The sequence below is a fragment of the Leuciscus leuciscus genome (assembly GCF_965113295.1).
Source record: "Leuciscus leuciscus genome assembly, chromosome: 1".
Classification (NCBI taxonomy): Eukaryota; Metazoa; Chordata; class Actinopteri; order Cypriniformes; family Leuciscidae; genus Leuciscus; species Leuciscus leuciscus.
The window spans coordinates 74939962-75084140 of record NC_138725.1 but is presented as its reverse complement, the minus strand read 5'-3'; the positions used below and the strand labels follow the sequence as shown (position 1 = coordinate 75084140).

General features: G+C 37.7%; 5 protein-coding genes across 10 annotated transcripts; 3 read left to right on the top strand and 2 right to left on the bottom strand.

The window, feature by feature from the left end:
* Nucleotides 1–34826: 34826 nt before the first annotated feature.
* Nucleotides 34827–52701, bottom strand: LOC309510932 (5-hydroxytryptamine receptor 3A-like). Of its 4 annotated transcripts, none has more exons than XM_082185938.1 (10): nucleotides 52600–52701; nucleotides 47295–47500; nucleotides 44337–44381; nucleotides 44079–44188; nucleotides 43143–43358; nucleotides 42775–42947; nucleotides 42551–42654; nucleotides 40949–41159; nucleotides 35802–35933; nucleotides 34827–35429 (listed from the first exon to the last, which is right to left on the bottom strand). In XM_082185938.1, exons 1-10 carry the CDS (start codon nucleotides 52637–52639, stop codon nucleotides 35197–35199), a joined length of 1470 nt encoding a protein of 489 aa, XP_082042064.1. In that variant the 5' UTR covers nucleotides 52640–52701; the 3' UTR covers nucleotides 34827–35196. The 4 variants fall into 4 exon arrangements, with proteins under 4 accessions (XP_082042064.1, XP_082042063.1, XP_082042062.1 ...); XM_082185937.1 differs by having other exon boundaries at nucleotides 34828–35429; nucleotides 42497–42654; nucleotides 42805–42947; XM_082185936.1 differs by having other exon boundaries at nucleotides 34829–35429; nucleotides 42497–42654.
* An 8052-nt stretch (nucleotides 52702–60753) lies between these two features.
* LOC309510709 (kelch-like protein 24) lies at nucleotides 60754–81472 on the top strand. 2 transcript variants are annotated; one of them, XM_082185582.1, is made up of 12 exons: nucleotides 60798–60888; nucleotides 61117–61184; nucleotides 62492–62766; nucleotides 64842–65168; nucleotides 68240–68383; nucleotides 73721–73907; nucleotides 74389–74535; nucleotides 75963–76091; nucleotides 77297–77473; nucleotides 78088–78234; nucleotides 79137–79302; nucleotides 80592–81472. In XM_082185582.1, exons 3-12 carry the CDS (start codon nucleotides 62509–62511, stop codon nucleotides 80761–80763), a joined length of 1854 nt encoding a protein of 617 aa, XP_082041708.1. In that variant the 5' UTR covers nucleotides 60798–60888; nucleotides 61117–61184; nucleotides 62492–62508; the 3' UTR covers nucleotides 80764–81472. The 2 variants fall into 2 exon arrangements, with proteins under 2 accessions (XP_082041707.1, XP_082041708.1); XM_082185581.1 differs by lacking the exon at nucleotides 61117–61184 and having other exon boundaries at nucleotides 60754–60888.
* Nucleotides 81473–82731: 1259 nt separating this feature from the next.
* On the bottom strand, nucleotides 82732–87888 carry snu13a (SNU13 homolog, small nuclear ribonucleoprotein a (U4/U6.U5)). 2 transcript variants are annotated; one of them, XM_082187704.1, is made up of 3 exons: nucleotides 87532–87888; nucleotides 87058–87178; nucleotides 82732–86037 (listed from the first exon to the last, which is right to left on the bottom strand). In XM_082187704.1, the coding sequence occupies exons 1-3, from the start codon at nucleotides 87532–87534 to the stop codon at nucleotides 85775–85777; spliced, it is 387 nt and encodes a 128-aa protein (XP_082043830.1). In that variant the 5' UTR covers nucleotides 87535–87888; the 3' UTR covers nucleotides 82732–85774. The 2 variants fall into 2 exon arrangements, with proteins under 2 accessions (XP_082043830.1, XP_082043831.1); XM_082187705.1 differs by having other exon boundaries at nucleotides 87058–87172.
* A 331-nt stretch (nucleotides 87889–88219) lies between these two features.
* uqcrc2a (ubiquinol-cytochrome c reductase core protein 2a) lies at nucleotides 88220–98806 on the top strand. The gene is made up of 14 exons (XM_082186104.1): nucleotides 88220–88368; nucleotides 90465–90566; nucleotides 90655–90804; nucleotides 92220–92284; nucleotides 92385–92441; nucleotides 93449–93573; nucleotides 93662–93759; nucleotides 93844–93901; nucleotides 94650–94742; nucleotides 94829–95028; nucleotides 95770–95850; nucleotides 97122–97198; nucleotides 97419–97572; nucleotides 98509–98806. Exons 1-14 carry the CDS (start codon nucleotides 88336–88338, stop codon nucleotides 98590–98592), a joined length of 1377 nt encoding a protein of 458 aa, XP_082042230.1. The 5' UTR covers nucleotides 88220–88335; the 3' UTR covers nucleotides 98593–98806.
* A 998-nt stretch (nucleotides 98807–99804) lies between these two features.
* On the top strand, nucleotides 99805–141890 carry mosmoa (modulator of smoothened a). The gene is made up of 3 exons (XM_082187479.1): nucleotides 99805–100624; nucleotides 129479–129691; nucleotides 139700–141890. The coding sequence occupies exons 1-3, from the start codon at nucleotides 100519–100521 to the stop codon at nucleotides 139882–139884; spliced, it is 504 nt and encodes a 167-aa protein (XP_082043605.1). The 5' UTR covers nucleotides 99805–100518; the 3' UTR covers nucleotides 139885–141890.
* The last annotated feature ends 2289 nt before the right edge of the window (nucleotides 141891–144179 follow it).

The following is a 144179-nucleotide window of genomic DNA, read 5'->3' as shown; positions in this document are numbered from 1 at the left end:
AAGACTATTTATATTTTTAAAGCATTATAATGCCTTTCCTATCATGTGTGTCCCCAGGTATGAGGCGCCACGTAGGATTTAAATCAAACTTCGCTTATCAATACATACATAACACACGTGCATATACACCTATTAATTTACTCGCATATACATGTATACTATTGGATGTTAAAAATACATATATGAAATACACGTGCACACTAATATGAAATCCATACTAATACATATTATGTTAGTCATGAATGCATATACACTTGTGAATAACTTGCATATACATATTAACTTGACGCACGCATACACCTATAAATACTCGCATATACATATAAACTTCCATGCATATACACCTATAAACACTCGCATATACATATAAACTTCCATGCATATACACCTATAAACACTCGCATATACATATAAACTTCCATGCATATACACCTATAAACTCTCGCATATACATATAAACTTCCATGCATATACACCTATAAACACTCGCATATACATATAAACAGGGTGCGATTTGTGAAAAAAACAGAGGGGGGGATGTTTTGAAACATTTTTATTCAAAAAAATAAATCATGAGAACATGAACTTCATTCACTGCATTTGCTGCTCTGGACCCTTTTCATTGTTCCCAGCTAGCTAGCAAGAGTTTTCATGCTGAAAAATTACATATTACAAGTAGGCTACATTAAATATTTGTACTTGGTGCACAGCAAAAACTCAGTTAAATTAACAGTCCTGGGAGTGTATATGAGTCCACACTCAAGAGTGTAAAGTGTTAAAATATGAGTGTTAAATTAACACTCAAGAGTGTTAAAGGTAATGAGCTAATTAAGTGATTAGTATAGTGATGATTGAGCATTATTGAAGACACCTGATGTTAACAAGCAGAATCACTGAAGGAGAAAATCACAAATTGTAAGTCACCATTATGGTGATCAGTGTTTGACTTAGTTGGACTCTTGACCATTATATGTTAACTTTCATTTTGCTTGTCTGCTGTTATTGTTTATAACAGTCAGATGAACAAAGAGACAATGTGATCTGATGGTGTTGGTTATGTTTTGACTTAATCATGTTCTGATCTGAAAAATGAAGCTTATTGAGATAGTTTGGTTTAACTTGTTAATTACAGCAGCTCTGTGATTCTACAGCATATGACTTTCAGTATTTTTCATATAATCCAAAATATTTAATAAACGTTGTTCTGATCAAAAGACTTTCAAATTAATTTATTTAGAAACACATACATCAATAATCAGCCTGTGAATCTCAACCATGGTGACAATAATAAAGCATGTTGCAGTGGCTGCCACCAATCACAACTCATTAATGGCTCCCATCATGCATTGCGGTATGAATAAATTATGATCTGAATTGTCTATGTAATTTACTTTTCCTAATTGAATATTCTGCTCGTCACCATTGTTGAGATGCATAGACTGAATCTTGATGTCTGTGTGTGCCTAAAAGGAAGACTTTTTTTTTTTTTTTTTTTAAAACAACTTTTAAGAAATCCTTTGTATTATATCTAAAATTCTGGATATTTATGCAGAATCACAGTTATTCTGTGATCAACAACATACATCTTCATCAGAAATAAGGATCTTAATGAGTTCAGTGATTAAGTTCAAATGATGATTGTCATACTATAACCAACACCATCAGATCACTTTTTTTTCTTTGTTCATCTGGCAGTTATAACTCAGATACAACAGCCAAACAAAATCTAAAGTACACATATAAGGGTCAAGCGCCCAACTAAAGAAAACACTAATCACCATAACGGTGGCTTACAATTTGAGAATTTCTCCTTCAGTGATTCTGATTGTTAACATCAGGTGTCTTCAATAATGATCAATAATCACTCAATTAATCACTTAATTATCTAATTAACTTTAACACTCTTGAGTGTTAATTTAACACTCATATTTTAACACTTTACACTCTTGAGTGTAGACTCATATACACTCCCAGGAGTGTTAATTTAACACTGGAGTTTTTGCTGTGTGACATTCTGAAAAGCTGCACATGGATCAAAGCTAATGGACAGGATCAGATACATCAGAGCTTAGATTCTCTGCCCGAGCCCGAATTTGACCCGACCCGGGCCGGGCCCTTGATCAAGCACTTGTGTTACAAAATGCAACACGTCACGTGTCATGCTCAGCGTCTCCTCCAATCGCACGCATCACACCGGACCCGGGATAATAAACTTTAAGAATATTTATTTTATTTAAAAAATAGCTATCTGATTTATCAAAACGATTCCATTTACACCTGGTCACATAAATGTGTTTTTGCGAAACGGATTTAAATCCTATCTTCAATTCCCGCGCTATATGCAGATTTAATGGAGTGCACGTCACCGAAAGCAACAGATATGAGCTGCATTTTATTGATCATCAGCTAAAAATTCAAAATTAAAGACCACAATAAGAGAGAGCAGCAGCAACAGCCCTGGTAAGATCATTTAATTTCTTTACTTTTAATGATGAAGATGATTGTGTGTTAAGCATCTGCAACTTACTTTCACTTTGATTTGCGATAGTTTGCACGTTGGCTTGATGAATAACGTTAGATGCTCAGCTTCTCATCTGCGGTGATGCGTGTTCCAGCGCGTCGTCATATCTGGCAATAACATATAGCCTATAACACGCTCTCACACGGTTTTTGTATTATTTATTTTTTAGCATTTTTGGGAGGAGTACAATTTACATATGTGGTTTCAACAACCAGATGCATTTACACTTGTTCAGTTTCGTCTGGAATGCGTCTCAGACCTCCTCCTGAAGTGGTTTGACAATGAATTACAGTGTGTTCCAGGTTTGTAATTCCTTTACTTTATAATTGCATTTATTCATCACTGTACAAAAGCTATTAATTGTTGTTCATATGATCTTGTTCTGTGTCAAGAAAGTATTTTTTTATGAAAATCTATTGACAAATAATAACCAGGGGTCTCATTTATAAAACTGTGCGTAGGAACCTTACTAAAAGTGTACGTGCGCCCGAAAGACAAAAATGGCGAACGCCAAAAAATATTCAGACTTATAAAACCGTTCGTACGCCAGAACCTGCGCAGAATTCACTTTATAAATCCCAGTCAGCAGAAGATTGTGCGCACATGCGTCTCCACCCCGAAATAACCATATATGGAGCTTACAACGCCTAGTTTTACTATGCAGATCTTCATCTGCATATCATTTGCAAATGATTATTCATCCACGTGATAACGTTTAACGGTACAAGACACATTAGGCTACATTAATAAAAATCATGTAGTTGCCTATCCTTGCCTTGTTTTTGAATACATAAATCAAATAGTGTAAAATACATTTCAGAGAAAGTTTTTCTCAATCTTTTCCACTGGCCGAATTGTATTTTTAATTGATTTATATTTTTAATGGAAACAGATGCCTTGGGCAAAACTATTTTCTCAGACAATCTGGTATTATCATGATAAGCAATTATCTCTGTGGTTAAAACATTAAAACACAGCACGCCACAGGAAAAGTGTAAAAAAAAAAACATTGCATCCACAACAAATATTTCTATTGATTGAATATAAAACATGTTGTAACTTCTCAGTAATGATTTCATGTTTAAGTGTTTAACTCCATTAAATTGAATGGCATAATTAATCTAAATGTTTATATCATAAGTAAAACATAGTTTAAATCATTATTTTATTTATTTATTTAAACTGTTATTTGCGTCAGTTTCACTAAACGGCCCAACGTGCTCGATGGCGCGGACATTTAAGAAGGGATGGATATTTGCTTCAAGTGATAGGCTTGGTGAGTGAATTTATATTTGTATTATCTTTCTGTATATGTTTAATTTTCTTTAGATTTTCTGTCTAAAAGTGACCAAAAAGACACTTAACTCCAGCTCACCATCGGTGTCGCCAAACCACTCCATCTCCAAAACGTTCGTACGCATGGGTCAGAGTTTGCGTGCAGGTGCGCAAATTTTCCCGTCAAGTTTGTTTTTATAAATCACAACTTATGCGTCGGAAGTGGCGTACGCCTCTTTCAGGGCATGTTTTGTGCGTACGCAACGGTTATAAATGAGGCCCCAGGTCAGGGATGAGTTTAGAAACTAGTGATGGGAAGTCTGACTCTTTTCAAAGAACCGGCTCTTGGGGCTCCCAAATGGCTCTTCATTTAGTATCACTCAGAGCCTTCTATTTTTAGCACAATTTACTAGCAATTGTTAACATTTAGACACTTTAGTATTTAGTGCAGGTTGGCATTCAGACATATTTATTTCCTTCCTACCAACGCGCTTGCATTTAAATCCGGCTCCCCTGCCTTCCTTTATCGCTCTGTGCATCTGGCCTGTACCACTACACTCACTATCTTCCTTCTTTCACATAATGGTATAATCCTAGTCTGTCCTCCCATGTGATTGGCCGCATGGTGTGCCCATCCGAATAAAGTTCCGCCCCTGCCTCCAGCTGAAGATTCGGCTCTCTCCGTTGGGAGTCGGCTCTTCTCGTTCGCTACAAAGAATTTGCGAACGACACATCACTATTAGAAACAAAGAAAAATAGTTTAAACATTGTAGAATATGTGTGTCATACTCTGGAATAAGACACACATGACACAATATTACATGGAATATGACACAATATGACACATGACAAAATATTACATGGAATATAACACACATGACACAATATGACATGGAATATGACACAAAGTGGAACAATATTACATGTAGGGCTGGGCGATATATCGCACGATATTGTTATGATCATCTCATCAGTAAAGCTGGCTCCTTGATTAATAGTAAATCACTTACTACATTTGCATTTGCATTTGCAATTGCATTTACTACAAAGAGCCGTAGTTAACTGACAAGCTGAGCCATATCGCATTAATATCGCCAGCGATAATTAATGCGATATGGCTCAGCTTGTCAGTTAACTACGGCTCTTTGTACACAGCAAAAACTCCAGTGTTAATTTAACACTCCTGGGAGTGTATATGAACACTCAAGAGTGTTGAAGTTCATAAGATAATTAAGTGATTAAATTAGTGATGATTGAACATTATTGAAGACACCTGATGTTAACAAGCAGAATCACTGAAGGAGAAAATCACAAATTGTAAGCCACCGTTATGGTGATGGGTGTTTGCTTTAGTTGGGCTCTTGACCCTTATATTATTAACTTTAGATTTTGTTTGGCTGCTGTGTCTGAGTTATAACTGCCAGATGAACAAAGAAAAAAAAAAGTGATCTGATGGTGTTGGTTATATTATGACAATCATCATTTGAACTTGATCACTGAACTCATTAAGATCCTTCTTTCTGACTTTGATTTATGTTGTTGGTTACAGCATAACTGTGATTCTATGTAAATGCCCATAATTTTTGAAATAATGTAAAGGATTTCTTAAAAGTTGTTTAAAAAAAGATTCAGTCTATGCATCTCAACAATGGTGACAAGCAGAATATTCAGTTAGGAAAAGTAAATTACATAGACAATTCAGATCATAATTTATTCATACCGCAATGCATGATGGGAGCTATTAATGAGTTGTGATTGGTGGATGCCACTGCAACATGCTTTATTATTGTCACCATTGTTGAGATTCACAGGCTGATATTGATGTCTGTGTTTCTAAATTAATTTATTTGAAAGTCTTTTGATCAGAACAAAGTTTATTAAATATTTTGGATTATAAGTAAAGTACTGATAATCATATGCTGTAGAATCACAGAGCTGCTGCTAACAAGTTAAACCAAACTATCTCAATAAGTTTCATTTTTTAGATCACAGCATGATTATGTCAAAACATAACCAACACCATCAGATCACACTTCACTTTGTTCATTTTACTGTTATAAATCAATAACAGCAGACAAATAACAGTAAAATGTAAAGTAATCATATAAGGGTCAAGAGCCCAACTAAAGCAAACACCCATAACCATAATGGTAACTTACAATTTGTGATTTTCTCCTTCAGTGATTCTGCTTGTTAACATCAGGTGTCTTCAATAATGCTCAATCATCACTAAATTAATCACTTAATTATCTCTTTAACTTTAACACTCTTGAGTGTTAATTTAACACTCATATTTTAACACTTTACACTCTTGAGTGTGGACTCATATACACTCCCTGTTAATTTAACACCGCTCCATCTGAAAGCAGGTGATGGTGATTTACTACTAATCAAGGAGCCGGCTTTACTGATGAGATGTGCATAACAATATCGTGCGATATATCGCCCAGCCCTAGTGGAAAGATGATCTGGCCCACATGCAGCGTGGAATGACGGCACTTGGGCGGACCACTCCTGTTTGCCAGATCTGGGCCACAAGCAGGCCATAGCAATGCCACATGTCTGCCAAGAGCAAAGAAATGAACCAGAACTGGACCTTATCTGAGCCACAAAACCTGTGTATATTAAATATGGAGTCATCTCAGCCTTAATAAGCCTGTTAACAAGCAGAATCACTGAAGGAAGGAAGAGAACAGAAAAAGAGACAAGCAGAAACACAAGAACTACAACTGACTTCAGACACAGTCTTAGATGAAATCAACTGAAGAGAAAAGAAGACATTAAATCTGTGAAGATCTCAGCAGAGGAGGATTAAACAACTACACAAACAGCATTACTTATTACTAACCAGACTAACTTTATTTCTGTCAGACATCTACACAAGGTTTTATTGAGAATTAACAGAGGTTTAGATGATGTTTGGTTTAAAATGTTTGTTTGAGATCACCATCATGGAGATCAATATTTGCTTTAGTTGGGCTCCTGACCCAGTGAGAGTCAAGTATAATAAGAGTTTAAAACCCAACTAATGGAAACACTAATCACTGTTATGGTGACTTCAAAAGAAACACATTAGAGTTATATTAAACTAGGGCTGGGCGATATATATCGTGAGATTGTTATGCGCATCTCGTCAGTAAAGCCGGTTCCTTGATTAGTAGTAAATCGCCATCACCTGCTTTCAGATGGAGCGGTATTTACTACAAAGAGCCGTAGTTAACTGATAAGTTGAGCCATATCGCATTAATATCGCGGACGTATCGCCAGCGATAATTAATGCGATATGGCTCAGCTTGTCAGTTAACTACGGCTCTTTGTACACAGCAAAAACTCCAGTGTTAAATTAACACTCTTGGGAGTGTATATGAGTCCACAGTCAAGAGTGTTGAAGTTAATGAGATAATTAAGTGATTAATTTAGTGATGATTGAGCATTACTGAAGACACCTGATGTTAACAAGCAGAATCACTGAAGGAGAAAATCTCAAATTGTAAGCCACCGTTATGGCGATCAATGTTTACTTTAGTTGGGCTCTTGACCCTTATATTATTAACTTTAGATTTTATCTGGCTGCTGTACCTGAGTTATAACTGCCAGATGAACAAAGAAAAAAAGTGATCTGATGGTGTTGGTTATGTTATGACAATCATCATTTGAACTTTATGTTTTTGATTTATGTTGTTGTTTACAGCATAACTGTGATTCTGCATAAATATCTAGAATTTTAGATACAATATAAAGGATTTCAAAAGCTTTCTTTTAGGCACAGTCTTTCTCACAACTCATTAATGGCTCCCATCATGCATTGCGGTATGAATAAATTATGATCTGAATTGTCTATGTCAGGGGTTCCCAAACTTTTCCATGACAAGGCCCCCCAAATACTACTAGGTTCTGGCCAAGGCCCCCCTTTTGCAGGATGTGTTATTGAACCCATCGACAATACTGCGGCAAATGTAGAAATAAATAAATAAAACAAGGTGAACATCAGATTATGTGATGGTGTTTGATACCAGCCAATCAGAAAGATTATAGAGATTAACCGATTACAATTTTCAAGACCGATTCCGATTTTTCATTGAGTTTGACCTGCCGATACAGATTTTTGCCGATTCTGATTTCATTTTTTCTAACCACTTTACAGCACACACAAATATTTATTTTCTATAAATATATTTTTTTTATAAAACACCACTTTTACCCAAACTGATTAATAAACACAAGTTTAAATGGGTACATTTTCTATAAATATTTTTGAGTCTTCATTTTCTTTTCTGACATAGCCTACTCCAGTTCTTGTTAAAACACACTATAGCCTACATGCAAATTATGTGCATTTTTGGTACTTTTTGTGTGAAATCATATTTATTTTGTCCATCAAAAGTGTGCTTTCGCTTTAATTGAGCGTGAGCAGCGCAGCAAAAATAGACTCGGCGCCGAAACCCTCCGCTTCTTACTGCTCACGGCACGCGACGCTCCTGCTTGACGCTCACGCGCTGCTCCTGCTCGCGGTGTGAATGCACTCACTGAACATGCACGCCGAAAAAAAATTTGCGCCGCTCGCGGTCTGAAACGGCCGTAATTCACAAGGTTTCCTACATGTGCGTTCTGTGTGCACGTGTGATGCTGATGTTACGCAATGTTAATCATGCGGCGCCCGAGTGCATTTGAATCGGCATATGTCAGACTGAAAATCGCCCGAAAATCTGCCAATTCTGGTCACCAGCCGATCAATCAGTTCATCTCTAAAAGATTAACATTAAAAGTATAATGTTCAGATAGGCTATGCAACAAATTTATTATAATGTTATTTCATAACAATACTCATATTAACACTTTTTTTTGTGTGACGTTTTTTAACTTTTTTTCGTCTTTTTTTTTCCAACTTGCTGCGGCCCCCCTGGCGGCCCCCCAGGGGGCCGCGGCCCCCAGTTTGAAAACCCCTGGTCTATGTAATTTACTTTTCCTAATTGAATATTCTGCTTGTCACCATTGTTGAGATGCATTGACTGAATCTTGACGTCTGTGTGTGCCTAAAAGAAAGTTCTTGTTTTTTTTAAAACAACTTTTAAGAAATCCTTTGTATTATATCTAAAATTCTGGATATTTATGCAGAATCACAGTTATGCTGTAAACAACAACATGAATCAAAAACATAGTTCAAATGATGATTGTCATCAGATCACTTTCTTTCTTTGTTCATCTGGCAGTTATAACTCAGATACAGCAGCCAGACAAAATCTAAAGTTAATAATATAAGGGTCAAGAGCCCAACTAAAGCAAAAACCCATCACTATAATGGTGGCTTACAATTTGAGATTTTCTCCTTCAGAGATTCTGCTTGTTATCATCAGGTGTCTTCAATAATGATCAATCATCACTAAATTAATCACTTAATTATCTCATTACCTTCAACACTCTTGAGTGTGGACTCATACACACTCCCAGGAGAGTTCATTTAACACTGAGTTTTTGCTGTGAAAGAGCCGTAGTTAAGCCAGCCGTAGCTGGCGATACGTCCGCGATATTAATGCAATATGGCTCAGCTTGTCAGTTAACTACGGCTCTTTGTAGTAAATGCCGCTCCATCTGAAAGCAGGTGATGGCGATTTACTACTAATCAAGGAACCGGCTTTACTGACAAGATGCGCATAACAATCTCACGATATATATCGCCCAGCCCTATCGGTATCATGTAATTTTGCCTATACAACAAAACGATTCCTATCATTACGTCATTATTGCGCAAAAGAAAAAATAAAACAGTATTTTGATTTTGCACTGGACCAAGACCATGGGCGGATCTACAGGGGGGCAAGGGGGGGCAGGTGCCACCCCACTCTAGAGCCTTGCCCCCCTAACTTTGATGATCCAAAAACTGTACTTACAAAAACAACCCACCACTATGTCCAATACATTTACCAAAAGTGAACAATTTAATTTTTAATTTTAAATGTATTATTCACCCCTCCCCCCTGCCCCTAAAATAGTTACGTCCCTGATTCAAACGTGCAGAGCGGCGTTCGCTCAGTCTGGCTCACACACACAGCAAGTCTGCTGCGGTGCAGTGGTCCTGCAACCCGACTAGACTGAGCTGCCCCTGACAGAGCCTCTGAAGGTGAAGTGAGTTTCCCCAGGTGTAGTTTAAACACACGTTTAACTTAAAGTTACATTTGTAATGAATGTATTGTATGCTAAAGACGATTCAGCATCAGCAAAAACAGCGAGTCTATTACGTTAGCCAAAATCAGCGGTCAAATCGCTCCCTCGTGATTTGTAAGAGCACTCTTCCCTTTGATTAGCCTAATTTTGATTTTAGTAAAGACAAGAACAGCTTAATAAAACATATAAAATATTGAGGGGCAGCGCTAGGGCTGGGCTAAGGGGGCTTAAGCCCCGAATGTTTTTAGTAAAGCCCCGAATATGTTGTTCAATTGTCTTTCTCACAGAGCAAAGCAATTAATCAGAAAAACAAATGTGAATAAGATTACAGCGGCCGCGATTACCTAATCATGAACAGTGTATATTACATTTTTATTTATATTTTCCCCTTTGCATTGAAGGTACTTTTGACGTGCTTTTGCAGCGTTGAGCATTGTAGCCAATCACAGACATGTCTGTTGATCACATCGGCCAATCAGAGGCGTTTAAATGAGTCGCTGTGCTGAAGATGTGTTTTGCGCGAGCTCACCGAGTTCACGTTCGCAAACCTGTCATTATTATTGGCAATAAACTTAAGATGCAAATAAGAGATTCACTTGATATTATTATTGATGCTGCTCTGATGCACTACATTACGCAATGCTCTGTTTGTTGTTAGGAAGACTAAAAGTTCAGCGGTCTAGCTCATCAATGTCAAAATGATTAAATAAGTTAACGAATGCCTGGTAAAATGTAAGTAGAATTTTTTGTTTTATATTTGACTGTTTTACAATAGAAAAGTTCAACTACCGAGACAAGCAACGTATATTTTGGGCTTCGTGTGCACATCTAAACGATCAAATATGTCAAAATGGCTGTCTTGGAGATTCACTTAAACAGTTTATTCACTTAAATACAGTTTTTGTCTTAAATGGGCGTTAATAGTTGGGAGAAAATATGACGCGTAATAATTATTAGATCTGCATTTGGTCTTAAAGGGGCAGCAGTCTAATAAACCTGCTGACAATTGCTCCATTAATGTGAATCAAACAACAAAAGGCAAAGAGAAAATCAGTCGCAGCTCTTGAATGAATAATTTTGGCTTTTATAACTTTAATCTATGATAACCTATGCAGTGTTATTTTAAATCTGACTTTATTAGATGTCTTTTTAGCCCATATTACTCCTGAACAGTAATGTCAGACATTACTGAAATTAAAGTACTGGGTATATAATTTGTATATTTGTTTAATTGTATACTTTTTTTGTTTGACCATGTGTTTGTACTTTGTTTTTGGTGTCCTATGTCTTCTGAATATAAAACACAAAAGCCAGCACCCTTCTGCATAACATACATGTTTTATTTGTTTTGTTAAAGCATTGCTTTTTCTTTTGCTATAGATATTTATTTTACATTTCAAAATATAAAGCAATATTAAATGTGTTCATAATAGTTTTTCACCCCTTTTTTTTTTATATAACAAAAAGAACCGATAAGAATACCGTTAAAGTACCGGATCGATAAGGAGTATTGGTAAGAGTAATACCGTTAAAACCTTAACGATACCCATCCCTATTGGCAGCAACGAATTAAAAGTTATGGCCAATTTAACTGCGATTTGAATTCAGTATATATACTTCTGCCATATGTTGCCACCCCTCAAAAATTCCTGCCCCCCTCTCGCCACCCCATAAATATTTTTATAGATCCGCCCCTGACCAAGACGCACATCAGCACTAGCTCAAACTGCGTAACTACCTGTGCGTGCAAACCTCGCTTCGAATCCCGCTCTGTGTAACTACCTGTGCGTGCAAACCTCGCTTCGAATCCCGCTCGGAGCCGGTTGAGTACTGGTTATATTATATATACCCACTATACTATACACACACATTTTCACATTAAATCACGATTAATACAAGACGGCGTTATAAACAAACTGTCAAAATAAATTAAATTACACCAACCTGCTAGTCTAGAAGAGCTGGAGTCTGCGGTGCTTACTGTCATTGAACCTTCTCAGTATGGAGTCTTTCCATTCATGCCGAAATTTTCTAGTCAAGTCCCTTTCAAATGCCAGTTGCACTAAATGTGCCTTTCGCTGATGTAGCATGCTCCTTCGATTGTCCGTGAACACATTTTTTTAGAGTAGAAAACGAGTTTTCGCACATAGCTGTAGAAGCTCCAAATGTCAGTGCACATTTATCATTGCAGCAAGTACACTAGGCATAGCTTCAAGGGTGGCATGATGTCGCTGGAGTATTTGTTTAACTGTCATCTTCTCGCCTCTTGAAATCGATCCAGACAGTTCTTTATGCAGGAATTGTCGGGCCACAGCACATTCTGAATGAACCACTTCCGAATTAGTTAAGTTCAGCATGCGTTGAACGAGTTGCGCATCCAAGAAAGTGCTGTCATTCTGTGGATCAAAAGCTGAAAGTGCTTCAACTAACTTGCTGTTTCTTTCTCCGAAACACTCAGAGATTTCTGCAAGCACCGCGTCTGTGTAGTACAATCGTCAAAGCTCTTCTTCATTTCCCAAATCACCTTGAGCCTGGCCAATGCTCTCCTCCAGCAGATATTCTTGAAGGCCTTTGTTAATGGTGCATTTTCGTTTGGAAGGTTTTGGCATTTCATTGTCGTCGGCCTTCTCACACAGCTCTAAGAAGTCAGATTCACAGCGCAATTTCGCAAGGCATTCTGAAGCACATGTAACTAATTTGACTGCACTTAGCAGGTTCATGTCCTCTGACTGCATAAGTTTGTTTGGAGCATCAAGCAGCTGGAGAATCTTATAGACCATATGGGCAATGAATTTAAAGCTCGTCTCTGATACTTCCTTAATCAGGCCAACTGCTTCCATGCGCACCTCTGTCTCGTATCTGCGATTGCCATTGATCTGTGCCAACAACTCAGTAATGTCTTGAAAAGAATTCAGAATTGTTTTGACTGTTTGAAGATGCCCTGTCCACCGCTGTTCAAGTAGTCTTTTAAGCTGCTGCTCGCCGTACAAGACAGCGACGGTTGGCTTTTTAATGAATTTATAAAGCAAATTACACACATTAAAGAAGTCTTCAACCGCAGGCTCAGTGGATATTGCATGAACGACCACAAGGTGGAGCTGATGATTGAAGCAATGCACGTACGTAATCACTCTTCCTAATTTTTCCTGCAAGATTTTCTGTACTCCTCCGTTTTTCCCAGACATAACAGAGGCCCCATCATACACCTGGCTCAATATTTTAGAAGTACTGAGCCCAGTCTTTTCAAGCTCTGCAATTACTTTGTTGGTCAGGGTTTGGGCATCCCCCTTTTCAGCTGTTGTCATGGATAGAAGTCGCTCTGTGACTTGATAATTGTCCTTGACAAAGCGAACTATAATGGAAATATTTTCCACTCCGGTTGGGTCACTTGTCCCGTCTACTTTGATCGTGTACCATGAGTCTGCAACTTCTCGAACTATTTCTTCAGTCACCAGACTGCTCATTTTACAATAACGTCATTTTGAATGTCGTGAGAAGTGTACGTTGCATTGCGTGGAATTGTCTGTACAACACTCCTAAGCTCTGGGTCTTTGCGGAGAGTATATTCAAATAATGAAAGGAAAAGTCCACTCCCACCCTCTGTTAGACTATCAAATGCATCTGTGCTTCCCCTGAGCGGCAAATGATTCACTACAAGAAATTCAACCATGTCCACTATAGAGGAGAGATAGTAGCGATTCCTAGCTAACTGGTTACTGTTAACTAGAGTGGAAATCTCCAGTCCACTTTCAGTCCGTTTTTCTCTTCTCTTTCCAGAGCGCCATACTTGTCATATGTTCTTTTGACGCTGCATGTTTGTTTAGGCCTTTTCCCGCCTCTACTGCGTGCTTCCAATCACTGAAGCCCCTTACAGTGAAAGCAGAGTCTGATGATGAAATTAAGTGTTTTCTGCACGAAAAACTAAATGCAGCATCTGCTTCCACAGAGTATTCCAACCACTCCTGTGACGTAAACAAATGACTGTTGCTGGTTGCCGCAAAGGCGAAGAAAATAACGTCTTAACTTAATCTGATTCGGTTTATCCTCACCAAGGTAGAGAGGCATTCTTGGGGGTTCAGATGTGCTCAATCTGGGGGATGAGAACAGGTGATCAGTCGGTGTTGGTGTTGTGTTGGCATCTGGTAAGTCTGCTGAGTTTCTGTTGGATGGTTGTTGTTGCATGGTCGCATCTGGAAAACTACGGGACCGACACCGACTTGTCATATATTTTCGAATATCCATTTTTATATTCTGTTATGGTAGTCTTAACAAAGAGTATATCTTAATCGATCATTCTATCTAGCCGTCACTGATGAATCACGCAATTGCTAGAAGCACACTGATAGGCTGCTTGGCCAATACAAATCTCCGCCTACCACTTGTCTGACGATCAAATTTAAAATGAAAAAATAAATTAATATTTCGTTTTTAGAATATATATTTTTTAGAATTACACAGCAAAAACCCCAGTGTTAAATCAACACTGCTCAGAGCACATATTATGGTCCCACTCTACAGAGTGTTAAAATTAACACTGAAGCAGTGTTGAAGTTAATGAGATAATTAAGTTATTAATTAAGTGATTGGCCATTAGTGGTGACACCTGATGTTAATAAGCAGCAGGGACGTGCACAGACTGTCACAGTATATACTGTGTTCTGTGTTTTCTGTGTTTGGTTCTGTGTTGATTGTGTTCACCTGGACTCATTAACTCTGATTACATCTGTTCCTTGCTTCCATTGTTCCAGCTGCCACTCATTTAGGTCATGTGTATATATACTCTGTCTTGTGTTGTGTCAGTTGCTGGTTCATTGTCTGAGTTTCAGTTTCTGTGTTAATGGTGTTGTAGTTTTATGTATTTACTATATTCATTTGGATTACCGTGTCGTCTCCGTGTGGATGTTCCGGTCTGTTCCTGGTTTTCACCATTGATCATCTTCCACCAACGCCACTACCAATCATCCAGCACTCTCCACTACCGTTATCCTTTGATCATCATTGTTGCTATCTGGACAGTACATCATTCCTCCTTCCTGTGTTGTGTGTTTACCTGTTTATAATAAACTCTCTTTTACTTTGCACTTGCGCCTACATCCTCATCAATCGTACCGTGACAGAATGAACCAGCCACTCATGGATGTAGCGAGTGCGATGGACATGATCATTTCGCTCTTTCCTGAGCGTCGACCACGAGAGAGAGAGGTGGAAAGGAGATCCAAGCCGGTTCACAAGATGGCTACCACTGCTGCACCTGTTCTTAAGATGGCTGCCAGTCCTACTCCTAGTCCTAGGAGGGCCAGTCTAGAACCGATCACACCAGCTAGACCAGGGCGAGGTTCTAGACTGGCAATTGGAAGAACACCCTTCTCCACAAGGCCTATCACGTCTATCACCTGTTTTAAAGATGGCCACGGCCAAACCGGTGGCAGTTCTCAAGAAGGCCGTCATCATGCCTGCACCGGTGTTTGAGACAGCAGTGGCCATACCTGCATCTGTTTCCCAGAGGGCTGTCGCCATACCTGCATCCGTTCCCCAGAGGGCCGTTATCTTACCTGTACCTATCCTCAAGATGGCTACTGTCGTGGAAATTCTCTCCTCAACTTTAAATAATAATTGGAAGACAGCTGGAGATTTCAAAGGTTATAAAGATCTTTATTTCTTGCAAGAAATTGACATTCACATACAGAACGCATCTGGTATGGGAAGGTCCCGACTTCTGCTTTTTGCCCAGCTTATATACACAAAACACATCCTGGTTTTCTCAAAAGATCGCCTTCGTTACCTTAAAAGGTAATATGTCTTTCATTCGAGATCTCTGGTCTAACATAACCTATATCTAGACAGAAAACAATATCACGTCTACTACAAGTTCCTGTTTTTAGCTGCTGCTCAAAATTCACACCTTTTGTCTATCCCTATTTTGATCTGAAGCTGCGCACATACTTTCACACTCGGAGCTCACAAAAGGACACTTGAAGTACAGGGTCACTTGAGTCTGTATAGTCTCTTTGCCGTCTATCACCCAGGACATTTTGTCCCTGCAAGCTTGTCTTAACTTATGCTTTTCTGAAACATGGCTACATATCTTTAATAACGTGCTTTAGCTTATATGAATATATTTCTTCAAATGCTTATGAGTAAAAAATAAAGTGACAGATGTTAATACAAGTTGTACACTTCTAAAAGTAAAAACACATCTAAGAGTAAAAAACACATCTAAATGTAAAATTTCTATTACACTACACATGAGTTTGTTCACAAGAGGACCACCGCTGCGACACCCAAGCCACTTCACAAGATGGCTGTCACACCCGAGCCACTTCACAAGAGGGCTGTCACACCCGAGCCACTTCACAGGATGGCTGCTACACCCGAGCCACTTCACAAGATGGCTGTCACACCCGAGCCACTTCACAGGATGGCTGCTACACCCGAGCCATTTCACAAGATGACCGCCTCACCCACCTCTCCAGTGCATACTAGGACCCAGAGGTTAATGTCTAGTCTGGTGGATACCCAGATGATGTCGGTACGGGCGGCTGGGATCCTAAGTCCGTTTGTTTCCAGTTCTGTGGTCTCTATAGTGCCTGAGGTATGTCCTTTGACTTCTGTGCTGCCTGTGTTGGCTATGGCTCTGTGGTGTGTGTGGTCTGCTTTCTGCTCTTTTGTTTCACAAGAGGTCTCTCAAACCCATAACCTGAGTCTCCTGCACTTCCTGTCACGCCTGAGAGGTCCGAACCTGAGTCTCCTGCATTTCCTGGCACGCCTGAGAGGTCCGAACCTGAGTCTCCTGCACTTCCTGTCACGCCTGAGAGGTCCGAACCTGAGTCTCCTGCATTTCCTGTCACGCCTGAGAGGTCCGAACCTGAGTCTCCTGCACTTCCTATCATGGCAGAAAGGTTTGAATTTGAGTCCCCTGAGCCTCTGATCTCGACCAAGTTAGCTGAACCCAAGTCTCCTGAATATCCTGTCCTGACCATAAGGCCTGTTTCCGAGTTCCCTGAGTTTCCTGTGAAGGCCGAGATGGTTACTCCTGAGTTTCCAGTATCCTGTGGGTCAGCTGACATGGTCGCTTCCAAGCCCCATAGACTCTCTTCCCTTGCCAAAATGGTCGTGCACGACTCTCAAAGTCTCTCTGTCTTGCCCAGTGAACTGTCTAGTGTGCTGCCCAGTGAACTGCCTAGTGTGCTGCCCAGTGAATTGCTTAGTGTGCGGTCCAAGATGGCCGATCCCGAGCTCTCTGAACTCTCTGCCTGGCCCAAGATGGCCGATCCCGAGCTCCCTGAACTTCCTGCCTGGCCCAAGATGGCCGAATTTGAACTCCTTGCCTTGTCTAACCTAACCTGTATATACTGTGTTCTGTGTTTTCTGTGTTTGGTTCTGTGTTGATTGTGTTCACCTGGACTCATTAACTCTGATTACACCTGTTCCTTGCTTCCATTGTTCCAGCTGCCACTCATTTAGGTCATGTGTATATATACTCTGTCTTGTGTTGTGTCAGTTGCTGGTTCATTGTCTGAGTTTCAGTTTCTGTGTTAATGGTGTTGTAGTTTTATGTATTTACTATATTCATTTGGATTACCGTGTCGTCTCCGTGTGGATGTTCCGGTCTGTTCCTGGTTTTCACCATTCATCATCTTCCACCAACGCCACTACCAATCATCCAGCACTCTCCACTACCGTTATCCTTTGATCATCATTGTTGCTATCTGGACAGTACATCATTCCTCCTTCCTGTGTTGTGTGTTTACCTGTTTATAATAAACTCTCTTTTACTTTGCACTTGCACCTACATCCTCATCAATCGTACCGTGACACAGACATTTTGAGGGGCAGGGGCTCAAGTGAAATAAAGGGCACCTCTCATAATTTTTTTTTTTTTTTTTTACAAAAAAGTGTATATATTAACACAACTCTGACTTCCTTTTTAAAAAATTTATTTAAAAAGTTAATTAATTTTATCTTCCTCAAACTCACGCAATTGTTTCATTTTCAAAAGATGCAACTAGTTTCAAGTATATATTTAGAATAACCTAAATAACTGCATCAAGCAGAGGGGCGTGTTTTACTAATAATTTGTTTATTTTTGCACAAGGTATTACATCATTTTAATTATTTTGGTGTTATCAGAATACATAACACTTTAAAATCAACACAAATATTCACTCTAAACTGAAGAGGGCTGTTGCTGCTATTTTGTTAACTTTACTGAAAAAAATCACTGCAAAAATGATTGACAAAATACAAAAATACAGCAATTTAATAAAATTATTACAAAAAAAAGGTCTTCTACTTCAAAATAAAATCTGTTACTTCCATTCCCTGGTTGTCTCTCCTTCCTCCCTTACAGCGGCAACCTTCTGGGGCCATGTCCCTGTAGATGTTTATGCATGTACACACACACATACACAATAACTGATGGTGACTGACATGGACTTAGTTTCACATTTGAGGGAGGACTGTATCATCATCATCAAATAAAACCTTCAAAATCCACATTTAGATGGAGTTTGTTTTAAACCTACTACACTCTAAAAAATATTCTGTGGCTTAGTAAATATTACAGAAATATTTAACTTTATTAAAATCTCTGAAAATCTTACTTGATTGTTTGAATTAAACTTACCAAAATAATTGAGTAAAAATTCAATAAAAGCCAATGTCATGTATGTGGTTGTATGGAATACTATTTTATAAAGGTTTAGAAGAAATAAAAAAGGTTAAATTGCTCATAAATAAAAAGTTAATTTATAAATATTATTTTTAATTTTTAATGTTAACTTATTTCTACTCAGTTTTATGTATTAATGTACCAGATGCAGTTACTCAGATTTGTGTACCCATCTGTTTGCATCTGTAGATTTCTTCTAAATTCACCAATTTAGATTTCTAAATTTCAGGGGGAAAGACTCTTGATGTAAGTCATTAACTGGGGACGTTCTGTATGCAAATTAGGCGTCAACTAGTGATAGTTCATTTTGAAATTAAATTTTGGTATGTTTTAGCTTACTTCAAGGGAATCCAAGATGTAGGTGTCTTTTTTTCCGCAGTAGTTTCAATTTTGATATTTTTAGGTCAAACCGTTCTTGTCTGTCAGTCATATAATGATGGTCACGGTCTCAAAGAGGATGCACAGAGTCCAAATTAAAACAATTCCCCATCGTCCAAATTAAACAATTCCCCATCGTAAGTACACATTGATGGCCTAAGACACGAAACGAGTGGTTTGTGTGAGAAAACAAACAGTATTTATATCGTTTTTAGCTCTTATACACAGCCACGTCCAAGTGATCTGAGGGCGCGCGCGCATCCTGGTGTGTGACGTGTACGCAGACTGGTGCATAGATATATGCACTAGATGTCGCCTTAAAGACATTCGTTCCAATGACCTGCCGTAGACAAGGCGACATCTAGTGTATATATCTATGCACCAGTCTGCGTACACGTCACACACCAGGATGCGTGCGCGCCCTCAGATCACTTGGACGGACCTGATATTTAGATATACTATTCTTCAATAAATATATTTGTTTGACAGGGAAGCTGTGCGCAAACAGGAATATATATTATTTTTCAAAAATAGAAAAAAAGCACTCCAGAAAAAAGGGCACTTTCTCTCCAGTAATAAAAAGGGCAGGTGCTCAAGTCCCCTTTGATGTCTATGTGTGCACGTGCCTGATAAGCAGAATCATTGACGGAAAGAGAAAAAACAATAACAGAAAAAAGAGAAACACAAGAACTACTGACTTCGAGTCATTACACATTGTTGCACTTATTATTACCAGTTTGACTTTATTTCTGTCATACATCGACAAAAGTTCTTGAGATTCAACAGAAGTTTAGACGGTAATGTTTTATGGAAGTTTTCTTTTCAAGTTACCATTATGGTGGTCAGTGTTTGCTTTAGTTGGGCTCTTGACCCTTTTTATTTTGTTAATATTAGTTTTTCTCTGACTGTTCCATCATTGTGTTTATAAAGCACATTTGTTACCACATTGAGAAAACATGACCTGCTCACAACATGTTGTGATGATAATGATATTATCATCATGTAGTATCCTGATTCACTGATGTCATTCAGAGTCTAAATCTTTGACTATATGCTTGATGTCTCATTTTAGTATTGGTGATTGTAGCTCTGAGATTCTACAGTTTGAGGTCCAACAGCAATATGAAAAATTGTGAAAATAATTTGTGCAAAGAAGTTCTTGCGTTAAAACACACAGACATCAAGAATCAGCTTATGAATCTCAACAATGGTGACAATAAACAAACTAGTGACGAACAGATCAACTCTGAACATCACAAAACTAGCCACTAAAGTCAGAACAAAACAATAGCAAAATAAAAGCAAACCGAAAAAACAATGAAAATTACAGGACAATTCAGCTGCATAATTTATTCATGCTGCAATGCATGATGTGAGCCATTGATGCGTTCTGATTGGTGGCTCCCATCATGCACTGCAACATTAAGCATTTGTTTGATTGTCACCATTGTTGAGATTCATATGTAGATTCTTGATGTCTGTGTGTGATTTTAAAACTTTCAGATCATTAAGATATTGCTGGAAGTAACTACTGTAGTGAAAAATTTATAAAACATGTGGATAATCAGTTTATAATGATGGGTGCCATCATTGACTACGTTTACATGCAGCCAATAACCCGTTCAAAACCGGGATATCAGCAATAACCCGGTCGCGCACGGCCATGTAAACACCGGCAAAAACCTGGATATGCTCATATCCCGGTTTTTAAAAACCCGGATATTATACCTGGGGTACCCCCTTTCTAACCCGAATATTTGGTTATGTAAACGCGTATCGGCATATCCCCATCAAAAGGGACATTGATTTGTGTTCTGCGCATGTTCTATTCGCAAGGAATCTTGGTCTTTTGAGTAGGGACGGCGCATACAGAAACCCGCGTGCAGTATACCGGAAGTAAACAAGAAGTAGAGGTAAACATGGCGAGACGCAGCACAGCACCACACTTTTGGAGCGAGGAGGAAAGCGCAAACAAAGGCGATCGCTATCTGCCCCGAACTATTCATTATCCGCGTGCTGCTGCTGTTGTTGTTGTCTTTGGATACTGGAAAAAGAATCGGAAAAGACGCATATTGCGTCTTAAGGAAGTCCGTACGTCCAGACGCTAACCGCGCGTCGCCGTTTACATCGGGATATTGTAAATTCCATGTATACAGGAGTAACTCTCTCTGCTCACGCATGTAAACGCGTTATACCGAATGTTTCAGAAACCCAAATAGTGACCTTAACCCGACCATAACCCGGATATTGGCTGCATGTAAACGTAGTCATTGAATCAAGTCACTAGTAATTTCATCATCAAATCATAACCAGGGTTGTATTTCCAAAAGCATCTTAAGCCTTACTTGATTGCAGACCAACTGCAACAAATGGTCTGTACGATCAAATTAGACTTGCAATGCTTTCAGAAAACACAGCCAAAGTCACAGTTTCTTTTGCCACAACACATATGTTTTATAAACACAGAGTTGGAGCAGACAGAGAAATACTAATGTTCAAAAGTAAAGGGTCAAGAGCAGCCCAACTAAAGCAAACACTGACCACCATAATGGTGACATGAAACGAAACATTCCATAAAACATTACCATCTAAACTTCTGTTAAATCTAAATAAGACCATGTGTAGATGTATGACAGAAATAAAGTCAAACTGGTGAAATAATAAATGCAATAATGTCTCGAAGTCAGTAGTTCTTGTATTTCTCTTTTTTCTGTTCTTGTTTTTTCATTATCATAAGGTGTCACCACTAATGGCCAATCATCACTTAATTAATCACTTAATTATCTCATTAACTTCAACACTGCTTCAGTGTTAACTTAATTATCTCATTAACTTCAACACTGCTTCAGTGTTAATTTTAACACTCTGTAGAGTGGGACCATATGTGGTCTGAGCAGTGTTGATTTAACACTGCGGTTTTTTCGGTGTAAATGCACAATGCTGTCATGATATTGGCATTGTGTTAAAGTTATTCAAACATATTCCACTAGCCCTGGTCGGGTAAATATTCTAAAGAAATAAATATATATTCCTGGAATATGACAAAAGGTTTGTTGTTCACAACAAGTTCGGAGGAAAAAAACAGACAATGGGAGGAATTAAACTGAATTCAACTGACTCTCAAATTTCAAGGTATTGTGTCTGTGTTCAAACACAAATGCAGAGACTTCCATGGCAGCTTTAGTGAAACTCTGCCACCGTGACTGGCAGGTAAACAGAAACATACAAACATCGGGCAGATGAAGACATTCTGAGGAAGAAACATACCAGAGAGACAGAGAGAGTTTAATCATCTAAAACTTTGTTTTTAGCTTTTTGACTCAAAAGTGTAACTTCGACCAACATTCTGGCAAGTTTTCTTATGAACAAACATTCTTACAGTATAACATTATAAAATGTTTGTTCAGAGTTAGCTTTTTAATAATGTTTTCAAAAGATTAACACAAAAATGTTTTTTATACATTGTTAAACATTAGATAATGGTAACCTCAAACCAAACATTTTCAATTAAACATTAACATCTAAACCTCTGTTAATCCACAATAAGAGCTTTTGTAGATGTATGACAGAAATAAAGGTTAATAAAAAGTGTAATAATGTGTAATGGATGGAACCATACCATTTTCTGTTCTTGTGTTCCTCTTTTCTTCAGTGATTCTGCTTGTTAACAGCAGGTGTTCATCACTATTGCTCAACAATCATTTACATATTCACTTAATTATCTCACTGCAACAGCATCAACACTTAGAAAAAAAAAAAAACTTGTAGGATTTACTTGACACAATCTTTGTAACAATTTGCACTAACACATTTTAAGTCAATTTTACTCCTACTGCTCTCTGTACAATTTACCTTTTATTATCAAGTAAAATCTATTTAATATTGAACTTAACAGTCACTTGAAATTTAAAGGTGAACTAAGTAACTTTTTTACCTTAACTGAACAGCTTCGGAGTCATTGGAATGGTTATAATACTTATTTCGGGTTGAATGGTGGTCGTTTCGCACCCCCCTGGTGCCCGTTAGCGGAAAATACGCACTTGCAACTTTGGGGCGGCGGGCCGCCGGCCGCTGCGTCAGGAAGTCTAGCGTGATATCAGGTCTCGCGATGTAAACAACTGCTCTACGGCCAAAAGAAATCTGCTAAAATGCCGTCATTATTGCGCTCCCTCACGCTGTCCAAACCTGAATGAAGAAGACGTTTTAAAGAATGTCCCATCTGCTTTGATGTCGTTGATCTATAGCCTCTGGTGTCTGAGAATCACCAACGAGTTTTTACAACAGTGTTGTCAAATATCTATTCCGAAGCTGTGGGGGAGCTCTAGAGAGAAACCTGCGAGCAAAAAGCGAGAATACAGCGAAGAAATCCCGAAGCTACTGAGTGCTGCTTTAATTGACATTAAACATTTATTTGAAGCAATTCAGTTAGTAGGCATTACTGAATAACATTTAATTCATTACATAGAATCAAGTAACATCTAATGAAGCCGGCAATTCACCTTTTTCTATAGCTTCTATAAATACTAATAATAAAAAGGGTGAAAGTTCTTTAGAAAATGTCTTATAAAACTCTCCTGTTAGCCCGTCATTGCCTGGAGATTTGTTATTTTTTAGCAAGTTAATGCACTCTCTCAGCTCCTCAATATCAATTTCTTTATCACACACATTTTGGAAGGTCTGATCTATTTTTTTGGTATCACTCATAAAGCTATTTAAAAAAATATCAATGTTAGAAGTAGCCTTTGTGGAAGAATACAAATTACTAAAAAACTGAGCAACATTTTTTGAAATATCTAAAAAATTATCTACTATTTTGTTGTTAATCATTAGTTTTGAAACTGAGGCAAAATCACCGTTTCTTTTTTCAAGGCCAAAAAAATATTTTGTATTTTTTTCCCCTTTTTCTAACCATTTAAATCTAGATCGAATAAATGCTCCTTTTGCTTTATCCTCATAGATATTATCTAGTTCAGTATGTAAAACATTTAATTTATTAAATTCAAAATCAGTCAAGTCTTCTTTCTTTTTTTTATTCAAATTTTATATTTCCTCAATAATTGAATTTTCTTTCCTTTTTTTATTTTTTGCTTCCTGTTACGAAACTGCTCCGAGACACGAGGGTTAAGATCCAAACGCAGCTTTATTGTGGGTAATCCAGAGGCGTAATCCAGTGTACAGGCAAAAGGTCAAAACACAGGTAGGCAGTCCAAACAAACCAACAAAGAAACAAACAAAACAGGCAGGGACCAGAGGCAAATAAGTAATCCAGGGAACAGGGCAAGAAATCCAAATAAACCAAAAGACAAGAAACCAGGGAAAACGCTCGGAATTGCAGTGTAACACTTAAACAAGACTTCGCAGTGAGTGAATGAATGAACATGGTATAAATAGACTGAGACTAACAGGATGATGAGACACAGGTGAATACAATCAGTGAATGAGGCAGGGACGTGCACAGGGGGGTTGCTCAGGTTGCCCGGGCAACTGCCCATATGCCCTTTTCGACTGACGTTGCCCTTCCGAGAAAAAAAAAAAAAAAAAATCGAACAATGGATGCAGAATTTCACGTAGCAGGCCTAGATAAATAATAATAATAATAATAAATAAAAAATAAATTGAAAAGCCTCATTCAATTCCATTCGGGCACCGAAAGTGAAAGTCAGTAGGGGAAGGGCAAACTCTCTTTACGTGGCTGCACGTGACCGGCACCTGAGCTGAGCCTGCATGAGCGGGCGCGAGATTGTCGCGGTTGTCGGGTGAGGCGTCAACGTTGTCGGAAAAGGTGAGTTTGTGATGTATAACCATCATCATCATCAAGTTTTATGAAATGAATTAAAATCTTCATAAATCCAGGCTGCGTTTGCCACGTTTAGCCTAAATAATCAGACGGATAGCTTGCAGAAAAGCAGCCTAGGCTACTATTTTTTTTGGTAGGCATTAGGCAAACTAAGCTAACGTTACGTAATGTCTGTCTGCTAGTTAGTTTCTCACATTTCGTTTTAGCAAGAAGAATGAATGATGGAAGTAATGTATCACATTAATTATTTTAATCAAAATGGTTAAATGCCTAAATCCTATCACTATTTTGGGTATTGTTTGACTTTGAAGCCAAGATGCCCACTGAAAAGAGGCGGATTCAGGAGAGGGAGAGACAATTAAGGGAGGCAGCAAAGGGCACCACATCACTGCAGGGTTGGCTGCGAAAAAGCCAATCAGCAGGTGAGACAGAGACTTTGCACTGTGATAAAGATGACATGACACTGTGTAGGCAAATTGTGACCCTGGATCACAAAACCAGTCTTATGTTGCACGGGTATATTTGTGGCAATAGCCAACAAAACATTGTATGGGTCAAAATTTTCTTTTACGCCAAAAATCATTAGGATATTAAGTAAAGATCATGTTCCATGAAGATATTGTGTAAATTTCCCACCTTAAATATATAAAACATTTATTTTTGTGAATGGATGCAGCACTATTGCCAATAGAAATGGACAACTTTAAAGGAGATTTTCTCAATATTTCGATTTTTCTGCTCCCTCAGATTCCAGATTTTCAAATAGTTGTATCTCGTAATAGCCAAATATTGTCCTATCCTAACAAACCATACATCAATGGAAATATTATGTATTCAGCTTTCAGATGATGTATAAATCTCAATTAAAAATTGTGTGGTCCAGGGTCACAACTCACAATTGATTAATTAATCAGACTCATATTTTAGCCTACTAATGGCAATGTTTCATTATTACATTACATTTAAGATGAGGAGGAGCAGTCACAAGCCTCCAGACTATGTGAGGAAAATGTGGACCAGGAGGAGGCACATAGGGCAGGTAGGCCTAAGTGATGATCACCAAATATGAGATGAGAGGATCATGCTAGAAAGTATGGGGTTAAAGAGCTGCATGCTAAATAATTGTAATCTAAAAAAACATAGGCTATTTCAGAGGTCATTTCAAAGTTCCTGCCTGAACAGAACATAAATACCACTAGTGGCCATTAAAATAATAATGATAATAGCAATAATATGTAATTGGATAGATGATGAGCCCAGTGCATCAGCTGCATTCAGAGAGCCAGAGCCAGAGCCAATCCCAGATGAGATCAGGACAGACTGGCAAAATAGGGAAATGATAGATGAGCAAGAGGATGAGATGAGGGAAACGAGAGCATCAGCAAGAGATATTGAGATGACGAGTAGGGCAGAGTCAACAGATTTTGATTTTTTGCTGAGGTTGGCTAATCCCACAGATCCAGCTCATGTACAAAGCAGCAATCTTAAATACGATCAGACCTTCATCACATTTTCCAATTCAGTCGGGCCTTGCCGTCCTATGGTAAAGTTCCCTAAAAATCCAGATGGGCGCTCTTTTCAAGCCCAATGGTATAACGATGACCCCTGGCTGGAATATTCTCCACTAAATGATGCCATGTATTGCTTTAGCTGCAGGAATTTTATGAATGAGGAAAGATTTCAGAGCAGGACAGGATGGAAGTCTGTAGGGATAAATTTGTGGAGGCAGGCCAAAGTGAAGATTAAGGAGCACCGCAGCAGTGAATTGCATATGCTAAGCATGATTAGGTGGAATGCCTTTACAAAAGATACACTGCAGAGGGCTTTTGCAGTAGCTGATTCTCAGATGGAAGCAGCCAAAGAAAGAGAGAGGCAGAAAAACAGAGAGATTATGTTCCGTTTAATAGACATCACATTATATCTGGCAAAACAAGCTTTGGCCTTTAGGGGAAATGAAGAAGGCTTGTCGAGTTCAAATAGAGGAAATTTTCTGAACCTGGTGGATTTGCTTGGCCAATATGACAGCGTACTCGGGCTTCATCTTGAAGCAGTCAAGGAAAAACAAGCATCAAACCAAAGGTGCCAGGTGTCTCTCCTGTCCAATAGGACACAAAACGACCTCATAAAAGCACTTAGTCTTTATGTGAAACGAATCATACAGAAGGAAGTGACAGAAGCATCACAATTTTCTATTTTGCTGGACGAGACCACTGATGTGTCACATATTGAGCAGGTGTCCTTTGTTGTGCGATATGTCCACAACATGACTATAAAGGAACGCTTTGTCCAACTATGTGATGTGGCATCAACAACGGGAGAGGCACTGGAGAATGTAGTGATGAAGCTACTTGAGCAAAACAACTTCAACATTCAAGATGTCTGTGGACAGGGATATGATGGAGCTGCCAATATGAGTGGACGCTACAATGGGCTGCAGTCCCGGATTCAGAGACAAAATGAGAGAGCATTATATGTGCACTGCCATGCACATTGTTTAAATCTCGTTTTAGTTGAGAGTGCAAAATCCAACAAGCACTTTGTGGATTTCTTCACAGTCGTTGAGAGGCTATACACATTCATTGCCAACTCTACAAAGCGCCATGCTGCATTTGTGGATACTCAAAAAGCGATGAATCCAGACCAACGTGTTCTTGAACTACAGAGGCTTTCAGACACCCGGTGGAGCTGCCGGGAAGATGCTTTAAAGACAATTAGGAAGGTCCTCCCTGCTGCCCTACAGTACTTGAGAGATCTGAGAGAGTGTGACCCCCCCGATCTGGCTGCAGGAGAAGCTAAAATGCTGTTGAGCAGCATAGATTTTGAATTTTTGCTGTGTCTTGAAATAGCAACGCCAGTGTTCATGGAGACATCAGTTGCCTCAAAAGTACTCCAGCAGGATGACCTGGACTTGGCTGCTGCTTACTCTGTGTTAGATGGTGTCTTGAAGCGAGTAGTGGAACTGAGGAGAGACAGCAAATTCTCACAAATATACAACACTGCCACAACAATTGCAGAGGAAAATGACATAAGCATTCCCACAAATATTCCAGGTAGACAAAGAAAAGTCCCTGCAAAGCTGAAATACGCTTCCAAATCAGCAAGAGAAGATGATGCAGTCCAGACCTTGGAGGAATATTACAGGGGAAGGACATATTATACCTTTCTGGACAGATTGAGACAGGAGCTTGAGAGAAGATTTTACGGGGAAGGGAAGACTCGGGACATTGTGATGTCACTGCAGAGACTCACTGACCCAGAGCAGTGGAAGGATATTGGCCAAGGTGTTGATACAGCACATTTACTATGTGAGTTTTATGGACTTCAGGGGGAAGAGACCAACCTTCAAACAGAGCTGAGAGTCTTCCATGCGTCTTACAAGTGTCCCAAGAGGACAGTCAAGTCTATGCTCGAAGTAGGCTATTCAAGGAAAACAATGCTAACGTCATATTCCCCACACTATTCAAACTAATCAAAATATATGCCACTCTACCCGTGTCCACTGCAACGGTAGAACGATCCTTTTCAAAGCTGAAGCTGGTCAAATCAAGGCTCAGAAATCAGTGTGGTCAAGAGCGGCTGTCTGACCTCCTCCTGCTGGCCATAGAGAAGGACATAGGAATCGACAAGAAAGAAGTTTTGAAGATTTTTGTTGAAATGGCCCCTAATAGGCGGCTTCTCTTTTGAAGCTTTGCATATTTAGTGTGTAAATTTGGAGAAACCTATCAGTGACTTGATAGGATATTGATAGGGATATTGATGTAGGGATTTTCATGACTCAAGTCATGTTTTTCTGTTATTATTAGTAGTAGTTAAGGGGATTGAGTGCTGTATTTCAGTGTTTTACCTCTTTGTGTATATATATTTTAATAAAGATCCTGTTATTCTCAGTCCTTCATATAGCCCGTGAGGTTTTTTGGGGGGGAGTGGGGGTTCCGGGGGGGGGGGGGGGGGGGTGCCCTTTTTTCAGGTCAGAGCAACTGCCCCTCAAAATTCCTGTGCACGTCCCTGGAATGAGGTACAGGTGAATGTGATCAGTGATAAGTGATGATGAGTCCGGGCAGTGAGTTATGGGAAATGTAGTTTGTGAGTGATAATAGTCTTATGTGGAGTGCCCTCTGGTGGCTCTCAAGGGCACTCCAGCTGGTGACCGTTACACTTCCAATTTTCCTTGGTTAAAGGATACTTTTTTGATATCAAATTTCATTAACTCCCAATACTTTCCATAAGTATTTTCCATAGCTGCAATTGTTCTATATTTTCTTATAATATGTTTGATTTTTTTCTTTAGGCATTCACTTTCAAGCAATTTATTATTTAATTTCCAGTAACTATTAATTTTTTGGACCGATGTATCTTTCGCCATATTTATTCTTATGAATATTCCTTTATGATCTGTCATTATGCAAGGTTCTATCAGTACAGAGGCCACATTATTAGCTAAATCATTGGACTCTAACCAATAGTCAATACGAGAATGAAGAGATGAGTTCTTATTACTCCATGTATATTCCTCCCTGTCTGGATTCTTATCTCTCCACACATCAGTAAGGCCCAATCTTAAACATACATTAACTAGTTCACTCGAAGGGCCAGGCCTACTTTTAGGAGGCCATCTGTCAATGGTTGCATCAAACACAGTATTGAAATCTCCCCCCCCAAATAACTCTAGCTAAAGATCAAATAAAATGCTGAATTCTAGATTCAATATGTAAAAAGAGTATATCATTGTCCATGTTGTTATTGGAGGCATAATAATTAACTAATACAAATTGTTCATTATCCTTATCTATCACAAGTATTATCCATCTACCACAATCATCTTTTTCATAATTTAGTATCCGCCCTGTACATTTTTTCTGTAAAATAGTGACCCCCGCTGATCGATTACTGCCAAACGACAACCAAATCTCTTTTCCCCACTGATTTTTCCAAAACATAGCATCTGAAGAACATGCATGCATTTCCTGAATTAAACAAAAATCTACACGTTTCCCTTTGCAATACAAAAATAAAGCTTTTCTCTTTAAGATATCACGAATACCTCTGGCATTGATAGAAAATAAAGAAAGAGACATAACGTATCAAAAGTAGATAGGCTAATTACTGAAAAATAAACCACAAGAGTAGGTAAATAGCCTAAACTTTAAACTTTAACATAATGGGATTCCCACAAACGATCTTCAAAGAAGATAACAGTTGCAAACATTTATAAACCTTAAAGTGCATCCGTTATTTAACCATCTGATCAAGAACTTAGAAGCTACCACTTCTTGTCTCTAATAGAGAAGATTAACCTTGACTTTTCCAGGACACCCCCAACTGCAGAATCCTACCAAACGACCACAAGTCTATGAAGTTCCGTTGTCCTCTTCAGGATGAATCTCTTTACCATCAATGAAAGCCCTCGCTCCGCTGAAGTACGCGCTTTTGCCCTCCTTCCTCGCCCTCTCCACATCCGGCCAAAGACGATTCCGTGCTTCAATGTCAAAAGCAGTCAAGTCCTCTTTAAACCGCAGCCCCTTGGTGGTCAAATACTCTTTGTTTTTAGAATTTTTCCAGATCAAATCTCTGGCTGTGCGAGAAATGAATCTCATGATCACCAGTCTTGGTGCAACTTTTCTGCCATCATCCGAGGTTTTAAGTCTGCCAAGACGATGTGCCACATCCAGAGCATCCGCTACCATACGCCTGTCCGCTGTGTCGGCGGACACTTGTTTGCATATTTCCACAACTCTCGTTTTCACGTTTTCATTGGATTGCTCGGACAGCCCATATAAACGCAGACACCATCTGTGACTGTAACGTTCCTGATCATGAATTTTCGTGTTCATTTCTTTGACTTTTTTTCCTAGGAGAGCATTTGCATTTTTTAGGATTTTGTTTTCTTTCTGAGCTCCATTACATCATCGTGAACTGAGGTAAGAGATTTACCCAAAGCTTCAATGTTGGACGAATTCTCCTTCACCATTCTTTCAATCTGGTCGGATCTCTCGTTAATTTTCTCAGAGAGAATTCGGATGATATTCTCCTGTACTTCACTTAAGGAGAGTTCACTTTCTTTGGCAGAGGAGGTCACAAATTAGTTTTGCCTTTTGGGAGGTTGCTTTTTGCTAGGTGTGTTTGGACACGAATCACAACTTCCTCCGTGTTTAACTTTACAGGCATACGAGCGGGTATCGCTGAAGTTTCTCTTCTCTTTTACAGTCTCAACCTCCATCTCTGCACCAAGATTAGCATCCTCAGCCATTTTTCAAGCTGTGTAACAAACCGCTGATGCTCTAGTAGTTTAATAGGCCTAACGTTACTGTTTGCACCGCTCCAAAATCAAAATTTAATCAAATGCTGCAACCCGTAACAACCTATAAATATTAGTTTGCAACTTTACGAAAACCGTATAATCATTTGTGGGGAAATACCCGATATTTCTTCTCAGCTTGCAAAACCACAACCGCTCACGGCGCCATCTTCCGTCAACTCGCTTTCCTATTGTTTACTTTGACCGCTCTCCCTCCCGTTACGTCACTTCCGGTTCGGCGGTTTTCAAATGCGGAAGTAAATTTTTCTCACAAAAACGACTCCAGAAGCCTAAATAGCGTTTTATAAGTATATGTTTATATTTAAATCTAGTTCCTACATTAGTTTTCTATACATTGGCTTACTGGGTACTAGGGCTGTAGTCAAGACCACCTTTGTCGAGTCCAAGACAAGTCCAAGACCAGGACTAGTCGAGTCCAAGTCAAGACCGAGTCCAAAGAGGTTCGAGTCCGAGTCAAGACCGAGTCCAAAAAGGTTCGAGTCCGAGTCAAGACCGAGTCCAGGACAGGAAAAAAAAAAGTCTGCTAAAAAAATATAGGCTATAGCCTATAGAAATTAAATCACTATGTAATAATGAATAATTTTAATTTTATTTAAAATAATTGACAAATTCAAAGAACAAAAAAAAAAAAAAAAAAAAAAAAATTATATAGGCCTAAAGGAGCACACACATTCGTTTCGACTGTCTGATCAGCCTCACATTCTGTTCCTGTCAATCATACACGCGATGTCAACCAATTAAACTGCATGAGGGAAGGCCGAGCCAACTCACAGACACACACACACACACACACACACACACAAGAGATGCGGATAAACCGCGGATCGGGCGGATGACGTGACGAAAAATAATATTTTAATTAAATTCAGGCTGGTGGCGGCTGAAGCAATCAAATTAAAAAAGTTTGCCACTAAGCAAACCTGCAAGTTATGAGCTGGGTTATTTTGTTTCGATATTTGCTATATTTTAAAACAGCCAGTCATTGGAGCCTAACGTTACCACTCGTGGAATAGGCAAAGAAAGAAAGGTAAGAAAAAAAGTCGGAAACCTTTGCCCATTAATTAGATGTGCAAGGCAAGCAAGCTAGTTTTCGGGGTGTTATGGACAATCAAAAATGTGAATATTCACGTTGCACTAGCGGTGGACTTTCAGCGAGTTTATTTAAACATTTATTTTTTAAAGAGCCGTTTGTGAGTCAAAAGAGCCGGCTCTTTTCAGTGAGCTGATCAAACGAGCCCGTTCACGAAAAAGACCCGAAATGCCCATAGTTATTAAGTGGCCAGTGTTTCACTTTCCCTCCAATAATATTTTGTTTTAATATCGCGGCGACGTATGTGTGATTACTGGGAACATAATAAAGACTCCTGGACTCGGTCGAGACCAAAAGCCATATTTGGCAAGACCCGTGGCCGAGACCGAGACAAGTCCGAGTCCGAATACCAGCGAGTCCGAGACAAGTCCGAGACCATAGAAAAACGGTCTCGAGTCCGGACTCGAGTCCAAGACCGGACTCGAGTACTACAGCCCTACTGGGTACTCTAACCTGCAACATGGGCTTTAACCCTTGTTGTAAAAAAAAAAGGCCAAATTCTGACAGCATCATACCATTTTCCATTAAAACAGTAATCTACCATAGAAAACAATGCATTCTAGGTCATTTTGTCGTAAAAAAATCTCTTAAAACCAAAGAGACTGAGATTTTACCTATAACCATACATAAAAATCTTCCCAAAACAATTTTCGATGGACTTATAATCAAACATCTTGCAACCACATAATTCTATATTGTGTCTACCCATTTCCTGTGTGTCTAATATGCTTAGATGCCATATAAGTCATGATTTATTATAACTATTAGATGTTTGAATGAAAGTGTGTCTTGTTTCCTATCTGTACGATCGTATGTTCTTAATTCAAAAGATGGCTTGATTGAAATCTGTGTAAAATGTTTCGTATTCTTATAATAGTAATAATGTCTAAACTGTGGCCTCTTTTCTCTTTGCTAGTGCTGGAGAATAAGGGGATCACAGATAAGCATGATTTACGGTCAGAACTGAAAAGAACGCCACCTCCTAAATTAAGCCAGTGTTTAATTGGTCAGAACTCATCCAGGAGGCTGGACAAACTTTTGAGTTTAAAATCTTAGACCCGAACAAAGTTTGTTAGAAGAAGAAGAACCACAAGGTTAGAAAAGTGTGCGAAGGGAGAAGAAACCAGACAGACTAGCAACTATGTAGACGCGCAGAAACAAAATAACCCAATTCAAGAACATGGGTTAACAGCTTCATCAAGTCATCTAACTACTCTCGTCTTAATTTTCTTTCTTTTCTTAGTTTTCATTTCTTTTCCGTTGTGAGTCTCGGTTCTAAGTTAAGTTTTGCGGCAAAGTTTCGGTCCACGATTCGCCTGCGAAACCTGCTTTCCAGCCTCAAAGACTTTTCATTCATCCGCCAGCACACCGCGTGATTGGCCGCCCCAGACATCTATCCAAGCACGAGGAAGACGCCAGCCACAAACCCGGGAAACCCCTTTCCCGCCGACAAAGGGAATCCCGAAAAGGAACGCAAAGACAAGCAAGTAGCCTCCAGACTCTTAAACTGAACTGGTGCATTGATATATATTTAATAACCCGCCTAAGAAACGAAAGAAGGGTTAAATTAATGAGTGATGGTTCGTTCAGGTCAGGTCTTATAAGTGCATATAGAAACTTGGGATTTCATCATCTCACTCTTAAAACTCATTCTTTCCTCACTCTCTCTTTCTTTCTGCAACTCGTATGAATGTGTGTGCGTGTGTTTGTGTTAGATATTAGTTTTATGTGTTAGAATAATCAATAAAGTCTTGTTTGTATTTTAAAGATAAGTGTTACTTGTGTTATGTGCTTACGAATTTAATGTCTTAAACTTCTGATCTAAGTTACCTTGCTAACTATAGTGTTTCACTATAGTTTGGATATTTATATCCGTTGCAGAGCTGATAGTTACAGCCAGTTCAAATGAACCGCGAACGAGTCATTTTCTCGGTTGTAATAAGTGATTCTTTCAAATTCCCTATAAATTAATTAATAATTCCTTTGAGCTAAATTGACGAATCACTACAATTACAAATACATTACATATGCCTGTTGGATATGGATGATTGTGAGTGCTCAGTCGGTGCTAATGCTTTAAATGCCTTGTGAGCAGCGAATATTGTCGGAGCAATTGACATGAAACATTTTGCTTAACTTATTAATGACTACTTTAGTGATAATGTGCCATCACCAAAACAAAATGACTGTGAACATTAATGTAGCAAATCTTGAACAATGGTTGGGTATGGACACAATATGAAACTGTCAATGAACTTTGCTAGTGTAGCTGTGTTGATCACTATTAATCCTGCCACACATGCAAGCATGGAAAATCATGAAAATTATTTCACAGAATGTAGTTTTTTTATTTTATAAACTTGCTAACATGAGATGGGCAATTTGTTATTTTTTTTTTATATTCTGTTGCACACTTTTGCGACATGGATAGCCCTTAAGCAGTGCTTAGTAGAAAAATCAGTTAGGTAACAATGTTGAAAATTCTTTACATAGGCCAAGATATTTTGAATAAAGTAATATTTTTCCTATAACATATAACTTAAAAAAAAAATAAACATATATTTATATTTCCCATATAGACATGGGTTTTATTGTTATTATTTAACATGTTAACATGGTGTTCATTTTAAGGTTGCTAGGTGATTATATTTTGGAACCTACAGAAAACTTTTGATATTTCTCAATGTTGATTTTGCTGACTCTATCAACTTCAAACAGGAGAAGTTCAGTCAATTTGTCAGTTTGAAGGTACATATAACACATCATATAATCCCAGCCCAGTTTTAGTTAAATTTAAGTTTGTCTAAATGGAAAGAAACAAATTCAGAAAACTCAAAACAAAATGAAAAAATTCAGAATTAAAATGTATAAATTCTGTGAACTCAAAAGAAAAAGAAACTTCTAAATACTCATTAAAGTTCATTTGATTGAACTAATTTGGTTACTTTAAGTTTGCCCTACTCAAACCAATTAATTATTTTAAGCATTAGGGATAATACCAAAGCTTCCAAAGCACAGACATAAACACAATAATAGTAATTATGTAAAGAACTAAGAAGGTCACATTTAAGATTCTTGCCAATCTGGTCCAGGACAGTTGCTTTCGTCGAGTTGCAACCCGACACTCAGTGAGGATCTGCTTCAGACGGTTTAGGGAATAAGACTCTTCATTCTGATCTTTAACTGAGTCTGGAGGATTCTGCTGGTCTCTTACACTGTCTGTGAGAGGAAAAAGCAAAGCATAGCTCTGGATAAATGGTGTTTTGTCTGCATAATCTCATATATGATTTTTCCATGAATTGTTTTTTTTGGGGTGGCTTGTTTTCTACACAATTAAGTGGTTTTACATGAGCTAATTTTAGATTTCAAATGCCATTTGCATCCCTCCATCCATCCATCCATTATTCAAACGTGTTCTTTTTAGTCTATTTACTCAAAGATTAATTGTATTAGCTTTTCTCTGCATATGTACCAAAGTGACAAATCAAACAAATATTAAGTTTAATTTCACTAATAAACCTTTATTTGTGAAGTAAAAGTATAAAATACATGAAAATGTTCCTCATAATCTGATGTTGTGTCGACTCTTACCATCTTGTCCAGTAACAGCAGCTGTAGTTTCCACTGATCTCTTCTCAGCTCCTTTAACCTTCAGATAATTCATTAGGATGCTCTCCACCATGCTGATGGCAATTAGACAGAAAATCACACTGCAGTAAATCCCTGTGAAAAACAGAAAACTTTGACCATTGTCGTGATTCATACACTGATTCTTGTAGTCTGTGTGTGTCTGTAATGCTCTAGCTGAAAACCATTTGTGCACTTAATATTTTTAAAATCCTGCATTATATTAGATTACCACATCACTGCTGGATCTCATGCTGTAGAATCACATAACTACTATAATGTAAACATAAAATTAATAACACATTACCTAATCAGGTCTTTAGACTCTGAATGTGATCAGTGAATCAAGCCAGTACTTGATGATTATGGATCATAAATAACTAGCCAAAATCACCTAATCCCTTTTTGGTCTTGGCTTTTTTACCATAACGAATGTGCTATAAAAACACATTCGAAAGTCAAGGGTCAAGAGCCCAACTAAAGCAAACACTGATCACCATTATGGCGACTTCATCCAAACTATTATTTTCAATCAAACAGAATGACTGAGATAAAGTCAATTTTGGCTGTGTTTCCCAAAAGCATTGAAAGCCTCCACAGCAAAAACCCCAGTGTTAAATCAACACTGCTCAGAGTACATATGGTCCCACTCTAGAGAGTGTTAAAATGAACACTGAAGCAGTGTTGAAGTTAATGAGATAATTAAGTTAACACTGAAGCAGTGTTGAAGTTAATGAGATAATTAAGTTAACACTGAAGCAGTGTTGAAGTTAATGAGTTAATTAAGTGATTAATTAAGTGATTGGCCATTAGTGGTGACAGCTGATGTTAATAAGCAGAATCATTGACAGAAAGAGAAAAAACAATAACAGAAAAAAGAGAAACACAAGAACTACTGACTTCGAGTCATTACACATTGTTGCACTTATTATTACCAGTTTGACTTTATTTCTGTCATACATCGACAAAAGTTCTTGAGATTTAACAGAAGTTTAGACGGTAATGTTTTATGGAAGTTTTCTTTTCAAGTTACCATTATGGTGGTCAGTGTTTGCTTTAGTTGGGCTCTTGACCCTTTTCATTTTGTTAATATTAGTTTTTCTCTGACTGTTCCATCATTGTGTTTATAAAGCACATTTGTTACCACATTGAGAAAACATGACCTGCTCACAACATGTTTTGATGATAATGACACTATCATCATGTAGTGGCCCGATTCACTGATGTCATTCAGAGTCTAAATCTTTGACTATGTGCTTGATGCCTCATTTTAATATTGGTGATTGTAGCTCTGAGATTCTACAGTTTGAGATCCAACAGCAATATGAAAAATTTTGAAAATACTTTGTGCAAAGAAGTTATTGTGTTTAAACACACAGACATCAAGAATCAGCATATGAATCTCAACAATGGTGACAATAAACAAACTAGTGACGAACAGATCAACTCTGAACATCACAAAACAAGCTACTAAAGTCAGAACAAAACAATAGCAAAATAAAAGTAAACCGAAAAAAAACAATGAAAATTACAGGACAATTCAGCTGCATAATTTATTCATGCTGCAATGCATGATGGGAGCCATGGATGCGTTCTGATTGGTGGCTCCCATCATGCACTGCAACATTAAGCATTTGTTTGATTGTCACCATTGTTGAGATTCATATGTAGATTCTTGATGTCTGTGTGTGATTTTAATACTTTCAGATAATTAAAATATTGCTGGAAATAACTACTGTAGTGAAAAATTAATAAAACATGTGGATAATTAGTTTATAATGACGGGTGCCATCATTGAATCAGATCACTAGTAATTCCATCATCAAACCATAACCAGGCTGCATTTCCAAAAGCATCTTAAACCTTACTTAATTGCAGACCAACTGCAACAAATGGTCTGTACAATCAAATTAGGCTTGCAATGCTTCCAGGAAACACTGCCAAAGCCGCAGTTTCTCTAGCCACAACACATATGCTTTATAAACACAGAGTTGGAGCAGCCCAACTAAAGCAAACACTGACCACCATAATGGTGACATGAAACGAAACATTCCATAAAACATTACCAGGGGGAGGGTTGTGAAAAGACAACGCCTTCCCCCCAGACCGCCACTCCGGGCTGCCCAGTTTGGTTTAGGGAAGCCGCAGGGATGCACTGGCCGGCGCATGTTTTTGATGAGACTGATCCACCCCTTTCGTTATTTCTTATTCATACTACCTTCTTTTCCACACACCATCCCTGTGGTATTCCTGTTTTGGCAAACCCCATCTCTCCATCACCCTACCAAAGCCCCCAGACAACCCCTCCCCCATTACCAGGGGGACTTTCAGTGAAAAAATGTACAATATTTGCACAAATATCCATACCTTGCAGTCTGCCGATCTTACAGTTAATACTCCTAGGTTCTCTGGCACTCCTTTATCCAAATTTACTTTATTACAACCTGAGATGCTCTGCAACCAGGTTTCTAGTATGAAAGCTACCACTTGCATACTTGATCCCATGCCTGGTAGCTTGTTTAAATCCTGCTTTGGTCCTTTATGTCCCTCAGTTCTTGCTATAATAAATGACTCTTTGTCATTTGGGGAGGTGCCAGCAGCACTTAAAACTGCTGCGGTTACTCCCGTTTTAAAAAAGCAAAATTCTGATGTGAAAAATCTGTCAAATTATCGCCCAATCTCAAATCTCTCATTTCTGTCTAAAATCTTGGAGGGTGTGGTTGCAGCCCAATTAAACAAACACTTAATTGAAAACAAACTATTTGAGCCTCATCAATCAGGATTTCGAAAATTACACAGCACTGAGACTGTGTTGGTGAAAGTCGCTAATGACTTACTAATTGCCTCCGACTCCGGCTCCACGTCCATTCTCATTCTCTTGGATCTCAGTTCAGCCTTTGACACTATTGACCATGCCCTATTACTCAATCGCCTCGAACATGTATTTGGCTTGTCAGAGACTGTTCTTGACTGGTTCAAGTCCTATTTCACTGACCGCAGTCAATTTGTTTTTATGGGTGGTTATAGGTCCAAAGTTGGTTCTGTTCATACGGGTGTTCCACAAGGGTCAGTCTTGGGTCCCCTACTCTTTAGTATGTACATCTATCCACTTGGCCAATTACTACAATCTCTCAACCTTAACTATCACTTTTATGCTGATGATACACAGATTTATATACATACTAGACCGGGTCAGCAAGTGAACGTTGGGCATCTTTCTAACTGTATTGCTGAGATAAAGATTTGGATGTCCAATAATTTTCTGTCTCTAAACGGCTCAAAAACAGAAGTTATGCTCCTTGGATCTCCACATCAACTGCGAAAGGTTGGGTCTCCTACTCTGTCTGTTGATGGCGTTGCACTGGAGTTTAAGACCAAATTAAAAAATCTGGGTGTCATATTTGACGCCACACTGTCATTTGAGCCTTTTGTCCAGAATACAGTTAAGACATCATTTTATCACCTCAGAAATATAGCCCGGCTACGTCCTATGTTGTCCTTTTCGGTAGCTGAGAAGTTGATAAACTCTTTTGTCTTTTCGCGCATTGACTACTGCAATGGTCTTCTAGCTGGGGTATCTAAATCATCATTGGATAAATTGCAATATCTTCAAAATTCAGCCGCTAGAGTACTGTCTGGGGTCAGGGCCAGGGACCATATAACCCCGGTCTTGGAGTCCCTGCACTGGCTACCTGTTAGGTACCGTATTGATTTTAAAATCCTTATGCTGGCCTATAAATCTCTACACAATCTGGCACCTCAGTATTTGACTGATTTATTAATCCCTTATACACCACGTCGCAATCTGCGCTCCTCTCAGAGTGGTCTCTTGGTGGTTCCGAAGACACGGCTTCATACGTGGGGTGACCGAGCATTTTCTGTCTATGCTCCTAAGCTCTGGAATTCTCTCCCGGCCGACATCAGGGAAGCAAATACATTAGTGACTTTTAAATCTCTTCTTAAAACATTTTATTTTAGGATTGCTTTTACATGATCTTCATTTTATGTGTTTATTTTTTTTTTGTATTTACATTGTGTTATTTCTCTGCTGTTATGCTTGTCTGTAAAGCGCTTTGAGAAAGCTACTTTTAAAGGCGCTATACAAAATAAATATATTATTATTATTATTATTATTATTAACTTCAACACTGCTTCAGTGTTAATTTTAACACTATGTAGAGTGGGACCATATGTACTCTGAGCAGTGTTGATTTAACACTGGGTTTTTTGCTGTGTAAGTTGATCAGAGGGACCATTGGTGGCAATTGTTCTACAATCAACTTTGGCTTAAGCTTCTGTATAATGGAGAAAACAGAATACAAGTAAATATATAAAAACTAATAAATAGGCCTATACGCGAAATATATTTCACTTAAATAATTACAGATTAACAAAACGAAAGGAAATATTGAGTATTAATATTAATGAATATTCCTGAATATTAATATTTTTTATGGTAAGTGGTTGCACACAATTGATTTAAGCTACATTTAAACAAATGCATTAAGTTGAACTAAAATTTAATAAGCTAAAATCAATTGTGTGCAACCACTTACCACATGTTTTTAGTAAATTCAACTATCATTTTTTTCAGTGTATACAGCAGGAAGTGGCATCATATTAAATTAAATACAATATTAGATACAACAGGAAAAATAATAACTGTTCCTTTTATATTTGTAGGATATACAAATATATTTTTATAATATACATTTCTGTATAATATACTTACATTAAAAATATATATTTTTATATTTTTGGTTACGCCATATATCTCTACCCATCTGGTATACTTCCATTCCATACAGTCATCTGAAAGAACTCACTGAACTAATAATTAAACACAGAACTGGAAGTCAGGAGGAGGTTGATCTTGTGCTCTGTTTCCCTCTGCTGGACAGGTCATGGAGTGACAGGAGGCATCACTTTGATTTGAGGAGGATTTGCAACTGTTCTGCCTTTAATCCATAAAGTCTCAACTATATTTAATTTCACTGTAGGTTTAATGCATATTGTTTGATTGTTGTGACTTCATTTGAGATTCAGTTATAAGATTGCATTCTTAAAAAATGAAGTAATATTAAATAATCAGGTCAATGTTATAGACTCACCAATCAGAGGGATTTTATCAGCCGTAGAGGGAAGTGTGTCATTAAGAATCAGCAGCATCACAGAAATAGACAGAAGTAAAGTCATTTTGAAGGTCACAATGTCTGATGCATTTGTATCAATGAAGAAGGAGGCCACATCCAGTACGAGGAAGAAAAATACTGGTAATATAATGTTGATGACATACAGTAGAGGTCTCCTTTTTATGGTGATCTGCAATGAGGAGAGAGAGAGAGAGAGAGAGAGAGAGAGAGAGAGAGAGGGAGAGAGAGAGAGAGAGAGAGAGAGAGAGAGAGAGGGGGAGAGAGAGAGAGAGAGAGAGAGAGAGAGAGAGAGAGAGAGAGAGAGAGAGGGGGAGAGAGAGAGAGAGAGAGGGAGGGAGAGAGAGAGAGAGAGAGAGAGAGAGAGAGAGAGAGAGAGAGAGAGAGAGAGAGAGAGAGAGAGAGGGAGAGAGAGAGAGAGAGAGAGAGAGAGAGAGAGAGAGAGAGAGAGAGGGAGAGAGAGAGAGAGAGAGAGAGAGAGAGAGAGTAGTCGACTTTAATGCTCTGCCACAACAGTTTAAGCTTGACGTCAACTAGTCGCTGGTCATGGCCTTTAGAGGGCGCAACAGGATAAGAAAGCTTTTAACCAGCAGGCATAGGATGTAGACTTATTACTAAGGGGTGCGTTTCCCAAAAGCATCGTTAGCCAACTATGTTCGCGAGTTCTGTCGTAATCAGCATAGTTCAACGAGTCGGTGTTTCTCGAAACCATCATTCAAACGAACATTTGCAAACAAAATCGCACAGTTGTGTAGTTGGAACGACAGCTCTCGACCTGTGGTTAGAAGCAGAGTCTCTAGTTTGCATGACATGTGGACTTAAAAAATCCTTATATTGAGCAAAATAAGCAAGCTGACATTCAGTACAACCTGTGTCTTTTGTTTAGAATACATACAAATGTCATTTACGTCTTTTAGTTTGTCAAGAGATTTAAAGCACCGTTTTTGAAGAGTGTGCCTGTGCGAACGTGCTCTACTATGTAAGAACGAGCCTATGATTGAATCTGGAAATAAAGCAAAATAACTGAGAAAAATTAGAAATAGTCCTCAGATGCCATGTCTGTAATTTATAGTAAAACATCTAGATTTAGATTTTAGACCTAGATAAGTTAATTTGATCTCAAACAGATTCATTAAAAGAAGCTATTACTCCACCTCGTGCGTGACATTATTAACCAACGTGGTTGAGCGACTACTTTGTGAAAATACAGTTTAGGGAAACAGTCGTGACTAGCAAGTTGATTTCTTCAACGATGCATCGTTATTCATTTTAATAAATAAAACAAATTATTGTGTTTAGTCCTATTGTTTTGGAAAAGACATATTTTTTAATAAATTCATTTATAAGGTAATTTGATGCCCCTTCTTTTTTAAGGGTTAAAGGGAAATGTAATAATTGAATAACATTTTGGAACATATTTTTTCACAATTTTGTCAACTAGTTGTTCTTTGTTTTTTTGTTTTTATAATTGTATATGTTTAATATTGGCTTGCACTCCATTCTCTGTACCTGATATATCAGCTGATTCACTTCAATCCATTTAGACATGTTAGCTTTAGTTTCATTTATATCGATGAGCTCCCACTCTCCCTGGGCCTGAAAGAGCTCCTTTGACTCGAGGTTGATGGATGCTTTATCGGTTGCTACGTCCAGTTGAACCTCCTCAGCTGTGATAAAATTTCATTATTAAATTGTATTATTTCATATTAAAGTCTAATAGTTTAGAAGAATAAACCATTTTATGTTGTGTTTGTTTGTCAAAACTGATTCATGTGTTTCAGATGTACTTGAATACGCTGTAGACTGAAGTGTTATACTGCAGATTTGGGTGTCGAAGGGAAACCTGTAGAGATCCATCTTGCAGGACGTGGTCAGAGATAAAACATCAGATGAGAGTGTAGAGCCTTCACTGAGCAACAGCACATATGGAGACTCCCTTGTTCCAAACTCTGTCTTGATGCTAAATGGATAAAATATAAATTAGCACTGATTATTAAAGACATGATGATTGGAGACAGCAATTATTCAAATCAAATGTAAATGCAAAAGTAACGTGCAGACTATAATGAGTATCATGTTATGTCATGTGTGTCCAATCCTGCTCCTGGAGGGCCACTGTCCTGTAGAGTTTAACTACAGCTCTGATTAAACACACCTGAACCAGCTGATCAAGAGCTGGATCTCATTTTGAAGGATACACACCCACATAGTAATATTGTGACGGCCCAGATCCGGCCTATATCTGATACATGTGGAAAGATGATCTGGCCCACATGCAGTGTGGAATGACCAGAATAAACCAGAACTGGACCTTATCTGAGCCACACGATCTGTGTATATTAAATATGAAGTCATCTCAGCCGTAATAAGCCTGTTAACAAGCAGAATCACTGAAGGAAAGAAGAGAACAGAAAAAGAGACGAGCAGAAACACAAGACTTTTTGTTGTTCAAAACTTTATCACCTGATCATCTTTGTTTCTGGCTTTCTTTGTAACAAATTACATGTTTTGGTAAAACTGTTACAAGAACCACAAACTCACTAGAAAAGCCAAGAGTCCAAATGCCCAACTAAAGGGAACACTGATCACCATAATGATGACCACATATTTTCAATAAATCATCAACATCTAAACCTCTGTTAATTCTCAATAAGTGCTTCTGTAGCCTTATGACACAAATAAAGCGAAGCTGGTAATGCTGTTTGTGGAGTTGTTTAATCCTCCTCTGCTGAGATCTTCACAGATTTAATGTATTTTGTCTTCATTTGGATTGTCTTCATTTGGTCTGTTTCTCTTTTTTTCTGCTCTTGTTGTTTCTCTTTCCTTCAGTTATTCTGCTTGTTGACAGCAGGTGTTCATCATTAATGCCCAATCATCACTTAATTAATCACTTAAGTATCTCATTAACTTTAACTCTGATTCAGAGTTATTTTAACTCTCTGTAGACTGGGACCAAATGGTTTCTGAGCAGAGTTAATTTAACTCTGGGGATTATGCTGTGCATTACCCTTGTTCTATCCATACTTTTGCAACCTTTCTGATGTATCATTAAAAGGCAAAAACAGGTTCTGACAGAAGTATTGTTTTTTACCTTTCTTTTATACCAATATCTGGAGTCCAAACCATATTTCTCGGTGCTGCAAATGTTGTAATTCCACAATAATTTTCAGGTTTCCACGTCATATTTGAATTTGGCCACACCTGAAAAGTTAAATGAAGGTCAGAGTGATTATAAGAGAGATACTGTATGCTTGAAAATCAAATAAAACCTCTAATCATAAGTCACAAAATTCAGTAAACTGAGAAAAACTTTATAAAATAAGAATGAGAAGGTTTCTAAAACACTTACAGTTAACATTATGGCCTGTGTCGTGAGACTCTGGGCTTTTTCATTCTGTAGATACAAAGAAGTGTTGAGAGATAATAATACAACTGCTTGCCCAGTTAACAATTTGATCTCACAGTGATCTCACCAAAAGCTCCAAGGATACTCGTGATTTGGTCACAATGTGAGTTCATAGTGAGCTAAAAGTGTAACCTCACAGCGCCCTCACTGTGTGCGTGCTCATATTACACTGTAAAAACTAAAGGTGCCTCAAATATCCTGTCGGATACTCAAGAAACTTCAAAATGTAATTTAAGTGTCTCAAAGCTCTTTCTCCTATAGTAGGGTTACTGGTGGAGCATTGACCATCTTTGCGGTTCTTGCTGGAACTTATGGGATCCTTTAAGCACTTTGTATTCAGTTCAGAGGTTCTGGAGTCACCTTTCCATTACCATGAGAGTGAGACCTCGAAGTGCTTTGGGGGAAATTATAGGAACTCGAATTCTATAAAAAGGTTATTGTAAGATATTTTAACATTTAAGTGGTTCCTGGAAGATCTCATATGTTAAAGCCAGCATCTGGAGGAACCCAATGGTTCTGTGAGGCCATGATAAGATTATTATTATCCTATTATTATTATACTTAAGTTTGATTCAGTATAGGCTTACTGAAACGGCCAATGAAATTTGAGCATTTGCATGTTCGTGTCACAGATTCTCTCACAGACACGCCCCAACCTGCATCAACTCCCTGCACGTATTCCCGCTCTCAGTCACCAGAGTTCTAATCACCTGCACCTCATCACGACTGATCACCATGCTGTGCTCTGCATATAAACCCCAGTATCACTTCAGCTCACCGTCCGGTCTCGTCATTCGACGTCTGTGACTCCCCGGTTCTAAACCATTCCAGTCTGGTTCCAAGCAAACCGTTATACTCCGCAAGTATTCTCAAGTTCAAAGCTAATCTGTATCTCTGTGTGTGTTCTCAAGCGGCATCTGTGTGCGGAGATTGTCCAGGACTCCCAAGACCACATTCCCGTTCATTCAGCGAGCCCGTGCATCGCGGATTCTAGCCCAGTGTCCAGAGTGACTGTTTTCTGTTCCAAGCATTTCAAGAGACCCTAAGTTTAACGTTACATTCCTGAGTTTGACCTCATAAGCTTACCTGAAGATCTGGAGTTGCATACAGTGTATAAATAAACCTTTGTTACCGTTATCTCTGTGTCCTCGTTCATACAGTGTTGTGACAGTTCGACTCATGGCCCTAGAGGTCAATAAGAAATTTGAAAGAAATCGGCCACTAGTTGGCGCTAACGAGTTTTACGGCTCTGTAATCAAGTGGTGTTTCACACATCCACACAATATATGCATATAATTTGATAGATCTCCTCATACTGAACAACTTTGCCTCATGAATAACTGCTGTCAATCAAATCATTAAATAAAAATTTGCGATTATGTTAAAAACCTATTTTTGCGAACTGGTCCAAGGTTTTTTGACCGATCGGAACCAAACCAGTGCAGTACAATTCTCTAGACTCTTTCGATCAATAATAAAAAATAAAAAAAAGTTAAACTTTTACATTTGGATGGCTATAAAAGGGTCGTTTAGAAAATGGGCGTGGCAATATATACTCAAAAGCCTATAAATCATAGACAAAGACTCAGAACTTCACGGAAATTGGTGAGCATAATATGTAACATAACATTTTAAACAAGCATGCTAAATTTTATGGCGCTCGGACCATAGGTGGCGCTATAAATGTTAAAGAGCTTTAAAAACCATATATTTCCTTAGTAAATTGCCTGTATTGGCTGTAAATGGTATTTTCCTTCTGTGATTTGAGTGGTTACATTCTTACTAAATAAAACTTAATGCCTTTTAATGCTTATGTGCTTAAAGGCCTTAAAGGGATGGTTCGGAGTAAAATCAACCTAGGGTCCTTTGCACCATGACCTCGAGCCAAACACCCCCAGAAGCCTTTTCCCAGCTAACAGACTTTTGTTATAAGAACTTTCTCCAAATATTCTGTGTTGGTTCTGGGAACGTAAAAAATTTCCAGTTTTCTTGACGTTAGAGGAACGTGTTTTAAAAGGTATAATGTTCCTCAAACGTTCTTTCAACTTAATTTTGATTTAAAATTCAACATTCTAGCAACGTTGATTTCTAACATTCCAAAACATAAAAAAATTCCAGTTTCCTTAATTTTATTAGAATGTTATTGAAAGGTTAGTGTGATGTTCCTGAAACATTCTTTCAATCATCTTTCGAAAGAGTAATAAGAACACAAACTACAACTTTATTCAGACACAGCCTTAGATGAACTGAAGATAAAAGCCATTAAAACTCTGTCAAGATCTGATTAAACAACTCCACAAACAGCATTACCAGCTTCACTTATTACTAACCAGACTGTCTTTATTTCTGTCACACGGCTACAGAAGTTCTTAATGAGAATTAACAGAGATTTAGATGTCTTGATGTCTTATTGAAAATGTTTCGTTTGAGGTCACCATCATGGAGATCAGTGTTTGCTTTAGTTGGGCTCTTGACCCTTGACTTTCATTAGGTGTGTGCTTTATCGGTGTTCATGGAGAACATTTCTGCATTGATAAAGCAGATCAACATGTCTGCTTTAATGACAGACAAAGGACTGCAGCTAAACGATTGATTGATTGATTCACTTTTGGAACTGAAAAGTAACTAGAGAAGAAGGTAATGAACTCAATTGATGTGACAAAAATCATTTGTAACTGAAGAAATTTGTGCGAGATTGTTAAAAACTTTTTAAAAGGTAAAAACGACACACTTAGACATCAGTACTCATCATACAAACCTCAACAATGGTGACAATAAAAAAAAATGTCCAGTCCAGAATCGAAAATCGAATTGAGTAAAAAATCGAATCCAGATCTTGTGAATCGGAATTGAATCGAATAGGAACATCTGAATCGATACACAGTCCTACTGGGCACATACCACATTTGTGATGGAGGTCACATACAGGTCCACATAAATGATGGCAGGGTTGAAGTAAGGGACGTCTTCAGGGTTGTCGTTGAATATCAAGGGCCACATTCTAGTATTCTGAGACTCACTCTTCTCCAAGCTGAAATATTCAAAAAGATCCTTTTTAGCTTTAGCTTTTTCTGGAGTACTGCAGCCTTCAGCATCAGATGTCTGCCCTGTATGGAGGACGAAACCAGCAAAAACAATAAATAAATAAAAACGCAAATAAATATATACATAAATCCACAAACTTCTACATGGATAAATAAATGTGCAAATAAATACATAAATCCACATATCCCCGCATAAATAAATATATAAATAATTAAATGTGCGAGGAAATAAAAAATTTAATAAATAAAACCAATGTTGGGGGAAATTAAAAACATGTTAAAGAAAATGCTAAACTGAAAGTTGTCTCTTTTCCTTCAAACCATTTATACATTTTTGAATGTAGCGCCATATATATTTTTGGAGATGGTGGAGATGGTGGTCTAGTGCAGTGGTTCCCAAACCTGTCCTGAAGGCACCCCAACACTGCATATTTTCTTTGTCTCCCTAATCAAACACACCTGATTCAACTCATCAGCTCATTATCAGATGTGATAGAGTTAATGTTAATTAGTTAATTAGAGTTAAACTGCCATCCAGTTTCCTTGACGTTAGAGGAACGTGTTTTGAAAGGTATAATGTTCATCAAATGTTATTTCAACTTAATTTTGATTTAAAGTTCAACATTCTAGAAACGTTGATTTCTAACATTCCAAAAACATAAAAATGTCCAGGTTCCAGAATGTTACTAGAATGTTATTTAAAGGTTAGTGTGATGTTCCTGAAACATTCTTTCAATCATTCAAACACCTGCTGTGAATAAGCACTGAAATATAGAGAAATAAGAACACAAACTACAACTTTATTCAGACACAGCCTTAGATGAACTGAAGATAAAAGACATTAACTCTATCAACATCTGATTAAACAACTCCACAAACAGCATTACCAGCTTCACTTATTACTAATCAGACTGTCTTTATTTCTGTTAGACGTCTACAGAAGGTTTATTGAGAATTAACAGAGGTTTAATTCTAATGTGTTTCTTTTGAAGGCACCATAACAGTGATTAGTGTTTCCATTAGTTGGGTTCTTAACTCTTATTATACTTGACTCTCATTGGGTCAAGAGCCCAACTAAAGCAAGTACTTATCTCCATGATGGTGACCTCAAACAAACATTTTCAACCAAACATCATCTAAACCTCTGTTAATTCTCAATAAAACCTTCTGTAGACGTCTGACAGAAATAAAGTCAGTCTGGTTAGTAATAAGTGAAGCTGGTAATGCTGTTTGTGGAGTAGTTTAATCCTCCTCCCCAGATAGCAACATTGCGTCGGCCCAGATCCGGCCCACATCTGGCACATGTGGAAAGACGATCTGGCCCACATGCAGCGTGGAATGATGGCCCTTGGGGGGACCGTTCCTGTTTGCCAGATCTGGGCCACAAGCAGGCCATAGCAATGCCACATGTCAGCAAAGAACAAAGAAATAAACAAGAACTGGACCTTATCTGAGCCACAAAACCTGTGTATATTAAATATGGAGTCATCTCAGCCTTAATAAGCCTGTTAACAAGCAGAATCACAGAAGGAAAGAAGAGAACAGAAAAAGAGACGAGCAGAAACACAAGAACTACAACTGACTTCAGACACAGCCTTAGATGAAATCAACTGAAGAGAAAAGAAGACATTAAACCTGTGAAGATCTCAGCAGAGGAGGATTAAACAACTCCACAAACAGCATTACCAGCTTCACTTATTACTAACCAGACTGACTTTATTTCTGTCAGACGTCTACAGAAGTTTTTATTGAGAATGAACAGAGGTTTAACTCTAATGTGTTTCATTTGAAGTCACCATAAGAGTGACTAGTGTTTCCATTAGTTGGGCTCTTAACTCTTATTATATCTTTTGTCTTTTTTGGCTGCTGTGACAGTGTACAGTAGCAAAGAAAGCTAAAGTGAAAGGAGATCAGGTGATGATGGTTACCTGGTGATGGTTTAATAATCATACGAAATAACCTCAATCACTGAGGTAATTTGAATCTAACAATTGTGTTGTACCATTAATATCTTCATATCACAAACCCTGTGTTACTGCATAATGAGATCTAGCAATATTATAACAGTCAGTTTAAAGCTTTTATCAAACAAGAGATAAAAAAAAATTAGCTTAAGCTGACACACACAGATATCAACAATGGTGACAATCACAAATATTTTGATAAACAGATTAATTCAGAACATCACTGAAAAGCTACTAATTCACAACAGAAACAACAGCAAAAAATGTAAGCAAATATTTAGAATCAAACAAAATTATAGGACAATTCAGCTGCATAATTTATTCATGTTGCAATGCATGCTGGGAGTTTTGTACTATGCTGGTACACAGCATGCATTGCAACAAAGTACTTTTGATTGTCACCATTGTTGAGATTCATACGCTGATTGTTGATGTCTGTGTGCGTCTTATTAAACTGACTTTTCGGTGCTCATGTTTGTTAAAGTCTTCTAACTGATTGTTATAATATTGCTGGACCTCATGCTGCAGTAACACAGGGTTTGTGATGTGAATATATTAATGGAATAACACAATTGTTAGACTCCAAAGACATCAGTGAAACAATATTGTGTCATATGTGTCATATTGTGTCATATTCCATGTAATAGTGTCATATTGTGTCATATGCCGTGTCATATTGTGTCGTGTCATATTGTGTCATATGCCGTGTCATATTGTGTCATGTGTCATATTGTGTCATATTCCATGTAAAATTGTGTCATATTGTGTCATATTCCATGTAAAATTGTCATATTCCATGTAATATTGTCATATGTGTCATATTCCATGTAATATTGTGTCATATTGTGTCATATTCCATGTAAAATTGTGTCATATGTGTCATATTGTGTCATATTCCATGTAATATTGTCATATGTGTCATATTGTGTCATATTGTGTCATATTGTGTCATGTGTCATATTCCATGTCATATTGTGTCATGTGTCATATTGTGTCATATTCCATGTAATATTGTCATATTGTGTCATATTCCATGCAATATTGTGTCATATGTGTCATATTGTGTCATATTCCATGTAATATTGTCATATTGTGTCATATGTGTCATATTGTGTCATATGCCGTGTAATATTGTCATATGTGTCATATTGTGTCATATGCCGTGTCATATTGTGTCATGTGTCATATTGTGTCATATTCCATGTAAAATTGTGTCATATTGTGTCATATTCCATGTAAAATTGTCATATTCCATGTAATATTGTCATATGTGTCATATTCCATGTAATATTGTGTCATATTGTGTCATATTCCATGTAAAATTGTGTCATATGTGTCATATTGTGTCATATTCCATGTAATATTGTCATATGTGTCATATTGTGTCATATTGTGTCATGTGTCATATTGCATGTCATATTGTGTCATGTGTCATATTGTGTCATATTCCATGTAATATTGTCATATTGTGTCATATTCCATGCAATATTGTGTCATATGTGTCATATTGTGTCATATTCCATGTAATATTTAGTCAAATGTGTCATATTGTGACACATATTCTACACTGTTTAAACTATTTTTCTTTGTTTCTAATAGTGATGTATCGTTCGCAAATTGACTCCCAACGGGAAGAGCCAAATCTTCAGCCGCAGGCAGGGGCGGGACTTTATTTGGATGGGCACACCATGCGACCAATCACATGGGAGGACAGACTAGGATCATACCATTATGTGAAAGAAGGAAGATAGTGAGTGTAGTGGTACAGGCCAGATGCACAGAGCGATAAAGAGAGGCGGGGGAGCCGGATTTAAATGCTTGCGCGTTTTTAGGAAGGAAAGAAATATGTCTGAATGCCAACCTGCACTAAATACTAAAGTTTCTAAATGTTAACAATTGCTAGTAAATTGGGCTAAAATTGAAGGCTCCGAGTGATACTAATGAAGAGCCATTTGGGAGACCCAAGAGCCGGTTCTTTGAAAAGAGTCGGACTTCCCATCACTAGTTTCTAAACTCATTATTTGTCAATATATTTTCACCAAAAAATACTTTCTTGACACAGAACAACATCATATGAACAACAATAGCTTCTGGACAGTGATGAATAAATGCAATTATAAAGTAAAGGAATTATAATCCTGGAACACACTGTAATTCATTTCACACTAAAATGTTTAACAGTGCAACAGTTCTATCATAACTCAATTAAACTCAGTACAAATATATATAGCCTATATATGCAAGAATGTGAATAAGGATGGAAGACAGCAGTATAAGTGGGGTAAATTTGCTGTAAAAAAAATTGCCAGGAATTTACAGGATTAAAGAGTATTATTTTACAATAAATTACTGTAGTCAGAAATTTACTGTGGAATTAATGCATGGGTCATTTTCTTACAAATTACTGTGAATCAACAGCAGAATGATGCTGACATCACAGTAACTTACTGTTTTACTGTGATTTTGGCATGTTACTTATTATGTTACTCACTTTGCTAAATTTGTGTAAGCCAAATCTGTACAGATTTAGCGCAAATACTCATCTCATGAGTCATCATGATATAGTAAATACAGCCTATTGTGCAGAATCTGTGCATATCTGGCTTACTTTGAACACACATCACTACGCAACAAATAACGGTGCGCTTGTTCATTTGCATTGAAGCAATAGCGAAGATTAAAAACCATTTGATCAGACATTCAGAATTAAAAAAATATATAAATATATTCTGGGGTAAAACAAGTTTTAGATGCACACAGACATTAAGAATTAGCATATGAATCTCTATAATGGTGACACACTTATTGATTTGCGGCATGAAGCATGTCACCATTGTTGAGTTTCATATGCTGATTCTTGAGGGTTTTTTTCTTCTCACAATGTGTTTAAAATGTAAATTCTGAATGTTTGGTTTCTGGTAATAAATAATGATTGCTGAAAATCCATTAATAACAATTAATAGCCAGTGATGAATAAATGCAATTATAAACCTGGAACACACTGTAATTCATTTCACACTAAAATGTTAAACAGTGCAGACATGAACGAACAATATCTAAAAATTAGCATGATCAAGATTAACAGATATTTTTTTTTAAATGTAATTGTTGCCATTTTTAATGCCTAATCATGCATTAATAATAATGACAATTAAACAAATTATTGTAAAGTTTTATCATTAAACAATATTTACTTACCCATTGAGACAAGAAAAAATATTAGCCAGTGTAGGTGCATGGCCAATAGTGAAATAAATCCCAAGTGTCTGAGATACTTCTCTTGTATAGGATGAGGATTCACTCTTGAACAGTCAATCATATGGTCATATTTATACAGTGCGAGTGAGCAACGCATTCTCACACCCAATCAGGCGGAGCCTGGATATTTTCATTTTGGCTTTTTGCCTCTCATTTACATTTTCTTTAAGACTTTTGGTTTGACTGTATTTTGATGGACCCTTTAACACATTCTGTAAACTAAAAGTAACGTTGCACCTTCATGTCTACTGATTCTCATTAGAGTGTTACCATCATGAATAACACAAATGTAAAAGCAGATGAAAGTAATAACAGTAAGGTAAATAAAATGAGAAGAGAACAAATAGGCATTTGGCTACACCACAGAAGTTCTTCCACCTTAAATAAATGAATCATTATCATATAGACAAGGTTTAAATTTCTATGTAAACATCACATTTATTGTTTAGTGACCGTAACTAGTATCCCAGCCATGTGGGGGTTTTGGTGGGCTGTCATTTGGGCCTTTTGGGTGTTGTGCCGACCAAGTTACAAATGCGTACACAAACTTGTACAGGTATGATCAGCCACACTGTGAAAAGTCATGTTTCAGTAAGTCTGATATTACGGTTAAACATAAAAAAAAATAAAAAAAGTTGACTTTTTTGGTTATTTGTTTGCATTGTGAAAATTGTACCAAGTACAAATACGTAGTATTTTTTCCATCTATGGAAGTCAGTGGGGCCCACTCAAGAAATAAGTTCACAGTGTAAATATACTCACATTACTAACACATTATACATATTAAATGGCAATCGACTAAGGTTTTAATTCAGTGCATGGTATTATTACAGTAACGTACTGTAAAGATTACAGTAAAGACAGCTGCTCTTTTTTTTTTTTTTTTTTTTGCTGTTTTCAATTATGCTGTGTTTTTACAGTTAACTGTAGTTGATGATTTGTGGTACTATTGTTATTTTACAGGCTTACAATTACCAGTAAGTTTTGGTACATTTTACAGTAAAGTTTGTCAGTGTGAGTGAATTTGACAATTTTTTTTATTATTCCTCACTATTAATAGTAAAGAAGCTCACATGCCAGCTAAAGTTATTTTGCCCAGTCAGCTTGGTTCTGTTTCTCAAAACTTCCAAAAGCTTGTTCTCCATTATTGCGTTGTTGTGGAAGAGACAGATAAGAACATGATTCAAAGAGTTAACATTCATTGAATTTTACATAATCAATGACCTCTTCAACAACTCTAAATCGTGGGTCTGTTTCAAAAACGTGCAACTGAACAAGTAAACACTGAATGCTCAACATTCTCTAAGTTGTCAAGATAAATGAAATGATACAGTTCTATCATACCTCAATTAAACTCAGGACAAATATATATAGCCTATATATGCAAGAATGTGAATAAGGATGGAAGACGGCAGTATAAGTGGGGCACTGTAAAAAATTGGCAGGAATTAAAGAGTATAATTTTACAATAAATTACTGTAGTCGGAAATTTACTGTGAAATGAATGCATGGGTCATTTTCTGGGTCAGGAGAATGATGCTGACATCACAGTAACTTACTGTTTTACTGTGATTTCACATTATAATGTGCGTTTGAAATTAACACCCGCCAAGTGCAGGTAAAATTCAACTGTGGCGGGTAACGCTGTCAAATCACCAGCCAATTTGGCGTGTTACTTATTATGTTACTCACTTTGCTAAATTTGTGTAAGCCAAATCTGTACAGATTTAGCACAAATACTCATCTCATGAGTCATCATGATATATTAAATACAGCTTATTGTGCAGAATCTGTGCATATCTGGCTTACTTGAACACACACGTCACTACACAACAAATAACGATTTAATTAATAAATTAAACAACAATTTTTTTTTTTTTTTTGCCAAATTGGCCCGTGAGTAAAAAAGTTAATTTCAAACCCTGGTTGTGTTTAATCGTGCCACTGTAATACATTTAATTATTTACCACTGTAATTGTTTTCAAGTCACCGTGATGGTGATTAGTGTTCCATTAGATTGAGCTCTTGGACCCTCTGAAATCATATTTAAAATCTGTTTTGACCAATAAAATACAAAAAAAAAAAAAAAAAAAAAAGTTATTGTTGAAAGATGAAAGTCCAGTACACCTAAGATGGAGTAAATTATGGGGTAATTTTCATTTTTAGTTGAACTAATCCTTTTTCTCAAAAAAAAACAAAAAAAAACAAAACAAAAACAAAAAAAAACATAGCCACCATGAATAACATAAATATAAAACAGAAGAAAGTAATAATATTAATGCAAATAAAAATGAGAAGCAAACAAATGGGCATTTTGCTACACCACAGAAGTTCTTCCGCCATCTATCATTATTCAGAGTATATTTCAGAGTTTCAGTTTCTCTTTAAACATCACACTCACTGTTTACTGACCGTGCCCATAAGAGCAAATATTGTACATCAAATAACTGTACATTCATGTGATGGTTTTAAATATGTGGCCTACTTCCTTAATCCTGTCTTTTTATTTTTCCCAAATTAAAATTTGTTCTTATCTTCTTTTGCAAATAAGCATGTGATGTTTAAACACTATTTTCAAAAACCACAAACTGAGACAAAAAGCAAAGAGTCAAACTGCCCAACTAAAGGAAGCACTGAACACCATAATGGTGATCAAACATTTTCAATAAATCGTCAACATCTAATCTCTGTTAATTCTCCAAAAGACCTGTAGACATATGACAGAAATAAAGTCAGTCTGGTTTGTAATAAGAGTGTAATAAAATGTCTTGTGTTTCTCTTTTCTTCAGTGATTCTGCTTGTTATCATCAGATGTCTTTAATAATCGAATAATCATCACTCAATTAATAACTTAAGTATCTCATTAACTCTAACACTTCGGTGTTACTTTTAACACCATACTGGTGGTTCCCATATTTACTGTGTGCATTTGAAAAATGCATACGGTCAGGATTTGATCCTAAATTCCATGTATCCTACGTCAATAATGAGGAACAAGTCTGGATTTATAAAGTCAAAATGTTCTTATGTGTGTGTCAACTGAAGAGCATATGAACTTTTTAAGTTTTTTGATTATTAAAATAATCCAACATTGTTTATTACAAAGTTAAGATAAATAGACCATCAGAATATACATTAATATTGTTATATGCACATACAGTATTAGCAAAATTTTAAATGCTTTGTGATAATTGCGTCAGATGAAATAATGTTATTTCAATTATGAAAAATCATCAAGATGGACATAAAACGTATATTTGTTCAACTTAAATTAAATCACTTATTTACATTGAATCAACATTGAAACAATATCAGATCAATATTTCTTTATGTACAGCAGGATCTTAATTAAATCTTAAATAAATAGAATAAATCTAATCTTGCTTTATTTCCATGCCAGTGACATTTTCCATGCACGTCCCCTTTGACTTCGGAAAAACAGATCAACTCTGAACATCCCAAAACAGGCGACAAAAAAAAAAGAAAAGAAAAAAAAATCACACCAAAAACAACAGAAAAAATAAAGAGCAAATAAAGAAAGTAGTAAGACCATTCAGCTGCATAATTTATTCATACTGCAATGCATGCTGGGAGTCCATGATGGGTTCTGTTCTCTGCTGGCACCCAGCATGCATTGTGGCACAAGATTTTTGTTGATTGCCACCATTGCTGGGATTCATGCGCTTATTATTGATGTCTGTGTGTCTTAATAATGTATCAGCTCAATATGGTTTATGAATTTTAATTCATAAAAACTAGTTCCAGATTTGGGCCGAAACAATATTGCTATATGTGGGATTCAGTGGGAAGTTACACTCTTGAGTCAAAAGGTTCAAAACAAAGTTTTAGATGATTAAACTCTCTCTGTCTCTCTGGTTTCTTTTTCCCTCTGAATGTCTTCATCTGACCGGACGGTGTTTGATTATTTTTTTCTGTTTACCTGCCAGGCACAGTGCCAGAGTTTCACTAAAGCTGCCATGGAAGTCTCTGCATATTTGTTTGAACACTGTGTTTTTGGACACAACAGGGCCAACTTTCACTCATTCAGCGCAAGACTCACGCAAATAACACTTTTCACAAGCTCTTATACGTCACACATCCATTTTCACGGCGTGAGAGAAAAGTATCGGAGCAAAGAGGACACTGACACCGACAGACTAGACAGAGCAGGTTACTGATATGAAACTAATTCTCAGCTCTCAGGTTCTGTCCATTTTATTACGAAATTCAGACAATAAATAACGTTTTGGCGCTTGTAAATGTGACGTGACAGATCGCTGTAGCGCCTCAGTTCAAGTAACCAATCATCTGTTACTTTATATTTAAAGATACAGTACAACTTACTGAAAGGTATTTATGCCTCATAAATAATATCGATCAATTAGTGTTTTTCAACCGCGGAGAGAGGTAAATAAATCAGCAGGAGAACAATTATGGCACAGAACGTTACATTTACCTCAGGAAAGCCATTTAATGACCATAGTTGACTAGAACAAATAGCTATAGGGACGTCCCGCGTGACGTCACGCCATTTGGAGCAGCCATCTTGACGGAATAGAAAAATGCTAAACCGCTGGTGATAATACAGCTCGTCGCGAAATATTCATCTATTGACCAACCTTTGCGGTGATGATTGAAAAATCCTTCCCCGCTGGTGTCCAAATCAAAGTGTTGCTGACCCATCCGGACTCGTGATACCGATAGCCTGCTAAGCTTTTAACTGTTATTTGCTTTTAATGAAGCTCCGGTATAGCGTGATGGGAAGTGAATAAGGTAGCTGTAAATGTCACCGAACTCAATGTCAGGAAGTTTTTCTACACATTTAATGCCTGTAAAAAGAACTCGTGGTGCTTCATATGGATCTATGATTCCTAATTATTTGATCTTCCTCTTGTTTATTTCTTTTTATGATGACCTGACGTGAAGAGTTAGCTGACGGCCGCTGCGCTAATAAGTGACCGCGACGCTGAAGTGTGTGAGAACAAATGAATAACATCAGTGCGAACCACGAACATTTATTTATTTGGATTAAATATTTAAATATTACATTTTAATCATTCTGTGTCATTTTTCAATGTCAGTCTTTTCACTATTTACATGTTTATGCCCAAAATGCTATAATATTCAAAGTAGTTGACTGTCGTTCTCCTCTACCCTGTGTACATTATTGATTAAAAAGCCTAACGTTAGCCTATTTAAAATCGTTACAGGCACCTCGCGAGCATTCATTCATTCAACTATTTTAAAAGACTGGAATGAACACCAGCACACACAAGCAATCTTTTTTATAGTCAATTTAATTTAAAAAATGTAACAACAGGTATGAAATGTCAGAAAGAGAAAAAAAACTTAATGGGAAGACGAGCATAGGACTGCTGCAGCTTAGTGGATAAATATATTTAGCCTATTTATTATTAAGATTGCACAGTTGGAAAGAAAATATATTTATAGTAACATTTCAGCAGGCTCAAGATAATTAATAGTATACAGTGACCATTATTCATTATTTTAATCAATTCGCAGCCATAAAACGTGATAATCCGCATTCTCATGTATGTGCGCTTGTGCAATAGTATTCCGTCAAAATGGCTGACACGCGGCTAGGGGTCACGTGACTGGGAGATCCCTATAGAGAGGAGTATTTAGCTAAATATGTGCACTATATTACATATTTATTATATTTTTACTTGTGTCATTAAATAATTGTTATTATTTTATTTAATTTGTTATTTTTAACCTTTAATAACACCAGCTGATAGGCCTCTCTGTATGTTTACAGTATTAGGCTATGTGAGATATATTTGTTCTTGAGAAAAATTTACATGTAGGCTATCTACCTATAATATTTATCCAAATGAGTCAATATTGAATCAAGATTGAAATCAAATCCCAAGAATTTAATTTGAAATCGTGAAAATTGTGTTAAGCAATATCAAAAACAGTAGCCTATCAGTCATGTAAACATGTTGTCACTAAACTTAATACAATTCTGTTAGTTACTAAATGTTTTGACAATCACAATTACACCTTTTGTGATGCAAGTTGTTTTTTTACATAGTAAAATGGTAAATTACGATTTGAAGTTATTAAACACATTATGTTGCATAAAAGTGAATATCAGCTGACAGCGCTACTCTTCAGTAACCACAACATTCAATAACAGAAACTGCTCTAAATGTTCAACACAACTGAATATTAAACATTAATCAACATCTTTCCCTTTACTGAAAAACACATGAAATAACACTCAATCCCTAAATATACACACCTAATGCATTCCTTTGCAAAGCATGCTGGGAACTACAGATCCACAGGGCTGCGTTTCCCAAGAGCATCTTGAGCCTAAGTAGCAATTTAGTTTGACTAATGAAATGAAGTTAAACATATTTTGTCAATTAATTTGACATAAACCAACTAAATTGTGTTGACCTACACTGTAAAAAATAAAATCTTTATACGGTCAATGACTGTCAGCTTCAGCTGCCAAACAAAAAATAAGGTGCATTCTGTAAATGTTTTACAGAAACATACTGTTATTTTACAGCTATTTCCTGAATTATTACAATCAAAAGAACGGTCAAAGGACTACCAGCAATGGCTGCCATACAACAACTGTAAAATCAATGTAAAATATCCTAATTTAAAGAAAGTGCAAAAGACTTCTGCAGAAATCGTCATTAAACTTTTTAATAGAAATAGTTATTTCACACATATTTCCTGAATTTTTACTAACAAACACATTCACTATAAAAAGTGAACCTCTTACAGTGCATGATTTATTGTGACTATACGTCACTGCATCAGCAGTATATATATATAATGTGTGTATAATAAAATAATATAATGTAATATAATATAATTGCTTGAGAAATTTAAAGCAATCAGTTTCCACAACTGTAAAAAAAAAAAAAAAAAAAAAAAAAAAATATATATATATATATATATATATATATATATATTATTATTAAAATTTATTATTATTATTATTATTATTATTATTGCAGTTGTGGAAACTGATTGCTTTAAATGTCTCTAGCATGTTTTACTCAAAAGTTGTAAGTTGTTAACACAAAGATATAAAAAACAAAACAGTGTTGGGACAAAAATGCAACTTTAAACAGCAAAATCTTTGTTTAGGTTTTATTTTAAATTTAACTGAATCAATAAACAATTCAACAAAAAAACATAAATTTAACCTACTAAACTAGTTAATAGACATCAATGCAATACAATTACTGCCATTTGAAATAATGCAGCATATCATCATGGAGCGATTTGCGATACAGATGTTGTCTTAGTTATATAACCATAGTAGACAGGGTCAATTTTCACAAAATCAGAACCCCGAAGGCATTTTGTGATTATTTATATTGTACAACATTTCTAGGGGTATTAAGGGGTGCTGAATCCAAATCTGCTGTATATGAAGCTAAAAAAATTCCCAGAATGCCTCAAAATTTAGAATTTCAAAATGGCCGCCACCACCAGGCTTAAATCTATTTTTCAGTATATCTTTTTGACTAAACAAGGTTCAAACATGAAATAAATGTGCTTTTGTAAGTTTGGTGGGGGAGTGCATTACAGTACATTTGACACATTTGACCTCAAAACAAAATACAAACTAAGTAAAAGTAGCCTGATAATATTAATAATAATAACTTAATTATTAATTAGTTAATAATAGTTCATAGTTAAAAACAACAATTTTTTGCAATATCTAAGCAGTTTCTTCACATTACATCTCAAATCTGAATATGGCATTGCATTGCCCATGTAGGAAAACTTACAAAAGCACATTTATTTCATGTTTGAACCTTGTTTAGTCAAAAAGATATACTGAAAAATAGATTTAAGCCTGGTGGTGGCGGCCATTTTGAATTTCTCAATTTTGAGGCATTTTGGGACATTTTTGAGCTTCATATACAGCAGATTTGGATTCAGCACCCCTTAATACCCCTAGAAATGTTGTACAATATAAATAATCACAAAATGCCTCCAGCACTTTAAATAAGCACATTTTCAGAAATTCTGCCTAGTCTATAGACTGTTGTCAGTGTTAGATGCAGGCGCTGCTGAACTCCTCCAGACCGAGAGGAGGCGCTGGTGCTTCATATTCACACTCAGCCTGATCTCACAGAAGAAGACATGGCGTCACGACTCTTCATAAACAGTGTCAGGTGAAGAAGATATGGACAATTTGAGCTGATTTCAACTCAGACATGTTTCTCGGTAAGATCATAATGCTGCTATTTTTTTACATGTGTGTCTTTATCGCTCCCAGTGACTGTCACTCATCATTCGTGTGAATTACTGGAGGCATTTACCCACTGCATTAACAGTCAACTCCCCCTTACATGCTCCACTTTAGCTCATTTCTGCCTGTTGAACCTCTAATACTCTTTAAATATGAATACACCACACCAGTATGAATCATTTTATTCCTTTGTATTAATTTAGGAGTAATAATCAAGCGGCAGAAAGCATCCATGAGCTGAACTGAGTCGACATTTGATGTAATTTAACAGGTTGTTTATTTATTTATTTATTTTTTCGTCAAAACACATTAATCTGACATTAGACTTGCTGTCATTATTATACAATATATTTATACCTAAATTTACATATTGAAATATATTTTTATAATACATATATTGGTATAACATTTATATTAGTATCTATTTTTTAGGGCTGGGCAACGAGTTTGTGTTTGCATAATATTATGTGTGTGTACTGTGTATAATTATTTTGTATGTATAAATACACACACACATGCATGTATGTATTTAAGAAAGATTTGTTATTTATATATAAGATATTTATATTTATTAGGCGTGTAACGATACCTTCACTTCACGATTCGATACACATCACGATACTGAACTCACAATACCATATCATTGCGATACTATAAGACTTATAAGACAAAAAATTTACTTTTGATTAAAATGCTAAATTTGATATTACATTGTTGTGTGTGTAAATGAATAGTCTTGGACTTGGTGCTGGAAACCCAAAGCTCAGGACAAAAGAGACGCCAGAATAACAAATATTCATGATTTCTGAAGCTGAAAAACAGAATTATTGTAGATGAATATGCTTGATCTCTGTCTCTGACTAGATATAGCCTATTTAAATTAATGTAGGACACTTTCACTGGTAACAAGAGATTTGGCATTATCAGGATCCACAAATATTCCCCCATTGCATTATTATACATCATATTCAACATTATATATTGTAGATTAATGTACTGACACTAAAACTTAAATTTTTTCTCACACAGTAATTTTTATTTTGGGTGAAATATCCACCATACACGATTGTTGCATTGTTGTATTGCGATATATTGTGACACGATATATTGTTACACCCCTAAAACATAAATGATGTATAAATATATATATACAGTATATACATGCAAAAATTTCTTAAATATATTCATGCATATGTGTATATTTATATATACAAAATAATTATACAAAGCACACACACATATATTACGTAAACACACTTTTATTTTGGATGTGATTAATCGTTGCCCAGCCCTACTATTTTTATACAAATTTGTTGCATTGAAAAAATGAAAAATGAACGAATGAACAAGATTTTAGGTTAAAATGTATATCTGTGATCCTTTTTAACTTTTCACAATATTTCGAATAACTTTTCGACAGTGCGTTTAAAGTGCCCCATGCTGAAACTAACAAATATTCCATGTAGTCTCTCAAATGATATGAAGTCATTAAACTTACATGCACATTTATCAGAAGTGCTGTAATAGTTGTATATATGATGCTTGAATCCCGTCGCTCTCTCTCCGTTGTTCTCTCAGCCTGACTGATTGTTGAGATGGAGATAATGGCAGTGAACCTGCCGTCCAGCTCCAGTCTTCCTCCGTCTCCGTGTGCCGAGGACTCGGGCTTCCCGCTGGCCTCTCTGGACAGCGAAGACTACGTGTTTGTGGAGGCTCGGCATCCCAACAAGGTGCTGGAGGGCTTGAACAGCTTACGGCTCAACAAGGCCTTCTGTGACGTGACTCTGTGCTGTGGAGGACAGGAGTTCCCCTGTCACCGCATCGTTCTGGCCTCCTTCAGCTCGTACTTCCAGGTAATACACATCAGTCAAGCTGAGTGCCTGGTCCGACTCGCTATTAGCTGACCGAAATAAATAGTCAGATCAGTCAAGCTGCCTGTTGACCGAAATAGTAGCCAACTTTAGCAAATATTTTCAGATATTTTGCCTAAAATTTCACACATTTTAACATGTAATTCTGTGAATTTCCCCCCAAAATTAGCACAGAAAATGCACACACAAAAAAAAAATCTGCAATTGAAACTTCATTTAAAATTGAATGAACAAACTTATTTGTTCAAACCCTGAGACATTAAAGTGCCCAAAACACCGTTTTATCGGTGGATGAAAGTGAAAATTGTGTAAAATACCTTCCTTGGATCAATTTAGTGCAAGAGCTGTGTGGAAAAACATGCAATGTAACAACAATACAAGGGGCCGTTTACACACTACACCGTTTTCAACTACAAACAGAAACTCTTTTATGCGTTTTGGCCGTTCATTTACACGACAGCAGCGCTCTGTCGGCCTGAAAACACAAACTTTTCAAAACGGGTTTCAATGTGCAAGTTTTTGAAAACAATACCTTTATCATCTTTGTTTAATCTACAAAAACGTGAATTTGTGAGAACGGTGACGTCGTGTTCGTGTGCATTACGTGTTCAGTCTGTAGGCACGTAGTGTTTCTTTACAAAGTGACATCGCCATCTACTGGTCTGGCATGAATAGTACAGCGCTTTTAATCGTATTCACGGATCCATGTGAACGCAGATTGTGTTGACAACGTTGTCATTGGACACAAAACCTTTAAGAAATGCAAAAGGAAAAACGTTTCTGTTTTTAGTACATGGTTGTTGTGTAAACATACTCTAAAACTATTTAGTTTTTGCTGTATTTCTACAACTTGCATTGATGATTTCAAACCAAATAAATATTACAATGCATATTTAATATGATTATATGTTTGGCAAATATGTTATTCATTTTTATATATACACAATTTTTTTTTTTTTTTTTTTTTTTTTTTTTTTTTTTTTTTCCACTTCTGATTTCTGATAACTAATCAAGTGGATGTGGTTATTTGCCAAGGCAGATATCTCAAAATATTGATATTCTAGAAAAGAGTGAATTGTGCACTATTTAAAGTAAAAATACCGGCTAATAATAACTACTATCATATAATTTATAGACTATATTTATAGATGTGAGTTATATGTCCAAACATCAAAAATCGCTGTATTAATATGACTTTATAGTTGTTTTTGATAGAAATTTAGCCGTAAATAATAGTTTATTAAACAGGGTTTGTGTAAGGTGCTTAAAGTGCTTGAAGTACTTGAATTTGAAAATTGAACAGTGAATGAACTGTTTTGACTTATTGAGCGACAATATATATGCGAAATTAGTGTTTAATTTTATTGATAAAACAATCTTTTCATGAAAAATTAACATTGCAGCCCGTCTTATATGGATATAGAGCCATTTCGCATGGCTATGAGCATGATATTGCTCATATAAATAACATACAACTTTCATTTTTAATGTCAATCATATATTCATAGGAGAAAAAAAAAAGGTTTCAAAGGTTAAAGTCACCACAGGAATTGTATGTGCTGCACTTTTTTTTTGTACCATTTTTTTTTTATTAGTTTTTTTTTATTTATCTATTCAGCTTTTTTAGAAGTTGAAAGATAATAAAGATATTGTTTGATTGAGGTGAGATTTCTGGCTGTAGAGCTTGAATAGTCCTGGAATTAGTTTTTACAGTATCTGTACGAACCCTGAAATAATAACCATGTGGTCGGAAACCAAAAGAGAAAGTATTCATATTAATGAATATGAGTCTGGCATCAGTGCAGAAACATTATTGAACATTTGAGTTAAAAGCAGGAAACAGTACAACTGCATTAACTTCAGTACAATAATACTGTTGTGAATGGATGGATGAAAGCCCCTGCTGAAAGCGTTAGAATGTGTAACAATCCCTGTGTTGTGTTGCTGAAAGCTTACAGCCGTGGGGTGTTGTGAGAATGTGTAGAAAACAGTGATGAATACTGAAGTTTTCAGTGTTAGAATGATGTGACCAACCCTGTGTTGTGTTGTCGGCACAGGCCATGTTCTCCACCGACCTGATGGAGTCGCGTCAGGAGCGCGTGGCCATCAACGGGGTGGAGCCGCAGATGATCGGGATGCTGGTGAACTACGCCTACACGGCGGAGGTGGTGATCTCCAAGGCTAACGTGCAGGCGCTGCTAGCAGCCGCTAACCTGCTGGACGTGCTAGCGGTGCGCGAGGCCTGCTGCCGCTTCATGGAGCGCCAGATGGACGAGATCAACTGCGTGGGCATCCACTGCTTCGCCGAGGCGCACTCGTGCCGGGAGCTGGAGCGACGCAGCATGGAGTACATCCAGCAGCACTTCAGCAGCGTCTGCCAACAGGTCAGGCTTCACAAACTCACACTTCCTGAAGACATGCTCACTTTACCACTTTAATGTCGGCATCACACTTTACATTTCACATTAAAGGGGTAGTTTACCCAAAAATGAAAATTAGCCAATTATTTACTCTCCCTCAACCCATCCTAGATGTATAGGACTTTCTTCTTTCAGACGGACACAATCAGAGTTATATTAAAAAATGTCCTGGCTCTTCCAAGCTTTATAATGGCAGTGATTGGCTGTTTCTGTTTTGAAGTCCATAAAAGTGCATCTATCCATCATAAAAGTGCATCTATCCATCATAAAAGTGTATCTATCCATCATAAAAGTGCATCTATCCATCATAAAAGTGCATCTGTCCATCATAAAAGTGCATCTATCCATCATAAAAGTGCATCTATCCATCATAAAAGTGTATCTATCCATCATAAAAGTGCATCTGTCCATCATAAAAGTGCATCTATCCATCATAAAAGTGCATCTATCCATCATAAAAGTGCATCTATCATCATAAAAGTGCATCTGTCCATCATAAAAGTGTATCTATCCATCATAAAAGTGTATCTATCCATCATAAAAGTGCATCTGTCCATCATAAAAGTGTATCTATCCATCATAAAAGTGCATCTGTCCATCATAAAAGTGCATCTATCCATCATAAAAGTGCATCTATCATCATAAAAGTGCATCTGTCCATCATAAAAGTGTATCTATCCATCATAAAAGTGTATCTATCATCATAAAAGTGCATCTGTCCATCATAAAAGTGCATCTATCCATCATAAAAGTGCATCTATCATCATAAAAGTGCATCTGTCCATCATAAAAGTGTATCTATCCATCATAAAAGTGTATCTATCCATCATAAAAGTGCATCTGTCCATCATAAAAGTGTATCTATCCATCATAAAAGTGCATCTGTCCATCATAAAAGTGCATCTATCCATCATAAAAGTGCATCTATCATCATAAAAGTGCATCTGTCCATCATAAAAGTGCATTTATCCATCATAAAAGTGCATCTATCCATCATAAAAGTGTATCTATCATCATAAAAGTGCATCTGTCCATCATAAAAGTGTATCTATCCATCATAAAAGTGCATCTGTCCATCATAAAAGTGTATCTATCCATCATAAAAGTGCATCTATCCATCATAAAAGTGCATCTATCCATCATAAAAGTGTATCTATCCATCATAAAAGTGCATCTATCCATCATAAAAGTGCATCTATCCATCATAAAAGTGTATCTAGCCATCATAAAAGTGCATCTATCCATCATAAAAGTGTATCTATCCATCATAAAAGTGTATCTAGCCATCATAAAAGTGCATCTAGCCATCATAAAAGTGTATCTATCAGTGTATCTATCCATCATAAAAGTGCATCTATCCATCATAAAAGTGCATCTATCCATCATAAAAGTGCATCTATCCATCATAAAAGTGCATCTATCCATCATAAAAGTGCATCTATCCATCATAAAAGTGTATCTATCCATCATAAAAGTGTATCTATCCATCATAAAAGTGCATCTATCCATCATAAAAGTGCATCTATCCATCATAAAAGTGCATCTATCCATCATAAAAGTGCATCTATCCATCATAAAAGTGTATCTAGCCATCATAAAAGTGCATCTAGCCATCATAAAAGTGTATCTATCAGTGTATCTATCCATCATAAAAGTGTATCTATCCATCATAAAAGTGTATCTATCCATCATAAAAGTGTATGTAAAGTAATGATCAGCTTTAGTAACAAAGTAACAATAAACAAGTGTTTAACCAAATATCTCTGAGTGAAGGAGCAAAGATACAGAGCCTGAGCGATGGATGAACTTTGCCAGCATATATACATATGTTCAGATCAGAGGAGGAACGGGTTCATCAATCATATCAATATCCTTTCTAAGATTCAGCTCCGGCCTCTGGGTATTACATTCTGCAAGCGTAGAGAAACATTGTGCTTTTAACACTATAAGCAGAAAGAGTCCATGTCTTTATGCTAATAAACCTTAATAATAAGTAAAACCACAAAATCATGTCACATTTGATAATAGACCGGATACCAGACACGTCTCAACTTTAACAGAAGTGGCAGCAGAATTAAGACATGTACATGTTGAGGTGAACTAGAGGTCTGGTCTGAATAGAATATATGAACTATGAAGTATGTGATATCAATATATACCATATATACAAAGAAATAACCATAAAAGATAATCATATATTTGTATTTTATATTATATTATTGTTATGATTTTCATGCAATTTTAAAATAAATTCAATACATAGAATTAAAAAAACAGGACCTTGTTACAGGGAAAGGGTTAAAATATTAACGACAAATTGTTGGTTATTTCCCTTTATATTCTAACAATAATTATGAATGTCAAAAAACTTAATGCAAAAGAAACCTTTTATGTATTCATCTAAACGCTTCTGATTGGATTCTGATCAGCGCTTCTGATCATAGCGTTCATGCGCTCAACAGATAGGTGTGTGTGATTGGGCCAAAAACGCGAACAAACGTGTAATTCTGACACATTTTTATTCATTTTCACTTTAATCGCATCAGTTGTCGTCTTGCTGTAGTTCTGTAGGGGTTTTGGCCTTGTGTAAAAGATCAATCTTCTGCGTTTTCTACCAAATCAAGCTCTTTTCCTGTGTTCTCTAGTCATGTAGCACAGATTCCAGATGATGTTTCACTCTTCTACTGTATAGACAGACAAGTTTTAGCAAAGCCAACCTTTCCGTTGGTGAATTACCCCTTTAATGGCTAAATGTGGCAGAAATGACATCATAAAAGCACATTTATCACTGTATCCTTTAATATAAGTAGTTGTATGATCTGTGTAAGTTATCTTATCTTATCATTGCAAGTGAAAATACAACCTAGAATGTGATGAATACTGAAGTTCACAGTATTTGAAAGATGGGACATGATTTTCAGCCTTGACTCTCTTCATTGTTAAATCATGAGGAATATATCTGTTATTAATATTTTTATTTAAGAGTTCATTATACTATGGATATATACCTTCAATCTCTCCGTCTCACCCTACAGGAGGAGTTTCTGTCTCTGTGTGCCGATAAACTGACAGAGATCATTTCCAGTGACCATCTGAACGTGCCAAAAGAGGAGACGGTGTTTGAGGCGGCCATCGTCTGGCTGGAGAAAAGCTCCTCGCGCAGACAGAGCTTCGAGAAGGTCCGTCATAAGCCTTATTAATATCTTCCCGACCACTGCTAGTTCTCCATCGGCTTTTAGTAATGCCATAACACTCACGGGGGGCAGTAACAATACACTCTGAGGATGCTGCATTTATTTGGACACATGATCGTATTTAAAACATAAATTCAACATAAAATGATAATAATGATAATAATAATGCAACTCCACTTTCCTCCAATACTTCAAAATCACAGGCAATCAGATGATCTCCAAACATAGTTGATGTTTAAAGGGATAGTTCACTCAAAAGTGTTGTCATTATTTACTCAGCCACATGTTATTCCAAACCCATTAAACACAAATTAAGATATTTTTAATGAAACCTGAGATTTAAAAGTCCATTCCACCAGTACATTGAAAAAGTTCATAAAAACATCATAAAAGTAATCCAAATGAATCGAGCATCAGGCAAACACACTGCAAAAAAATGCTTTTCTTACTAAGTATTTTTGTCTTGTTTCCAGTCCAAATATCTAAAAAATCTTAAATCAAGATGCATTTACTTCAGTAGTAAAATGCCATAAGATATTATGTCTTGTTTTCTGGGGAATTAATGCAAAAACTCACTTAATTTTGATTAATTCCCCAGAAAACAAGACTTAATATCTTATGGCATTTTACTACTGAAGTAAATGCATCTTGATTTAAGATTTTTTTTTTTTTGATATTTGGACTGGAAACAAGACAAAAATACTAGGGCTGGGGGAATTAACGCGTTAATCTTTGCGATTAATTTGAAATGTTTAACGCGTTAAAAAAAAATAACGCAATTGACGCAGCACTTTTTTTTTGCCTCGTTTTAATGATTTCCTGTTGCGTCTGCTATTAAAAAGGCCGAAATATGCCGTCCCGCCCCTCCATGTTCGGCGGTCAGGTTTCATTCTCGGGCAGCTTTCATGAGCGGGTCTTTTCCGCTCGGTATGTGCGTCGCGCTCTGTGCTCCGCGCGCACGCGCGTGTGTGTGTGTATGTGTGTCGGCGCGCTCTGTGCTCCGCGCGCGCGCGTGCGTGTGTGTGTGTGTCGGCTCGCTCTGTCGTTAATGGCCCAGCAGCGGCGCGCTCTCCGTTACGTGTGTGTGTATGTATGTGTGTGTGTGTGTGTGTGTGTCGGCGGCTCTGTCGTTAATGGCCCAAAGGCTTCAATCATGTACTAAGCACTGGAAAAGTAAAGTCCACTCAAGTAACGTGAAATTTCTCTGTTGACTTCTGTTTGCTGAGCTGGTATAGCCATGCTGGGCAACAATGGTAAAATGACCTGCTCTGATCACATGCTCTGGTAATAATAGCTTTGTAGGACTATATTTTGTTTTAATAATTAATAAAATAATAATAATAATAATCTGTTAAATTGATTATGTTGATTGATTATTGAAAAATAATAATATATTGATATATTGATGTTTAATATTTTAATATAGGGCTATTTTCTGTTCCCTTTTTTTCCTGTGTTGTTTAATTAGGTGATTCTAAGTTTAAATATTGATGATTGCAAGCTTGGGGGAAGCGCAATTAATTGCAATTAATTACAGAAATTGTGCAATTAATTAGTTAATTTTTTTTAATCGATTCCCAGCCCTAAAAAATGCTAAGTAAAAAAAGCAATTTTTGCAGTGTACGTTTGAGCTTCCGTTTACCATATTTGATGTGCTCTATGTACGTGCGTTGATCAATGTTTATGTTTAAATGTTTTTTATTTGGTATTTCAGAAGAAGATCATTTTGTAACTACACTTTTTTTTGCAAACAAATAAAACTGACAACTTAACAAAAATGCATAAAAAATAAAATAAAATAAAAACCACACATCTCCAACCCCACCCAAACGTGCTATCCAGTGGTAAAGGCAGGTAATGAAGGCATAGCAAAAATTAATCACTAGCTTGTGGAAAAGTAATAAAAGGGGACCACATTTTTTCATATAACAAAATCTCGTTTTTTAGAGCATACCAAATTCTTTCTAAATGTAGTGTACCAGTCAGCTCTGTCAGCCATAGTTAAAGCGTTGGAACTTCCTTTTTCTTCCAAAACAAAAGAATACGTTTTTTAGCAGAAATTAAACCATACGAAACAAAATGTTGTTGTACCAGTGTAAGTCTCAAAAACTCTTCAGAAACTCCCAGTATAATTAAAATAGGATCTGGTTCAAAAGGTATGTCCAATGTATCTGAAAAAACCTGGAAAATCTTATTCCAGAAACTTTGTAATTTTGGACGTTGATCAATGTTTAAATGTGAACAAAAGCCTAAATTCAATCTGTGGATCTTATAGTGTCTCTTCAGAAGACTCGGATTAAACCGCTCGACTCATATGGATTACTTCTGTGATGTGTTTATAATTTTTCAAACTGTGAAAGTGTTGAGGGAATGGACTTCCAGTGGATTGGGGAAAATGTCAAAGTGTCATGTCATTATTTCAGCGAATTACACCCTTAAAAATACGGTTCTTTATCGGCATCTGTGGTTCCATGAAGAACATAAATGGAACCTTTCCATTCCACAATAGATTGTTATAATGGAATGAAAGTTCTATAGATTGTAACAATGTTGTTCACAATTTAAATAATATAAAAAAAGGTTATTTTATGAACTTGTCACTGAAAGGTTCTTTAAATTTTTTCTTTTCTTTTAAGAGTGTTGGATAACAAGTTGTTCATATAGGAAATAACCTGGTTGGACACTGTTTTTTGGAGACGTGTCCAGGGTAGCTGGGGGTTTGTGTATCATGATCTCAGCTGATGTCTGGGAATACCCGCCTTTGAGTGTTTGATGAACTAAGCCTGTGAACGGTCACATGCTCTTTACAGGCTATGATTATGAAGAGAACTGTGTGAGAAACGCGAAACTAGCCGTGATTGGATGGGATCGGATTGCTGTGTTTGCATATCATTGTTGCTATGCAGTTATTTAAAGACTAGACCGTAGTAGCAGTTCATGAGGAAAGCTCATTGCATATCTCATGGGAATGAATGCAATTCTGAAAGTACAGGAATGATTTTAGTTTGCAATTAGTGGCGTTTGCTAAGACGTCTGCCAAACCCATCCAACCTTTCGTTAATCTTTTAAACACAAATTAAGACGTTTTTTATGAAACCTGAGAGATTTCTGTCCCTCCATTGAAAGTCCATTCCACCAAAACTTTGACACTTCAAAAGGTCCATAAAGGCATTGTAACAGTAATTGTTTGGTTTAATCTAAGTGTTCTGAAAAGACACGATTACGATGTATGATAAACAGATTTAACTTATTAATTATTCATTTATAATCATTGATCTGTGTGTACATGAGATATGGTAATCAGAAGTTCAGACGTGCTTGTTTGATGCGTTTTAATCAGATTTTGTGCATGATAGTCTGATCAAATGACGAGCTAAAAGATAAAATGACAGCTGAAGTGGCTTCATCACACAAGACATGGTAAATGAGATCAAGCGCATTGCATTGTGGGATACAGTAGTCTATTGATGATATGGTGGATTGTATCACATGTAGTGATGCACCAAAATAAAAATGTTTTTACCGAAACACACAAACCGAATAAAGTTTATTTGGTAACACTTTACAGGAAGGTTCATTAGTTAACGTATTAAATAACATGAACTAACCATGAGCAATACATTTGTTACTGTATTTGTTAATCTTTGTTAATGTTAGTTAATAAAAAATACAGCTGTTCATTGTTTGTTCATGTCAGTTCACAGTGCATTAACTAATGTTAACAAGATTTTAATAATGTATTAGTACATGTTGAAATTAACGTTAATAAAGATTAATAAATGCTGTGTAAGTGCAGTTCATGCTAACTAATGTTGTTAACTAATGATCCATATTGTAAAGTGTTACCGTTTAATTAATAATCAATTCATGAAAAACATTATAATGTAACGAGGAGGATATTTTAAGCTCTGAAACTTGCGGGATGTTTTAACGGGACAAAAGGATATAAATGTCAGAAGATCGAGGCTAATGTGATTTCTCATGTCATGACCCATTGAATGGCTTTCCTGAGGTAAATGTCACATCACATGACATGTTGTTTACAAGCTGCTTTATTGATGATTTCTGCAGTTGAAACAACTCAGAGAAAACCGAAAGGACCAAAAGTCCTGTGTATCCCTGAACTCGTGTGATTGTGAGTGTGTATCCCTGAACTTGTGTGATTGTGAGTGTGTTTTGCTGAACTCGTGTGACTGTGAGTGTGTTTGGCTGAACTTGTGTGATTGTGAGTGTGTTTGGATGAACTCGTGTGATTGTGAGTGTGTTTGGCTGAACTCGTGTGACTGTGAGTGTGTTTGGATGAACTCGTGTGATTGTGAGTGTGTGTTGCTGAACTCGTGTGATTGTGAGTGTGTGTTGCAGAACTCGTGTGATTGTGAGTGTGTGTTGCAGAACTCGTGTGATTGTGAGTGTGTGTTGCAGAACTCGTGTGATTGTGAGTGTGTTTGGCTGAACTCGTGTGATTGTGAGTGTGTGTTGCTGAACTCGTGTGATTGTGAGAGTGTGTTGCAGAACTCGTGTGATTGTGAGTGTGTTTGGCTGAACTCGTGTGATTGTGAGTGTGTTTGGCTGAACTCGAGTGATTGTGAGTGTGTGTTGCTGAACTCGTGTGATTGTGAGTGTGTGTTGCAGAACTCGTGTGATTGTGAGTGTGTTTTGCAGAACTCGTGTGATTGTGAGTGTGTTTGGCTGAACTCGTGTGATTGTGAGTGTGTGTTGCTGAACTCGTGTGATTGTGAGTGTGTGTTGCAGAACTCGTGTGATTGTGAGTGTGTGTTGCAGAACTCGTGTGATTGTGAGTGTGTGTTGCAGAACTCGTGTGATTGTGAGTGTGTTTGGCTGAACTCGTGTGATTGTGAGTGTGTGTTGCTGAACTCGTGTGATTGTGAGTGTGTGTTGCAGAACTCGTGTGATTGTGAGTGTGTGTTGCAGAACTCGTGTGATTGTGAGTGTGTGTTGCAGAACTCGTGTGATTGTGAGTGTGTTTGGCTGAACTCGTGTGATTGTGAGTGTGTGTTGCAGAACTCGTGTGATTGTGAGTGTGTTTGGCTGAACTCGTGTGATTGTGAGTGTGTTTGGCTGAACTCGTGTGATTGTGAGTGTGTGTTGCAGAACTCGTGTGATTGTGAGTGTGTTTTGCAGAACTCGTGTGATTGTGAGTGTGTTTGGCTGAACTCGTGTGATTGTGAGTGTGTGTTGCTGAACTCGTGTGATTGTGAGTGTGTGTTGCAGAACTCGTGTGATTGTGAGTGTGTGTTGCAGAACTCGTGTGATTGTGAGTGTGTGTTGCAGAACTCGTGTGATTGTGAGTTTGTTTTGCAGGTTCTCGAGCACATCCGGCTGCCTCTCATCAGTCCGTACTACATTCATGACGTGGTGGAGACTCTGGATGTGGTGAAGGAGTCGCTGAAGTGCCAGAAGCTGATCTCTGAAGCCAAGGACTATCTGCTGCTGCAGGACCGCAGAGGAGAGCTGTACGGGCCCCGGGCTCGGCCCCGACGCGCTACAGGTGAACCCTGACTGTCTATGAGCACCTAAACCTGTCCTGCAACAACAGCTTCTGTGTGCGGGATCACCACACTTACACTCGCTACGTTTACATGCAGCCAAATGATCCGGTAGTAATCGGATTGACGGCTCATTTAAAAAATTTTACTCGTTGAGCGGACTCGTAAACACCTTTGATTGGCCATTGTGTTCACGCACTCATTAAATATGTCTGTGATTGGCTACAATGATCAGCGCTTCAAAAACATGTTGTAAAAGCGCTTACACAGATACACACGGGAAGATTGACGAGTGATTAGAGTCCATTTTCCACATTTTACAATGATAGTAAAGTCATTGAAACTCTGGAATAACACACATGGAAGAGTATGGGAATGATGTAATGTCCAAAGAAATCCCGAGGTAATCCTGTGATGCTTTGATCTGGAACAAAGGGCTGGTGTGTGTGTGTGTGTGTGTGTGTGTGTGTGTGTGTGTGTCAGGCACAGCTGAGGTGATTGTGACAGTAGGAGGAGAGGATGATAAGGTTGTTCTGCGCAGCGTTGAGAGTTTCGACCCGCTCACCAGCCAGTGGAAGAGTCTGGCCTGCCTGCCCTTCGCCGTCAGCAAACACGGCCTCGTCGTCTCTGGTGAGTAGCAGTGGAGAAAGATCAGGCATCGGGATTCTCTCTACAACCATTCTGGGGCGATTCTGAACTGCAGATGCGCGATGTTAAAGGGGTAGTTCAACCAAAAAATGAAAATTTGCCCATGATTTACTCTCCCTCAAGTCATCTTAGGTGTATATGACATTCTTTTTTCAGACGAATACAATTGGAGTTATATTAAAAAAAATTCCTGGGTCTTCCAAGCTTTATAATGGCAGTGAATGGCTGTTTCTGTTTTGAAGTCCATAAAAGTGCATCTATCCATCATAAAAGTGCATCTATCCATCATAAAAGTGCATCTATCCATGATAAAAGTGCATCTATCCATCATAAAAGTGCATCTATCCATGATAAAAGTGTATCTATCCATCATAAAAGTGCATCTATCCATGATAAAAGTGCATATATCCATGATAAAAGTGCATATATCCATGATAAAAGTGTATCTATCCATGATAAAAGTGCATCTATCCATGATAAAATTGCATATATCCATGATAAAAGTGCATATATCCATGATAAAAGTGCATATACTGTATCCATCATAAAAGTGCATATATCCATGATAAAAGTGCATATATCCATCATAAAAGTGCATCTATCCATCATAAAAGTGCATTTATCCATCATAAAAGTGTATCTATCCATCATAAAAGTGTATCTATCCATCATAAAAGTGCATCTATCCATGATAAAAGTGCATATATCCATCATAAAAGTGCATATATCCATGATAAAAGTGCATATACTGTATCCATCATAAAAGTGCATCTATCCATGAAAAAGTGCATCTATCCATGAAAAAGTGCATCTATCCATCATAAAAGTGCATCTATCATGATAAAAGTGCATCTATCCATCATAAAAGTGCATATATCCATCATAAAAGTGCATCTATCCATGATAAAAGTGCATCTATCCATCATAAAAGTGCATCTATCCATCATAAAAGTGCATCTATCATCATAAAAGTGTATCTATCCATCATAAAAGTGCATCTATCCATGATAAAAGTGCATATATCCATCATAAAAGTGCATATATCCATGATAAAAGTGCATATACTGTATCCATCATAAAAGTGCATATATCCATGATAAAAGTGCATCTATCCATGAAAAAGTGCATCTATCCATCATAAAAGTGCATATATCCATCATAAAAGTGCATCTATCCATGATAAAAGTGCATCTATCCATCATAAAAGTGCATCTATCCATCATAAAAGTGCATATATCCATCATAAAAGTGCATCTATCCATGATAAAAGTGCATCTATCCATCATAAAAGTGCTCCACATGGCTCTGCGGGGGTTAATAAAGGCCTTCTGAAGAAAACAGAAGAAAACCCTAGTGTGTGTGTGTGTGTGTGTGTGTGTGTGTGTGCATGTGTGTGTGTGTGTTTCCAGGCTCTATGCTGTATCTGGCTGGCGGTGAGTTTCCAGACGGCTCGGCCAGTCGAGAGATGTGGCGCTACGACCCGTGTTTCGACTCCTGGTTAGAGATGGCACCCATGAATGTGGCTCGATCAGAACTGGGTAAGTCACACCAAATCTGTACAAACTTACACAAAAGTTTGTTCCCTTCAGCTCCAAAAGTCATGAACGTGCAGTGGAATGACACTGATGTTAACAACGAGTCAAAGTTTCACATGTTTAATCTGGTGCTCTTCGTGTGGCGGGCAAAAAATGACAGATTTTAAAAAAATTTAAATTAATTGAAAGTAATGTACTATATTTTAGATCAATAATGTTTTTTATTTAATATTTTGTATTTTATGGTACTACATTATATTTACGTTTATATTTACGTATTATATTTATATTTATTTATAATAAATTTATTCACGTTTTGAGCATAGACCTGAAAATTAAAAATCCAGCTTAAACTGTGGTAAATCTTGAATGCTTTAAAGCACAGACTTAAGTTTGATCTCTTTTCAAAGACGACACTTGGCAGATTATTGCTGAAGTGAAAAAAGAAAAAAAAAATCGAACTTACAGAATTTTACGTTAATTGTTATGAAAAATGCACAAAAATAGTATTTAAAAATTTTATATGAAATCTATATTTTCAAAAACACGTTTTACTTCAAAACGGCAAAAATATCAAAGCCATAAATCGAAATAAGTTTTGTTCCAAATTTGAGCCTGATATCTCAAAAAATGAGCTTTCAGTGAGATGTTGTTTGGCTGCAGTACCAGACGCTTCCACTAGATGAAATTCGTCTCCCATTCATTTCCAATGCGCTCATTTTTTACCATGAGGAGCACAAGTGTGACTATTTAACCTTTTCGAATCATGTTCATGATTTTTTTGTGATCACATAGCAAGTGCCAAAACCTTTACCAAGTTTCGTACCATTCCAATGAAATAAAAAAAATAAAAAACGTTACATTTTTCGGTCAAAAATGGCCGAAGAGCACCAGAGGGTTAAAAAGGGTTTGTTTCCAGTGACCACAGTAACTGATCGTCGGTGTTGATAAACGCACTCCTTCCAGAGCAATTCTCAGTGATTGCTAAATGTTTTTGTTTACACCTGCAAAGATCATGGTAGCGTCACCCTTTTTCTTTTTTCCATTTTCCAAAAATATCAGGCAATTAAATGCTTTGATGATCTGAAGTTGTTGGAATCCAGTAGAAATATCCTACATCCAACTTGGAATCGAACACAGCAATATATATATATATATATATACCCTCTTGTTTGGAAGACTGAAGTAACCCAGTGTTGTTCTGCCAGGGCTGGTGATGTTGGACGGGTATGTGTTCGCTGTGGGCGGCTGGGAGGGCCGTTCTCGCCTGGACTCGGTCGAGTGTTATAATCCTCACACGAACACATGGCAGTTCATGGAGTCGGTGAAGATGGCGGTCACCAGTCCGGCTGTGGTGGCGCTGGATGGGTTACTCTATGTGACAGGTAGCAGGTTTCCTCCAACACACGCTCCAGGCACTGGCGTAGTAGAGGGAACATGTGATTCCTGAGTAAAACACAACTGAACGCACAGCATGTGGACTGATTAAATGATGTAAAAATAGACAATAAATGTCACTGCCAATCAAACCGTTTCAGAAGTGTGTGAAAAATGAGAGTTTAAAAGAGTAGTTCAATTCTGAATTAAAATTCACTGAAAATTCACTCTCGTTATCCAAGATGTTCGTCTTTCTCTTCAGTCGAAAATAAATGAATGTTTTTGAGGGAAACATTCCAGGATTGTTCTTCATATAGTGACTTCAATGGGGTCCAAATATCAGTTTCAGTGCAGCTTCAAAGTCTCTACACGATCCCAGCCGAGGAATAAGAGTCTTATCTAGACAAACCATCGGACATTTTCCTGGAAAAATCCTGGAATGTTTTCCTCAAAAACCTTAATTTCTGTTGGACATCTTGGATGACGTGGGAGTGAGTAAACGGATGCTATTATTTATGAAGGCCAGAATAACTAATACGTATATATTACTAATAGAATCGTGACATGAGGGTATCGTACGTTACGCCCCTGTTGATAACGCTTCCCTTCTGAAATCCCACAGGAGGAGCTGTTTTAGAAGACGGCGACGGCACAGACTTGGCGCAGGTGTACAACCCTAAAACCTGCGTGTGGGCGGAGGTGGCACCCATGCAGATCGCTCGCTCGGGGTCGGCCGCCTGCATCCTGAAGGGCAAGATCTACGTCATCGGTGAATATGGAGACCTTGAGTCCTCATCAGTCAGTGTCACGAGCTGCGTCCTGTACACTGCAAACAGTGCTTTACTTCCTTTACTTACAGTCCAGATATCAAACATTTCTTAAATCAAGATGCATTTACTAAAGTAGAAAAATTACATAATATATGTGACCCTGGATCACAAAACCAGTCACGAGTCGCACGGGTATATCTGTGGCAATAGCCAACAATACATTGTATGGGTCAAAATTATCCATTTTTCTTTTATGCCAAAAATCATGAGCATATTCAGTTCATGTTCCATGAAGATATTTAGTAAACTTTCTACCGTAAATATATAAAACATGTATTTTTGTGAGTGAATGCAGCACAAACGCCAACATAAATGGACAACTTTAGAGGGGATTTACTCAATGTTTCGATTTTTTTTTGCACCCTCAGATTCCAGATTATTCCAGATTGCCAAATATTGTCCTATCCTAACTAACCATACATCACTGGAAAGCTTATTTATTCAGCTTTCATGTGATGTATACATATCAATTTTGGGAAAAAAATTACCCATGTGACTGGTTTTGTGGTCTAGGGTCACATATAAAGTCTTGTTTTCTGGGGAAATAAATTAAAATTGAATGAGTTTTTGCTTAAAAAAAGCACATTTATCAGCCAATAGGGTGAGAAAAATAATCTTGTTTCTGTTTTAAGTTTATTTTTCTGACCCCATTGGCAGATAATTGTGCTTTTTTAAGCATCAATTTTGATTAATTCCCCCATAAAACAGGACATCATATCTTACTCATCTAGCAAATGCATCTTGATTTAAGAATTTTTTGATATTTGGACTGAAAACGAGACAAAAATCCTAAGTAAGAAAAGCATTTGCTACAGTGTGTCTCACAGATGTTCCTCTATAGGCGGCTGGCACGCGTCCACAGAGAACACGGATAAGGTCGAGTGCTACGACCCCAAGACCAACCAGTGGACCATGTGCGCGCCCATGAAGGAGAGGCGCTACCGGCCCGGCGTGGCCGTGGTGGACGGGAAGATTTACGTTCTGGGAGGAGAGGAGGGATGGGACAGGTGAGAGATTTTCCCACCACATTTGGCAACGATTTCGGACCCATATGTCTCTCTTTATTTATTTTTATTTTATTAGACTTGAAAGGCTAAAACCTGCGACTGAAAATAGTTTTTTAAAGAAATGAGACGTTTTCCCATTACAGACTTATTTTTAATATTGAGCGTCAAACAGAGAGCCGATCAGTTCTCCAGATACTTAAAGGGATAGTTCAGCCAAAAATGACATTTCTGTCATTATTTACTCTCCCTCATGTCGTTCCAAACCCGTAAGACAATCTTCGTAACACAAATTAAGATATATTTGATGAAATCCGAGAGGTTTCTGACCCTCCATAGACTGCAATGTAATCACAACTTTCAAGGCCCAGAAAGGTAGGAAAGACATTGTTAAAGTAGTCCATGTGACTCCAGTGGTTCAATCATAATGTTATGAAGGGATGAGAATATTAAATAATTTAATTTAATTTAAATGGGGAAATTATTCGCCCTCTTGTGAAATTCAACCGTGGCGATTATTGAAATGACTGGATTTTGCTCATGAATATTTGCCAAACAAAATGTGACTACAGTAGGGGGTTCTCAAATCTGGCCCTCGTAGTCCACTTTCTCCAACCCTGATCACACACACACACACACACACACACACACACACACACACACACACACACACACACACACACACACACACACACACACACACACACACACACACACACACACACACACACCGAACAAGCCAATCAAGGGATCAGGATCACTAGAAAGATATTAGCTTGTCCAGTACAGTGTGGTGCGGCTGCGTTGTCAATTGAAACAAAAAATGGTGGAAAAACGCTGACGAAAACCCTCTCAGTTGGTGGCAAAAAATCGTTATATACATGTAGATGTGTAGTGAGTGGAAGTGGATTGTTTCTGAATGGCAGTTTGCTATCTTACTTACTTTTATGCACTATTGTAGCCTTATTTTCCTTGCATGCACATTAAGGAAATTACAGGGAATATATTTAAAATAACTTTAGAACAATTATTTCAAAAACGAATGCACTTTAAAAAATGAATGTCATTTCATTAAAATAAAGGATGCGATGTTACTTTGATTTGGTTTATATTTGCCTATTGCGCCCTCTTGTGGCCATAGGAGACAATAGTCCTTTTTCCCTGTAACATTAAATATTGCCTTTAGAATTCGAATTTTGCTAGTATTTAGGAAAGAAATAAGAAATTTGAATTTAGTTTTTCAGCCATTTTGACAGCCCTTCTGACCTCCCCCCCCGCACACACACACACAGGTATCACGACACTATCGAGCGGTACTGCGATGACTCGGACAGCTGGGAGCTCGTGGGAGAGATGCCCACCAGCCGAAGCTGGCTCAGCTGTGTGTCCCTGCGACTCCTGAAGGACACACACACACACACCCGTCCCGGGACGGCCCTGGAGACCGAGTTCCCCGTGGACTGAGAGCGACGGGACCGGCACCTGCAAGCAGAACCGGCCCGGGACCGAAGGAGCGAACGCATCCGTGACCGTTTCCCTGGGCTGTGGGAACGGAGAAGGCCTGACCCGAGCACTGGAAGGTCTTCAGAAAACACTCATGTCATAAGCTACAGTCTCCAGCGTGACCCAGAGCGAGGCTGGCTGGACGGATCGATGGATATCTGTGGTGATTGTAAGTGTGTTTGTGTGTTTTTGCGCCACATCTCAGAGTCTCCACAGTATCAGTTCAGTGTGATGTTCAAGTGTCGTGCACTGAGCACCTCATGATTGTGACTTGTAATCAAGTACTGATTCGTTTTTCTAATGAAGTAGTGTGTTGTAAATGTTTTGTACTTTTTTGTATGGTGATTTTTGTTGTTGTTGCTGTTGTATTTATTATTAGATGTTTTTTGTTGTACCGAGAGCTTTATGGAGTAACTAGCACAGATACACTGAAACATGTTGACTGACATTCATCAGAACCGTGAATAGTCTGTGTATTGTGCACAGTATGTGATTTATTTTTATCAGTATGTAATGTATACCCAGATTACCTACTACTTTTGCCAAAATCTGCAGGATACAACAACTGAGCACGTTGGGATGGGTACTGTATCCCACAATGCACCGTGTGTAACATGATTGTCCACTGTATGATGAATGAACCTGAATTACAGCTTAAATTTTTACCATATTTTCTCATCTCATTATTTGTTTGGATTTCTGGAAGTTAAGTGGGCTGTTATGTATAATTCATAAACCAGTTATTAGTGGCTGTTAAGTGAATGCAGCCCACAACACACACGAGACTGAACTCAAGACTTGAAATACACACTGCGAAGTTCTTCGCTTAGAAGTAAAGCATGCATCAACAAACAACACTTGAAAAATGCATTCTCAACCTTGCAGCTATGAATGTTATTGAACTTTAATACATAAAGTAATACCTCCTTTCCATTCAACTTTTGGCTCGCATCAATAGAATAATAATAAACAAATAGTTTAGCTTTTAACACATTTCACATGGCACTGTATCTTTTCATGGCCATAGGTTATAATAATATTTAAAAAAAAGTCTACTACACTTTTTCAGTAAAAAGTAATTCCAGTCCTCCTGATGTTCTCTTATACTTTCCTTATGGGCTTCTAGGTCGCTAGCACAGGTCTTTATTTGACAGCTTTGCAGGTCATTAATTCTGCTTTACACGATCTTTAGTCGGAACATGACTCGGGGAGGTCTCTGAGATCCTCAAATCAGGGACTATTAGTGTTTCCAAGGACAAAATTAAAACTAACAGGCGATCGATCGGGCATTTGCAGTAGCTGCGCCAAAATGGCGGAATAGTCTGCCGGTTAGCATTAGGCTAGCACTGCGAGTAGCCTAACGTTACTGTGGGAAATATTACATCAAAACTGAAGGCTTATTTGTTTGAAATAGCGTTTAATCGATGAGACAATGTAATGTTATCTGTTTTTATTGTGTTTGTTTATGCGATGTACAGCACATTGGTCAACAGTTGGTGTTTTAAATGAAGTGACATTGACATTTACACGGATCCCGACCGAGACGAAAACACGGGGATTCTCTCCGTAAATCATCTGTGAATTTACATTTGGACTTTTTTTTTCGCTGTTCAGGAGGCATGTGCCACTGTTGACAAGCAAGCCAATGTTTGCGTGTACATGACTGAACGACCAATGAATAGCGACTGTAGAAAGCAAAATTTCAAATAAATTCAGTTCTTTTGAACTATCTGTTCATCAAACACATTAAGCAGCACAACTGTTTTCAACATTGGTAATAATAAATGTTTCTTGAGCATCAAATCAGCATATTAGAATGACTTCTGAAGGATCATGTGACACTGAAGACTGGCATAATGATGCTGAAAATTCACTGTTTTTACTGTAATCCTGATCATAATAAATGCAGCCATGTTGAGCACAAGAGACTTCTTACAAAAACTTTTTAATAAATCTTACTGATCTCAAACTTTTAAACCACAGAGTACAACATAATCCAGCATGTTTCCCATCCTGTATTCACACACACTTCAGTCTGTCAGTGAACGAGTCTGTATTTATTACAAATCTGTAAAATGATTGACATATACAGTATATATAGCTTTACCTCATAACTGTTACTTTAAATGTTCCATAATGTTAAACAATCTGTTCTCAGAAGTGGTTAAAAAAAATAATTATTTCAGTAATTAAATATACAAATGGCAAAATCAGGGTATATGCAGGAATCATAGAGATGAATTTACTACCTTTTACTACCTTTTTTACCACCTCCACAATATTTTTTACTACCATCACGACATCAAGCAGCAGCCCTTTTTTTGGGGGTGTGGTGGGGTGGGCGGGGTATGTAAAGCACCACTTACTACTTACTATAAGGTATAAGTGTGACACTGTCACACCCATCATACATATTAGGTACACTAATGTTTAATTGTTATCATTAAGTAGGCCTATTGTCATTGTCAATTATGTTTTTTTTGTAGTGTCGAGTTGAGTTTCAGTTGTCCTTATCTTAACCCTAGCCCTTGAGTTATCCTAACCATAGCCCTTAGCCCTAATAAGGTGAATAATAACCTTGGCACTTTGTCATTGCTATCAACTCCGACTCACTCAGGGCTCGACATTAAGCCTTTTCATGTGCTTGTCCTCTGGACAAGTAAATCTGTCATTCACTTGTCCGAGTAAAAAAGTTGCTTGTCCGGAATGTTTTTGGTGTGTGTGTGCTGTAAATATAATGTATTCTGAAGAAATATCCTCATCTGTGTTAAATCAGCTCTGATATATTTAAATCTGCATATTGTCATATCTGCACCTTTAAAGGGCCACCCCCCACCCCCCAAATCTTATTCAATGTATGCTTAATCTTTAGTTTTAAATGTTATCAATAGATTAAATTGGAATAGCCTATTAAGATAATATAGGGCTGTTGTTACCCTAGGAAGGGCTGATCAAATTAAATCATTTACACTGAAAATGTACAACTGCATTAAATAATGTTATGAATATGAGATCGTTTAAAATATTTTTGAATATACAAATAAGAAACGTTGGAAAGAATGATAAACATGAAAGTAAACCGCCAGTAGGAGGCGTCAGGCGACCGTCTTAATGAGCGAGTCATTGAGTCATTCATTCAAACGATTCGTTCAAACAACTGATTCATTCAAGAATGAGACATGTTTATGAATGGACATTGAATCTTTGACTCAGCCAATTCGTTCAAAACGCTGAATCATTCAGTAATGAAACACGGTTGAGATGCGTTACGGTTCTGCTGTGATCTTTGTTTGGAACTATTTTTGCTGCTGAAACAGAACAAAAACAGTCAATATTGTGTCTAAAATGTAAGTAACTTAATTTGAACTGTTTATTGAACTGTTGTATCAAAAGCAATGTCAATTTTTCAGTCGTGATGGTACTCAAGAAAACAGCACTCGTCGTGTGAGGTTGCTAAACTGTATCATATGTTAAAAATATTAAAACACATTTTGAATTTTGGCACTGGCAGTAACGTTATGTTGTTAACTGAGTTTAAACTGAGTTTACATTTGTTTGGATTTCTCCTCGAGAGGCTGCGCGAGCCTCAACAGCGCAACCTTGTTACCGTCAGTAGCCTAATACATCCACTATCGATCGCAACTTAATATAAATACAATCAGAATCATTCTCTCATTTTAGTGATTCCCTAGTTATTTATAAAAAAAATTGTTATTGACGTTTAATTAGGCTACTTGTCCGGTCGGGCAAGTAAAATTCTTTTACTTGTCCCTTCAAAAAATCCACTTGTCCCGGACAAGCGTTAATGTCGACCCCGTCAGGTCCTGTTAGCACCGTATATATATTTTTTAATTATGCTAGATGAAGTTAAAATATATGGAGACACAAATATTAAGCAAAAAAATGGAAACTCATATATTGAGGTGGTGATGAAAAATTTACTACCAAGTCAAATTGCGTTTGTTACCTTTTACTACCTTTCAAGGGCCTTAATTTTGGTAGATTATTTTTACTACTTTTACTACCTTTTACTACCGCGCGGACACCCTGAAAATGAGCAGAATTGAAGGTGCACTGTGTAATATGTAGGAGGAACTGTTGACAGAAATGCAATATTATACACATAATTTCAGTGTAAAGACCTTTCTTAATGAAACGTTATGTTTTTATTACTTTAGAATGAGCCATTTTTATCTACACACACACGGGTTCCCCTTACATCGACATGTTTCTACAGGAGCCCTAAATGGACAGACGCGTTTCGCCACTGTGTTGTTCTTCGTGCAAAGATGCTAGCTAAAGTCAGCGAATAAAACACTGACAACAATGATGAACAAGTAACAATATTATTTGCAATAACATATCGTTTTACTGAATAGCCTAATTAAGTAATCATTACTTCTTAAATTTATCTTTAATAAAGAAACCTCATTGCTGAACTGGCAACTCTCTGCTTTCTCAGACGACGACATCTGTCGGCCACCGTAACTTCTGTTGGGTGCAATTCGCAACCTCACCACTAGATGCCACTAAAACTTACACACTGCACCGTTAAAGGTGCGGTGTGTAACTTTTTCACTCTACCAAAGCATAAAAATACCATATGTTTGCATATATTGAGGAAACCTGCCGAGTTTCACATACTCGTTTCTCTGAAAAACACTTATACAGCCAGTTATTTTACTTTGAAATGTGCGTTTCCAGGCTGGAATGTTTGTTATTGTTTTGATCTGTGATACACGTCGCCAATTTTCATTGTCCATTGCGCTCGATCCTGTTGCGTGTGCTCAAACTGGCGACCCGTGTGAGCGCCGTCGAGTCTGAGGAGCAGGAGGCGGGAGATCTCCGATATTTTGAATTGGACTGCAGTACCACATTCGACCACTAGCTGTCATTCTTACAGACTGCACCTTTAAATACACAATGGCAGAATTAAAAGCGGACACAAAAGCGGGTGAGATGAGCTCACGTCTCAGACGAGGAGCCTCTCGATGGCCGTCTGCAGGGACTGGATCTGAGGCCGGAGCTGAGAGCCCTCTTTGACGGTGACGGAGGAGGCGATGACGGGCCGGGACACTCCACACGCGCGACCCAGGGCCTGCTTGGAGCGCACGAACACGTACGGGACGTTCTTGTCCTCGCACAGCAGAGGCAGGTGGAGGATGATCTCCAGCGGCTCCGCGTCCGCCGCCATCACGATGAACTCCGCGATCCCACGGTTCAGGGTTTTGGTGGCTGGAAACAGTCGAGGGAAAAGATGAAGTTAGGGATGTCCCGTGCAGAATCATCATTATAGCATCAGGGTTTAACAAGATGAATCTAAAGACCTTTTTAAGACCAATTAAAGAAAATTCATGGGATTAAATGAAGGGAAAATTATACGTAAATATGATCTCTAAATGTAAATGTCAAAAGAGAAACTTTTTTTTAAAGGCAAATAAGTGCTTTTCCTACTTGGTTTCCTACTCTGGCTTGGTTTTTAGCACAAAATGTCCAAAGATTATTCTTGAATCAAGGGAAGGGAAGGATCCCTCATGGGATAGTAAAGTATAGTGGGGGAAGTGTGTGTATATAAATCTGTTCTTGCCATAACTTGGTTTAGCTCTGTGAGCTGTGTTAGCTTTATGTAGCGTGCTAAATCCCGCTGCTATGTTCAAGATCAGATAAAAGCAGTTTGTACAAACATTTTAAGCGGTTTTCTGCCATCAAGTAATATATTTATTTGTATAGCGCTTTTCCCAGTAGATGCACACAGCTTTACAGAAAGACACAGCTATTGTATAGTAATTGAATTGTATATTCTATAGCTAATGTTTCATTTGACACGTCAAGGCTTTTTTTTTTATGGCTGTAATTAAATTATTATAACACAGAACAATATTCACTGGTGTTTGACTTTCTTTTATCCATATATATCCAGGTAAATCAGTTCTCTCTCTCTCTCTGATTTAGTAAGGGTGTGAAATAGGATTAAGGAATTACTGTATTTAAGTCAATCATTTAAGCTAGTTTAATATTTTTTTTTATGTTTATGTAATGTAACCCGTTGTATTGTGTATTGTTCATTGTTTATTATTGTTTTGTTTTGTATTTGTTATTGCATTTAAAAAAAAAGAAGAACATTCTATTCCCCACAAGGAAAACCTTCCTGACTAACCAAGAACAAACCTTAAAAAAAAAAGAAGCTAATTTTGGGAACGTTCTGTCCGAGAATGTGTTGAGAAAGGGAAAGAGTTCTCTGGGTAACTCCTGTACCTTCATTGGCCCCTTTCCTCAGCTGTTTGTAATTGGCGGCTTGTTGCACCAGGTCCAGGATGGTCTTGGAGAGAATGGCGTCGGCCAGAGGATAAGCTTTGGGATTGACTTCTGACTCGGCCTGGAGGAGAACAGCAGTAACAGCTGTGTGAGTTACACTGAGTCAGTCACGTGTTCAGGGGAGATCTCTACCTGTCCCAGAGAAGCTCCTGCAGCAACATCTGAACACGTGACAGATCGCGGGCTGTTGTTGTTGTTACACGTGTGTGTGTGTGTGTGTGTGTGTCATGGATATCAAGATGTGTGCCGGTAAATAGCCATTAAAACACCACGACTTTTCATTAGAGATGATATAGAGGCAAAGAGCAGCAGGTGTTGATGGACAGTCAGAGATACACTCTACACACACATCATGATGGAGATTATCTAAACCACAAGTTAAAGCCTATGACTACAAGAACAGCACATATTTACCATGTCTCAGGTGTGTGTGTGTGTGTGTGTAAACTCGGTCAGTCCTCTCGGCGTGCGATGCTTCACGGAGGACCGACAGATTCAACGCTTGATTCGCACGGCGAGCGTTCAAGTGTGTGTCGCTCCGTGTTGCGTCATCAAAACGAGACGAAGAAGAGGGAAAACAACTACATAACAAAGGTGCAAGTTTTTTCTAACGACCAAGCTAAATCAGGGTACAATATTTGTACTATATAAAAAATGTGTTATACCACTTGACTAATGACACGAACTGAAACTTACACAAATAAAGAACATTGTAAAAAATAAACAGTCATTAAAGAGTCATTAATTAAAGTCTTTGATTGGTCTGTCTTCATTAACAAAATATATTCTACTGTGTGTGTGTGTGTGTATAGTGGTGTATATATATATATATGAATGAATATTCTGGGTGTTTGAGACGTTCTGGCATTTATAAAATCTGAATAAAACGAATTTAAAAAAATGTTATAAAATATTTAGCCAAAAGAAAACCAAGATTGAGCTGATTTGCAAAAAAAAAAAAAAAAAAACCTTTAGTGCCTTTTTAAACAAATTTTTAAAAATGAGTTCCCATAAAAAAATGCTGCTGAACTCAGTTTGAGAAACTCGTTTTATTCAGATTTTATAAATGTCAAAACGTCCCGTTAAAATGAAACAGCTCTTGGTTCCGGTGTGTCCATATATGGCGCGTGGCTGCGGCGCAGTGGATTGTGGGTAGGTCTCCGGGGTCGGCCATAGCATTAGCAGTGTTTCCCCGCGGCTGAAGGAGAGGACAGAGTCATGACGGGATTCAGAGGTTTCGCTCATCTCTCCGTGAGTCCTCCTTCTCTCACACTGCACGGCTTTCTCCTCGCTGTTTACATGTGGTGTTTTACACACACACACGCGCTCTTTAGGGTCACCGCAAGGCTAATGCTGCTAGTGTCATTGAGCCGGTGTCCGACGAGCGAGCAGCTGTTAGGAACTGTCCTCTCTTTATTAAACACCCGAACACACTGATCGTGGACCCGGCAGGTCCTGCTGTCCTGATAGCGCTGCTTTATGGTGAATCTGCTGCTGTTTCTGTGATGAAGGTCACCGTGACACACACACTGATACTCTACTTTCAGTCACATGTGACCTTTGACCCGGTCTGATCTGTCATCATCATCATCATCATCATCGTCCAGGATCAGACCTTTAGATCAAAAACAATATGATGATGGTCTCTGGGTTCATAGGGAAACATAAGGATCAGGGATGAAATGTAAAAATTGTGATTCCTAGGTTTGAAAAAATATTGGAAATTGACAGATAAAAGTAAATGTTTGGTTAAATGTTCTAAAGACCTTTTGATTCCCCTCATCTTTATTAAGGCAAGTGGTTTGCGCAACATTTCTTAAAGGGACAGTTCACCTATAAATGTAGACGTTCATCACTTACTCTCCCTCCCTCTTCAAGCCTGTATGAGTTAATCTTCTGTCCAACACAAACTTTTATATACTTTTATGACTTTTTATATGCCATTGAATTATCAACTGTTTGGTTTCCGACATTCTTTAAAATATCTTATTTTGTGTTCGACAGCAGAAACTCATACAGGTTTGAAACAACTTAATGACATTTTTGATTATTATTTTTGGGTGAAATATCCCTTTGAGTTTAAATATGCATTTTAGTGGAAGTCAGTCAATGTTTGTAAGTTATGTCGACTCATATTGATCAGATTCCAGTGTGTTATTGAGTAAATGGAAACGAGCTGTTAGCGTTTGACGCTCATTTATCTTAAAGTCACCATGAAATCAAAATTGACTATTTTTATATTTTATGGAATATTGCAGTATTTATTATAAATTATCCATCCTAATCTCTTCTCTGAATGATATCACAATAGAAAACAATGATTATTTTTAGTAAAGAAATGCATTACTGTTGTACAGTAGAGTTAAGATGCCTCTCAATGTTATAACACTAATAATAATACATTATCAAAACTTGTTTCCATGTTTTAATTTGACCAGTATAAAGCTCAGTTGTTTGACAAAGTTTTTCATTTCATATTAAAAGATAAATTAAATGAATGTTGTATGTCTTCATTTGATTACGAGAAAATACACGACACAGATTTTGTGGGTGGAAAAAATATTTCATAGAAATTATTTTTTAAATTATTACAATTGTTGTTTTTATGAATTCAATTAATTAGACATTCTTTTTGATGATTCATTATTTTTAATTTAATTAAAACATTAAAATGAAATCCAGGAAACAGAGAATTTGGTAAAAAAATAAATAAAGCGGAATTTGAGGAAGAAAATTGTAATATTTTATAGGGCCCTAAACATGTAATATTTGTCAAACTTTTAACACATTTTAAAGTTTCATGATTTAATTTAATTAGACAATGCTTTTTGACTACTACATTTTTTTATTTAACCATTGAAATGGAGTCCCAAAAATTCAAACGTAAAAAAAAAAGAAGAATTTTGAAAAAAATAAAACGCAATTTGGGAGATTTTTATTTATTTCTGAAATAATATTTTTTTTTTTCCTCAAATTCAGTTTTATTTTTTACGAAATTATCTGTGTCCTGGAATCCATTTTAATGGTTTAATAAAACTGTAATAAAAAATAATGTCTAATTAATTGAATTCATAAAAACAACCAATTATAATAATAATAAAATGTAATAATTTAATAATAATAATAAAAAAAAATCTATGAATAAAAACATTAAAAAAATAATAAATATATATATATATATATATATATATATTAAAATTCTATGATTTTTTTAAATTAAAATAAATAATTTAAAATTAAAAAAAAATTCTATGAAATGTTTTCCCCCCCCACACATGTTGTTGTCAGCTTCCTGAAGGGTGTTTCTATCGCCTCTACTAGTGTTCTCACAGTGAGTGTTTCCCCAGAGACGCTGTTACGCCGCCGCCAGGAGGAGCGAGGCGCTGACCGAACCTCTGCTGACCCAAAAGCCTGCAGCTCCACCAGCCCTCACGCCACAGGACGTCCAGGTGTGTGTGTGTGTGTGTGTGTGTGTGTGTGTCATGCTCTCAGATCACGTGACCCACTGCTTAACCTCTGCTATTGTGTGTGTTGTAGGTGTCCAAGCTTCCCAGCGGCCTCCTCGTGGCCTCTCTGGAGAACTACTCCCCCGTCTCTAAAGTCGGCGTGTTCGTGAAAGCCGGGAGTCGATATGAGACCGCCGAAAACCTGGGAGCCACTCACATGCTGCGGTTAGCGGCCAATCTGGTGCGTTCACACACACACCAGCAATGAATATATATCACAGTCTATGTGTGACCCTGGACCACAAAACCAGTCACATGTCGCACGGGTATATCTGTGGCAATAGCCAACAATACATTACATGGGTCAAAATTATCGATTTTTCTTTTATGCCAAAAATCATGAGGATATTGAGTAAAGATCATGTTCCGTGAAGATATTTAGTAAATTTCCTACCGTAAATATATAAAACATGTATTTGTGTGAGTGAATGCAGCACAATCACCAACATTAATGCACAACTTTAAAGGAGATTTTCTCAATGTTTCGATTTTTTTGCACCCTCAGATTCCAGATCTTCAAATAGTTGTATCTCAACCAAATATTGTCCTATCCTAACAAACCACACATCAATGGACAGATTATTCATTCAGCTTTCAGATTACGCATAAATCTCAATTTAGAAAAAATTTACCCATGTGAGGTTTATCGTATTTGTTGGGTCTATAGTCTGTGGAGACTCATTCAAGCAAGTGTTTCACTGGTCTTGGTAACTTGTACACATGACAATAATAAATGACTTGACTTGATGATACGTAATGATTGAAGCGACAATGACCCTCTTGTCACTTAGTGGTGTTGTAGGATTATTTCTGATGCGTGAGATCCAGACAAGAGTTTCCAGTCCAGTCCTGCATTTATCAGCTTTATTCGACACAGTTCCGATGCCGAAACACATTATAATCCACAGGTTTGCATGTCCACATACGATCCTGACACGGTCAAACAGTGTTTGCTTCCCTCATTAGTCACACCTGACTTCCTCTATACCTAATAAACACACACTCCACCCAGTGTCCAACAGTGGAACTACATCACATGTGACCCTGGACCACAAAACCAGTCACATGGGTCTATTTTCTGAAATTTAGATTTATACATCATCTGAAAGCTGAATAAATAATCTGTCCATTGATGTATGTTTTAGGACAGGACAATATTTGGCCGAGATACGACTATTTGAAGATCTGGAATCTGAGGGTGCAAAAAAATCTAAACATTGAGAAAATCTCCTTTAAAGTTGTGCATTAATGTTGGCGATTGTGCTGCATTCACTCACAAATACATGTTTGATATATTTACATTAAGAAATTTACTAAATATCTTCATGGAACATGATCTTAATATCCTCATGATTTTTGGCATAAAAGAAAAATGGATAATTTTGAGCCATATAATGTATTGTCGGCTATTGCCACAAATATACCCGTGCGACTCGAGACTGGTGACGTGATCCAGGGTCACACATTATAAATCGAGCATAATGGCTCTGACACTCGTACTGAATCTGCTGTGTTTAAACATCTGTGTGTGAGCTGATCAGACATGCAGGGGATGTAGTGTGTGTGTGTGTGTGTTAAGTGTGTTGTGTGTCTCAGACCACTAAAGGTGCGTCGGCCTTCAGGATCTGTCGGGGTCTGGAGGCGGCGGGAGCCAGTCTGAGGTCAGCTTGTCTTATATTTATTTACCCATGAATACTTTCTGTATCGCACGCTGTCATCTCTCTCACGCTGTCATCTCTCTCACTGTCTGCTGGTGTTTAGCGTGACGTCTTCGAGGGAACACATGGTGTATTCTCTGGACTGTCTGCGGGATGATTTGTGAGTATCTCGCAGGAAATGAGCAGTAGATGTAGGTCTAAAAACCACACCAAATATTATTACGATAACGGCACAGAGAAACAACATCGTTGGAATCACTTTCGCCTGATAAACACTGTCAGCCAATCAGAATCCATCCTGCTTTAAACAGCTCGAGCATTTAAAGTGGCAGACGAGCACGAGCTTATTATAAACAGAACAATATCATCCGCTGGTGTGGACGCTAATATAGTTATCCTTTATAGTTATCTTAGTATGCACCTGGGGAACAGGACTGTACAATTAAGGGTAACACTTTATTTTACAGTGTCCTTGTTACATGTGTTACATGTACTTACCATAGTAGTAACAGTAAATTATGCATAATTACATGCAACTAACCCTCAACCAAACCCTAATCCTACCCTAACCCTATGGTAAGTACATGTAGTAGCTTAATATTACTGAGTACTTAAATTACACTGTAACGATGACACCTTAAAATAAAGTGTAACCAAATTAAGTGCTACTATGTCCCTTTAATAAGGGGAGTTTAAGGCGTTGTGTCAGTACAGAAAAAAATGTAGTGTGTATTAACGACTCAAATCTTTTATTATCCCTGACCCTGTTTTGATCGAGGAGTCTGAGTCAAACACTCCTATTGTACATGAGTCTTCTCAAGCCATACTGACTCAAATTTATAGTTTAATTCAGTTATTTATTAATTCATTTGGGTTAACTATCCTTTTAAATGTCTGTTTGTTTTAAGTCTAAATCAGCTGCGAAACTTTAATCCCTAACTAAGTAAATCAGTAGTTTTATCATTATTATTTAGTGTATTTTACTCAAATCCATCGTGTGAGATATATCAGAAGTCTACAACCTTAGGCTCAGCTTGTGCTGTTTTATTTGTCAGTACTCAGTATTTGTTACTGTGGCAAACAATGTGGATATAGCAGATATCACGGTCTAAAAGATTGGATTTGAAATCGTGTGTGTGTGTGTGTGTGTGTGTGTTTTGTGTGCAGTGAGGGCGTGATCGAGTACCTGATCAATGTGACCACAGCTCCTGACTTCAGACCCTGGGAGTTGTCTGACCTCTCGCCGAGGATCAAGGTCGACAAGGCCATTGCAGACCAGAGCCCACAGATCGGTACAGCTCACCGATGCCTATAGAAACGAGTGTGTGAAGTCACCTGATGACACACAGAGTCTGATGCTGATGTGTGTTCCCTGCACAGGTGTTATTGAGAAGCTGCACGAGGCTGCGTATAAGAACGCTTTATCCAACTCGCTGTACTGTCCAGACCACATGGTGGGGAAGATCAGTGTTGATCTGGTAAGTGACTGACCGCAGCTCTTCATCTGTTGTTTCACCTGAGCCAATGGCAAACTCTCTTCTGTTTCTGCTCTTCAACTCCAGCTGCAACAGTTTGTTACGAATAATTACGCCAGTTCCAGAATGGCTCTCGTTGGATTAGGTAAGACTTCCTCATCGATGTAAGTCTAGTTGTTTGGTCAAAATTGTGGTTTTGGTTGCTCTTATACATAAAGCACATTTTTATTTCAATGCTTTTCCGGATATTACCTTTCATGTGGTGTGTAATATAGCTGTTAATGTAAAAGGTCTGCAAAGTTTCAGAGATCAAAGTGCAGGATGAATTGAGTTTTTGTCTCATAAAAGACAGAACCGATTCTGAACTGTCTGAAACGAGTCATCAGTAATTCCAGTCACTTCCTGCTGAACCTTTGTAGGATTGTTACAAATTTGCATTATGACAGCCAATGGTCAGAGCAGAGTAGACCAATCGCAACAGACTGGACCATCTGACCAATCACAACAGACTGGGTCATCTGACCAATCAGAGAACAGTAGACCAATCACAACAGACTGGGTCATCTGACCAATCAGAGCAGAGTAGATGAAAGATCAAATCTTTTATTGAACCAGTTCAGACACTGTGAGAAAAGAGCTGATGCTACAATTCTGAGATAAAGTTCTTTTCGATCTTTGATGGACGTAAACATATTGTAGGAGACCTCAAGACAACATTAGCAGCCTTTAAAACAGCATAATAGGGACACTTTAATATATTTTAGAGTCGAGAAGACAAAAATACTGTTTTGTAGCTTCTATTAACTAGCCCAGACCGTGTGATGAGTGAATGTTGTTGATGATGATTATCTCTCTCTCTGTGTGTGTGTGTGTGTGTGTGTATGTGTGTGTAGGAGTCAGTCACGCTGCTCTGAGGAAGGTGGGAGAGCAGTTCAGCGGACACTCAGGAGCCGGAGCACCAGCACCCAAAGCCGTTTACCGTGGCGGTGAGTGAGAGCATGCGTTTCACTGCAGTGATGAGTGTGTGTGTATGTGTGTGTGAGCCTGATGAGTGACGGGTGTTGTCCTGCAGGAGAGCTGCGTGTGCAGAGTGGAGGAGGGCTGGTTCACGCGCTGATGGCCTGTGAGGGGGCCGTGACGGGCTCCGCCGAGGCCAACGCCTTCAGTGTCCTGCAGAGGCTTCTGGGAGCCGGACCGCACGTCAAGAGAGGGTCCAACGTCACCAGCAGACTCAGCCAGGGCATCGCCAAGGCCACCGCTCAGCCCTTCGATGTGAGGAACGCTCATGTGTCTTCACTGCTCGAAAGTACACATGCGTACACAAGCTCTAAAAATCCACACTAGTATTAATACAGGTTTGCAGTGTTTACAAAGAGGTCCAGCAGGAGGCGCTTTAGGAGCGGCAGAAACAGCGGTTTCCCCGGTAACGGCTGTACACAAAGCAGTTTCCCCAGTAACGGCTGTACATAAAGCAGTTTCCCTGGTAACGACTGTACACAAATCAGTTTCCCCGGTAACGGCTGTACACAAAGCAGCGCTGCGCTCATAAACGCTGCTTTATCATGAAAGATTAAATGAAAATAACATTGAAACTTTTCTAAAGACCGTCAGTTCACTTCAGATACATTCATATAAAAACACCCGCGCCGCGTTTTGACTTTGAAACGTGCAGTGCTCGTGTTTATTCAATGATATCAAAGGCTTTTGGTAAATCTATTTGTGGCAGGCACTGTTGATATTGTGAACCAATGAATGGGAAACACTGTAATATAATTTGACAGCTATCAATTCTAGTTTAACCAATCCATCTTCACCGTCACGTTTAGTAACACACACAGCTGTGCAGCCGCCACAGTGCAACAGTGAAAAGACCCTCTCAAACAGTGTCGCGCCGCGTTCCCTCGTTGTTTAAGCGACATACACCGGTATTGCGGTATATTAAAAATTCATATAACAAAAACAAAGCACTACTCTTGCTATAGTTGAGATGTTTCTGGTGTGTTTTCTGCGCAGGCCACGGCTTTCAGCGCCACGTACTCGGACTCTGGGCTCTTCGGGGTGTACATCATCTCTCAGGCAGACTCGGCCCGCGAGGTGAGTGCGCTTCAACACACCCTTCCTTGCCACACAACACTTCAAAACACTGTTTTCTGCAATTATAGTCCATAATTGATGAATTTTGCAACATTGACCCAGTTATCGAACTCAATTGAGTCAACACTGAACTGACTCATAGTGAATAACAACTCTATTGTGTAGGGCTGGTCTGAACACCATTGTTTTGAGCATAAAGTATAATGAGGTTGGGTTCTTTCAACTGTCCATCCTGTTAAAAACGGCGAGGCTATATAAGATAACTGTAAAAAGGAGTGTTGTATTGTCGTTTCATAACATTGACAGAGTTATTGAACTGAACTGAATCAACATTGAACTAAATCGAGCTGAATAGTTACACTTGTCTTCTGTTGAGCTGCTCCAGTTGAATTTTATAATTGATTCATTAACTTTTCTCTGTTATTGAACTGAACTGAATCAACACTGAGCTGAATAATGTAATTTGTATCATATTTGATGAAATTTGCATCATTGAATCATCATTTTCCTGTTTGTCAAGCTGCTTTGAAACTGAATCTGAATTGTATAAAGCGCTATAGAAATAAAGGTGACTTGACTTGACTTAGCTGTTTAAGGACAGGTTCATTCATAAATGAAAATCCTGTCATTATTCACTCACTCTAATGTTGTTAAAAACACACACACACACACACACACACACACACACACACACACACACACACACACACACACAAAACCCTGAAACATGTCTAGGGGAAAATCACCCCCTAAAAAGTTATGGAATTCAAGTCGATTCATCAAAACGTTCTCGAATAACGTGCAAACGAATTCGACAAAGAGCACGCCAAAATGAACGTGAGGCTGAAGGTCCATGAGCCGGGACTCGAACTCGGGATGCCTGAAGCGCAGCCACGCTGTATGTCGGCGCTGACGAGCTATTAGCTTTTGATTAAATTAGCCTATTGTAATGCAACTGGTTTACTGAAACTAACTACTTTTTTAACTCTTCCTAGACCGTCGATTTTCACGATATTCGATTCAGATCATCTTCAGACTGTGCTAACAAAAAGTTATGGATTTCATGTCAACAGACAAACCGTTTTCATTTACAGCATCAACAAAGTTGATAACATGATACCAAAGTGACTCTGAGGCTTTATCTCCGCAATGCTTTGGCATATTGACACCAAACTTTTGTTACTGTCACCTCACTCTGACCACAACACATAAATTTGGTAAAGCGTATTAAAAGTCAATGTTCAATGCTCTCTCTCTCTCTCTCTCTTCAGGTGATCAATGCAGCCGTGGCACAGGTGACGGCTGTGGCTGAAGGTAAACTCACCGAAGAGGATCTCACCAGAGCAAAGTGAGTCTAACACCAGCTGGGTCAGCTGACCAAATCACCAGTCTAAGCTTTTACATCTATAATGCACTGCCAAATAATCAGTGCCTTCTGAACTAATACAAATGAAATGCTTGTAACTACAGGAAATATTTCTATAAAAATGTAGGCTATGACAGGCTTTCATAACTCCGCTGTGGTCGAGCTCATGGCTGTGTGTGTGTGTGTGTGTGTGTGTGTTCAGGACCCAGCTGAAGGTGGATTACCTGATGTCTCTGGAGAGTTCGGAGGGTCTTCTGGAGGAGTTGGGTGTTCAGGCGATCAGCAGCGGCTCCTACAGCTCGCCCGAGTCTGTCACGCAGGCCATCGACTCCCTCACCGCCAGCGACGTGTGCAAAGTAAGACTTTTAACCAAGCGTGAATCCGACACGGAAGTGACTTAAAATGCAATTCATCGACTGGCCACTAGAGACAGGCTCCAAAAGAGAGTCAATCCCATAGACCCCCATGATAAAATGTCCAACTTTACAGCTGAGAAATGTGTTTTCAGCCTGGTCTATATAGCTAATTTTGCCCTTCATGAAAACGATGGCGACGGCCGGCTCCGCCCACTTTGGGCTTCAAAAATGCTCTTCAGAAACACTACGGGTGATGTCACGCACACTACGTCCATATTTGTTTACAGTCTATGCTTTTAACTCATGACAAGCCGAATTCTCCTTGATCCTCTGAGTTCTTTGCACTGAGGGAAGCACCAAGCGTCGCAAGACCATTTACTGAACCGAAGTGACAGAAAGCTCAGATACAGAGAAAGCAGCCCGAGCGAGAACGTCACCAGAGCTGTCGTGATGTTTTTACCTTGATGAAATGTACAAAAAAGCTCTTTTTTTTCAGCAAATATTTAGTCTGTAAGCCTTATAATGTAAATCAGAGGTTCTCAACTCTGGCCCTCGAGATCCGCGTAATCCCTGATCAAACTCGCGTGCCTGTACCTGTCTAGGCTGCGTTCGACATCACATCCAGTATGTGACAAAAGTATATCAGAATTCACAGGACAGCATTATCTGCAATCTTTTTCTTTCAGTTCAATTTCAAGCAAAGTCGATTGAAGCGTTTAGATTAGGCTTTTTCTGTCCGATTGTGCCGTCAATCCCATTATAAACTTCAAAAGTTTCCGTTCAAAAGAGTTAAGTTAGGTTTTCTATATTAGTGATCTAAATAAACATTACTTGTGACAAATCATAGAGACTGATAGCTTACCTGGTGGTTTTGCTAGTGGCTCATGAAATGGTTAAAGCAGTAAAAAACTAATGTGTGTTTTGTCTTGTCTACAGGCTGCGAAGAAGTTTGTTGAAAGCAAGAAGACCATGTCAAGTTGTGGACATCTGGCCAACACACCATTTGTGGATGAATTGTGAGGGGAAAGTCCTAATATAAAGTGCACACATTGTGCAGCTGCGTTATTCAAGTGTAAAAAATAATCCTGATTACTGTTGACAGTTGTATTTTTTTGGTCTGTCCATCATGAAGTCTGGTCTTTAGTAACGGTGTACTGAAAGCACAGCCATCGGTTTCATCCTTTTCACTGTATATGTGCTGTACATTCATTAAAGCAAGTCTATCGGTCATTAATACCGCTCGTCTGCTTCATAATTGTCAATTATTTCTGTCATAAATGTCCATCTGTGTCAGTTCCTCCAGTGGACCTGCAGAGGGAGACAACGAGAAGATAAACGTGGGGGGAAATTACATTGTGATTGTGTATAAGTTTTTTTTTTTTAAAGGTATGAGTGAATTATTAAAAGTAAAAGATTAAAACAAAAGATGTTTGTTTTGGCTGCATTTAAAAAATGATTTCACCAAAACTCTTATTTCGCTAGAATCAGGTCATGCATTATTAATGCATTTTTGTAATTAATTCGTTTTAATGAAGTCAAACAGTGTTAAATGTGTTAAAAGTATGTCTCATGTACACAGTGATTTATATATGTAAACGAACCTATATAGTTTTAGTCAAAGATCAGTCAATAAAAATTAAATATTGTCAACATACTTTTCTAAGTATTGCGTATTTGTCATAAGGTTACTGAAGTATGAACACTAACAATATTGTTCATTTACTTTTTGGCTATTTCCATTTTCCATATAAATCAATTATGATTTGCCTACTGTAATTTGAGCAGTCTTTATCCACATGCTCATACATTATAAAACATTTTCCAGTGTCTATTTTTGTCTGCTTAATATCAGCTTTTCCAACAGTATACTTTTTTTTAACTACTTTTCTTTTTCTTTTATTTTTTATCTGTAATGTAAACATAAGCTAATAGTGCACGAATGCGCAACTAAACGCATTTTTATGGCGATCTCATGCTTTTTGGACCGCGCTGCTCGTCGTTCATAATACAAATGGTCTCTTTCTCCTTCGTCCAGAACGCATATATTGTTCATGAACTGTATTTTGAGATTCCTGCCTGCATTAAGTGGGTAATTACAGAAGTGCTGACAGATGTTGATGATGCCCACACACACACACACACACACACACACACACACACACACACACACAGAGAGAGAGAGAACTGACCTCCTCTAGTCACGCGGAGGAGTCTCGCGAGAGCAGCAGACGACGGCGAGATCTCGCGGGCCTGTTGTGTCTGACGACAGACGTTGCGTGGGGGGTTTTCGCCTGATGTCATTGGGAACGACGCGAGAGGAGCGTTTACACCGCCGCTTCTCATGCTCCTGCGGCTTTCTTCGCGAATCCACGCAGTCAACGATCTTTCTCCGCGCATTTCGACGAGTTTTTCGGGCACGAACGTGATGCTGTGCAGCTGTGCTCGCGCTCGGCGTCCGTGAAGCTGCGCGCGCAGCCGAGCTGAAAGATGGACCACAACACCGTCGATCAAAACGGCCGTTAATTCGTTGCTTTCACGCCTTTTTTGCCGTTAAATCCCGCGAGCGAGACTTTATTCGAGATGGATATGTGGACGTCGAGTGGAAGTAGGCCCTCCGGATGGCAAACAAACCGTGCGGAGGATCTGTAGCCTGTTAGCAAGTAACGGTACGTTAACAGAAGAAGAAGAAGCCCGCAGTGTGTGATGAGGATGATGATGATGAGGATGATGGGGCATCAACTGTCAGGAGGAAGATCAGAAACACAACCTGGTCTTTAGGGATCGTGTGTTTCCTTCTACAAATCTGCTGGACTTATAGCCATATCACATTATAACACATCTATCTATCATGCCTTTAGACTCGAGCAGTGTTGTTGTGCACTGAGATCTGTGGTGTAGAGACTAGCTCAGTTGTTCACTCCTGAATCTGAGCCCAGGGCACCTGACATGGATAAACTCACCATTATTTCAGGATGTCTCTTTCTGGCTGCGGATATATTTGCCATAGCGAGCATTGCCAACCCGGACTGGATCAACACTGGCGAGTCAGCAGGTGAGAAACCAGACCAGATCAATACAAACCAGATCAATAACTCGACTCTCTCTCTCTCTGTCTGTGTGTGTGTGTGTGTGTGTGCGTGTGCACGTGTGTGTGATGTATACATGCCAGCTTTGTCCGACCTCATCTGTTCTGATAATAATAAAGTTCTGGCTCAGATTACATTATAAAGATAGACATCATCATAACAACTTGATTACATGATTACGGTTCTTGCATCTTTTAATACTCAATCGCATTTGGATGTACATGAACTACTGAGCTGATAAGCGTTTACTATTATAATGTTTGTTGTTTAATTGAATCAGAGTTTAGTAGAGCTGGACTAGGGCTGTGCAATTAATTGAATTTCGATTTCAATTTCGATTTTTGCTCCCAACAATCACCAAAATAGTATAATCGAGTAAAAACGATTATTTTGCCATTTTCTGTTTTGAAAGAACGCTCTTATTTTGTCTTGTGTTCTGAATGACACGCGCACATCCGCCCTTCCCTATGCCGTAAACTCTCTCAGCTTGAATGTTTAAACTGATAAGACTTAAAAAGAAGTGAAAATGATAAACTTTAGTTACGATGTAATGCTGGCCCGATTGTACAAGTGACAATTCCATCATGTCCCGACTCATAAACGCGAGAGTGTAGTTTCGACGCTTGCCTTGTCCAGCGCATTTTGAGAGACAGAGAGAGAGAGAGAGAGAGACGCAGCACCGCTGAACACTCACGCGCTGAACACAATTGCGTCTTGGAGAAAGTTTTTAAATTATTGATTTGATTTTATAATCTTTGTGGATTCATTTAAGATACTCATACAATCTACATGCTAAAGTGAATCAATGTTTGTGAGGGAATTTCCCGCATTATAAGTGCTAGATCTGCGGGAATTATTAAAATACTCATTGAAGGAGCCTATTATCTGTTACATTATTTATTTTAATAGTTCAAAAAGTACAATCAATGTTCAAATTTCGATTTTTTAAGAATTGTTGAAAGGTGTGTTTGGTGACACTTTACAATAAGGTTCATTAATTAGCATTATAACTAACTTACCTTTGTTAAGATTAACTAATAATGAACAATAATTCTACAGCATCTTAGTTAATATTAATTTCACCATTTACTAATACGTTATTAAAATGAAAGGTTGTATTTGTTAACATTAGTTAATGCACTGTAAACTAACATGAACAAACAATGAACAGCTGTATTTTTATTAACTAGCATTAAAAAAGATTAATAAATACTGTAACAAATGTTTTTCTCATTGTTAGTTCATGTTAGTTAATACATTAACTAATGTTAACTAATTAACATTATTGTAAAGTGTTACCGTGTCTTTTTAATAAATGCAACACGTTCCCAGTCATGTGAAATAATCGTGTTACATAATCGTGATTTCAATATTGACCAAAATAATCGTGATTATGATTTTTTCCATAATCGAGCAGCCCTAAGCTGGACTGTGTGTGTGTGTGTGTGTGTGTGTGTGTGTGTGTGTGTTGAGACGAAATGAACGATTCGATTCACAAGCTTGCGATTCGATTCTGATCTGGATTCAATTCGATTTCGATACTTTTGGATATAGATCAGCTACAGTACATCCATCAAACCGCATTTGTTGCCTGAATTTAGAGAAAAATAGATTAAAGTCGGTTAATATCAAAAGTATATCACTTATATTTAGATTTATTGGATGGGAGGCGTTTTGTAAAAACAACAACACAGACTAAAACATCAAGTCTTTGGATTTAAAGGGATAGTTCACCCAAAAAATTAAAATGCTGTCATTAATTACTCTCTCATGTCGACTATAGCTCATCTTCAGAACACAAATTAAGATATTTTTGATGAAATCTGAGAGATTTCTGTCCCTCCATTTACAGACTACGCAACTACCACCATTACACATATCTTCATTTGTGTTCTGAAGATGAACGGATGATCAGCATTTTCATTTTTGCCTGAACTAATCAATATATACATTTATCAAAATGAGAACCGATTAAACACCAAATATCGATATTTTCAACCCAGTCCTAATATTTCATTTTCAGGCCTTGAATACTCATAGAATTGGTCTTAAAGTCTTAATATATTTTGGTTTATAATGAAATATTAAAACTTGCTGCTTCTTCTTTTTTTAAGCTCATTTAAAGATGCGTATAAAAAATTTATTGTATTTCATTAAAACTTAATCTCAGAATTATTCAACATTTTGTTAATCAAAAATACCGCTTTTTTTTTTTCCAAAAAAAGAAAAAAGCCATATAATCATGTTTCAAAAACACAGAAAAGGTCACAAAAATTGCATCATGATTCTTCAGTAATATTTAACCATAGATATTGTAATCATCTGACCAATACTTGATGATTTTCCCTAAGTCATTCATTCAGCTGGCCTGTGTTAGTTATTGATGAGTGTTAGGACATGTACACGGTTATTATTAAAGATGTAAAGCTCACGCACTGGTCTTCACGTGTGTGTGTGTGTGTGTGTGTGTGTGTGTGTGTGTGTGTGTGTGTGTGTGTGTGTGTTGATAAACAGCTGCTCTTTGTCCAGCACTCATGACTGCTCAATAAGTGGGTCATCGGGGGTTCAAGCTCAATCCTCTCCATTCACTGAGAGTCACTGGCCTCTCACGCTGCACACACACACACACACACACACACACACACACACACACACACACACACACACACACACACACACACACACACACACAGAGACACAGTCTCACGCTGCAGTGCTGAATCAGGTGTCAGAACACACACTGCCATGTCAAGATATTCCTTTGTGTCCGTTTCAGCACACGATGTTCAGCACATGCTTGCTATCGGGTTCACTCAGCCCTCATTACTGGGCTTGCTGAGTGTCTGGAGTAGGTATTGTTGTCCCATAGTTATGATGAAACCAGAGGCGAGGAGAAGTTATAGGACACACACACACACACACACACACACACACACACACACACACACACACACACACACACACACACAATTAACCTGTTTTTCATAAAGTACAGTGTTTTTGTGATATAATGATCCACCACATTATTATGTAATGAACAATTAAGCACATTAACCAAACCCACACCCCAGTTCTGTCATGTGTCCAGGCCTCTGTTTTACTTTTGAGGGTGTACTACTTCTTTTTCACAGTTAGTAATTAAAAGAAAAGTTACTCAAAACACTGTCATCTTTTTTATTTTATATATAAAATATTTATAAAAAAAATTGAGTGTTTTGAGTAACTTTTCTTTTAATCCTATATTTATTTATTTATAGTATGTTTATTTTAATTTAATATTCAATAAATTGGACAAATGTCAAAAAAAAATAAAGATTTAAAATATAGGCTAAACATGCGTATACTTTAGATGGCAATAGATTCTGCAAGTGTTTTTCACACAAAGTAATTGTTTATAAAATATATGACTAAAAAGGAAGTAAACACTGTAACGGGGCACTCAGTAATCTGGTGAGTTTGTGCGCACCGGTAATCATATTTCTTTCATTAATAAAGAAGACAAGGTAACACTAATTTTAAGTGAGCGCTGGCGTTCGCAGCGACGCCCGTCAAAATAAAAGTCCCCCTTCTAACACACCGAACAATCAGGAAAAACGGATCTGCCGATATTTAAAAAATAACAAATAGTGGCCAATATAAACCACTACTTATTTATGCTGTTTTGAAATGAGTAAATGGGTGATAGATCCAACCACCTATTTTGCATGTGCATTGTGGGATATTGCATAAGAAAATCTCTGGATTGGAAACGGCAAACATGCACATAATTAAAAACAATGCACATAAAAAACATACGCACTCAAATTGAGTGCGTATACATATTTATCCGATCAGAAGAAATGCGTATGAACTACAATGGAAACACATTTACAGAATAAATCCGTTTAATGCAAAAAAAAAAAAAAAAACTACCTCACATGACTTTGCCCCCAACAGTGATTGGATAACTGGACTAACCAGTGGACCAATCGCATCACAGCATCTCAAATGTTGTTGTTATCCGGTATAATGACGTACGAGAAGCGTCTCTCAGATTGTGTTCCCACACCAGGCGTCACGTGAGATCACATGACAGTGTTTGTTGCGTTTCATCTGTCCGCTCTGAGACGCATTCATCATTTATGATGGAGGATTAGAGAGACGCTCGATTGCAGGAGCTTCCGTTATATTACAGATACTTTACACTGATTTCTAGGAAGTGAATGTTGTCCTCTTGAACACACGCGATGGAAACGCCGCTTTATTCGCTAATGTTTAATGCGATATTGGTTTGACTCTATATAATGTACAGTCAAACCAACATTTATTCAGACAGCTTCGACATTTCTAACATTATCACAGTTTATTCACTATTAAGTGATAATAAAATATGCAAAACATCCTAGTACCACCCATAACACCCTAGCAACCACTCAGAATACCCTAGCAACCACCCAGAACACCCTAGCAACCACCCAGAATACCCTAGCAACACCATAGCAATCACCCAGAATATCCTAGCAACCGCCTAGCAACACCCTAGCAACCACCCACAATACCTTAGCAACCGCCTTGCAACACCATAGCAACCACCCAGAACACCCTTGCAACCGCCTAGCAACCACCCATAATACCTTAGCACAGAGTCCTGCACGGGTCCGATTTTGTAAATCCGTACCCGCAGTGCTTAAAACCGCATCCGACCCGTTATCCGTCAACAGCACTAATTAAAATCCGCACCCGACCCGCACCCGGAATAAAATCAGTTTAGCCAATCACATTAGACGCACAAGTACAAAAATGTTAGTCGCCAGGTCATACAGAAGTTACTACACGACAATTAACACAAGGACAACTTCAGCCGAAGCTGTCAAAAGGCCGGTACATGAAGAACATGGCTAACGTTACCACAAAACTGAGTAGACTTATCACATTTTACCAATCGAACAGACGCGCGGCTACAACACTAACGTTATATGCCACGCAATTTCGTCTAGCCTACATCTGACCATTTTGGGTTCAAACGCGCCCTGCACACCACACATAGGCCTACTTAGTGTTAAATCTGAAAAAATACTGTTTGATAGAACTGCTTGGTTACCACAGTTATCTGCGCGCTTCCTCAGCGATGAAGTTCCACATCTGCGCCTAACACGAAAATGCAGCAAAGCCTTTCACAATATTTTCTTCAGATAACTCCAAATTTCTCCCACACCACTGGACTTGATTTTTGATGACGTATTGTCGACAACTTTACAATCTCCACTAGCTATTCTTTTCTTCAGCTCCTCAGCATCCATCTCGACGACTGCAAGCAGATCGCGCGCGCGCAGTTATAATGAATTTTTAAAAGTGAAAGTAGCCTAGGTAACGTTATAGATACTGGGAGGGCGTGGGCACAAATAAACTGATGTGGATTTTAAATTATTTTATTAACTTGAAATAAAGGCATATTTTTGTAGATGTGTTCCTAAAAATATGCATATATTATTTTTACGTTTGCATGTGATTGTTTTAAACCCGTGTTTAGACCCGTGTTTTCCCCGTGTCCGACCCGCACCCGTATCCGACACGGTTGGATATTTTTCACCCGTTTGAGCAAAATTTGCGGGTCACCCGTCGGGTACCCGCACCCGTGCAGGACTCTACTGTAGAAATGAGTGAGGAGTCCATGAATCCAAGCCAGATGTGTTTATTATATAAACCTCTGTTGTGTATAATCAACTTATACTGCCACAGACAACATGCTAAACTAGCAACTTGAACTCGGCGGGGGGATGACACGAGCGCAGGCAGAACTAATGCGCATGCGCGCTTCCTCCAGTACGGTAACTCAGAGTGTCCATACAGTATGCAAACACGATCATTCACCAGAATGATCTACATCTAGGGTGACCAGACGTCCCGAAAAATTCGGGACAGTCCCGAAATCGAAACTGTTGTCCCGAATCCCGAATCTGGCCCTAATTGTCCCGAAAATTATACTAAAGCAAAATCTTGAGTAGTTATTGTCTTATAAACATTAAAAACTGTCTGCGGAGGTTGAGGCCGGCGACACACTGGCTGCGTGGCGTGTCCGTTTTTATTTCGGCTCCCTGTTAACAGGTTAGAGCTTGCACACTGCCTGCGTGAGACGTGCGTCTCAGGCGCGCCTCGAGCCGCGCGGAAAACGCGTGCATGCTAGAAACAGAACCGACGCCTATTTTTCACGCGACACGCAAGCCTGCAAAATAGCAAGCAAAACAGAATAGGAAAAGATGTTTGTATGTCATTTTGACATGAAAACATATTAATAAATGACATTTTGATGTTTGAAAGTTTAAGTTTTTACATAAATGCAGATATAAATGTAATAAAAAAAAATATATGATCGATTTTCAAATATTGCACCTGTCAATACAGAATAATGACAGACTGTTGAATAAATCAATTTTATCTTTGAATAAAAATATGTTTGGTTCAGGTTTGAAATTCATGATCTTTTATTATAGGCTACGCAGTCTGATATCATAGAAGCCCCCCATCCCGTCACCCCAGACCCATAGCCCAGTTTAGCTCAAACAATTACCAAGCAATGCTTCATTGTGTTCAGTCTGTGTGTAAAAAGGTCGCATTAGCAATTAAAGAAAAATCACTTCAGCAAAACATGATCAGGTCAAAGAGTCTGAATCATTTTTGGTCCTAAATTTCTATAAATGTTACTGGTAGTCACAGTATGAAGAATTGTTGTGTGTAATATGTCTCACAGTTTACTTTATTTTGCTCTCCTCACTCATATAAATGACCTATAGTGTCCTGCACACACTAGAAAACACATATATCTACATGGTGTCTGAATAATCTTTGGTTTGACTGTAGCTAATGAAGAACAAAACTCTAAATCAGCCAAAATAGTGACGTAACGATACCAATCCAGTACAGGCGTCATGGATAAGACGCGTTGTGTGTTTGCGTCGGATTGCTCCCTCGATCGAGCACTTCTCAGCTGGCTGTTTAGTGCATGTCTGCGTGTGATCAGAGAAGTGAAGGGCTCTTTGTGAGAGACTGTTTCCTTCCTGTGAATGGATGGTAAAGTCATTAAAGTGTGTGATGTGGTCTGAGACCAAATGAAGCACATAATTGGCTGATCGCACATTGTTTCGGCTCTTCCAGGGAAACGGTGTCTTTGATCCACTTCTAGACATTTTGACTAAACGGTTGCATTGAAGTTTTTTGTTGCTGTTGTTGTTTTGATTTCTGATATTATGGTAAAAAAAAAAAAAAAAAAATCCTGTGTTGATGGGTACTCAAAGAAAGTCTTTTTTTTTTTGTTGCTATTATTATTATTTGATATAAAAAGATGTAAACTCGCAATTGTGAGAGAAAAAGTCCCAATTATTTTTTTATTCTGTGGTGGAAACAAGCTTCCATATTTAATAGCCTATGTTTTCAATGTATATAAAATCACTTTCGTAAATCTAATTTGAGGCTGGCACAAAAATGAGTACATCTCGTCTTTGACTGCAAAATGCGTCCATTTAGTTTCAGTCCCGAGCCGTTTACAGACACGAATGACCACTCAAGGGCAAACTGCACCTAGAAAGAAACAACAAGCACTTGTTCAAACACTGACATTGTGACGTTTTTCACAGCTCGACTTTGTTTTGAATGTTTTGAAACCTTTTCTGGAGCATTTTTATGAGTCGACCTGCAGAGACTTGAGTGGAAAAGGCTTGTTTTTCAAATCTCACTGGTTTTTGCATGTAATATATATAATTTTGCCCTTGGGAGTTAATGGTGTTGCTTTATTAGAAATGTAGATGCGTTTTAAATCAGAGTCTGTGTGTTTGTTCAGCCGAACCGTTGGCAGCTTCACGTGTCGCTCTCACCACAGCGGTGCTCAGCTGTCTCGTGTTTATTTGCATTTTTGTAGTTTTGTACATGTACAGTTGTTTCCGACCACTTCATCATTTTCAATGTCCAGCCAACATTATCTGCTGGCCATTACCTTGAGCAAACATTTAGCCTCTTTCCTCTAGCCAACATGTGTTCAGTTTGAGTCTTCACTTTGGCATTGTTGACATGTTTGCATGTGATCTGATCACAGCTGGTCTTCCCAGACATCTGATGTTCGGTGAAGTCTTGCCACGTATATGTTTGTTTCCGCCACAGAGTAAAAAATTGTAAAAGATATTTTGTGAAGACTTTTTATCTCACAATTGCGAGTTTATATGTTGCAATTCTGACTTTATTTCTCAGAATTGTGTTATAAAGTCAGAATTGCGAGATCTAAACCCACAATTGTGTTATAAAGTCAGAATTGCGAGATCTAAACCCACAATTGTGTTATAAAGTCAGAATTGCGAGATCTAAACCCACAATTGTTATAAAGTCATAATTGCGAGATCTAAACCCACAATTGTGTTATAAAGTCATAATTGCGAGATCTAAACCCACAATTGTGTTTTAAAGTCAGAATTGCGAGATATAAACCCACAATTGTGTTATAAAGTCAGAATTGCGAGATATAAACCCACAATTGACCTTTCGCCGGCCCCTCCCCCAAAACGGCCATTGTCCAATCACACATCATAGCAACCGTTACTATGTGAGCATGTCCGACAAACATTCTCCAAGCAAGATGGTGAAGCCCACGGCGTTTGTAAATATGTGGAATAAGGGCTGCCTCCGACAAAAAACCATTTTCTAGTCGACTATAGTTATTCATTTAAGCCATTAGTGGACAAATCGCCCCTTTTATATTAATTGAATTACTTAAATACAGGATAATGAGCGTTTACGTAATATAGCCGCACTCAAGCGCACAAGCGCACGCATAAAGCTTGCCACAAAGAACCGGTAAAAGTAATTTGGGGTCAGTAAGATTTTTTTAAAGAAATTAAGAAAAGTAATAGGCAAGGATGCATTCAATTGATCAAACAGTAGGCTATAGACATTTATAACGTTAGAAAAGCTTTCTATTTCAGAAAACTCTGAAACTTTCTATTCATCAAAGAATCCCCAAAAAAAAGAAAAGAAAAGTTTTCTACATTGATAACAATCAGAAATATTTATTGAGCAGTAAATCAGCGTATTATTCCCTCAGGTAGGTTGCACGTTTTCTTGCGTGGGTGGATGTTGCTGGAATCAATAATCACGTTGTTTGCATTCGCCTAAACTGATTTGCCGAAATCAAAATGCTGACATTGAAAGTCCCGCTCGGAGCGGTAAATCAAACAATGATTTGTCCCTAAATAATGATATATTATATCATAATATATTATATATTATTATTATTGATAGGATGATAACAGGTGTCGTGATCAGCACTGCTGCTGTATCAGTCAGTGGTTAGATCAGCTTTGCAGTAAAAAAAAAACAGGACAAGGGAGATATAAATTATGTATTATTAATTATGACAAATAAATTATGCCCAAAATACGGGACATTTGGCAACCCTAACGTTAGTTTTTTCCCTTCCCCAAGAACAAAGCACATAACGTTAGCAGGGCTGAACTGGAACAAAAAAATTTAAATCAAATTTGCTAATAAAAATTAGCAAAATATAGCTAACAGCTCAGATAACTGCGATTGTCTGCAACAAATCGGAGAAAATCAAGACAGAAGAAGAGGTCTACGATGCCTACGGATATTGTGGGTATTAGAGATTCTTTTGCGATTGTCATGGGGTTTCTCAGATTTCGCTTGAGACCGGTAAGCCTTGATATAGTAGTCGTGTCTCCTTCATTGCGTATTTTTATATTTTGAATATATCCCTCCACTGCATAACTTACTGTAACCCCTTTTGCCTCGATCTGGAGGATATCGCGAAGGCATTGCTCCAAAAAAGGTCACTGACACGCACGGGTATACCTCTTCCCGTCATGGCAATCTGTCGCGCTGGTCGTGTTTGACCATTTGTTTGTCGGACGTAGCAACAGTAACTAAGGGGGGCAGGGCTCGGCGAAAGGCTAATTGTGTTTTAAAGTCAGAATTGCGAGATCTAAACCCACAATTGTGTTATAAAGTCAGAATTGCGAGATATAAACCCACAATTGTGTTATAAAGTCAGAATTGCGAGATCTAAACCCACAATTGTGTTATAAAGTCAGAATTGCGAGATATAGGCCTAAACACACAATTGTGTTATAAAGTCAGAATTGCGAGATATAAACCCACAATTGTGTTATAAAGTCAGAATTGCGAGATCTAAACCCACAATTGTGTTCAAAGTCAGAATTGCGAGATCTTAACCTACAATTGTGTTATAAAGTCAGAATTGTGTGTTATGAAGTAAAAATTGCGAGATATAAACCCACAATTGCGTTATAAAGTCAGAATTGCGTGTTATGAAGTAAAAATTGCGAGATCTAAATCCACAATTGCGTTATAAAGTCAGAATTGTGTGTTATAAAGTCAGAATTGTGTGTTATGAAGTACAAATTGCCAGATATAAACCCACAATTGTTATAAAGTCATAATTGCGAGATCTAAACCCACAATTGTGTTCAAAGTCAGAATTGCGAGATCTAAACCCACAATTGTGTTCAAAGTCAGAATTGCGAGATCTTAACCTACAATTGTGTTATAAAGTCAGAATTGTGTGTTATGAAGTAAAAATTGCGAGATATAAACCCACAATTGCGTTATAAAGTCAGAATTGCGTGTTATGAAGTAAAAATTGCGAGATCTAAATCCACAATTGCGTTATAAAGTCAGAATTGTGTGTTATAAAGTCAGAATTGTGTGTTATGAAGTACAAATTGCCAGATATAAACCCACAATTGTTATAAAGTCATAATTGCGAGATCTAAACCCACAATTGTGTTCAAAGTCAGAATTGCGAGATCTAAACCCACAATTGTGTTCAAAGTCAGAATTGCGAGATCTTAACCTACAATTGTGTTATAAAGTCAGAATTGTGTGTTATGAAGTAAAAATTGCGAGATATAAACCCACAATTGCGTTATAAAGTCAGAATTGCGTGTTATGAAGTAAAAATTGCGAGATCTAAATCCACAATTGCGTTATAAAGTCAGAATTGTGTGTTATAAAGTCAGAATTGTGTGTTATGAAGTACAAATTGCCAGATATAAACCCACAATTGTTATAAAGTCAGAATTGCGAGATCTAAACCCACAATTGTGTTCAAAGTCAGAATTGCGAGATCTAAACTAGAGGTCGACCGATATGGTTTTTTTCAGGCCGATGCCGATCTTTTGAAATCCGGGTCGGCCGATGGCCGATTAATGCTGCCGATTTATTTTGGCCGATTATGTGCTTGTTTTTAACCTCTATTTGAAAGATAAAATGTAACACAAATAATTACTTAAGATAGACAAGATTTCTCAACAAAACATAATTGAACACTTGACCAATCTGCACTTGTTGTGACTTTGAGATATGTTTGGTAATTGTACCTGAATGAATTGAAAATTAATTTGCTACATTTCAGATTAATATATTTGTTTTCCTTAATTTTAATTAACAGTAACTTAAACACTTTGCAGTAGGGATGCACCGAAATGAAAATTCTTGGCCGAAACCGAAAACCGAAAAAGAGGAAACTAAGGCCGAAAACCGAAACACCGAAATAAATTATGCCAATTATTAGTACCATTGCATTTATGGCTATGACTGTGTACTAACTTTACTATAATCAAGGCATTGCATAAATTAATATTAAAGTTTCAAAGAATAAATCAATAAAAATGTTATGCAAATATTTATTTAGCACATTGCAAAGTATAAAATTAAATGTTTAACTTGACCCCACTCATGTGTACATTAAATAATAATGTAAAAGCCTACTGGCCTGCAGAAAGGTTTAAAAATGAAATGTTCTCTCATAAAAACAAAGTGCATTTAGGTCAATACTGCCATAGCCCATAATAATATCTGCAGCTATATGCTCATGGACGTGAGTTGCCAAAAACCATAAACAGCTAAGGTAAACACACACACCTCTGATAAATGACGATTAAGGTATCCCCAAAGAACCCGCGTATCTAACAGTAGTTCCGCATTACATGAATTAATTTGCACGCGAGTTTTATTTGTTTTTATACCATGTATTCTCCGTGTAAATTTATACACCGAACCGTGACGCCCGTACCGTTTCGGTTCAATACGAATACATGTTCCACCCCTAGTCTACAGTGAAATACAGTCACACATTACACTGTTTGGCCAGCATTTTAACCGTGTTTAATCCAGCTAGCTTACTAGCTAATAGTATGCTAAAGTTAACTGCTGACTAGCGTCACGTTTCTCACGTCTGTTTTCAGAGCATCCAAGAGAAGCACAGGCATAACAGTAGCACCGAAATGAAGCACAGAAATACACATTGATATTCGGTCCGGTAAATAACGGTCGTTAAGGCACCAGTGCCGTATTAGCACCGGGTCTGTCTGTAGCTACCCAACCCTAGCGACGACGCTAGCAAAGCAAAGCCAGTCCTTCACTTTTTTATTACTTATTTCTCTGCATTGAGTGACAACCCTCTCAAATATAAGATACTCAAACAGAACAAATAAAAGTATCAGATTCTCTGTCTGTAATTGCAAAATTCTTGCTTACTTATTGTGACATGATAGCAACCCTTCTGCTGTGCTAATGCAACCTCAACTACGCTATCAATATCCAAAGTAGCCGAACATCATGTCGCCTATTCATATTTTTTCTCGAAGTTGGCAGTAACATATCAAAAGGTTTTAATTAAATATAAAGGAGTTTTCTCCAAGGAACTTAGCTCCTAGGCACTGGATGAGGTCTGCTCACTCTGCTGGAGAATGACTCTAGGCGCAGCATGTTCCACAACAACAACAACACTAGGCTGCCCCCAGATGCGCCCACCTAATAATCGGCTTGATATACTGGATATTTGCCGATTATGTAAAAAAAAAAAAAAAAATCGGCCGATTAATCGTCCCATTTTATTTATTATTTCGTGGTGGAAACAAGCTTCCATATATAGGAGATTATCGGCATCGGCTAGGCCTATTAATTAATCCGAACTTTTACTATATGAAAATACTAGCCCAAATATGTGGTGACATTTCATTCATGCGTTCTCTTATAATAAAGGGTGAAGTATTGTCTGGCATGTGCTCTCTCCTGTCAGTATATTTAAACTCATTCACCTCATTGCTCTCAGACTCATCATGTTGTTTGACAGGAATGTGTCTATCCATCCCCTCTAAAATACCGGGACACTGTTTGAGTGGCTCTTACTGCTCCGCTTCAGCTGAAGTGACAGTGTGTTTGTTGGCTCTTTCTAAAGGAAAGGACAGGAGACCTTCAAACTCCCCCCGTGACGGAGAACCCGAGCGCTTGCGGGCTCAAAACACGAGCTGGTGGTCGTGACATTTACAGAGCGATAAAGCCCTGCGAGCCTTTTGTTCCCGCAGAAACTGTGGCAGCAAGAGGAGTGATGAATCGGGTCTCTGTCATACAGCACAGAGCTTGTTGTTGAGGTGTCGAAGCACTGTGTGTGTGTGTGTGTGTTTGCAGCAAAACAGACTCTAAACCTCCTCCCAGTGTTTCTGAAGCTCTTGCTGATGCAGGGTTTTACACTCGGACTCACAATATTCACGAGTGTGTTAAACTGAAGGTTGTTTTTAAGTCATTGCACAATATTGTTCATTTTGTCAGCTATTTTTGTATAGCGAACGGGTCTAGTTTAACACGGAGAGGAGGGGTAAAGTAATAATTACCAGAGCTTCTCTGTGATTTTTAGTCCCGTCCGAATGTGCATCTCAGTAATCATCACGGACAATGTCAGTAAAGATTACGGAGACTTTCACCTTCAGTAAAAAGGTCCGGAAAAATTACCTCAGATAATGCTAATCCCGTGCGAATAGACCCGCTGTACGTAAATATTCCATCATTTCGTGTTTAAAAGTAGTTTTAAACAATGTAAGCAACGTAATACGCACAGTGACGGCGATGCGCAAATCGAGTTACTCTCCCACTTCTGCTAGTTTTAATGAGATCTCTTATCCCGTGCGAATTGGCCATTAATATTACAGACGTCCTGTGGTAAAACTAAATTACTCCATCTACCCTTGTAAAGTTAATCCCGTCCGAATATGGCTTAAGTCTTAGGCTACGTCTACATTAATCAAGATTAGTGATCGACCGATATTGATTTTTTATAACCGATGCCGATACCGATTATTTGCATGTTTATGTGCCGATTACCGATATGCAGAACCGATATTTATTTACTGTTATACTTCTGTTTTTGACACAATTATTACAACACAAATGAACTGAACAAACAATTTTATTTATAACAATCACTCCCTCCTTGCATACATAAAAAACTTTATATTTATACACAAATAAATAGAGGGGTCTGAGTCCAAAAAATAAAGTGCATTGTTACTAAGTGTCTTTGTTTAAAAATAAAAGCTTTGATGAGGTAAAAAATAAAGCACAAACATTATTCTAACATATATTCAAAGATAGTTGAGTGATGTATCTTTAAGTGGTTCCACATGTTGGAGGTATTTTTTGTATTGTATTTTGTATTGAAATGTAATTCATTTTAAACAGTTTTAGAAGGTTTATATGTGCCATTTAATAGGTTTAAAGAGTGAGGAATAATTCACTGGGTAATATTAATTCACTGAATAATATTAGCTGGAATATAACATTATCAGGAAAGTAACAAACAAAACAGCATATTTGCATTTTCCAACTAGTATGTTATTAATTATTAATAATGTTTTAGTCGGTCTAGATCATGAAATCCTTTCTGACAAAGTGCTGTTTATCTATGCGTTTACACAGAACTAGCCTATATAACTTACTCAACCGCGATCGCGCGTGGAGATAATAAATAATTAATTTCCACAGAGCGGTATTTATTTAGATTTGTATTAGCGAAATAATGGTTATGCAGTAAATGATAATATAATTTAGGTTGTTTAAACGAGATAATCTTGTCAAAAGTTTCATGCAGTAGCCATGCTTGAGCATTCCTGGTCATCAACCCAGTGAGTGCGCAGCAATATGAACAAACTTTTTTTTTTCGAGACTATATAAACAGCACTTTGTCAGTTGACATTTCATGATCTAGATTGAATCTAGATCATGAAATGCCAACTGACAAAGTGCTGTTTATCTATGCATTTATTTTACACAGAACTCAACCGCGATCGCGCGTGGAGATAATAAATAATTAATTTCCACAAAGCGGTATATTTAGATGTGTAACGTTATTAGCGAAATAATTGCTATGTAGTAAATAATATAATCTAGGATGTTTAAACAAGATAATCTTGTCAAAAGTTTCATTCAGTGGCCGTGAGCATCCTGATCATCAACCCAGTGAGTGCTCAGCAATATGAACGAACTTTTTTCTCGAGACTAATGGTGAGCAAATACAACTGATAGAGAATTAAATTCAGTGCTTTTATTTTCAACATGCACTCATTCATGTCTGTTTTATTTAATTCATGTAAAGTTACGTCTTTATTCGGGCAGGACATGACGGATTACGCTACGTGACTCCATGAGTTCGTCTCAATTTTTTAGAACCAAGCTGCATAAATAAACTAGGCTATATCAGGCATTCATGTCTCAAATCTCATTTCTGCATGTCTGTTATGTTAAATAAAGTTGAAAAATTAAAGCAAAGCAAGCAGAACATATGTTTTACCTGTGCACAGAGTTGTTGTTGACTGATCTCCTCAGACGCGGGCTGCAATGGCGGAATTCTCAAAACGGCCACAAGATGGCGCCGTTTATCGGCGAATCCGATATTACAAAACCGATACCCGATTATGGGAAAATGCTTAAATATCGGTAAAAATATCGGTAAACCGATACATCGGTCGATCACTAATCAAGATAAATTTCAAAACTGAGTTTTCATTTCAAAACCATCTTCCTCCACAAAACGAAAGGCCGAAAACGGAAACGTATTAGTGTGGATAAGGCCTTACTCCTGTCAAATGTACTTTTTAGTTTTTATCCCATTTAAGTCAACCTTGTCCGGTTTATTTGTTTAGTCAAGTTGTAGTCGACATATGCCCGGTTTCACAGACAAGGCTTAAGATAGTCCCAGACTAAACTGCATGTTTAAGCTGTTTTAACTGAAAGCAACTTGCACTGATGTATCTTAAAATATATCAGTGTCATTGTTTTGTCTCAAGATGCACACCAGTAATGCTTTTTTAATAAGGCATGTTTAAAAACTTAAAAGCCACTTAAATGTCCTTATTGAAGGCCTAATCCTGACTTAATCTAAGCCCTGTCTGTGAATCTGGTAGGTTAGTCGACTAGAAGAGTCTTGGCCGACTTTATTCGAGTTTATTAGTCGGTTAGTCGCAGAAAAAAAGAACAAAACGGTGTTGAAATCACGCAGGCTGTAACGGACAGATCGTTAATGGCAGGAAGTCCAAACATTCATCTATCATTTATCAACCTCAAATATGGCTTATCACGTTAAACATGCAAGTAGCAGCAACTTTACAACTCCACTCGCGCTAATACTAACCTAGATAAATGTGCGCTATTATAAGGCACATATTCAAGTGTTTGTGTGGAAAGCCGCCGTCACTTGAGTTTAACTTAAAATACTCTACTTTTATTTCTGTAAACTCACAATGACAACAAAACGTCGTGCTTTTGTAAAATAATGAAAGCAAACAGCACTCGCTTTCTCATATACTTGCCTCACAGACATGAGGAATATATCTATAGAAAGCTTGACATGTCTACTTTTAAATTAACAATACATATTATCCGATTAGCCTATGTATTCCGTATGAAACTTGCATAGCTACTGCGGATATGACGAGTCGGCATATTTGACTTAATCTTTGCAGCCAAAAACACAGAAAACATTATCAATAAATTATTAAAATGTTTAGACGTCTCCTTCTGTTTTTTTTCACGACACATTCATAATCATTACGTTTGCCGTATGCATGCGCTTGAGCGCTGATTAGGCTGGATATTTCTTATAGGCAATTAAAGGCTTGTTTTAAGTTATGATTTAAGGTTGTTTTAAGGCTTATTAATATAAACGCGCAATTAGTCGACTAATAGCTTAAATGAACGATGACTAGTCGACTAGAACAATCTTTACTCGAGGGCAGCCCTAAACTGGGCCTAAATGGGCTCTTAATTATGTATTGTGTAAAATCCTGTGTCACTTGACACACATTATTTTAACAAACATGACATTAACCCCTGCCATCTATTAAAAAAAAGTGTCACATAAAGATCATCTGAATGGATGATCAAAGTACTCAATTAAATGTTTTAAACAATAATTAAATTAGTTGCAAACCTGCATAGATTTTTTTGATGCAGCACCAAAAGAGGGACCAAAAAATGTATTTACCCAGGAATAACAATTCAATCATGGCTGATACCTCATGTTTCAGTTTCTTTTTTTAATTCTACAATATTAAGACACTTTGCCAAGTTAAATAGTTTTAAAATATCTTAATAAATTCATCTGTGCTTTGTTCCTTTCTATTGTAATAGTCAGTCCGTCTTCACTCTTTTTCACTCAAAACAAACTCCATATCTGCATGCATCGATGCACTTCACTGAATATTCAGTGTAAATACAGCACTTCAGTGATTGGACTAGTGACAGTCCAAACCTCTCACACTTTGGCCTCCTTACCAAGCCAACATAATCCAATTAGAGCAAATATTTAACAAGCAAGCTCGCGGAAAGGCCAGAGACCATTAGCAGATGTTTGTGATTGTGAACGCCAGGTGATCCGGTTCTGAGGAAACCCGCTGAGTTTTCTTCAGGCACAGACTACGCGCGGTTTTCCGGGTTATTTTGTCCCGATCCGTTGAGCTACATACATACCGAGGAGCTCTTAGGAAAAGGACTGACATGCTCTTATCCGAACACATGAAAGGAGTAATAAGACCGAGCTCTTGGAAAGTGATGAGGCCGGTCTGTTTATGCCACTGACTCAGAGAAAATAAAACCCCTTCTCGCTGACTCAGTTCAGCATTTCTAGAGCTCCTGCTGCTGACCAGATTTATTTTCTTAATGTATGTCCATGGCTCTTACGGTTCATAACTAGTGCTCCACTTATGTGGGTTTTCAATGGCGATTAGGGTTTCCTATGGTTGATAGAATGTGAGCTAGGATTATACCGTTTATTTAAAGCTACTGAAATATGTAAATATATTCTGAAATTACACTCTTTAAAAAACTACTTATGCCACTAAAAATGTTTTAAAACAGAAGCAGGGCTCGACATTAAGGCTTGATCAGGATAAGTGGATTTTTTTATAGAGAGAATTTTATTTGCCTGGCCGGAGAAGTAGTCCGATTAAAACATCACTAACAAAAAAATAACTAGGGAATCACCGAAACGCGAGAATGATTCTGGTTTTATTACATTTAGTGTAAGTGGCGATTGATAACGATGTAATGGACTAACGGTAACAAGGTTCTAAATGTTCTATATTATTCTAAACATTCTAAATGTGGTGTCTTCCTGAATACTATAACGTAAAAAAGTGACACTGATTTCATACGACAGTTCAATAAACAAGTTAATATTAAGTCACTTACATTTTAGATGCAATACTGACTGTTTCAGCAGTGAAAATAGTTCCAAACAAAGATCACAGTGGAACCATAGCGCATCTCACAGGAACACGTAACCGTGTTTCATTACTGAATGACAGCGTTTTGAATGAATCGTTTGAGCCAAAGATTCAATGACCTATTCATAAACTCCCTCATTCTTTAATGAATCAGCCGTTTGAATGAATCGTTTGAATACATGACTCAATGACTCGCTCATTAAGACGGTCACCTGCCGCCACCTACTGCTGGTTTAGTTTCATGTTTAAAAGCATAATTCTTTCCAACATTTCTTATTTGTATATTCACGAAATATGTAAAACTATCTCATAACGACTTAATGCAATTGTAATTTTTCAGTGTAAATGATTACATTTGAATGGCAACAGCCCTATAGTGTCGTATTGTTCTAAATTAATTTATTGTTCAAATTTAAACATTTGAATTGAATGATGAAGTATACATTTAATAAGATTAGAGGAAAAAATACCCTTTATAATGGTAATAAATATCACATAAATGCAGATTTTAATATGTCAAAGCTGGTGGAACACTGATGAGAATATTGCTTCATTGCTTCAGAATGAATTATATTTACACCACCAAAAAAATCCTGTTTTTTTTCAGATAAGCAAAGGACAAGCACATGCCGAGGCATGTTTTACATGATCTGTTGACAAGGCTGTTGGTAGACTTTGTAACTAAAACCAGGGATGCTTGCAACATATTGACTAATATTAATACTTTGCTCAATACTTATTATTTTTCAACTAAAGTTTCTGTTTCATGATTAGTGTTGTTGTCATGATGCCAACATTTGAATAGTCGGTACAAATACCTGTAAAACATATTGGTTCACGGAGAACACATTTTGATATCACGGCAAAAACTACTGTAACACTCCCTCCAACTATTTAAAGTGGCAGTGTAATGGAAGCACTGATGTCTTTTCTTCTGTGTCGCTGTACATTCGAGTGAAACGGATTACTGAAAAAGACAAAGAAATGAAGAGCAGGGACTTTACTATATGCATCAGCAGGGCTCGAGTTTCGGCGTGGGCTTTCGTAGTTTTGCTCTCTCCTCTCTCTAAATGCTCAAATGACTTCACAGCACCGCATTTGCACTACAAACGTGATACAAGTCGGGACTGTTGACCGAATCTTTACTTGCCCAGTCTTTACTGCTTTATTATTGATTACTTTATTCAGTTTATAATATTTACCTTCTACAGTAAATTTAACCAATACATTTCAGAATTGACTTGGTGCCAAAAGTACTGGTACTTCAGACAACAATGTGCATGATAAATGAATGAAGTTTCATCTCGCCTGTAATGAGGCTTCAGTTCTGATATTATCTTATTCTTATACTATATTATTTGGTAGTGTTTAGCTACATCATGTTTTGCTATGATCAAATCTAGGGCTGTGAAATAATTAATCTTTATTAGATTAATCAAAAATCTAATAAACGTATTTAATCGCATCCAAAATAAAAGTTTGTGTTTACATAATATATGTGTGTGCACTGTGTATAATAATAATAATATATATATATATATATATATATATATATATATATACATACACATGCAAATTCTTATTAAATATGCATGCGTGTGTGTGTGTATTAATATGCAAAATAATTATACACAGTACACACACACACACACACACACACACACACACATATATTGTGTAGGTAAACAAACTTTTATTTCGGATGCGATTTATCATTTCACAGCCCTAATAAAATCTTATGCTTCCACCAGTACATTATCCTCATGTTTACTGTGGGTCCACCACGGGCACAGGATCTGTGTGTGTGTGTGTGTCTGCGAGGATTCGGTGCATTAAAACAGAGCAAGCCTGCAGGTGTGTGTCCGGCCTCCGCTTTCCTCCCACTAGGGTTCATAGGGCTGTTTGACTCATCTATATAACAACCATGTTCTCGGAGCGGGACTAATGAGAGAACGGCCATGATCAGGAAGCGTTTCCGGTTGTTTCACACACAGGCTGCGAGCAGGAGAGCCGTCCAGAGTGTCTGAACGTGTCAAGCCGCTGTTGAAATGGAGTCTCTCAAAGATTACTGGTGTTTATCTGCCGGTGAAATGCAAAGAGAGCCCACTCGTTGTGAGAGAAACCCTCCCTTATAGGTTCTCCACCAGTAGCATGAGCTTTTGAGTAGGTACCTTTCAATTAAAGGTGCAGTCTGTAAGAATGACAACTAGTGGTCGAATGTGGTACTGCAGTCGAATAAAAAATCTTTATTTCTCCCGCCTCCTGCTCCTCAGACTCGACGGTGTTCACATGGGTCGCCAGTTTGAGATGCGCAACAGGATCGAGCGCAATGGACAATGAAAATTGACAACGGGTATCACAGATCAAAACAATAACAAACATTCCAGCCTGGAAACGCACATTTCAAAGTAAAATAACAGGATGTATAAGTGTTTTTCAGAGAAACGAGTATGTGAACTCGGCATGTTTCCTCAATATATGCAAACATTATATGGTATTTTTATGCTTTGGTTGAGTGAAAATGTGTCACAATGTGTCAGAAAATACGCATTTAGCAATAAAATGAAGAACTCTCAAGACCTAATTCTGGTTCAATTGCTCTTGATAAAACGTGTATCTTTGAGTTGAGCATTTTTCTTTTAGACCTATTAAACTGTCTACCGCAGTCAAATACGAAAAGTAACACAAATTACACTCAAATCTATGCACACATCGAACCGAAATTGAATCGTGACCTCAAGAAGCGAATCGTGGGGCACCAAATGTTTCCCACCCCTACTTATCAATGTGAACCTATTTGCGACTGATCTCTATTATTGCTATATTGTCTAGGCTATATTCTAAATTAGTGTTTGTTTACACCATGTTTTAATTTGACACTCCCCTTCATAATCACAACTCGGTAGCTCTTGTATCGTCTAGAATTACGAGTTTCCCACAAAGTAAACATGACTTTGCTTGGTCATTCATGCTCTCAGAACTTGTAATCACGCTGTTTCCGACCAATTGAAGGCCACAAAATGCACATCTATTTTGACAATTTACATTTTTTATTTTATTTTTGAGTTTACATTTCATTTTACATTCGCACTGACAAAGTATTTCGACCAAGAAATGCATTCGACTCGTCACATTTACACAAAAAAGCGACTACCTGTGAGCAACAAGAATAACGTTGACATTTCTGGAACATTCCTTTAAAAATTGTTAAAATGTAAGTTCTGGATTTGCTAAATACTCATGACCACATGTACTGAATTTGATTGCGGGAAAATGTGTAATGTGTATCGTTTAAGGACACCTGGTCTGTGATAATCGCAAACAGAAGTTTCGGTCAATAACAAAATCTGCTGAACTGTGTATTTCTAGTTTCAGCCAATGGCTTCTTGGGAATTTGGCCGAGCTCCAGCGCTCTGACTCGTTCCAGGTTTATTGTTCCAGGTTTATTTATCCAGATGTGTTGTTGTAAATGACGTTCTTCTTGTGTGTGTTTGGTACGAGGACACAGTGGGTTTGTGCCCTACGAGTGTCTAAACTGTAGTTGTGGGTGCGATTCAGACTTGTCTTTCTTTTTGTTTAGTGTACCATGGCGTGCCAGCTGGTTGTAATGATGGCATTAGACATTGAAGTTGTGAATCAGCGGGGGATTGGTGGGTGCTGGGGGAAATGTTTACCGGATGCAGACACTAGTCTTTATCAAGCTCTTTAAAGGCTTTCTTCCCACCAAGACAAAATGCTTCTTTCCCATCATCAAACTCAGGCTTAAACTCGAAGGTCTGTTTTACATTTGCGGCTCTGTAACGGAGGGATCATGGTGATGAAGCTCGAGTGTAAATCAGGTTCCTTGCATTATACAATGTGAAATCCTAGTCTAGAGCTTGTAATGCAAATGAACTAGTTTTTTGTTGCCCGAAGCAGAATGAGTACATCTGTCTTATGATCTAATTGATTTCATAGTGCCGTCTATGCTGAACATAATTTACTTTTTACCTTTTTTTATTAAAAGATACATCAGGTAGTTGTTCTCAACTTAAAAAGCCAACAAAGCTAATGCCTGTTGCTATTTCACCCTGTGTTCGGGTCATGTTGACCCAGAGAAAATTTTCTTTATCCCGAAAATACTAGTTAAGAGCTGTTCATTGAAATTAAAATGCCCACCGAAATTTCCCACTGTATTTTCGTCTTATAGTGTGAACAGGCCTTCAGGGATCACTTCCAACCAAGTTCAACAAACTCAAATTGGGATTGTGCGTCTGGGAATATTTTGTCCTGTTTGTCCTTCACATGGAGATTTCATCCATATAACTTCACTGCACACTGGTAAATGTGAGCGCACCTTCAGGGGTTTCAAAGGGTCTGTGGTGCCAAGTCCATAATGAAATAAGAAGCAGTCTTTCAGAAAGCTAGTAGTATGTGCTGTCTCTCTTTTCAACAACTTGTGCTGTCTGACTAACACACTGCTTTTGAATGCTGTACACACACGCATGTTTCCAGTGTAACGGCACAATTCTTGATGCAGAATCAAAGCGTCTCAGTAATGGGCCGTACACGAGGACCACTTCAGTCAGCGTAGCTGAAATGCTTCAAGCTTCAAAGCATTGTCTAACTAGGAGAGGCGCTGGGTTGTTATCATGTTCCCTGTGAGTGGAGTACAGGACAGGATTTCCTCTGTTCTTCCATGTCCAGGATGTTTTCCTGGTGGATTCTCCTCAATCCACTGCCTGTTTTCCAGGGCGTAATGTGAATTCTTCCTGTATGTGACCTCTGGTTCAGTGATGTGTTTTTAAGTCCACTTACATCGTCTCTAGACCTGCTCTTGGCCTTCACAGACGTACAGTGTGAGCTTGCTTTTGTGTGTATGTGAAGGACTTGCTGTCTCCGATCTCTGCGTCGTCTTCGCTCTTCTCAGAACTTGCTCCTAACGGTCTCGTTTAAGGTGAAGTGGCGATCGTACACTTTTGAAATGCCTTGCCGCTATTCATCTTCGTCAACTATGGACATTTTTAAAAAGAGACTTAAAGAGTTATTTATATTATCAGACGTTTGGCATTTGATTGGGTCGGATGAATGCGCGTGATTTCACTGTGTGATTTATATTGGTGTCATTCTGATATTTTTAATGATTTTATTTGTATCTCTGTACGGCACTTTGGTCCATTCTTATGGTTTGAAAGTGCTTTATAAATAAATGTTGAGTTCATTTGATGGCATGTTTCATGTACATTATGTTCTCAAAACCTTCAGCCTAAATGTAGACATAATGGCGTCTTCAATAGACTTGTGTAAGTGAGTTGAGTGTGTAAGTGGCCTAAAATGTCAGTATCCTTTGGGCATTAATGAGGAATTAACTCAATAGTTTTCTATAAATGTTGATTGATCTTTATGTGTGTGTGTAGGTAATGTATGGTTATGGTGTTTTTTTTGTGATATTCCCAATAATGGGAATGAGAATATATTAATGGTCCGGTTTTTAGATTTGTCAAAGCTTTGAATAGATGACGTACAGTGTTTCCCCTATACATTTTTCCAGCAGCGGTGCTGTTACGTGCCGGAGGTTGTTACCAAGCCGCTCGCGGGGGGTCCGGGGGCATGCACCCCTGTAAGATTTTTTTAATTTTTTATTACCCCTTAAACCATGATTTCTGGCAAGTTTTGTGGATAGAAATGGACATTTTGAGACATACAAATTTGACATACCATCAACAGAAGGCATGATTATTGCAGCACGTACCTTGAACTGGTCACAAACAGGATTAGGACAGGATTATTGTTATTTGTTTTTCTTTTGTGTTAATTTTCAGCTGTAAGGTAGAAATTGATAGTGGAAAAATGAAACTCTTTCCACCTTACCTGCACTACTGATCTTTTTTTCTGTAACACACTTTAGCACTTAGATACATCATCATGTAACCAGTACTTTCATTTATATTATCCTGTAGACATTTTGAACATTAAAATCCAAATGAAACTTTTCATTAGTTTAAAAGGTGACTAGCTTGCATAGCCTATTTTACTTCACTAACATCCAGGGACGTGCAAAGAGTTCATCAGGGGCAGGGGCTCAAATGTAAGAAACGGTAATGTAATAAAAATGCTGTGATTAATCGCATTTCCCCCAAACTTGTAATCATCCATATTTAAATGTAGAATCACTAATTAAATTAAACACACAAAAAAGGGGAAAAAAAAGAAAAATGTCCACACAAATTGGACAGAAAATAGCCCTATATTATAATATAAAACACCAATATATTATTCTTCATTCAGTCCTATGCAACTGACTAATTATCAAAATAAAGTATAGTCATACACATTTTACCATTGTTGGCCAGCATGGCTATACCAGCTCAGCAAACAGAAGTCTACTACTGAGAAATGTCACGTTATTTGAGCGGATTTTAATTTTCCAGTGCGTGATCGGTAGCCAACATGATTGGAGCGTTTGGGCCGTTAAGGAGCAGAACGCGCAGCGCAAAGACGGAGCGGAACATTGAGCAGAGAGCGCAGTGCGCCGACACACACACACGAACCATGAAGAGAGGCGCGCCTGAGAAAACGAGCGCGCCGCGTCGCGTCGCTTCTATATGAGCGCGCTTGCCGCGCGCCCACATTTGAAATATTTGCATGTGAATGTGAAGTGAACGGCCCCTTATGGCAACGTGACATTAGCCTAATCAAAAATATTTCCATTTGCTCTTTCCTTGTCAACAAGTGGATTCAGAGCCATCACATTAGCAGCGCCGCCGGTCGCCATGTTTCAGTGTTTTTAGGTGTGTAAGTGAATGTCGTGATATTACTGATCATGTGAAGATTTTGCAGCGGCGCTGAAAATCCAGCGGCGGCGCTGCGCCGCTGCCTAATACATTGTAGGGGAAACACTGACGTAGTTGTTGTGAAATGCAAGTATAATTATGTAGACTAGCCTTTTTATGTAAATATTTTTCTATGGGATAAAGTCAGATTCCGGCGTATTACATTGTTTGCGGTAATAAGTATGTAAATTCCCGCAGGAAACGCATCGCACTGATGAAGGGTTGAACCCTAAAACATTTTGCGCAACTTGCGCTTTTTTTGTTGCACTTTAGTTGTTGCCTCTGGTAATTTTCGTGTGCGGATCTTTGATTCTTCATAAAACATAAACATGCGAGAGTGTGTGTGTAACGGCTGAGCATCTCCTCAGCAAGATCACATTTGTATTCATTATTCATATAATCGTAAGATTATATTTATATTCATTTTGCGGAGACACTGGTATGTTGCCAATGCCAAGTGTAAATGGAAGCGTTTTAACAAAAGCTATCCGATCTGTAACTTTCTAACACAAGATGTAACATAATACTCTACATAAAAGTTGTGGTGTAACTTTATTAGTTAAATTAGGTATTATTTTATTGTATTGCTTTAATCTGAAATTAACACACCTGTTCATCAAACTCATCACTCACGCATGATAAAAAATGTTTTTTTTAATGTTTAACGTGTTCTGCCAAGTTTGTGTTGTTATCGACCTAAACATAGACTTCAACACAGGGCTGAATTAACACTGTTCAAACATGAATAACATACCGTACGTGTTTAGACCGGCTCACACTGCAACAGACAGGTCGGTACGTGTAGTTGTTCGTCTCTGAAAGAAGGCAGTTGACAAATGAAACCATTTTTCATAGACAAGAAGCTTTACTATATATGCCATTATTGTTAATGTTTGGTAAAGCAATGAATGCATTCACCGTGTTCATATTGTGTAAATGTTTGTACAGTAGAGCAGTGCCTGTGGTATTTTTACACATTTAAGATGATCCATAAAGTGTAGGAAAAGAGTTTTAGTTGTTTTGCCGTCTTAGAAATATTAAATCTGCAGCTGAAGTCTGACTCTGACTCTTTTATCCCATGTGTACTTTTCCTCAATTCACAATTCACAGTTATTTCTGCTCCAGGTGTTTGACCAGTTACCATGGAAGGTAACTCGTATCATTTGGGAAACCGATTGCTTCAAACAGTTAAAAACTAGTATTAATACTGATAGTACTGTGAACTGACTTCATCTGAGTCCACTGAAAGTGAATATCTCTTAATATAAAACTGCTAATGTGTAATGGTGAATTCATTAAACCCCACTGTTGACAGTAACTAACGCCAGACTCGACAAACACCAATGGACCCCTTTCACAGACCTCTTCTCTTCTTCTGACTCATGGGAATGACTTTTTTCTTTTGCTATTGGAGCAAATGGGAACGCGAGGATCATATTTGCTGCAGCCTCTCATTCATCACTATAGGAGTTTCCCATCGACTGACGGCTTCTGAGAAACCTGGAGATGTGAAAAGAGTCCGCATTGAATGTTCAGTCTGTGAAAACTGGGTTAATGCGCTGACCCACCAGAACCCAACAGTTGTTGTTGTTGGGTCAGTGTGACTTCAGCTGGGATTCTCCCTGGTTGATCGTCTTTGGGAATCAATTGCCCGAACAATCACTGAGATGTTAATATTGGCTTTATAAAAAAGGTATCACATCTACATACACAACTGGAAAAACAAATATAGCCAATAAAAAAAAAAAAAATTCTGGACCGGAGGCGAAAATGAAAAAAATAAAAGAAAAAAAATAATAATGTCTTATTTTTAAATACTTTCTTAAAGACTTTTTTTCTTTTTCTTTTTTTTACACAATAAGTTTATGAATCAGAATAAAAAAAATACAAGCCAAAATAACCAAACTTTTATTTAACTAAAGTAAAATTGGACAGAAAATGGGCCTATATTAAAATATTGAATATCTATATATTCATATCAATATCGGCATATTTTCGGTCTTTCTTTTCTTTCGGCCAAAAAAGGAAAATGGCATTTTCAGCCGATAATTTGCGGGCTTGATTTGATTTCTGGTCCTAACACATTAAACCTGGCGTATAGTCTTAACTGGATTGGGTGACTGAGCCGTACAGGTTCACACACAGTCTCTCTCAGGTTAAGCTGTGTGTGTGTGTGTGAGATCTGGCTGTAAAGCTGGCGTTGAGGATCTCGCCGGCTGGGAGGACCGACCTCGAGTGTAATGTAGGGTTGCGTAGTATACCAGCACTTAAATTGCGGTACTAAAATTTGAACGGTACAGACATATACTAGCGACCACAGTGTGCATTCAGCACTTTTCAGCTGTTCAGGCAGTAAATGTATGATAAATCCATGTAAATGTCAGCCTTGAAAGTGCGGTGTGCTTGAGCACAGCCTCCGGGATCTGCGTCTGCTTGACAGGTGCAGTGTGTTTTTCTGAACTTTGTACTCCACGGATATGTTGTTGTTGTTGTTGTTGTTGTTTTTCTCTGGTGTGTCGTGTTATAGTTAAGTCCCTAGCTAAACACTAGTGCTGGACGGCATGACCAAAAGTCCATATCACGTTATTTTTCAAAATTATACCAGTTTCACAGTATATGACAGTATTTTTTTATTATTATTTTTTTAAGCATCACTGGGTGTTAACCACATTTTCTACTGAGTGAGAGAGGAAATACTGCAGTGGATTGACTTAGAATCCCCTATTTTACTGTCATGAGTGAATATTGTAGAAAAATAAGTATTAATACAAGTTTGCAAGGCCCCAGAAAATGATGCTGTTTACAAAGAGGCGCTTTCTTTAGCAGCAAACAGCGGTTTCCCCGGTAACAGTTGTATACAACGCGGTTTCCCCGGTAACGGCTTTACACAAAGCAGCGGTGCGCTCATAAACGCTGCTTTATCAGGAAAGATTAAGAAAGATTCAATGAAAATAACATCGAAACTTTTCTAAAGACCGTCAGTTCACTTCAGATACATTCATATAAACACACCCGCGCCGCGTTTTGACTTTGAAACGTGACTTTCGTGTTTATTCAACGATATCAATGCCAACCACAAATAGATTTTCCAAAAGGCTGTGTTGATATTGTGAACCAATGAATGGGAAACACTGTAACATAATTTGACAGCTATCAATTATAGTTTAACCAATCCATCTTCACCGTCAGGCTTAGTAAAACATACAGATGTGCACCGCCACAGTGAAAAGCGACCCCTCTCAAACAGTGTCGCGCCGCGTTCCCAACGTTGTTTAAGTGACATACACCGGTATTGCGGTATATTAAAAATTCATATCAATACAAAAATAAACACTGGTATTTGGTATATGAACCGGTAAACCGGCCAGCACTACTAAACACCCTGATAAAGAGTGATTTTCGTGGTTGAATGTAGGCACGCTTGTGATTGACGTTGTGTGTGTGATTGCAGGAGCTCTTACGGTGGGGCTGGTGCGTCAGTGTCAGACGATCCACGGCCGAGACCGAACCTGCATCCCCCCCCGACTGCCCCCGGAGTGGGTCACCACGCTCTTCTTCATCATCATGGGCATCATCTCCCTCACCGTCACCTGTGGCCTGCTCGTGGCCTCGCACTGGCGTCGGGAAGCCACCAAATACGCCAGGTGGATCGCCTTCACAGGAAGTGAGTGACACGTCTCATGTTCGAGTCTGTTTTCCTCTCGCCTGTTTCTGACCCGCCCACCACAGATGTTCAGTGATTAGAGCTGGGCGATAAATATCGGATATTAGCAACATTATCGCGATAATTGAATAATCAATGTACAATTACAGAGTATTGTTAAAAAATTCAGATTAATGTGCCAAAGATGATGTCACTACTAGCCGTTTGTCTGTTAGCGTCACGTCACCTCAGCTACTCCGCCTCTTTACCCATTTTCGTCTGTCCGATAGCGCAGCCAAGATGGCGACGGCCGGCTCCGCCCACTTTGGGCTTAAAAAATGCTCTTCAGAAACGGGTGACGCCACGCACACTACGTCCATGTTTGTTTACAGCCTATGGTTCCAGCGGCTAGTTCCCAGTTTGAACGAGTTGTTAGTGCCTGTGGGAACATGGTGTCACTCCACTGAGCATCTCTTAAAACAGAAACCGTTGATAGATCTTATCTAAAAACTTGTGAAACACTTGCATAATTTACCCCAGTTGCACAAGTGTAAAATGTAGTATGTGAATTACAGTGAATTACTATTTTGCAATCTTTGTTTTTTCATATTGTTACATTTTCATGTTAATTTAATAAAAGTGGTAAAAGAAAGTAGTAAAATTTCTATGGGTAAAATATTTTTTTATTATTCTAGAGCAAATGCCAAAATCGACATCTTTACCCCTTCATTCAAATATTATTTCAAATTTGTTAAAGATTTTGTAAGCATGCTTTTTGTTTTTGTTTATTTTTTGATTGCAGGACTCTCTGGTATAGAAGAGATATTTTATGAGATATTTTCAAAAAATAAACTGTGTTTAATCACCAAGCTTGATTAAACCAAGTTTATTTTTTGAGATCTTCAGTCTTGTTTGTCTGGCACCTTGGTGATCGTGAGTGCGGTGTAACTCCTTCAAAAAAATGATGAGATATTTTAAAAAGATAAAAAATAAAATTGTTGTGCTTGGAGTCAATTGTTTTATTTTTGACACAATGAAACATGCCAAATTGTGCAGACATAAATTTTGGCCAGGCAAAGAAATTGTGATCGCATGCAAAAAACAAGAAAAAAACCAACAACTAAATATTATTAACTGATTATGTTGTAGTGAATCTATGCTTCTTTTTTTTTCCTGTGAGCTTTTTTATTTTTATTTATGTATTTTATATTTGCATAAAAAAAAATAAAAAAACCTGCAGCCTATTTTGCCAAACAATTTTGATAGATAAATACCTTAAACAAGTGTAGGGTTTTGTTTTCCCTCATATTTAAAAAATAAATAAATAATAATTAAAAAAAGTATTTATTTATTTATATACATGTATATATAAAATGACCCTATAAGTTTGAAAATCCTCATATTTTTGTACTTTAATTGAACTTGTAGGGGGTCAAAAAAAAAAAAAAAAAAATATATATATATATATATCCCCTATGGACATCAGTTTAGGCCATTACTGTATATCGACTATCGTCAACATTGGATATCAATATGAATCAGGCCAGTTGCACAAACATAGCCATTATGTTAAGACTGTGTCTTAAGAACTAGCATGATCAAGTAGAAGTTAGTTAGGGGTTATCAGTCTTACTGTTCGGTGTCAAATTAGACCAATCTACGTTTTTATGTTACTGACTTTAAAAAGTTATTAACAGTCTTAAAGAATAAAATTGGAGGACTAACTTGTAAGACTAGTCTGAACAGTTTATGCAACTGGCCACAGAATTGCTAAAAAAAATTGTCTTCAACGAACACTTTCCCAATATTGAAATGTCTGACTGCTCACTTTTTCCCAGCTACGCATGCTCTTTACGCTGAGTTTGCACATCGAAACGTGTCCAAAGACTTTTTTTTTGTAATCGGTCATAGTAGACCGACATAAATAACATTAATTAAAATAACGACACAGGAGTCTCTACAAATGGTTCTGTAGAGAAAGCTGGAAATGTGTATAGACTTTCCATTGCTAAAGTAGTAGTATGGATTATTTCCTAGACACATGCACTTGACACAATATTAGTTTTACCCTATCAAATGCGGTGTCGGTTCCCAGCTGTGGGGAATCCGTGTAACAGCGCCCGACGTACACGAGCAGGCAGTGAGATAGATGATCTCTGTGGTTTGGGCTCGAGGCGTTGTGTGTCTGTCCAGCATGTGTGGAGCATCTGTTGTGTTCGCTCACTGGAGACACTATTAACTTTCTTCCCTCTGTTCTTCAAGCTGGTTTACAGATCCCGTGTGTATCCTATAAAGAAACCCTTCGATTTAAACTTCCTCTCAGGATACGAGGCATTCAATGGTAAAGTGGGAAATGGCTATAGTTAACAGTGCCGCAGATTCATCACCTTAATATAACGTCGCCAAGCCGAATTGCTGTTGCTAAGGTGTTCGGAAAGTTTTTTTTTTAGGACATGTGGTCACTAGGGTGTTGGCAGGGTTTTTAGAACTTTGCTGTGTGGTTGCTAGGGCGTATCTAGGCTGTTGCTTATAGAGTGTAACATTCTGGTTCCAGAAGGAAAAACTCTAGAGAAATAGTTTTTTAACAATAACTACTTATTACACTTTAAAGACAGACCTGCTATGAGTTTTGAGGTCATTAATCAATGGTATATTATTATTATTATTATTATTTTTAGAATAATTGTTTAACCCTTTAGAACCTGGGGCTAAAATAGGTCGTTTTCACCCTTTTTAACTACAATGTGCTATTTTCAAGTGCATGGTGTCATTTTTTTCTTTCAAAAATGACAGTTATTGACCATTACTGTGTGTAGCGAGTTTGTAAATATAATTTAAATAGACAGATGGAATAAATGTACTGATTTTTATTGAGTAAAACCCAGAAAAAATCATGAATGAAAAGCTGCTGTCATTTGCAGACAGAAAGCATGGAATTACCGTAATAAGCCGTATATTGCAGAAAAGAGCAATTTTAGGATTTTTTTTTGATAGATTGAAGGGTTGGATGTTTCTGTGAGAATGAATTGATGAAAAAAAAAAAAAAGAAAAAACATGAATTACCATAAAATAAATAAATTAACCATGATACTGCACAGAAAATTCCACCAATCGGAGTCACAGCGAGCAAGTTGCAGCAAAAGAGCCGTTTAGCTCCGCCCACTCCCATTATGCACTGCAAAGTAGGTAACCGAGTCTGTCTAGCGATGCGGTCAAAATACTTCAATATGTGTATTTTGCAATAAACTTTTTTTTTTTTGCCATCTTTTAATTCATTTGTCATTAGAAGTGATTCTTTGGATTAGTTCTTTCCCTGAGCAAAGTTCACTAAGTGTTTTCACATTATTTTTTGTTTCAAATAAGTTTGTAATGTTGTGGTTCGCCTTGTAGCTGCTTGTTTCATGGCTTATAATACTACTAAAAAATATATATATATATAAATCCCCTCCCAAAAAAAAAAAATATAGTAGTAATATATTTAGTAGTAAAAATATAAATATAAATTTTTTCCTTCCATTTTTCCCATAGGATTGTTAAAAAAAAGAAGAAAAAAATAAATATATTATTATTATTATAATCTGTATTTTTTTTTATACCTATGGGAAAAATTAAAGGAAAAAAATATGACAAAGCAACGCAATGCCACTATAAAAAGTGGGTGGGACTAAAGCACGCTGTTGTTCAGAGGTTCCCACCCCGAGTCTCTGTGATATTCGAGATGTGGCTCCAGTTACTCCTTCAGTCCCAAGTCTATACAATTTTGATCACCATTTAATTGCCTGCCAAATTAAGAAAACAAAAACCATCTGAGGTAAACGCATACCTCTCCTGAACACGCCCGGATGCTTTGAGCTATTGTTGAGTGTGTTAAACAAAAGCTATTTTTAATTGGGCACAGAACTTCAGATTAGCTCCTGATTATCTCTGTCGTCTCTGTTGTGCAATCAAAAGCCCGAAATGTATAATCGGCTCTCTAGTGTGTCACAATAGCCAAGTACAGTGTGATTATGAAAGGGTCTTTTGGCAGAGAGATGCTGTTGAAAGTCGTTTTCGCTGAGATTCGCATGCGTTGTGGCACGGTTGCCGTGGTAACAGGAAAGAAATAGTCCCAATTGTCCAGGCTCCGCTTAGCGTCTCTGAACCTCGGTGAGTCACTTGTCTTTTTCTATCGCTGTGTGTGTGTGTGTGGGCGGTAGTTATGGCGTTTAAAAGAGCAACAGCTCCTTAACTAGAACAGCTCCACAGGCTGGGATCATAACCTCCTTCATCGGGGTCATGTTTGAAGACTGGTGGTTTAGCTTAATAGCGCAGGATTGCTACGCCACAAAACACAGATATTTCGTAATGGTGCTAATGGTTGAAAACTCTCCAGATATGATCTCTGATCTCTATCTTTTCGCTGTTTTTTGTTTTTTGTTTTTTTAATGTAGGGAAAACATGAATGTTTACCATTATATTTCTGTAATTTTATCGATTTATTTTAAAGTGTGACAAACCAACTAATACCACAAAACCTGACAAATCACCAGTTCCCACCAAAAAAAATAATGTCACTTCCTGAAAGAAGGAACTTGACTGTTGATATTTTAAAGGGATTTTAAAGACTAACAGGATGTGGAGGGATATTGAGCACATATTCCCAATATTCCCAGCCATGTTTTGTTTGAAACATTTCAATTAGAGAAGGAAAAAAAGAAGAAACACTGAATATTTTAAAAGTACCAGTGTTTTACGTCAGCAGCAGTGACACTCATGGACATGACTAAACAATTGGCATTTCTGCTCAAAACAAAGCTGTAAAATCTCACCTGTATTTACAAAATTGTCATAATGAGAAACAATTAACATGATTTGTAACAAAAATGGTGAATATTGTTGGACCGCCCACTAATATTCGACTAAACGTTAGTCGACGAGAAGAGGCTTCATTGACCAAAGCTTTATTAGTCGGTTTAGGAAGTGGTGAAGTCACAGTCAGATCGTTAACGGCGGCGGGTCTTGTGGTAATTACAGTGTGTCGGGCAGGACATCCAATCATATTTCAAGCAATTCATAATCAAAAATAATCATGTTGAACAGTGCGCATCTGATATGTCTCAGCTGAAGGAAATAATACATAATTTATCGGCTTTAATAGATCGGAAACATTTTCTTATTGGGCCGATAACGTTAACAAATTAAAATGAACCGATATCAGCCGATACCGATATGGTGGCCGATATATCATCCATCGACCTCAAATATGGCTTATCATTTGAAACATGCAAGTAGTAGCAACTTAAGTTGGCCGCTTGCTCTAACGTTAATCTAGATAAATGTGCACTATTGTTAAGCACATATTCCAGTGTTTGTGCGGGGAGTGGAAGCTAAAGTATAGCAGGCTTCGTGACATGGATGCTCCGGCGCAATTACATGCATCTTTTTCCCGACAACAGCGGAAACATCTTAAATACAACATTTTTGGACAGACCGATAAGAGTAAGACATCATTGTAAACTATAAAGGGTCTACTTTTATTTGTGTAAACTCACAATAACAAAAAAGAAAACTTGCTTTTGTAAAATAAAGAGAACAAACAGGAAGCGCTTTCTGCCGTCTCGGTCTCCGTGAACTATAGCGTGTCACAAAAATGAACCGAAACTCAACGAATACTTGCCTCACAGACATGAGATATATCTATAGAAAGCTTGAAATATCCACTTTTAAACAAACTAATTCAAGTAGAAAACAAACACTCTCTGATTATGTAATCCGTATGAAAAGTGTCATTCTCATCTTTACAGCTGACACTGACTCAGAAAACACTAGTTTATTATAAAACAACCAAAATGTCGTCTTGCTATTTTTTTCCGACACATTCATAATCAGTACTTTTGCCGGTGGTTTGCGGCAAGCTTTATACGTGTTTCTTGAGTGCGGAAAAGGCTACACATTATGTCTATAAAAGGCTCATTATGGTTAAGTATAGATTTAAGTAATTAATTTTTTATTTTTTTTAAGTGTGATTAGTCGAATAATGGCTTGAACAAACGACTAGTAGTCCATTGGAAACATCTTTAGCTGGGGACAGCCTTCGATTATTGTATCCAATATATTAAGACATGTGGTGTAAGTTGGACTTGCAAATCTGCATGGCAAAAATAACCTACAAATATTGTAAAAGCTTGTTTTAGATCTGATGTACGTTCTCGTTGTAGTGTTGGAAGGCCTGTGTGTAGTCCGTTTAAAGCGGAGTGTTTGGGCTCCAGGTGGGGTTAACACAGGTGTCTGGGCTAAAGCTGCCCCTGGCCTCAAGCCACCCGAACCTGAAAGAGCAGCTTTGTGTGACGAACACAAGCCCCCTGTGTCCCGCGCACCACGCCCAGCTCCACCAGGTTACGCTCGCGGCCCGGCGTCTGCTGGCGGGTCCACAGCTGTGGCTTCAGCATATGGCAGACGTAAACATTAGCTTCTGTCTGCTCAGACTGCTGGCTTAACCAGGATGCACTGCTGGACAACATTAAATAAGAAGAAAGTAAAACAGAGAGAGCCTTCATAACCCATGCTTTGAGGTTGTTGATGTAACATTGGTTCATTTGGAGTTTCAAGGCTGGCGTACTGTTAGAATAAGAGTATTTTGTGTATGAGTCTATATGAGATATTACAGGCAAAATTATATATGAATAGTGTATTATTTCAATCAGTTATTGGCTGTAATGTAAAAAAAAAAGGTAACACTTTAAAATAAGGTTAATTGATAAACATTAGTTAATTACCTTAGTTAACAAGAACTAAGAATGAACAATACTTCAACATTAGATAATATTAATTTCAACATTTACTAAGTTATTAAAATCAAAGGTTGTATTTGTTAACATTAGTTATTGCACTGTGAACTAACATGAACAATGAACAGCTGTATTTTAATTTAATTAATTTTAATTGTATTAATTGTATTTATTATTAACTAACATCCACAAAGATTAATAAATTCTGTAACAAATATATCGCTCATTGTTAGTTCATGTTAGTTAATACATTAATACGTTTCTTTTTTGTTCATGTATGAGTTAACTGTATACAGTACTGCACAAAGCTAACACTTAGGGGCACTGTTTACACGAAGGCGTTTGTTTACACGACAGCGGCGTTTCGGGCGCCTGAAAACGCAGCATTTTGAAAACGTGTTTCAAAGTGCAAGTTTTCGAAAACGGTCTCCGTGTAAACAACAAAAACGCGAATCTCTGAAGACGATGACATCGTGCACATGCGTATTACGTGTTCAGTCTACATTGTTTCATCGCCATCTACTGGCCTGGCAGCAGAATACAGCGTTTTTGTTATTCGTTTTCATGGATCCGTGTGAATGGGGATCGTCTTCACAATGGCGTCTGTGCGCGGAAAACTCAAAGGAAAAACTTCTCCGTTTTAAGCGTATCGTTGTTGTGTAAACGTACCCTTATAATATAAATAATGAATCATTAAGCTTTGTGGCGCCAGATTGTAGGTAATCCAAATGCATTTCTGTATCCTTCGATCCAACAACAGAAATAAACTCTTAAGACAGATCCGCTATAGAAACATAAATGTGTCAGGGCCAAAGCCTTTTTTCTATTTCTATTTCTACTCTATCCATTCAAATAATATGTGCTGAAAAAAAGCACCTCGCCTCTTTTCATGGAACATGTTGTTCTTTTTTTAACCGCGTGAACATAATGGAGACCACAGCTGGAAGTGCCTTATTTTACTCTTTGCTGACCTTTTGTCCACAGCCTAGTTACCATTCATCTCCTTAACCCACTCCTTTGTGTGCGTCTAAGAGCCGAGGCCGACTAAAGTGCTTTATGCAATAATTGTTCAAAGGCAGAAGCTTAATGCCGACACGCACAGCCTCAGTCAGATCTGTGCACTTCTTCTCTCAGGGCCGTGGTGTTTAATTGCAGCGCTGCGTTCTGCTGAAAGATGCTATTATCTTGCTTATATGAGCACCAAGATTGAGCCGAGACTGCACTCAGGCATCTATTAGCAGTGTCCGTTTTTCTCTGGCTAAAAGCCTTTCTGCCAGGCTGACGTGAACCCATGCTGAGTGATATCAGGGGGTCAGGGGGGAGGACTGGTTTAAACGTGACGGCGCCATAGGGTTTGAAGGGTTAATGATTGGGAATAGACATTCCTGGACTTCGCTGTTGTCAACATGTCGTCCCCCCTCTGCAATCATAATTAGGGGTCGAGCATCCATACGGTGAAGAGTTTAGGCAGGGTTTATCATAGGGCTGGGCGATATGCAAAAAAAAATAAAAAATGGTTTTCCCCAAATTGATTGAAGTTTTCCATATTGAACATAAACGGTTCATTAATTACATTTTAGAATATCGTTTCTTAAAAAAAAAAAACAGAAACTTTTAATTGTGCAAACATGCTTTTTCTGCCTTAAAACAATAGGAGTTTGGTTGCCTTTTAACTTAAAGTAGGATAGAGGTAAGAAAAATGAAAACAAAGTTCACTGTTAGATAAAATAAAGTTAAAAATAAATAATCTATGCACTGGTTTTACAGCTATGAAATGATTGAGGTAGAAATTGTAGTGAAAAGCGAAATGTGAACTGATTATGCCACACAGATTACAAATGGACCGCATTTCCGTGCTCTTGGTGTTGTCGCTGGGATGGAAGAGGTTTGATGCGTTTCCCGTCTTGGTTGGAACCGACTGACGACATGTTTTGCACACCATCTGGCCCCAACTTGTTTTTCAATTTCACTGCGCTACTTTTCCATTGTTTTGTGTGTAAACCAGCTAGATGGACGTGTATGACCATCGCACCCGCATGTTTTGCAGAGTCTCTCGCATGACACTGCGGTCTAAAAACACGGTGTTCAAGTTAAAAACTTCAACTTTTAAAAAAGAACTTGACAAAAGAGTAACTTTTGTCTCCAGCTTGCGGGTTTTTTTGTTGGTTGTTGTTGTTTTTTTTACCGACCTGGTTGTTGTCGGTAAAAACCGACATGTTATGTTATGGTCGGTTATGTTTTTAATAACCAGTCCTTAACCTGTGCTTTTAATTTTTTTTAATTTTTTTTTTTAAGAAACCCGAATCAGTTCCATATAATTTGCCTTGTTACCTTTTCTTTTTTTTTTACACACAATTTCCTCCTCTTTGGAAGGTTCAGTTTTGCGGTCGTTTCCCTCGCCAGCTCCCATACACTGACTGGCTGCTGTGTGATAGACTTATATGGTAATCCATATCAGGTGTCCAGAGCTTATCATCGTGATCAACATAAATTGAATTGTGATCTTGAAATTATCTGGTTTATCACCCAGCCCCAGTTTATCATTCATGGTGCCACTTTTGAGGAAGGGATCAGCCACCAACAGTACAAATGTGAATTTTCATGTCACAATATCACATATCTCAGCACTTTTATTGTGGAGAGACAAATTGTTTGTTGTTAGACACTTGTAGTATACCACCTAATTAGTACATGGTGTTACGCTTAACTGGATTTTAGTAAAAAAAAAATGGACTTTTGTTAATCTACTATTAAAGTGGGGCTGCAACAACTAATCCCTAAAATCGATTATTGTCAATAGTGAAAATAATCGACTACAAATTTGAATATTGACTTTCTTAATGTTCTTACACTTGCAATTTGTGAGAGACAGAAGGAACATGAAATGATTGAGTCTACAGGAAACTTGAAGGCTAAATACAAAACACACTAAAACCGTTGTGACATTCACCGTCTTCCCTAATGTTATACCGGGAATAAAATAGTTGTGAATACATTGTGAATTAGCCATATGGCACTGCTTTGGTGAATTACGCCCTGCTGGTCAAAAATTGGAAATATTGATGTAAACCAGTTTTTCTTAATGTATAATTCCCTTATTCTATGGACAAAAAATTTTTTGTCTCTTCCAGCCATTGCTGTCTTTTCCCGGTAATTGCTGCATTTTTTAACCACCCCACCCTTAATGTGTCCTAATTATTGTATTTGTGTAAATGCTTCTTTTTGTCCTGATAATAACGCTTGCTTTCTTTCTCTTTTGCAGTGATCTTGTTTTGTATGGCCGCCCTCATATTCCCAATAGGATTCTACATCAATGAAGTAGGAGGACAACCGTACAAATTACCCAACAACACAGTGGTGGGCTCCTCTTATGTACTGTTCGTCCTCTCCATCTTCTTCACAATAGTGGGGCTCCTGTTTGCGGGAAAAGTCTGTCTTCCTGGCTGAGGGGACGGTCCCAGCTGGGACAAGCTGGGGTGTTCAATGTGAAACGGAAAGAACCGGCACTCATCGAGAAGGGGCTACGACAGGGGATGGTGTTATATGGTATAATAACTCATTAAACTGCAAAACTAATAAGACGATTACTGCACACACTACATACGAGTGCGTCCGACCACATGCTCCCCTTCGCCCAACCTGTGCTTAGTTAAACCTGTGCTGTCTTTATGTTGCACCTTTGAGTTTCGACCCAAAGGATCTGGGCGTTGAAGTACACAGGCCCACCTGGAAAGGACTGAGTGCATCCACAGCGGCTGCTTCCAGTACTACTTTACTTTGGAGTATAGTTACGTTATCTTTGGTTCGTTTAAGTTTGGTAGAGCTTCACGCACATGTATGCGCTCCGCCTTTGTGCGGAAAAATGATATATAATGGTGGAGAATGCGGGCACAGACACATTGGGCCGGAGGCTCAGTCCCTTGGGAGGGGTCACAATGGGACTCCCCGCATTCTCTCTAGCGGCCCAAGAGCTCTCCAGGACGCTGCACTGTTACAAAAGAGGGAATACGGTAAAAGGGAACAGTATTAAGACAATTTTTTGCTCTGGCACGACACGAGGCAAGCGCTCCAGGACTGCCGGTCAGGACCCTGCAAGGCTGTGCCTCGCTGTTTAAACCATGCTCCGATATTTCTCTGAATCTGACGTCATACCAAAAGAAACTCCCGCCTGTCCTCGCTCGACTACGGGGCCGAGTTCTGTAGAGTCACAGGCGGATTGTGTTTGTGTTTTGACTTTATTACCTGTTCATCTCTTCTTTGTTTTGGTCTCTGGATTTGCAGAGCCCTTTTACTTGTTTGGTTTGATTTGCTAATGTGCCATAAACCTGTTTTTGTTGTATGAATGAGGGCATGGGTTCAGTTTCAGAGGAGCACTGTGCGGTATTAGCCATTTCAGTAGGTCAAGCACTACACAAACGAACTCCTTACCTCATTATTTAGCGATTTTAAGTTTAATTTTTGTCCCCTCACCATGACAAGTAAGTTATGTTCTGCCTTGATCACGGACGTTTCATTAAAATGCTGCGATTTTATTTATCTGACACTGAATAAAAGGAGCTCGAGAATGTGTGCTTGTTACAGTATCACCCCTGTTTATGTTTCGATTTTGAAGCGCTCCCCGTTTGTCGGAAAGCAAATGTACCTTGTAAAAGTGTCTTTACAGTGGAACGAAATCACAACTGTGTTTTATTTATGATGGATGTGTGATATGAAGGTTACATTTTGCCCACAAGTTTTTTTTTATTTTTTTTTTTATGAAATCTCCTCTTTAAGTGTGTGTTTCGGTTTTATTTGAATGTGCTTTTCTGTTCAATCCATTTATTGGAAGGTCATATGCTCAGTCGCCTTTACATTCTTTACTAAATTAATTTCATTAATGCTTTGAAAGACTGCACTTTCCTTGGAGACATTAATATTCACTATAGGGATGGCAAACAACAGATGAGATATATTTATTCCAATTTTAGACGATTCTCGTAAATATATGGGGCAAACTCTTGGATTGAAGAATTGATAAAAAATGTTCATAAGAGAAACTCCCACCTGCATTCAGGCAAGATGTGTACAACTGCTTTTGGCAAAAGGCGTATCGCACTGGGACCTAAATTAATGTGAACTGTGAGAACAACGGTGGACGGCATCACCTCCGCGCTAAAGACTGCTTCTGCTCTGGATATTTTTGGAAACCCATCATAAAATGGAAGAAAAAAAAAGAAAAAAAGTATAGGGGTAATGAACATCAATGACATATAGGGTAATGAAAAGCTATTTATGATTTCAAAAGGGAAGGAAACAAATGTACGAGTGAGTAACAGTATTATCTATCAAAGGATGTTAGCAGTCCTTGTGCACAGTTACTGTTAACAGGTTTGTGTTACTGGCAAAACAACTGTTTTCTCCGCTACTCTTTGTTTCAGTATCTCACTGTATACAATAAAAGGCATAAAAAAGAAGGTCGACTGCTTGAGTTCAACTGAGCTTTGCTTTATTTGGGAATCCAGTTGTAACTATTGCTCTACTTTCTGTCTCTATGGCGAAAAATCTGCAAACTTTGCATGCATGAAGAGTCTGTGGCTAATTGCGTTTAGAGTAATTTGTGCAAGCATGGGGTGTATGGTTGCCTAGCAACAAGCCATTAAATTTGCAATATTCAAAACATCCTACCCTTTTTGAGCTTCTCACTGCAGACTCCCTTTGCTCATGGACCCTGGTTTTTCAGTATGTCACATTTCAGTTCAAACCTATAAAAAAAAAAAAAAAATCAAATTCTTAGGAACTGCCATCAAATGGATGAGATTGCTGATGTCATTTTTTTTACTTTTGCAAGTTTGGGAAATTGAAATCGGTTTGTTAAATTCAAATGTGAGAATGCAATGTTAAAGGGCGCTCTGACAAGTCCTGGTCTAATTTAACACAAGGGTCATCCATACTATGTTATGTTAGTTTATAATTAGTTTAAATTGATGTTAACAACTAAATATGAACACCCTAGCAACCTCATAGCAACACCTTATCAACTACCCACAGCATCCTAGCAACCAAAGAGAAAAAAAAATTAAAGCTATAGACACGAAAACAAAAACTAATAAAAATGACAAAAACAAAAAATTACTAATACTTAAAAAGGAAAATATAAAAATGAAAACTAATTCAAAGTATTAATAAAAACTATACTAATTTCTCAATGTCGTTAAATTAAAACTGAATGATATTAATCATGATTCTTTTTTTATTCACATCCCTATTGTTTAACATCAAGAAATATGCAAACTTTAATAAAATAAGCAAAAGTTAACACTCGCCAAGCACCAAATTTGAGTAAGAATCTGTGTTTATATGAACCGCTGTCATTCGCCAGTTGGCCAGCGGTATTTTTATGAGTTCTACAAATGCGATGTTGTTAGAACATGAATGTGAACAAACGTGAATAAGCTCTCATGTCTTCTTGCACCTGTAAAATGCCCATATTGGTGAGCGTTCTCGTTGGCCAGCGGTATATAAGCAGATGAGAAAGAAAACGCGTGCATCAGTATATACGGAACTGTGTGTTATTAGCTCTTAAAGTGACAGCAGCCTAATATAATCTTGCTGCAGTCTTGCTATTTATGTTAATCAAACAACGAAAGACAAAGAGAAATTCACTCGCTGCTCTTGACAGAATAACTTTAATAACTTTAATAAGGAGTAATCTGTTTAATTTATACAGTGAAGACTATGCAGTGTTATTTTACATTTGATTGCTTTATTCAATTTCTGTACCTAAAAATTGTGAATTTTCACTGGTATCTAATATGTTGGTGTCATAACTGCCTGTTTCTACAACAACAACAAAAAATTACATGGCAGGTAATAAATATATATATTTATTTTTGATGGCGGTAAATTTTTTGCCCATTACCATGGCAAAAAGTTAGTTTTAGGCCCTGCATACAGGTTTGTGAAAATTGTGCTTATATACCATACATGTGTCCACAAATATGTATTTGTTTGACACAGTGTTGTTTTTGGCAGCCCTTTTAGTTTTAGTCTTAGTCTTAGTCTTTTGGACGAAAATGCTTTTTAGTTTTAGTCACATTTTAGTCACTTATAAACTTGATAGTTTTAGTCAAGTTTTAGTCGACGAAAACGCAAAAAGGTTTTAGTCAAGTTTTAGTCAATTTTAGTAAAAAAAATAAATATTCTTTAACAAATTAATTTTGGTTAAAAAGTATTGGAAATGGGCTTAGGTTTGACAGGTTGTAGCAAGTGTTGCAATTCGTAAAACAACAGTTAACCTTAAAACCTTTGCATAATAAACTAGACTTTCTCATTGATGGAGATGCAGTGCTGCCAAGCTGTAGGCTACTTCATTGTCGCATTGGGCAGAAACCTTTTATCCCCATATTTCAAGTTATATTTTTTCCATGAATTGATGCTCTTCTAAAATTTCAGCACATTGGCTATTTTCACCAGTAATCACAGTAATAAAGGAATGGTTTACAGTTTAAACAGCAAAAAACTTTGAGCTACTACAACATTACACACAGATAGAGTGGTAACAGTGGAATCAAAAGCCAGGAATAAAAACATTCTTACTTTGGCAATTGTGGCTTTATTATATAATTAGTTCAATAATAATTTATGTTATAATCTAAGTTATATAATAATTATATATTACTTTGTACCAATTAGCCCACTAAACTAATGCTCGGACACACTCGGTCTCTCTCGCGTACAGACACACTCGGTCTCTCTCGCGCACT

Excerpts from the sequence above, each read along its gene's own strand:
- LOC309510932 (XM_082185936.1), bottom strand. The coding sequence starts at position 52,639 with ATGCACCTACACTGGCTAATATTTTTTCTTGTCTCAATGG. Across the intron at positions 44,382-47,294 it reads TGACCTCCATCACAAATGTG|AATGAAAAAGCCCAGAGTCT; the intron begins GTATGTGCCCAG and ends TTGTATCTACAG. Across the intron at positions 44,189-44,336 it reads CACAGGCCATAATGTTAACT|GTGTGGCCAAATTCAAATAT; the intron begins GTAAGTGTTTTA and ends TTAACTTTTCAG.
- LOC309510709 (XM_082185581.1), top strand. The coding sequence starts at position 62,509 with ATGGAGATAATGGCAGTGAACCTGCCGTCCAGCTCCAGTCTTCCTCCG. Across the intron at positions 74,536-75,962 it reads ACACGGCCTCGTCGTCTCTG|GCTCTATGCTGTATCTGGCT; the intron begins GTGAGTAGCAGT and ends GTGTGTTTCCAG. Across the intron at positions 77,474-78,087 it reads TGGGTTACTCTATGTGACAG|GAGGAGCTGTTTTAGAAGAC; the intron begins GTAGCAGGTTTC and ends GAAATCCCACAG.
- snu13a (XM_082187704.1), bottom strand. Across the intron at positions 86,038-87,057 it reads GAGGAAAGGGGCCAATGAAG|CCACCAAAACCCTGAACCGT; the intron begins GTACAGGAGTTA and ends GACTGTTTCCAG.
- uqcrc2a (XM_082186104.1), top strand. The coding sequence starts at position 88,336 with ATGACGGGATTCAGAGGTTTCGCTCATCTCTCC. Across the intron at positions 90,805-92,219 it reads TGCGGTTAGCGGCCAATCTG|ACCACTAAAGGTGCGTCGGC; the intron begins GTGCGTTCACAC and ends TGTGTGTCTCAG. Across the intron at positions 97,199-97,418 it reads GAGGATCTCACCAGAGCAAA|GACCCAGCTGAAGGTGGATT; the intron begins GTGAGTCTAACA and ends GTGTGTGTTCAG.
- mosmoa (XM_082187479.1), top strand. The coding sequence starts at position 100,519 with ATGGATAAACTCACCATTATTTCAGGATGTCTCTTTCTGGCTGCGGAT. Across the intron at positions 100,625-129,478 it reads CAACACTGGCGAGTCAGCAG|GAGCTCTTACGGTGGGGCTG; the intron begins GTGAGAAACCAG and ends GTGTGATTGCAG. Across the intron at positions 129,692-139,699 it reads GTGGATCGCCTTCACAGGAA|TGATCTTGTTTTGTATGGCC; the intron begins GTGAGTGACACG and ends TCTCTTTTGCAG.